The sequence below is a fragment of the Eschscholzia californica genome, unplaced genomic scaffold, assembly GCF_041429995.1.
Source record: "Eschscholzia californica isolate CP2 unplaced genomic scaffold, dmEscCali1.0.p SCAF_4, whole genome shotgun sequence".
In the NCBI taxonomy this organism is placed as follows: Eukaryota; Viridiplantae; Streptophyta; class Magnoliopsida; order Ranunculales; family Papaveraceae; genus Eschscholzia; species Eschscholzia californica.
Genome location: NW_028238461.1, coordinates 17,754,549 through 17,882,351, shown reverse-complemented (window position 1 = coordinate 17,882,351; position 127,803 = coordinate 17,754,549). Strand labels below are relative to the sequence as shown.

The 127,803-nt window shown below is 36.5% G+C and overlaps 8 protein-coding genes, 1 non-coding gene and 2 pseudogenes across 18 annotated transcripts; 8 read left to right on the top strand and 3 right to left on the bottom strand.

Moving 5' to 3' along the window:
• Nucleotides 1–15,007: 15,007 nt before the first annotated feature.
• LOC147543347 (uncharacterized) lies at nucleotides 15,008–16,577 on the top strand. The gene is made up of 2 exons (XM_086637034.1): nucleotides 15,008–15,384; nucleotides 15,477–16,577. Exons 1-2 carry the CDS (start codon nucleotides 15,210–15,212, stop codon nucleotides 16,436–16,438), a joined length of 1,137 nt encoding a protein of 378 aa, XP_086493160.1. The 5' UTR covers nucleotides 15,008–15,209; the 3' UTR covers nucleotides 16,439–16,577.
• A 57-nt stretch (nucleotides 16,578–16,634) lies between these two features.
• LOC147543346 (cytosolic sulfotransferase 12 pseudogene) lies at nucleotides 16,635–17,906 on the bottom strand (annotated as a pseudogene). The gene has a single exon (XR_015223858.1). The product of XR_015223858.1 is annotated as a cytosolic sulfotransferase 12 pseudogene (transcript).
• A 10,130-nt stretch (nucleotides 17,907–28,036) lies between these two features.
• On the top strand, nucleotides 28,037–30,801 carry LOC147543345 (phosphatidylinositol 4-kinase gamma 1 pseudogene; annotated as a pseudogene).
• A 10,730-nt stretch (nucleotides 30,802–41,531) lies between these two features.
• LOC147543344 (large ribosomal subunit protein eL8y-like) lies at nucleotides 41,532–44,448 on the top strand. The gene is made up of 7 exons (XM_086637179.1): nucleotides 41,532–41,697; nucleotides 42,061–42,108; nucleotides 42,700–42,901; nucleotides 43,026–43,195; nucleotides 43,600–43,728; nucleotides 43,823–43,915; nucleotides 44,008–44,448. Exons 1-7 carry the CDS (start codon nucleotides 41,695–41,697, stop codon nucleotides 44,137–44,139), a joined length of 777 nt encoding a protein of 258 aa, XP_086493305.1. The 5' UTR covers nucleotides 41,532–41,694; the 3' UTR covers nucleotides 44,140–44,448.
• Nucleotides 44,449–45,057: 609 nt separating this feature from the next.
• On the top strand, nucleotides 45,058–47,269 carry BASL (breaking of asymmetry in the stomatal lineage). Its single transcript, XM_086635420.1, has 5 exons — nucleotides 45,058–45,148; nucleotides 45,274–45,701; nucleotides 46,254–46,421; nucleotides 46,849–47,009; nucleotides 47,149–47,269. Exons 1-5 carry the CDS (start codon nucleotides 45,058–45,060, stop codon nucleotides 47,267–47,269), a joined length of 969 nt encoding a protein of 322 aa, XP_086491546.1.
• Nucleotides 47,270–53,741: 6,472 nt separating this feature from the next.
• Nucleotides 53,742–63,202, bottom strand: LOC147543342 (protein MICROTUBULE BINDING PROTEIN 2C-like). Its single transcript, XM_086637178.1, has 5 exons — nucleotides 62,734–63,202; nucleotides 62,532–62,615; nucleotides 54,926–55,279; nucleotides 54,468–54,683; nucleotides 53,742–54,135 (listed from the first exon to the last, which is right to left on the bottom strand). Exons 1-5 carry the CDS (start codon nucleotides 62,929–62,931, stop codon nucleotides 53,914–53,916), a joined length of 1,074 nt encoding a protein of 357 aa, XP_086493304.1. The 5' UTR covers nucleotides 62,932–63,202; the 3' UTR covers nucleotides 53,742–53,913.
• A 6,807-nt stretch (nucleotides 63,203–70,009) lies between these two features.
• On the top strand, nucleotides 70,010–74,511 carry LOC147543341 (uncharacterized). Of its 9 annotated transcripts, XM_086637171.1 has the most exons (6): nucleotides 70,010–70,447; nucleotides 71,130–71,185; nucleotides 71,363–71,396; nucleotides 72,353–73,310; nucleotides 73,509–73,924; nucleotides 74,099–74,511. In XM_086637171.1, exons 4-6 carry the CDS (start codon nucleotides 72,390–72,392, stop codon nucleotides 74,205–74,207), a joined length of 1,446 nt encoding a protein of 481 aa, XP_086493297.1. In that variant the 5' UTR covers nucleotides 70,010–70,447; nucleotides 71,130–71,185; nucleotides 71,363–71,396; nucleotides 72,353–72,389; the 3' UTR covers nucleotides 74,208–74,511. The 9 variants fall into 9 exon arrangements, with proteins under 9 accessions (XP_086493297.1, XP_086493295.1, XP_086493300.1 ...); XM_086637175.1 differs by having other exon boundaries at nucleotides 70,198–71,185; nucleotides 72,383–73,310; XM_086637177.1 differs by lacking the exon at nucleotides 71,130–71,185 and having other exon boundaries at nucleotides 70,203–70,447; nucleotides 72,383–73,310.
• A 2,423-nt stretch (nucleotides 74,512–76,934) lies between these two features.
• BIG (auxin transport protein (BIG)) lies at nucleotides 76,935–97,980 on the top strand. Its single transcript, XM_086637166.1, has 14 exons — nucleotides 76,935–77,416; nucleotides 77,527–77,633; nucleotides 78,611–78,776; nucleotides 78,874–84,953; nucleotides 85,300–85,917; nucleotides 86,003–86,183; nucleotides 87,217–87,454; nucleotides 87,536–92,062; nucleotides 92,487–92,709; nucleotides 92,947–93,351; nucleotides 93,906–94,049; nucleotides 94,685–95,710; nucleotides 96,337–96,837; nucleotides 96,971–97,980. The coding sequence occupies exons 1-14, from the start codon at nucleotides 77,176–77,178 to the stop codon at nucleotides 97,766–97,768; spliced, it is 15,255 nt and encodes a 5,084-aa protein (XP_086493292.1). The 5' UTR covers nucleotides 76,935–77,175; the 3' UTR covers nucleotides 97,769–97,980.
• Nucleotides 97,981–98,454: 474 nt separating this feature from the next.
• OBP4 (OBF binding protein 4) lies at nucleotides 98,455–99,910 on the bottom strand. The gene has a single exon (XM_086637167.1). It carries the CDS (start codon nucleotides 99,695–99,697, stop codon nucleotides 98,651–98,653), a length of 1,047 nt encoding a protein of 348 aa, XP_086493293.1. The 5' UTR covers nucleotides 99,698–99,910; the 3' UTR covers nucleotides 98,455–98,650.
• Nucleotides 99,911–117,365: 17,455 nt separating this feature from the next.
• Nucleotides 117,366–122,620, top strand: LOC147543338 (uncharacterized). The gene is made up of 7 exons (XM_086634316.1): nucleotides 117,366–117,414; nucleotides 118,811–119,400; nucleotides 120,341–120,441; nucleotides 120,888–120,985; nucleotides 121,446–121,645; nucleotides 121,971–122,011; nucleotides 122,141–122,620. The coding sequence occupies exons 2-7, from the start codon at nucleotides 118,989–118,991 to the stop codon at nucleotides 122,201–122,203; spliced, it is 915 nt and encodes a 304-aa protein (XP_086490442.1). The 5' UTR covers nucleotides 117,366–117,414; nucleotides 118,811–118,988; the 3' UTR covers nucleotides 122,204–122,620.
• Nucleotides 122,621–124,532: 1,912 nt separating this feature from the next.
• On the top strand, nucleotides 124,533–124,606 carry TRNAK-UUU (transfer RNA lysine (anticodon UUU)). The gene has a single exon. It is a non-coding gene; the product is annotated as a tRNA-Lys (tRNA).
• The last annotated feature ends 3,197 nt before the right edge of the window (nucleotides 124,607–127,803 follow it).

Below are 127,803 nucleotides of genomic sequence, written 5' to 3'. Positions count from 1 at the left end.
TTTAGGGTCGTTATAGGGGCCCGACATTCCATCTATTCTTACCTCCACTTTATTTATTATCTAAATTACATGGGATAAATCTTGATGAAAAATTACTTCCACCCAAACTCGATCTCAAAATCTCATGGGCTTAACAGGGAGTGCCCAACCACTGCACCAAAGGGTGGTGACCTTTTCAACATTAAAGAATCAAAACTTTGAAAGCCCATCTTTTGCAATGGGGCCATGCATTTTGGGTTCGAAAGAAAACCCAAAATGGACCTCAGGTCCAAATATAATAAAAAATAGACTACACGTCCAAAAACCTTAAATACCATTTGTTGTCGACCCAAAATGAGTTTTTATTCGTTTTAAAAATGCATCCCATTTCCACTCTCTAAAAAATCAACTATTTTTTGAGAATCAGATTAAAATATATGGAATGAAATTTTAGTTTCGTAGGAAATTTCGGTCGATCCAAAAGTTGAAACGTTTCGTGTAAATATTTAGGTCAGTGTGGAAGTTTTACAAAACTACAACAATGATAGATATGTTGGAATTTTATAGAGTTAATTCCTATTTGGCCCCCTACTTTGTAACCAGCTTCCTTTATGTCCCCCTATTTTCTGTAAATTCAAATATGACCCAATTTTTTGATGTAAATGTCCTAACTACCCTTCCTATAAATATTTTTTCAAAATAAAATAAAAAAGAAAACTTCAATTCCACCTCATTCCCTCTCCCCCACACATATCTCTCCACGTCACCTCTCTCTCTCTCCATCTCACCTCTCTCCCTCCAACTCACCTCTCACTCTCTCCAACTCACCTCTCTTCTCCGACGAAGGTCGCCGGCTGGAAAATTTTCCGGTCGGCGATCTTCGTCGGAGAAGAGACGTAAGTTGGAGAGAAAGAGAGAGATGACGTGGAGAGATATGTGTGGGGGAGAGGGAAATGAGGTGGAATTGAAGTTTTCTTTTTTATTTTGTTTTGAAACAATAAATATAGAGGCCAGTTAGGACATTTACTTCGAAAAAGGGGGTTATGTTTGAATTTACAGAAAATAGGGGCCATAAAAGAAGTTGGTCACAAAGTAGGGGGTCAAATAGAAATTAACTCAATTTTATACAATAATATATTTTACCCATCATGAAGCCTAAAGTGGCGGAAAAGAGAACATTCTTATTATTATTATAGTACAATAATTGATGTGAGGGGCAAAAATGACAAATATAATGGATTTGTAACAGAATCAGTTGGTTTGAGGGGTAAATTGCAATCACAAGGTAGTTTAGGGGGTAAATAAAAAATCTATAACATTAAAAAGACTTGAAGCTAAAATAACATAAAGGTAAGTTTTAAGGGCGTCCTCCATAAGTGTCAAAAACGTCTGCCTTGAGAGAGGCCTTTTACTCTTATGATGGGTGCCCTTAAAACTCCCCTAATAGACTAGGGTTTCTGAAGAAAGAAGTTTATTCTTCTTCTTCCTCTCGGTGTTGCCGCCTTCTCTCTTTAGCGTTTCGTCTCAAATCTTCTGAAACTAGCTGTAGTTTCATGGAGAAGATAAAAAACAATGAAATGGAAATGAAATCGAAAAGAAATCCACCAAAACATGGAGAAAAAAAGGATGAAAGTTTGTTTTCATGGTCAAATTTTGAATAGTTCGATCGAAACACTGCACGAATCTTCTGCAAGAGACTTTTCGTTTCCCTAATTTGAAAAACCATCATCTTTTGACGATTTCGACCGAAATATGTCGATTTTTCATTCCTTGACTAGAACACTTCAAAACTGAGTTTTCTCTCTAGTCATTTTCTAATCGACACCCAAAAATGAATTAGGCTAATGTTGAACAAGATACCACCGTGGTTGTTTGATGTTTTATTGTTTGATGTTTTAAACTATGTTTGTTAAAGCTTTATATCTAATTTGTAAATCTTCATATTAGGTGTCTCGGATAAAATGAAAATTATTACAACATTTTTTTCACGTTTTCTCTCTGTAGAAATTTTGTTTGTGCATTCTACCATTGTTTGGGCCAACGGTTTTGCTCTACTCGTATCCAAATTGTAAAATAAGTGTTATTTTAAAGCATTTTAGCATTTCCTTTGTAAAATAAGGGTGTGTTTGAAGCATTTTACCGTTTGTTTGGTAAATGTACGCGACACGTAGTACCTTATGCTCACTACATTTTATCATTTGTTGACTGCCTTTTTTTCTTCATTCACTCCATTTTACCATTTGCACAACAACTTACCGTTAGTTCAGTGCATTTTACAATTGTTGCATCAAAAAATTGAAAATGCACAACGTTGACCTTTGTATGTTCCTTCGTAGATCTTCCTTGTTTTTTGTGCATACTGAAAATTATCACCGTGGAATAGATCTCACCAAGCGAACCACGTAAATGTCTCGTGTTCTATGTTATTGTTTACTTCTATTATTAATTTTTTTAGTTTGCTTGTATTTCGTCGTAACATAAATTCCGCCAGGCTACCGGAGACAAGCTCATGGTTGAACTACAACCTGAACCATGCCTAGGTTGGGCAGGAACCAGTTGAATAGGAATAAGAAAAAGCTCAGTTGCATGCCTTATAGGTAAACAAAACCTAATTGGTTCATCCCTTCATCTTCTCCATCTCTGGTTCGTCACTTAATCCTCTTTATCCTCACTTTATTTACTTGGAAATTCTAATTTTTCTTGTTTCAACTACAAAATTGGAGAGATTCATATTGAGAAAGATAGAGAGAGACTAGAGTTAGGGAACTTAGTCAAAACTCCCTATAAATTTTTTGTTTTGGTGAAAAAAGATTACTCAAATTTTTTAGTCTTCAACTCTTGAGGTATTTTCTTAATTTGCAACAACTTTTCAAGAGGTTTGTAACAGATAGCGAGAGGTGTGGAAGAGGTTTGCAACAACTTGCAAAAGGTTTGCAACAACTAGCAAAATATATTCGGGTTTTAACTAAACAAAATACAAATAGTTGGGTTTTTAACCAAACAAAATACAAAATGTTAGTTATTTAACCAAACAAAATATAACTTCTCTTTGTAACTTAATAATATTTAAAATTATGCTCATCACATTTTTATGATGTATCAATGCTTTAACGACTAATGTAGATCGTAGTCGATTTATAAAAAAAAAAGACATTTAAAATTGGGTCTTCTGTCCAATTTCTTAGAGAGAAACGGAGAAAAAGAGATGAAGGGTGTTGGATTGGGCTAGGACAAATTGACACCATTGATCTTCTAGTGGAGAGACATACATATTAGCACTCAATCAAAGTTAATGTAATCGAAATATCTTTTAAGTATTGTTACGTGTTTGCGCGTGAAACTCACTTTTGTTGAGTGACCACATGTATTCTCTCTACTGGAGAAACTAGGATTCAAATCTTAACGTTATGAAAATAATTATATATATATTCTGCTCTAGCTATACCCAAAAGCGGTGAGCCAATACATAAACATTCCACATTTGAGGCAAAGGTGTTAACAGAAGCTATTGCATGAAGAAGATGCTAGGGTTTCGAACAGAAGAGAAGGAAAGTTTCGAACAGAAGAGAGGCTAGGGTTTCGCAAAGAGATAAATGAGTTAGGGTTTTCTAACTATCCATTTATATGTGGACCAGTCAATACATCTTGACTAATAGTCAAACCCTGGTCGTAGTCCTCTTGGTCAAGTCAGTTCATGTCTGAAGGCAGTCACAAGTCAGCAAGTCACATTTGTCTGAAAGCACTCACGAGTCAGCTGAAATAGAAAACAATAAGATTAGTTACTAAACTGTTTTAGTTTGTTAAAACTAAATCTGTTATTATAACTAATTCTGTTATAATAACAGATCTTCTCTTTCTCTTCTTCTTCTTCTTCATTACTAGTATAAATACAAGTTGTAATCAACAATTTAGAATTGATTGGAATAAAATAGGGTTGGAGAATTTCTTACATGGTATCAGCTTCCAGGCTAGATCTTCATCAAGTTTTCTTCCAAACTCAACAACAATCTCAACATTAAGATCAAACATCTCGCAAAATCAAACATTTCAAGTTAAAATTCGTTACTACAACACAAAAATCATCAAATTCTCAGTGATTATCACAGAAAACTTACTGTTTTTTTTCAGGCTTTTTCATGGCTTCCGCAACTCAAAGCAATCTTCCTCCAATTTCAGCAGTAACCAGCTTTATTACTGAAAAGTTGGATGATTCCACCTCAATTGAGAGTTATTCATGGAGTTGAACAGATAAATCCAGATTATCAGCAATGGAGGACAAAGGAAAGTTTTGTTAAGTCTTATCTCAAAAGTACACTATCAAAATCAATCTATTTTGACATTTATGGTCTTCAATCTGCTCAAGAGATATGGAATTACCTTGATCTCACCAACAATGAAGGTTTAGAATCAAGGAAAGATCAACTTAGAAGAAAACTTCAAAACATTAAAAAAGGTGATGCCTCTATAGCTGAATATCTTAGAGAAATCAAACTTATTTCTGATTCACTTTTATCTGTTCATGATAGAGTAACTGAGTCTGAGCTAGTTAGAATTGCTATCCATGGTCTATCTTCAGAATATGACCAATTTGTTATTGCCTTAAGGGCAAATAATGAATCTCTATCTTTAGCTCAACTTAAGTCAAGGCTTGGTCAGCATGAGCAATGGTTATCTACCAAAGATTCTGCTCATGAAGTTTATTATGTTAATAGATCAGGATATAAACAAGGGCAGGAATCAAAACCCTCTCCTACTTTCTATAGAAATCAAGCTATTACTAAGAAGGAAGGTACTGTTCTAAATACTTCAAATAATCAATATAGAAATCAAAAAGCAGAAGACTTTGATTTCTCTACAGTACCATGTGGGATCTGTAAAAGATGGGGTCATGCTGCTGGAGTTTGCTATTTTAGGTATAGGCAACATAAATCTCAAAATGGATATCATACTGAAGAAATTCAACAAATAACTCAAGATGCTGAAAATATACAACATGATTCTAAGTCCTATCCATATGAGGAAGAATCATTGCTAGAATGTAACAATGCAGCAGTTCAAAATCCTATTTTCAGTGATGAAGATGATGAGTTCCAAGAATGTCATACAGCTATAGTTTCTGATGAGAATGCAGATGAGTTTCATGATTGTGAAAATTTTGATATAGACATGGAAATATCTTCTGAAACATGCTATACAACTAGTAATTTGTCCAATACTACTGCTATCAAAGAACAGTCTTGGCTAGCTGACACAGGAGCTAGTAGTCATATGACTCATACTTCTGAAAATATATTATCTCCTCAACTTTATCAAGGAACTGAAGCAGTTATGGTAGGAAGTGGTAAATTCTTACCAATTGCAAGTATAGGTACATCAAAATTATCAACTTCTAATTGTGTTTTTGATCTCAATAAAGTTCTATGTGTACCTAATCTCAAAAGAAATCTATTATCCATCTCTAAATTCACTAAGGATAATTCTGTTTCAGTAGAGTTTATGCCTTGGGGATATAGTATTAAGGATATTTGGTCAAAGAAAATTCTAACTGAAGGGCCAGTTAAAAACAGTCTATATTCTATAGAGGTAAAACATAATATGATTCCACATAAATCAATAGAAGCACATATGACTCAAATTGCTACAACTTTTGATACCTGACATGCTAGATTAGGCCATTCTCATCATGGTATTGTGAAACAACTTCATAAGGAAAACAAAATTCAGCTATCTACAAATAGTGACAAGTCATTTTGTAACTCATGTGAACTAGGAAAGAGTAAATGTTTACCTTTTGACATATCTCATACCACCACTAATACACCTCTTCATTTAGTTCATTGTGATATATGAGGGCCTTCTCCTATTACTACTCCAAATGGTGCTAGATATTATATCTTATTCTTGGATGATTTCAGCAAGTATAGTTGGATTTATGCTATGAAGTTAAGATCTGACAGTATCAAGTGTTTTCAACACTTCAAATCCACAAATGAGAATCTACTCAAGGTAAAGATTGTTTATTTTCAATCTGATGGAGCCCCTGAATTACAGAAAGGGGATTTCAGATCTTTTTTAGACTCTAATGGTATTATCTTTAGGAGCTCCTGTCCATACACTCCCCAACAGAATGGGAAGGCAGAAAGAAAACATAGACACATAACAGAGTTAGGAAATACTCTGTCTTTTCATTGTTCTTTACCTAAATCCCTTTGGTTTGATGCATTCAACACTGCTGTCTACATCATAAACAGACTACCTACACCAACTCTTCAAGGTATGTCACCATTTGAAGTATTGTTTCATGTTGTTCCTGATTATTCCAACTTGAGAATCTTTGGGTGTGCTTTTTATCCTCATTTAGGTGAGCTTAGAAAAGATAAGCTCAGTCCTAAGAGTGTTAGATGTGTCTTTTTGGGGTATAGCAATGAGCACAAGGGTTATAAGTGCTTTGATCCTACCACCAAAAGATTATACATTTCTAGACATGTTACTTTTGATGAAGGTAGTTTTCCATACACCAACATCCATAAGAACAAGTCTAGTTGTGATCAGAGTTCAGAGCCTTTCATTTCATTACCTCTGCCCTCTCTTATCACTACTCAGTCCTTACAGCCTGAATTAGGTACATCTAGTCCTAGTACTAGCTCACCAGCTAATTCAAACTTAAGGGAGTTGTCTGCTTATGAGATAGGGACACCTAACAATACTGTTAGTACACCAGCTATCTCTCAAGTTCAACCACAAACTGAGCAAATAATAACTAGAGGTAGAAATGGTATTATCAAGCAAAAAAACCTACCCACTGACTTTGTGGCTCACTACTCATCATCTCACACCCTCAATGTAGCCTATCTTTCCATTCTAAAACTACCTACTGAACCAACTACATATAAAGAGGCAGCCAAACAGAAAGAATGGTGTGAGGCTATGCAGGAAGAATACTTGGCATTGCAGGAAAATAAAACTTGGTCATTAGTTCCCTATCAAAGTTCAATGAATGTATTAGGCTGCAAATGGGTATACAAGCTCAAACAGAAAAGTGATGGTACTATTGAAAGATATAAAGCAAGATTAGTTGTAAAAGGATTCCATCAACAAGAAGGTGTGGATTTCTCAGAGACTTTTAGTCATGTTGTCAAGGCTACTACTATAAGATTGATTCTCACATTGGCAGTAACAAAATCATGGCATATCAGACAGTTAGATGTGTCAAATGCATTCCTTCATGGAATTTTGGATGAGGCAGTGTTTATGGTTCAGCCTTCTGGTTTTGTACAACCAGATAAAGAATCTTATGTTTGTCACCTTCATAAAGCCTTATATGGACTTAAGCAGGCTCCTAGGGCATGGTTCAATAGATTTGCCACCTTTCTCTATCATTATGGCTTTCATAAGAGTAGAACAGACCATTCCATGTTCATACTTCATAAGGATTCAGAGATGCTAGTACTGTTATTGTATGTTGATGACATTATTCTCACAGGCAGCTCACTGCCTCTCATCAACAAGTTAATCAGTGATCTTAGTGGTTCATTCAAGATGAAGGACTTAGGACCTTTGGCTTATTTTTTGGGAATTGAGGTCACTCAAGGGTCTGCTAAACCAGGTATATTATTGACACAACAAAAATATACATTACAACTGCTCCAAAAGGCATTTTTACTAGATTCAAAACCATCTAAGCTACCTGTTTCTAGTGGTCAAAGACTCTCAATTTCAGATGGTGATGAGCTACCTAGTCCTACTGAGTATAGGAGCTTAGTTGGAGCTCTTCAGTACCTAACCTTAACAAGACCAGATATTTCATATGCAGTAAACTACACAGCTCAGTTTATGCATAAACCCACTTCCTCTCATCTGGTTCTAGTCAAAAAGATTTTGAGATACTTAAAAGGGTTTGTGGGATCTGGTATTCGATTATCTCCTGGTAATATTACTCAACTCACTGCTTACTCAGACTCAGACTGGGCTGGATGTCCAGACTCTCGGAAGTCTACAGGTGGGTTCTGTGTTTTTCTTGGTTCTAACCTAATATCATGGAGTTCTAAGAAACAAGCAACTGTTGCGAAATCATCTACAGAAGCAGAATATAAATCTCTATCTACCACAGCCACATAATTGGTTTGGATTTCATACCTGATGAATGAACTAAAGTGTTCATTACAAAAGCCTTTTCAGTTGTTCTGTGACAACATAAGTGCAAAATACCTCGCTTCGAATCCCATTTTCCATGCTCGCACCAAACATATTGAGGTTGACTTTCATTATGTTCAAGATCTAGTAGCTGATGGATCGGTTCAAGTTCTTCATGTTTCCACAAAAGATCAGCTTGCAGATATCTTTACAAAAGGGTTATCACTCGAAGTTTTTGCTCGACTACGAAGCAAACTCATGGATCATCTTTCATCTTCACCATAAGTTTGAGGGGGGCTGTTAACAGAAGCTATTGCATGAAGAAGATGCTAGGGTTTCGAACAGAAGAGAAGGAAAGTTTCGAACAGAAGAGAGGCTAGGGTTTCGCAAAGAGATAAATGAATTAGGGTTTTCTAACTATCCATTTATATGTGGACCAGTCAATACATCTTGACTAATAGTCAAACCCTGGTCGTAGTCCTCTTGGTCAAGTCAGTTCATGTCTGAAGGCAGTCACAAGTCAGCAAGTCACATTTGTCTGAAAGCACTCACGAGTCAGCTGAAATAGAAAACAATAAGATTAGTTACTAAACTGTTTTAGTTTGTTAAAACTAAATCTGTTATTATAACTAATTCTGTTTTAATAACAGATCTTCTCTTTCTCTTCTTCTTCTTCTTCATTACTAGTATAAATACAAGTTGTAATCAACAATTTAGAATTGATTGGAATAAAATAGGGTTGGAGAATTTCTTACAAAATGTCTTTGGTATCTTCTCTTTTACCTCACCGAAAGTCTCATTCTATCTCCATGTTTGATGTTTTAAATGTACTACCTTTTGGCAGCGCAAACCATCCGATTAGAAAAGTTTGTAAAGTTGCAAGCACCAACTTGCAAAGTTTGGTTGTCTAGAGTGCTTAAAGACCAACTACCCATAGTTAAAAAGGTGAATTCTAAGGCCCCACTTGTGCTACACTGGCACAAACATTTTTTCCTATCGTGTTCTTGTACCATTTACTAGTGTTCAGTAGAATGTCATTTCAATCTAGCTCATATGTACTTGAGGCTTTCATAGTAAACCTGTGACAGTATGGTTTATCATTAAATACAAACTCTAGCTAGATGTTGTCCTTTATACTCAACTTGCAATGTAAACATATCATTTTTTTTCCTACAATTGCAGCCCAACCCTTTTTCTACAACAAGCATTCCTCTCTATTATCTTAACAAAATAAATTTATTTTCACTTTTTTGTCGACGAATTTATACCAGTCAGACAGTAACAATGTTGGACTTAGTTTGATTATTGACACTCGCCCATATTGTAAAGGATTGGTGTTCGAATTAACAATGCTTGGTTGTGAATGAAAAAAATGAAAAGTAAAAGAAACTGTTCACGGATCAAGAAATGAAGGTATTAATGAATAAACTCATATCCTTCCAAAATCATATATTAGAATGCCATGTGATGTTGTTTCATCTACCACCCGTGAAGAGATGATACTCTCTTTCTATTAAAGAAAATAATAAAAGAACATCCACACAATTATATTGTCTTCATACTCTCTTACCTATCCGATTCACCCTTCTGTTTTTTGAGAAATACTAAATGGGCCCAAACTTAGTGCCGACTACAGGCTGAAAGGTGATGTGGCTGATCATAATTGGTCAGATCGTTTCTCTTTCCTGATGGCCTGACCAACTGGAGCCGTTTACATCACCGTTGGGCCCGTAGTTGGCCCCAAACTTCGTGTCGTTCAACATTTTGTTATGTTTTTTTGTCTTTAAACTCATGCACTGTAAACTAATATTACCACTCTTTCTCTCTTCCGGATAAGATTTTATTTCTTGGGATAAGAATTTGCATTTGATTTCGCACCATCAACATAAAATAATGGAAGTATAATTTAGGAACATCCAAACTTGAAATGTACATGAAAGTCAAACTAGACACACTATGCATGTAATATAATATTTCATATCATTGTGTCAAGGAAGAAAAATATGAGGTTGTGCAGAGAGATTGAAGATTTCCAATGACTCTACCACCTAACTCAATAATCCATATGGACAAACTACAAAATTTTAATCAACCTTTCTATTTCATATGTTCTTTTGCTATCTAAAGAGAAAATATACACGTTTACAAAAATGTAAAAATAATTATTACAACGTGAATAGTATGAATATGCACTTGCAAGCAGAATGCAAATACGATTCATGGACACCAATATCTTGGTTGAATGCCAAATGGAAATAACAACTCACCATACAAGGAGAACCCAATGACGCGTACAAGTATTGTTCTTTGCATATGTACTACGTGCTACCTATTTGAGGAAGTTTTTGGACACTTTGATTTTGTAATATATATCACTTCCCATTTATCATGAGTAGACTATTTTGGTTTCTCCCCTTATAATTCTTGCAAATAGGGCTAGAAGGCCGATCACATTTCCCATGTATATTCGAGGTGGTTTTAAAACACTTTTTTTTTGTTGAAATAGGTTTTGAAACACTTGCATTGAAGTCATGTGCGCTTCTTATTTTTGTGTCACATAAGCTACATAGAGTCTTCTAATGAAATGTTATCCTGTCAAATATTTACAAAATAATGGGCATTTCAGCACCATCACACTTTGTCTGGACATTCATATTTGTGAAGTAGTGAAGTGGTTTACTTTTGTGCAGTTCTTTCCTTATTCACCTAGGAGCCTAAGACCTGCTGGCCTCTAACACTATGATTGATGCAGAGAGATTTTCGAAAACATTTCACGAATCTTAGATATCTTTAAGTCTAGTTATATTAGTAGTATAATATATATGTTAGTAGAGTATTATTTTTAACAGTTTTATATTTTTAGAAAACTTTTTAAGTTTTAAATTATAGTATTTATTTATTTAGAAATTGTTTATTCTAGTTGGCCTTTGGTATAGGAAGAGCGATATCTGGTATAGGCAATGCGTCAGAAAGATCAATTTATGTATTTGATCTTCCTTTACCAAATTAGTTTATGGAGAGCGTTATAAGGATCATTCAATAAATAGTGCTAAAATATACTTGAATAAAAATGATCAATAGACCTATTCACTTGTAGTTTTGTCTCACGTAAACAACTCGACTATAATATCTATCACTACTATCAATATCACCATTAATATTAAAAAAAAACTTGCAAAATACATAAGTTTACTATCATTATCGTCTTAGTTATAAGCTTTTAATGATGCTTCAAGATCTCATGGACGAGGAACCACCATTAATGAAGAAGGAAGCAACCTACATCAAGAAAGAAAAGTTGTTTGACTTAAACGAAGACATCGACTTGAACTAAAACATCGATTTAAACGAGGGCATCGACTTAAACAAAAATATCGACTTAAACAAAGACACATATAATGAAGATAATATGTCTCAGGTAAAGAAAAAACATTTATTTGTCTTCCACTATGGTTGAGCGAACATTTTTAGACTTTTAGGTCGTTTCTGTTCCAGTAAAGGATTTTCGATTGCGTTGAGCAAAAAAAAGACAACAAATTTCGTCCAACTCGGCTGAAATTGGTCTATTTTTTCATTCGCTCTGGACGAAATTTATTTAACTTTTCAGTGGTTCTGGATGAAATTTTTTACTATTTTCATTCATGAATTTTTATTTATGCTAAGCGAAACTTCTTCAAAAAATACTGTAATCAGTGCTAAAACCCTAAAAATCGATGGAGACATCAAGCAATAATAAGAGGTATGAACCCTTCTATGGAGATGAGTGTTGTGTTAGTCATCTAGGATTTAGGATTTCCATCTCCATCTCTCTCTTTGATCGAACATCTCTATCTTTCTCTTTGATAGAACAACATCTCTATTTCTCTCTTTGATCGGACAACATCTCTATCTCTCTCTTTGATCGAACAACATCTCTATCTCTCTTTGATCGAACAACGTCTCTATTTTTCTCTTTGATCAAACATAATATTAGAGAGATAAGAGTTTCTCTCTCTTTGATCGAACAAAGTTTTTAGGGGTTTCTATCTCTTTGATCGGACAGAGTTTTAGGGGTTTCTTTCTCTTTGATCGACCAGAGTTTTAGTAGAAAGACCAACATTTAATTTTGAGGTATTTTAGAAAATAGTGTTTATCTCTCCGTATCCTAAAAACAATGATCTCCTTATCTAATGCACTGTCTTTACTAAACGTTGTTCTTCCTATACCAAAGACCTTCTAGTTTGATTAGGTTTTGAAAACTCTATTACTATATAAAGGAGATCACCTAGTAGTTTAATTAATCAAGTCTAATCACTAAAATTTAAGTATTTTTTTTACTCTTTGTAAGTTGTTGAGTTTCTAACCGCTTTAAGACTTTTATGAGTTTTCCGCTGCATGAATGATCCTTTAACTTGCAAAACCACAATTTTCAACAAAATAAAATAAATGGCAAAACCACAAGTTTGTGCAGAGAAGATAGACTGAAATATTCCAGGGCATAATACAAAAAAAGTTGGGTATCATTGGCCTGTAGAATTTATGGTAACAATAATGGGCAAACCCATGTGAAGACAAGGGCTGGATTTCTTTTACCTGTATTAAAACATATTATGTGACAATAACCACTAATAGACTGGATGCTGCTATGGGGATAGGTTTCATGTGAATAACCTGGGTTCAAATTCATTCTTCCTCCGTCTTTCTTTCTTTTTACCCAAAAACTTTCTATTTTTGAACATATAATTTCTTCCGCTTCAATTCCCTTTATTTTACCCATCTGTCTTCTATTATTGACCCGAGGGGGACATTGGTGGGGCATACAAATCCAGACATTTGAGAATCCTCAAATGTCTGAGGCATTCAAATTTAGACATTTAAAAGTTCCGAAATGTCTGAAGCATTCAAATCTAGACATTTACAAATCTCCGAATGTCTATGGGATTCAATTATGGACAAAATGTTCGCGAAATTTGGTAGACTTCATAATTTGATAGATTTTGTGAAGGATTTGGGACAAATTTGGAGGCCAAAATGTCTTTAAAAGAACAAGAGACATTTGAAGTCCATCATGTGATCAAACAACAATAATAATATTAAAATAATAAATGTCCATCAATGTCCACAAATATTTACAGATGTCTACGAAAGTCGAAAAATATATTTTTGAAATGTTAGTATAAATATATTATTTCATGTGATTAAACAATAATAATAATATTAAAATAATAAATGTCTACCAAATGTTCATTAATGTCCACAAATATTCACAGATGTCTATGAAAGTCGAAAAATATATTTTTGATTAGTAAAAATATAATATGCATTACACATTTTGTCAATGGACCCAAGATCTTGAAATGGCCTCAGGACATTTTGTCTATGGATCAAATGTCTATAAAGACATTTTGTCTACAAACTCAATGTGTTGAAAATGTCTATGAAGACATGTTGTCTATAATAAGTCATCTGAAATGTCTTGAAATGTCTACGGGACATTTTGTCTATGAAAGTCTGTGAAAGTCCCAATCCACCCCCCCCCCCCCCCCCCCCCCTAAATTTATTTGTTTTTACTAATATTTAATGCAGTTCACTTTTCTAAGTTATTATGAACGAATTCTTTTTTGAGGGTACTCCGGGGAAGAGATCCAGTGGAGACGGGATGGGACATGTAGCTCAGAGGATTAGAGCACATAGCTACGTACTAAGTATTTAAAGTAGCACTCCTTTTAAAAAATAATCATGAAAATTAAGAGTTTAAGTTGAGATGATCCAAATAATAGAACAAATGTATTTTTTTTTTTGAACTTAGAACAAATGTATTTGCACACAATAATTTACTCTACAATTATACGTTCTAGATCATCTGCTACAAATAATGTGTATGATCAGGGGCGGAACTAAGTGGAGACCAGGCTGGACAGTTACCCGACCTAATCTCCACATATATAAGCCAAGCTACCACTATCCATCATATTACTTCAACGCTAGTGGCGGAGTTAACAAAATAACATATGCGACATGTATGATAAAATATATATGTATATTATATCAACAAAAAAATGTATTGATCATGGTTTAAATACTACATAAGTTGGAACGATTTCTGTCTAATCTCTTCAGATTAGCCTTGTGAGAATAGAAAAAGAATAGAAATTCCTGCTCCCCCCTTACCAAAACATGTCTTGTGAACTACTAAGGAATTCTACTTGTCCTCTTGACACCAAGAAAAAAACATTTAATAACCTGTACAAACATGCAACCACAGTGGTAACCCTGTAAAAGATGACCATTTTTCTCCAAGAAAGAAATGAAACCCACTACATTTACTGTTTTCTGTTTACAGTTGATTTGTTTCTTCATGAACCACATAATGGGAACAAAAAAGACAAAATGCGTATAACCAACTCTTCAACTTTCTAGCTCTAAAATCAATTTACACTCTTCAACAAAAAAAAAATCAATTTACACTTTCACCATATTAAATAGCCACATGTGGACAAAAGAAAATCTTCATGACAAAGTAAAATATGGAAAGGGTGTCATCTCCACTCATTACTAATTCAATATATATAGATGGGAATATTCACAAACTTAATATGATAACAGACTGTTGAACCCTCCATATCATTGGACAGAAGAAATGTGATGGACGAAAAGAACAACCCTGATTGTACGCCCGACCACTACCCCGGCTGGGGTTTAGCTGGGAGAGTGGCCAGACATAAGGTCATTGTCCCTAAAGGAATGCAACACGTGCGAACAATCAAATATGCATAATTTAAGAGAAGTTGAGCGATGAAGTAACTGATATCTACGACGTCTCAACTCATTACCAATTAGTTTTAAGTTAGATGTTGGAAAACTTAATATGGTATTGAACTTGGGCCACACGTAATAAACCTAACAACCACACGCGGTTCCATGAAAAAGCAAAAAATATTTGGAATATCTTTTCTCATTGTTAATTGGTTTTGAGTTGCAGAAATACTCACCCAAACGGTACGGTTCTTCTAGTAAAAGATAAAGTTACTGAAAACAGAAACTTTATAAATAATACAACTAGAAACCCCAAATACTCATCAAGTGTTCTTTCTGTTAAAGAGAGAGAAATCGAAAGAATGGGTAGCTTCAAAATGTTCTTGTTTCTTGTTTTCATTCTGAATTTCATCATCAATGACATTTCAGAAGCTAAATCTAACAAGAATCTTCATCCTTCTGTCGTTGTTGTCGGAACGGTTTACTGTGATACATGTTTTCAACAAGATTTCTCAAGAAACAGTCACTTCATTTCAGGTGCATATTACTAACAAATTTTCAAAACCCTAGCTAAGTCTTCTTTCTTTTCTTATTTGATAGTACTAACAAGAATTGTTCTATATATGCAGGTGCTTCTGTTGCAGTAGAATGCAGAAATGTAAAGAGTTCTGAACACAGTTTTTACAAAGAAGTGAAGACTAATAAACATGGAAAGTTCAAAGTTCAATTACCTTTTGAAGTTAGCAAACATGTCAAAAGAATTAGACATTGTTCAGTGAAGTTAATTAGTAGTAGCGAACCGTTTTGTGATATCGCTTCTTCTGCTAGATCGTCTTCGCTTCATTTGAAATCAAGAAAGGAAGGAACTCATGTTTTTTCAGCTGGTTTTTTCACTTTCAAACCTTTAAAAGCACCAGAATTATGTAACCAAAAACCTAGTCTTTCAAACTCTAAAAGATTCAATTCTGTCAAGACTTTTTTCCCAACTCCTCAATTACCCTTATTTCCTCCTATAACTCAAAACCCATTACCAAATTTACCTCCTCTTTCACCATTTCCAAATTTACCTCCTCTTTCACCATTTCCAAATCTTCCTCCTTTTAACCCAACCTTGCCTCCTATACCAAATGTTCCATCTTTCCTTCCACCTATAGTACCACCACTTCCACCTTCACTTCCTCTTCCGCCGAATCATAAACTTACAACCTCGGAAACTAAATCAAATGAGGTAATAGAACACCCAGAATTCTTTTTCCCCACTCCACAAATTCCACCAATATTTTCACCACCACCTGTTTTGGGTATTCCAGTGCCTCCAAATCCATTACAACCACCACCACTTCTACCTAACCCATTGCAACCACCACCACCATCCATCGGTCTTCCTCCGGTCTTTCCAACACCATTTCTTCCTCCAATAGTACCCTTACCCTTGCTAACTCCACCGCCACCACCACCGTTTTTCCGTTTCCCTTTACCTCCATTTCCTTTCCCTGGCGTTCCACCTTTCCCTGGCGTTCCACCTTTCCCTGGCATTCCACCTTTCCCTGGCATTCCACCAGCTTCTGGTTCCAAGGAAACTTTTCCTTAATTGAACTTTAAATTATATTGTACTAAAAACAACTATAATCTACTTATGGTCTCTATGTTTCTCTTTGTTATCTTGTTTTATTAGCATTTATAGATGTAATTAATTCATTAAGTGAATAAAATGGAAATTTGATTGAGCATTGCTACTTTTTGTTAATATGTCAATGACACATTGATGCTACAAATATTCCAAAATATGGATTACAATTTACTAACTAATATATTGTTTCAAAAGGTAGGCCCTGTTTATAGTTCAACAAAAAGAAGAAGAGAAGGTGAGCGAAAGGGATTGTTGTAGGTTTCTTGTACTGTTTTAGGAGTGCCTATAGACAAAAAGTGTGGTGCATATAGAATTTTCCTCCTTAACATAGATATAAGACCTCTAAAGTTCTAAGCCAACACTTTGGAACTTTTCTTTTTTCATCCTGTCTAAGCATTCTATCATCTCTGGGGTTAAATAATTCACATAGTCTCCAACTTCGGCTCGTCGGAAAAATATAGTATTCCGTTCACCAGTTTTCCATTTTCCGGTCTTATTAACCTCTAAATTACTCATATTTTCGAAACTACACAACTTGATTATTTCATCTACTTCTCCTCCTGTTTCTGCAGCTTCTTCCATTGAGAATGGGTAACCCAAGAACTCAGCCAACTTTAGTAAATGAAGTTTGGGTTCTTTTTTCATTTCTTCATACTTTAGAAAACAAACCTTTTCTGGCCTCTCCAAATATACCTTCCAGTATTCCAAGACATGGTCCCAATAGGGTCCATAAATTGTAACACCCCTACAAAACCTGTCAAAATCATCTTCAAGTGAAACAGGTCCTATGCTTTCTGGTCTTATCATGTTTGTGAAATGCCAATATGAAGTGAAGGTGTCTTTTGGTTCCCTACAAAGATAAACTAGTTTGCATTTCATGTCCTTTATGGATTCGGGAAGTGCCGAATATGGCATATGTGTGGAGAGAAGCCTCATGGTACTTGAGCTTGACCAGTCTATTGGTTCGCCTGAAACATCATTGGTTATAACACCGTCAGGGCTGACCATCCGCTCCAAATACGGTATAAGTTTGTGCGAGTTATTTGTGACAAGAGGGTGTTCGGTATTATTTATATTCTTATTGTGCACCCGATTTACCACGGCGAAAGCCAATGCCTTCAACCAAGTTGTGCCTGCTTTAGGAGTTGTAGCAAGAACTATATCACTTTCCTTGGCTTTGAAGTGCCTTTGGCAATTTAGAACCCCTTGTATTTGTGAGGGTGGATACCAAAAATCTTTATATTGATAGATTTCATCCAATACCCAACCTTTTTCTTTTGGTAAGGTAGAAAAGAAGTCTTTGGGTGAGATGATTTCTTTTTCTTTATCTCCTATATGTTTAGGCTCTTCTTGAGAAACATGATCATGAGGTTTTGCCATTGCTAATTACTATGAAAGATGAGCAAGGTATTCTTCTTATAAGGATTTTTTTTTTGAGTCTGCTTATAAGGGATTAGTAGTGAGAATGTTCAGGGTCTGGAGAAAGTATAGAAATTAATGAGAATTATGAGGTCAACAGAAACCTAAAAACAAGGAGAGAGAGATAAGTGATTTTAGAATTAATGAAACCATAAAAGTCATTAATAGAAATTTGATAGTTAAAGACATCCACAGAAACTCTTTCTATATCAATGGTCTAAACTCTTGTAAGAGTATCTCCTCGGGAGCACTGAGAAAAAAACTCTAAAAAAATGTAGTTGTCGAGTTTCAATTGAGATTTTCTTCCCTAGGTGGAATTTTCCAGATCTCCAAGTATTTATGCCTTTAATGTAATTCCCCGAGATAATTTTAATGATATACATGTCACTCCTAAATTTAAAGTATCCTCTTATGATCTCGAAATAACTACCTCCACGTCTTCATTAAGTTCCAAATAGAGTGTTCCGTTAGATCTGGTTTTTTAATAAAAACTTTAAAACTCCTATGTTAGACTAGATTGAATCTTCTATTGGAAATGCTCCCAACCCTATCTATTTTTAGCGCAACTTGCTTCTTCAACAAAAAGTATATGGCTCGCAAAGAATCTGTTGTTCTCTGGTTATCAATCGAGAAGTCGATTTCTCTCTGTCTTGGCTTGATTTAGACAGAGTTTCCTTTCTCTAACTTATAGAGAGATAAACTAGTAAGGATTTAATGATTAATCAATATTCCTTCTTTCGGGCTAACCGAGATAGGTGTTTAATGTAGTCGAGGCAAGAATAAATTCTCTTTCCTTAAGACATTTTACACCCCCGTAACAGTACCAAACGTTAGGGTGAATGCCTTCGGGATACAACGACTAACCTTTCAGAATTTTAAGATGGTACTTCTTTATTCTGAAAGCGGACGAACCTTTGTCAGTATTATGAGCTCTTTGACTAATGCGGACGATCTTCTAGATGCTTCGGAATTTCAAATTTCACTCGAGACTTCTTTCTTCCTTTTCCAGATATTCTAGTCTAACCAGAACCTCTAGAAAATACTTCTTTAATTAGATATTCTAGGCTAACCAGAACCTCTAATTGTTAGAAGGGAAGAGAAGAAGAGAAGAGAATGAAATTGATTTCTAGACGACCTATGAAAAACTTCTTTCTTCCTTTTCTAGATATTCTAGTCTAACCAGAACTTCTAGAATTACTCCCTTAATTAGATATTCTAGGCAAACCAGAACTTCTAATTGTTAGGAGAGAAGAGAAGAAGAGAAGATAATGAATTGAATGAAAATGGAGTGGGTTTGGTTGGTTTATATAGGAGTTGAATGGATGCATAGTGTCTGTTGGGTTAAAAGACATATCTGTTCGGAATTAGGGACCAAACATGAAGTATAACTGATTGTTGAAGTCGGTTATAATCTGGGGCGTCAGATCTGGGTGAAAATCTCGGGTGGAACGCCCACCGTCAGATCAATACCGAAATGTGCCCACAGATTTGGATGCGCGTGGTATTCGCTCAAACGACCCCTGATCTAACTTGTCCCGTTTGACGTTTCAGACCCTGACTTAACCGTTTTTTCACCCAAACTTCAAACTCGAATTTCTCATTCATCCGGAATCGGATTCGAGTAATTCTTTGCTCTAAATTTAAGAGCTCGACGAGACGAACGCAATGGCGCGTTCGGTTTCTGAGTTTGACGAGTCGGGTCGAGCCAAAATTGGCTCTGATTCCAACAATCCCCCACATGAATGAAAATTCGAGGTTTACTATATACAAATATACTATACTGACCTACTGACACTAAAAGAGCTCATATGCGGAACTTCGCTGCATCGGAAGAAGGTAGTCTTTCGACTTTGAACCTTTCCTAGTGAATAACTACAAGGTCTACAAGGACGGCAGTGAACTTATCGTCTTGAACTGAGTCCTGGAAATTGTAAACCTGAATAGCTATCACACAGCTAATCCCTTACCGACTTAGGTTCTCGGTTGTGTTCATTTCGGCCCTGAACATTCCCGAATTCATGTGTGCTTTAGAGAAGTCGGCCTAGACGACCTTCCCACGGAACCGGCATCAATTCACACACATATAGGTTATCCGTAACAAGGTATCCTGCTATACCTCACGTTAGAATCAAGTTCTAAGTTTTCGGATTCATTAAAAGCTTAATGCTTAGCCTCTCAATGCAGGCAACACTGTTATCATCCTAGGAATGGGTAAGAGATAGAAATCTCTTACAGTGTTACTGTCGAGTCAGGATATAGCTTCAGTTGCCCTTTGAACCTAGATCGTGGGATCTCCAGTCATCTAGGTAGGGTTTCACCATGCCTTTACTCATTTACTTTAGGCGTTTTTTTCCACATTCCCCTTGATGATGCAATTTCAACTCTCTTGTTCACCCTTGTTCTTTACGGATCCGCCAGGTAACTTAGGATTGAGCATAATTTTAATTTATGTATTCCTTGAGAGCAATTGCTTTACGGTGCTAGTCTATTTATTTTGAATTCTCTAGACCTACCGTATTAGTGCCTACGCAACAATTACTTAGGTTTATTGCGTGCACTGGCTTCAATCACAAACAAATATCCTCCAGGAAGTTCACCTACTTCCTTTGCTTTCTCCAAAGCAATGTATCCATCAAGGCCTTTAGGATTACATTGTTGATCCAGCTATGCACGTCTGCCTTTGAGGATTTTGTGATATCGTAGCCCTTATTGGTTTGTCATACCCACTGTTTTGTATCTGAGATTCGAGTGTTGTCCACATATCTTCATTTTCTTTTATGATATGTACAACCAATTAATACGAGTCTGCTCAGATACCTAAGAACTATTTGTCACTCTGATAACTCTTTCTTGAAGTTGTTCAAATTCAAGTATTTATGCTTATCGTGGTTTTTGAGTGGTTATTCTACCATTCTCTGTCTAACCATGCACTTTAGATTATCAATCATGAGTAACGATTCAATCTGGAAAAGCATCGAATCATATCTTCTTAAACACTTTCTTATTCCTAGCTAGTATTTGTCTGTTCTTTTGAACAGATGATTCACGGTTGAATCTCGTTACTTAGTTTAGGATTAGGAAGAGAAGTTCTTTCCATTTGTGTTTTTCCAGATTTGTTGAGTGAATTTGGACATTCACGTCATCACTTATATTCACACACTTGATTTCCGACTCTTGTCACAACTTAGTGAATATAACTATAGTTCTTAACTCAATTAAACCTTATTGACCAACATTCTTATTGGTTAAATCTGGTTTCCGAGGTACTCTATAATTTCCCTCTTTTCACGTCTATATGACGTTGTATCTTAAGGAGAATATAGAGACTTTTATGCCATTTTATAATTGGCATTTTGGTTCCTTTTGGTTCCCCCCACATTTCAAGAGTATTTTCTCTTATTCGTCAATTTGGGTGGAATTTTATAGTATTCCATATAGGGTACTGTTCAGATATGTAACAATATCTGCCCCCACAGTTCTAGGGTAACCATTGGATTCTCCTCTTTAACAAAACTATTTTCGTACACAATTTCTTTAGTGTAGTGTCTTTAGTTTTGTTCTATAACATGATGATTTATGATCATTAAAACCTTGAGATATAATACAAGGCGAGTTTCTCGTTTAACTCTTTCTTAAGTTATATGTCTTAATCATATATACTCGTTTGATAAACTATGATCATCAAAGTTATCATTCATTATTTTGTCCTTTATCGTCTCTAGATTTCGTTCATACTCTTGAATTGAAAATCTTACCAAGACCCTTGAATTTACTATTCGAGTCACGTCTAGACCGAATGATGTAATATTCAACTTTACGTCTTATCAACCTTAATTCTCTTGTCTATCCAAGAAGATTAGGTTGCCATGAGGATTTATAAGGACTATTCTGTAATGATACAAAACTAGGGACCTCCTTACAAAGACTTTAAGGATTTATTTATAATAACTCCTGATCTTGAGATCTTTCAGCCAAGGTCCTTCTGTTTAACATATCTGAGGATTCTCTTGTAATTCTTAGACAGGTCTAAGGACTTTCTATAGAATTATACCGATTCACCGTCCGAATACGTTATGCGAAATAACTTACTTTCTTGAATTTTGCATTCTTCGTCAACTTTGTATTCGAGAATGTTTCACGGAATTTTCATTATCTCAGACCGATGATTTCTTTCGAACAGTTCATCGTCTTGTAACTATTTGTAATATTCTGTCGTTGACCTTGTCTTACCGTTTAGGTTTTGATATTTGTCTTGACATACTTCTCCGCTAACTTATGCGGTTGTCATCTTTGATTCGTCATCGAGTTGAACTTTTAGGATCATGTATTCATCATTGATCGTTCTCTGTATTCTCGATATACGGTTTCACACCCAGTATTTATGTCGATACTTGGTGGTCACGGTGTCGCTTAGTTTTCCGATGTCTCTGTTATCGAGAAGATATTTTAAGAGTCATCAACTAAGTCAACATTCATGGTCACCATGGGTTGAACCTTATTTCTGTTCTTGGCTAGTAGTAGAATTTTAGTGAAATACTTCACAAAATTCATCGAGATTAGATTGATCATCGATTTTTAATCTCCACTGATCGAGTTTTATCCCTTCTAATGTTCTGTGCTTCCATTATACCAAAAGAGTCGCCGTTTGATGAACTATGCCATTCTTGGCGTATATCTCGGCGAAGGGAGATTCATACTCTCCATCTCAGTCGTTTCTCAAAGCCTCAATCTTTTTACAAAGTTGAGTTTCTACTTTGATTTTATAAAGCTCGATCTTTTCGATTGCTTTTATCCTTACGTGTTAGTAAGTAACAGAACCAAGTGGAGTCATCGATAAAGGTAATGAATTGCCTTTTCCACCTTATGTTTGAACTGTTCTTAGGTTATAGGGTTCATTGTGAATTAAGTCTAAAGACTTTGAACAACGTTTTAGTCATTTTTGACTATACACATGTTTGACATGTACGTCTTGAGTAAATTTCGAGTTTCGGAATTTAACTCCAAGCTCATTAATGTCTTTAATGACTTATTATTCACATGTCCTAATCTTTCGTGACAAATATTGGAGGACTCAATAATATACGCATAATTATTAATTTTATTAATAATAGGTGCCTTCGGCATTACATGGGTAACATTTAATTGAAATAACCCCCCACATAAGTGGCCCTTTCCAATATACATCATTTTCTTAAATATGATAACGATATCTGACAGAAAGATTAGTCTGAACCCGTTCTCACTTAAAAGAGAACCAGAAATCAAGTTCTTTTGATTGTCTGGAGCATGGAGTACATCGGTCAAAGTCACCTCTATTTCGGAAGTGAATTTTAACACGATCTTTCCCCTTCCTTTGACTTGGGTGATCGAGCCGTTTTCCTTGAATAAGGTCTCTCCTTCGGCTACCTCTGTATAGGAAGAGAATAGACTTTTGTCACTACAAACGTGATGATTTGTCTTAGAATCAACCCACCATCTCTGGTTGTTAACCAGGTTATCTTCATGTGCCTCTGCACAGAGGTTCATTTTATGAAGTATATCAAACGCCTTTTCGAATTCAGTAATCATTAGACGGTGATTCCGATTTTCGGTGTCTTTTGCTAATGAAGCTTGGTTATCGGCTTTTTCCCCTTGACTGTCATATGTGGAGCGACAATCTTTGGCTAGGTGGCCTCGCTTTCTACATTTGTAGCATTCGACTGGCCTTTGCCTTTTCCTTGACTTGCCTCTGTTTTGAGATGGGCGCTTCTGCTTCAGAGCGAACTCACTTCCCTTGAACATCTCTTGGTTTTCCACGTATGTGGTGTTAGGCTGAAGAACCCGTAGGGTTGTTCTTGTTCTTGCCATTTTTTTTTTCTGAAACACACAGAAAATAATCCAGATCAAAATCTTATAACCAGAGAAATAATTGTTATATATAAAATGTCTTAAGATTGTTGTTCTCTGGTTATCAATCGAGAAGTCGATTTCTCTCTGTCTTGGCTTGATTTAGACAGAGTTTCCTTTCTCTAACTTATAGAGAGATAAACTAGTAAGGATTTAATGATTAATCAATATTCCTTCTTTCGGGCTAACCGAGATAGGTGTTTAATGTAGTCGAGGCAAGAATAAATTCTCTTTCCTTAAGACATTTTACACCCCCGTAACAGTACCAAACGTTAGGGTGAATGCCTTCGGGATACAACGACTAACCTTTCAGAATTTTAAGATGGTACTTCTTTATTCTGAAAGCGGACGAACCTTTGTCAGTATTATGAGCTCTTTGACTAATGCGGACGATCTTCTAGATGCTTCGGAATTTCAAATTTCACTCGAGACTTCTTTCTTCCTTTTCCAGATATTCTAGTCTAACCAGAACCTCTAGAAAATACTTCTTTAATTAGATATTTTAGGCTAACCAGAACCTCTAATTGTTAGAAGGGAAGAGAAGAAGAGAAGAGAATGAAATTGATTTCTAGACGACCTATGAAAAACTTCTTTCTTCCTTTTCTAGATATTCTAGTCTAACCAGAACTTCTAGAATTACTCCCTTAATTAGATATTCTAGGCAAACCAGAACTTCTAATTGTTAGGAGAGAAGAGAAGAAGAGAGGATAATGAATTGAATGAAAATGGAGTGGGTTTGGTTGGTTTATATAGGAGTTGAATGGATGCATAGTGTATGTTGGGTTAAAAGACATATCTGTTCGGAATTAGGGACCAAACATGAAGTATAACTGATTGTTGAAGTCGGTTATAATCTGGGGCGTCAGATCTGGGTAAAAATCTCGGGTGGAACGCCCACCGTCAGATCAATACCGAAATGTGCCCACAGATTTGGATGCGCGTGGTATTCGCTCAAACGACCCCTGATCTAACTTGTCCCGTTTGACGTTTCAGACCCTGACTTAACCGTTTTTTCACCCAAACTTCAAACTCGAATTTCTCATTCATCCGGAATCGGATTCGAGTAATTCTTTGCTCTAAATTTAAGAGCTCGACGAGACGAACGCAATGGCGCGTTCGGTTTCTGAGTTTGACGAGTCGGGTCGAGCCAAAATTGGCTCTGATTCCAACAGAATCCGATGGAGAACTCCAAATCACAAGGGAGGGTTAGTTTAGTTAACCTTTGTGAAGATAATAGCCTTTGTGTATAGCCGCTTTATTGTCACAGAATACCGGAAATGGTTCTGGAATAGAAATGCGAAGACTGTGAAATATGTATTTCAACCATTGGAGCTCCGCAATAAGAGAAACAAAAGTTTGGTATTTAACCTAAGCAGAAGACCGGGAAATGGTAAGATATTTTTTTAGAACGACATGCTAGGACAACGGATTATTACCAAGCATGGCGAAAAAACCAGTTGTAGAACGACGGCTAATAGGACAACTTGCCCAATCAGAGTCAGTAAAACCTGAAAGAGTTAGAGTGTTAGCTGAAGAAAGGAGAATTCCCTAATCAAAAGTACCTGCAAGATACCGTAGAACTCGAGTACCAGCATTCATATGAACAAAGCGGGGATGTTGCATGAACTGACTTATCTAGTTCACTGAGAAAACAATGTCCGGTCAAGTGACATAAACATAAAGAAGGCGCATTATGAGACGACGAAAAGAAGTTGGATCGTTCAAAGGAGGGTCGTCATTAAGTAGGAGTTTTAAGCGTTGTTCCATAAGAAAGGAACTAGGTTTGTCACCAAGGAGACCCGATTCACGTAGAATATCGATTCACTTCCGTTTACTTCCGTTGAAGTAAGGAAACACCCTTGGGAGACGGGAAATCTCAATCCCAAAGAAATGTTGAATGCACCCTAGATTTTTAAGAGAAAAACGTTTCTCGAGACGGAGCCGAAGTAATGAATTTCCTGAGGGTCATTGTCGGTTATGATGATATCATGAATATAGACAAGAATATAAATAGAAGTCAAACCACGAAAATAACTAAAAAGAGAAAGGTATTTGTTGGAGCGGCAAACATGATTATCACCGCTTTTACTGAAGTCGAACGGGATGATCATATAAACCTCCTCGTCCAAGTCACCCTGAAGGAAAGCATTATTGACATCTAACTAAATTATGGGTCATCCCTTAGTGGAAGCAAAGGATCATAAGACACATACTGTGACCAGTTTGGCTATAGGGGCAAAAGTGTCCTGGTAGTCTACACCCTCTATTTAGGTAAAGCGTTTGACAATGTGTCACGTTTTATGACATTTGATAGAACCGTTAGAACGATATTTGATCTTGTAAACCCATTTACAACCAGTGGGTCGTTTACCATGAAGCAACTGAGTCAGATTCCAAGTACTGTTGGCCTTAAGTGCACAAATTTCTTTAGACATGGCGTCACGCCAAATAGGAAAAACATAAGCAATTTTGTAAGACTAGGTTTATCCTTCGTGATTATCGCTTAGGTTATCTAACTACTCAGAATAGGTAGGAGAATCTACTGAAACAGGCGCAGGGGAAGAGGGTAACTATATGGTGCTTCAATGCTGGAAAGGGAAGTGTCATGGCCGCCGTAGGAGAATGCATTTAAAGCACGACTTGGTGAGGTGAAGTGGAAGTTGGAGGGGGATACTCAATATGGTCATCCACAATATATAGCGTAACGTCCCAAGTTTTGAGTTAAATATAAGACTGAATAAGGTTTGATGAAGGACTATTTGACAACTTGTTCAGGTTTAAACATGACTATACGTGCAATCAGATCAAAATCAGGGGTATTATGGAATCAAGTCCAATTCCGACACTAAAAGGAAATTTCGAATGTTAAGGGGAGAAATCAGAACTGAGTTTTAGTCTCTCTCTTATTTGATGGTTTACTAGGGTTAGGAATTTGAGACAATGAAAACTCGATTAAGGCGAGAATTTCAAATGAAATTTAGAAGGGGAAATTTTACTTTTGTTCAAATTAAGTTGTTCTTGAATTCTAGGGTTTATGTGTCTGAAATTTGGAAACTCTTTTTTAGTTCATGTTATTTTTTTCAGTTCCCAAGTGGAAAGTAAGAATGATGAAAATTGCAAAGATAAGTTCTAGTGAACAAAAACACCAGCCTGCGCAATATAATCTGTTGTTGAGAATTTATATGTCAGTTGAATATCCGGATGAAGTTATATAAAAGAAATAAGTTTTAGATCAGGATGTAAGCTTTCCGGAATGATATAGTTGAAGTAATTTGGAGTTCGAACGAGGAAATTATGAGTCGTAGATCGTGCAACGTGCAGTCAGGAAAACTGATGATGTGCTGCGAACAAATTGTCATTTCCGAAAAAGTTGTACTTGAAATTAGGTGAAGCCACTTCATGATAAAACGTTAGGAATTGAATTATCTTTTCAACAATGTATGGTGTGCATGAAACAGATCAGAGGTGTGATGTGAATGAACCAAAGATAAGTGATAGTCACTCGGTCTTTCCAACTTTAAATACGAGTTAAATTCTTTTTATTGTTTCTTATGTCCTTCGTTGTTTTACTACTATTTATTTTATTGCAAAGTTTTGTACTTGTCTAGGTTGTCAGAAGGAAAAGATGAAACGAGTAGGGGGTGAAATGCTCGAAGCAAAGTGGCGGAAATTGCGTCCTAAATCGCTCGATAGGGGAGATCTCTTGTGTTTCTTTTATATTATCGTATAAAACTATGCTAGGAGTACGAGATTGCATGCATCACTATATGTAGATTAATAGATAATTTTCTTTCTTGCGCTCCCTTCGTGTATCCCTGAATGCCTCGCCCGTGTTCATGCAATTCTTGATTTTGGAGGGGAGGTGTGAGGGCTATATGATTTTCTCATGCAGGATCTGCTAGGTGTAATAAGCCATAAAATATTACTAACCGATTTTGTAAAGTAGAAACTGCAGGAAAAAAAATCATGAAACGAGATGCCTCAAAGGATGGTAATGGATTACATCAGGATCGAAAGATATGGGTTACATCGTTAATGTGCTAATTTTGTAGAAAAAAGTTTCAGAATGGGCTACGATAAATATCTATGAACACTTTGATTTTCCGCTTACTAAGACAATAAGACCTATACCGTTCATATTATAAATATTACAAGAGACAAATCTAGAAGAATATACCAGGAGTTCTTGTGGGCATGAGTAAGAAGTAATTGTAACATTGGGAAGGAGACACTTGCATGAAATTCAAACCTCTGATGGCCGTAGTAGTTGATCACCGTAATGGATTCAAACCTCCCTTTGTTGCCAGAAAACCACAACATTATCGATGCAAACAACATCGATCCTGCACACAGATTGATTCTTCTTTCTTCTTCGATGTGTTCGATACGTCAGTCCTCGAACAATCCTTAAAACAAACAGTTGTGGTTGTCACTAACATGCATTGTAGTTTCTCTACTTCTTGTTTGTCAAATTCTCGAAGAGTGAAAGAAGTTATGTAGATTGTTGTGGAAGCGTTAAAGTAATGGAATCCACCATTAAAACAATGATAAAATAACTAAATAAATTGGTAAAATAACGATAAAAATAATAAACTTGACTAATAATAAATTCGGTTAATAATATTCTCAAATCTAAATATCAAAGACAGACTGAACTCCCTTTTACAAAGGTTTAGACAATTCTAGATAAACATATACTAGGAAGGAAATAATTACTAAACTCTAGTTTCCTTGATTCCTATTAATCCTAATCTTGGAAACTCCTAAACAAATAAAATACCTAAACATGAAAATACCTAATCCCTAAACAATTAAAATATTGAGTTCCTAAATTTAGGTGACTTGGTCGTCAGGCCCGTATCCGGCTAATGATCTCCATCAAGAAACAATTGTTAATTTTTCAAACCTGCTGTTGTTCTCAATACCACTGAGTAAACTAGTTATCACATCTCAAACCGATCAGATAGAATATGGCTGTTTTTTTGTCAATATATTCCGAACGAGATCATTAGGAGTAAGATTGAATGAATTTCACAACTTTGGTTTATCTTCGGGTTCTCAAACATATGAAGCTAGCAAATACTTTTGTTGATGTTGAAGTTTTGAATGCTCCCAATCAAAATCAAAGTCATTGACATTTGTATTATGGACTAACTCAAAAAAATAATCTGTTGCAACCTTAGTGGAGATATCTTGTGGCGAGACCAATTAGGCCAGCAGTTTGGCCTTCATTACGAGGGGTTGAAACCCTTGTTAGGGCAGCCGAATCAGTTGAAGTAGAAACATGTGCAATCGGCTTAAGGGTTGGATCGAGGAAGGGCGAATTGTTTCTTTCTTCCTCCGTCTGAAAGAACCCATTTATCTTATTGTCGTAAACTTCTCCTTCGACAATGGTGGTCGAGAAAATATGTGATGATTATCTTCTGGCATCAATTTGTGATTCGACATAAGACAAATACTCATCAAAAGGAAGAAAAGTATACAAAAAAAATACTTTTCACTTGATTCTAATCATCTATGAATGATTTTCCTTGATCAATAAGTTTTCATATGTTTAATCCAAAAATTCATATGATATTAACCATCAAATAGAGGAATTTTGGAAACGTTATTAATTTTTTTCTTGATCTTTTCGAACAACATAAAGTTGTTGTGAATCTCGAAAGGGATCCCAACCTAGGCGTGGAAAAATTCTCCAACACTCAAGATGAGATGTATCCGTAAATAAAATTTCACCTGTTCCTAGATTCTCCAAGCTTTGAATACCAGCTGATGTAGATTGTTGCGGAAACGTTAAAGTAATAGAATCGACCATTAAAACAATGATAAAATAACTAAATAAACTGATACAATAACAATAAGAATCATAAACTTGACTAACAAGAAACTCGACTGATAATATACTCAGATCTAAATAACAAACACAGACTGGACTCCCTTTTATAGGGGTTTAGACACTTCTAGATAGACATAAACTAAGAAGGAAATAATTACTAAACTCCAGTTTCCTTGTTTGCTATTAATCCTAATCTTGAAAACACGTAAACAAATAAAATACCTAAACATGGAAATACTTAATTCCTAAACAATTAAAATACTGAGTTCCTAAACCTAGGTGACTTAGTCGTGACGCTCGTATCCTGCTAATGATCTCCATCAAGAAGACATAAACAACAATAGTAATTCAAATTTGGGTCCTAGAGTTGAGCTTGTTGCGGGTCGTGGAGCCTTGGGTACACGTGCTTTTGTTGTTAAAACTGTCATAGCAATGGCCTCCGGTGTTGACCCGGTTCCTATTTCAAGTGGACTTGGTGGTGCTTACTATTTGTGTAGTCGAAATGGGAATAAAATTGTAGTGGCTAAACCTATAAACCAAAAGTTCTTTTGGAACGGGTCATTGCTCAAACCGGTTCAAGAGTTCAATTCGAGACGGTGAAATCGGGGTTCATGAAATAGCCTCATACTTACTTGATCATAACGAATTTGCCGGAGTGCATCGTACTGCACTTGTACAAATAACACATGTCGCATTTCATACCGATGACTCTGCCATAACAGAAATGTCAAAAACCGCATCATTACAACAATTTGTAGATCATAACTTTGATGCAGGTGATTTAGGACCGTCTGGGTATTCGGTTTCTTTTGTTTATCATATCGGAATTCTAGAAGTGAGGCTTCTAAACCTTGATAAGCATGCAGGAAATATCTTAGTCAAGAAAAATATGCATGAAAACGACGGTCATTATGTTAGCGAAAGTAGTTATGCGGTTGGATCGACGGCCATAGTCTCAATAGATCATGGGCTTTGCTTACCTGAACTACTTGATGACTCGTTTTTCGAATGGTTACCTTGGCCTCATGTATCACTGTCGTTTTCGGAATCAGAAGCTGAGTATATAAGTCAGCTTGACCCGTTTAAAGATGCGGATCTTCTAAGATCTAAATTGCCTTCACTGGGAGAATCTTCAATCCGGGTTCTTATTTTACAACCTTTTTTAAATTTGATGTCTTTGTAGTCGAAATTCGCCTCACAAATATTGTCCATATGATGAAACGAGAATTTATCGGTATCGGACAGGAATCTAGTGTATTAGAAACCTTATGTACCAAAGCCAAGGCTAGTATGAAAAAAACATTTAAAATTAATCCAAGCCAATGAGAAGAAGAAATAAATTTTAATTTGCTTTAGAGCGTGAAGATAGCTATAAAGATAATGAGGTTTTAGATCTTCCTCGCCTCCTTCAAAGGTACCCCGAGATAAAAATAACGACAATGGGTAAGCCTCCCTAAATTCTTCAAATTAAGCTTCCGCCTACACGTTAAATGAGTGGGTTTCCTCACTCGGTTTTGTCCCTATTACACGAAGAAACAATAAATACGAAGACCAAGAAGAAGGTGAAGAAGAAGAAACACAACAAGGTAATGAAGATCATGAAGGCGGTGTGGGAGTAGGAGGATGGGGATTAATGAAGAGTGTGAGTTTATCAATATCAAATTAATAGTGTGAAAGTGAGGGAATTTCATTCAAGGGGACGAGTGAAGAGGATTTTTTGTTATTTTCGGATAATTTTGAGAAGCTATTGCTAAAGGCTTTTGAGGAAAGGTTGGGAACTTCATGTGAATTTTAAAGATTCTACCAACATATTGTAAAGAAAAATTGAAAGTGAGATAATCGATTGAAGGGATATAATGCATTTTTATATCTATTATATTAAAACAGCTCAGTAAGTTATACAGGAGATAAGTCTGACCATCCATCCTATTTTAGAGATTTGGTTGGGAACACATCCGACGGATGATATAAAATCTTTTTATGTAAATAGACTTTAAAAAAAAGGGTATCTATGTAAATCAACCAAAATTGGTTATTATAACTACTACCCACATATTTCTCTCCCTATTTTTTTGTAAGGATTTAAACCCTTATACTAGTGTTTATAGCGGAAATAAGACATCTAATGTCTACACTAGTATCCCCAGGATCACATGCAAAACTAGTAATTAAACTAATGGAGATAGTAGATTACCTTAATCGCTTTTCCCTCGAACTAGTTGAATTGATTGAAGAAGACCAAGAGCTTCAAGTGTAGCTCCTCTACTTGGGACACGAGCAATCAATTTGATCTCCCACCTTGTTGTATAGCTAGCACACCAATGGTGGTTGGAAAGAAGAACACCTTCTTCTTTGACTAGATAGATAGTTAATGGGAATTAGCTCACTTTCTCCTCTCTACTTGATGTGGTAGAGTAAGAAAGCTTAGAGAGAAATTCCACACCTTATTCTCTGTCCTAAGAGTGTTTATATATAACCCTAATAAGAATCAACCTCCTTTTAGGTTTCCTAAAACACCCTTTAGAATAAGATTTAGGGAAATAGTCGAAAATAGCAACTATTGGTATTTTCTCAATTCCCTAAGGAGATGACATCCAAACCCAGCCAAAATTGGCAGATTTAATGTTCATAACATAAGGAAACGTCCCTCCAAAAATCAGCCCAATCCGAGCCCTATAAGTACCCGAACCGGTCTAGGCCCAAAAACACTATTTTTGGCCTTTTCGTACTATCTTTGCCTAATTCCTTTTTAGGCCTATGAGATATGTTTATGGGACACTCCCATGATTATATCTCACTCCCACTAGTCATATCCTAGATCAATTTGTCACTCTTATGTGTAACCCGTTGTAGGATCCGATCGAAGTTAGCCGCGAATTACTTCGTAATTCGACGATCGTAGTTGGTCTCTAGCTACAACTCTACGATCCCTAAATCAATCGGACTTGATGATCTTCCACATCAATTATCCTATCCGAAAAATTGTTCGCATTGTCACCTTGGTCGAAGGACATCTCCTTCAACTCCTTCATTTTTTTCTCCAACGGATTACATATTAAAAACTACCAATTTTCTCCACTTTACAGTAGAAAATCGTGGGAGAGATCTCAATAACTAACCCACTCTCCCATGTCTTCCTAATTTCTCTCTCAATCGCCAAAATATTTGACTTAAAATTAAAATTCTTTCATTTCCTCTAAATTTTATTTTAAAAAAACAACAAAAGAAATATCCCTAAACAAATCAATCTCCCAGTTTTTTATCAAAATCTTTCCTTTTAGTGATTTTTTATATGTTCTTCCTTCACATAGAATTTGATTTACCAGCGAAGCCAAAAGAGATATGTAGCGTCCGTAGGACGCGGCGGAAACCAAGTTTCGAGTATAATATAGAAGATTATTAAGCTTGTTGAAATGTTTGAGTAAGCAAGCATTAGACGAGAGAGAGAGAGTAAGGTCGAGGAACCTCCTACTTTTAAAAATGAATTGAAAATTTTATAGATTTAGCCGGATAGGAACCACCCTTTATGAAGATTAACAACTCATTTCCTTCCTCTAAAAAAAATGAAGTTTATAATGTTAATTATGCCTATTTCGGTAATGGTTTTACAATGAAGTTTATATCGTTCATTCTGATTATAGATGGGTTGTTTTGATGAGTGTTACTTGTAAACTGATAGTTTTGAAATGGTTCGTGATAATCAATGTTTGGAAAAAAAACCTTGAAGATTTTGTATGTTGTATGTGATTGGTGAAGTGACTTGACACGAGTCATGAGGGTCTTGGCAGTTTCAGTGCTCCACTCTCTAGTCAAAATTTTTGTTTAGGTTGGACAATCAGGGCTCAGAAATTTGCTACCCCTGACCGCTCGATTAACCTGTAAGCCTGTTTTGTTCTTACCATCAAGGCTCAGAGGTTTTACAGTTCGGGACCGCCCAACTGGTTTCGAAAGTGATTAAGATCCCTCTCCATGATACAACTCTTTGTTGTTCCACTTATGTGTTTGATAGGATTAGTAATGTATTAAAACGCCAGATCTCAGTCGACGGCGAACGGGCAAATTTCGAATCGTCTGAGATTGTTGGTGAAGGATGTTTTCTTACTTCCGCAAACCATACAAAGTAGTTGCATGATGGGGTACCGATGAGAATAAGCATTTCATCTGAACATGAATACTGTAGGGATACCCTAACTATTTGAACTCGATAACTTTAAAACGTATCTAGCTAAGTTAGGTATATACTTATCACGAGGTTAGCTTGTCAATGACTGTCGAGTTGCCTAGTGGGAGAGTGACTTACCTGCCTAGGGGTAAGACACTTACTCGATAAACTTCTAGTACCTTGGTTAGTGCTGGTATGCAACGGTATTAGCCAAAGTACTACAGATTCTCAGGGTAACTCTTCGTTGATTGAGAGCATACCATGGGTGGGCAGTTAAGTTTGTGTTTGTACCCTACAGTAGGTTTGACATATATATATATATATATATATATATATATATATATATATATATATATATGCATAGCTTACTTGCGAAAAAGTTGTCATCGTAGTTTTATTTTGGGACTCCTCTACTAGTTAAACTCGTGTCGGTGAGTTACTGATCCCCTACCAATTCTTAATATGCAGGTTTCTAGTTAGAATCATCTGCAATGGCATGTTTAGCAGATGCATTACAGAGGTTGTGGAGCGATGTCACTTTAGGGTGTTCTTTCTTTCATTCTCTTTGACTTTTCTTTAGCTTCAAAGTTATACTTTTACACACTGAGAACCAAATAGTGTATACATGTACTATATAGGTTGTATAAGGTTGTATAAATTTGTGCAGGATGAATTAACCGAGTTCTGATGGTTCGGCTTGAAATCAGAGTTTGTTAGAGTATTTGTGTTTTTTTAGCTTCGGTTGTGTTTGTGTATGCGAATGTATGATTTGCATGACATGTTTTTCAAGTACGATCAGTCCGATTAACAGAGAAAACTCCACTAGATTTTACTCTCGTCTATAACTTGTCGGGTGTGCTCGTGCTATTTACGGGGCCCAGGGTGTTGATGATACAAAAGATATCAATTTTCTACTTCGGCTAAAGTTCTTCTCACATTAGGTCTGCCTAACCGTCTCTCGAAGTTGTTCACACTTGAGAAACTATTACTACGTTCACATCATCTCCTCTTTCACTAGTCTCTTCTTCGTCATCAATAGGGCTTTCATACTGACATAAGTCACTAGGATCACCATCTTGTAAAAAATTATGAAGAGTACAACATGCAATGACTATTTCCATTTGGGTTATAATATCATGGAAGGGAGCATTTATAAGATACGTAAATATTTTCTTCAAAACTCTAATAGACATTTCAATCACATTTTGTGGGAAAGAGTGTCGAAAATTGAACATCTCTTGAAGAGTTTCAGCACGACAACCAATATGATCTCAAAGATGATATCTGGTGTTGCATCTGCGAGGTAGTATTTATTCCAAATAATGTTAATAATCACTTTTAAGACCACTATTGAGATATATAGCAATTACCTTATTGACATACATACATACAGATACAGCTAGCTTACGACCTTCACGGCTTAAAGCAATCCTTAGTATACGACCATCACAGGGGCGGACCCACGTTGGGACCCGTGGGGTCACGTGCCCCCACGGGTCTAAAAGTTTTTTTTATGAAAAGGGTCTAAAATAGTTAAAATGAACCCCCAAGAGCTTGACGTTAAAGAGAAGTTGGTGTGGTGGTATGACATGAAGTCCTCCACTCAAGAGGTTCGGAGTTCGAATCCAGCAGTCTTTTCTTTTTAGTTGTTTTATGGGTAAATTGGTATATAGCCCCTAGTTTCTACTAGTTATCCTATTAGCCCTATATTACTTTGTTTTGAACCCTTCTTTACAAATCTTTTAGCCTTTTTTTTATTGTTGACTCCTTATACATTGTTAGAACTATTTTTCTTCATGGATCCTTATGCCTCATTTTTATTTCATTTTCTTTTATGTGTGTGTGTGGTGTTGTTTTCTGGTTATTTTTCTAAAATGAGTTTGTCCCCTCTATTACCTTAACTTCTCTATACAATTCGAATCTGTATACTTATTTATATTGGTTACAATCAACATGTACAACTTGTAAATCAATACTCAATAGTTTTTGAGTCGGCTTAGAATGTAACAGTAATGTATAGAAATCGCTCGTTCGGACGTCAAACCAAGATTTTTAGAAGATTTACGACTTACTACAACTAAAAGTGCCCCCACAAAGCAATTTTTCTAGGTCCGCCACTGGACCATCATGCACTGGCCTTCCCAACCAGCTAAAACATAGGTAAATTTCTTATAAAATGTGCATGTCAAGAACACATTTTGAGTAATTGTTTCTCTCTCTATCTAAAGATTTTAAAAATTCTTTTTCCTTTTATCTGTACAAAATTCTAATCCATATAAACACACATACCCACACATTGCTAGATAGATTAAGTAAAGATGCTACACCCCTGCTAGTACTTACTTTTGCTTTGCATGGGATGGAGGACGAATCAACAAAGAGTTCATCCATTAAATGAACAACCTCATTCAACAAGAACCTATTTTTCTTTGTCAACGTTAGTACTTACTTTTGCTTTGTACGGGATGGTTTATGCTTCTTTTTTAATATTTCCAAGTATCTTAAACTATGTACTTGGTACTTTTTAGAGAGAGAGTAAGAAATCATTGTAATGTGTGTATTAAATCTAAGCTTTCTTTTGTGATCACTAAATACACAGTATATGGTGTAGAATGTGCAAAGAAAAGAGAAAAGATAACTTACTTGTTTTAGAGAAAGAGATTTTCTTTTATCTTCTAGACTTCTTTAGGGCAGACAATGGCTAGAAGATGGAGGAGAACTTGAAATGTTTGTTTATATAGGTATAAAAAGTGACGAAAATATGAGAGTATATTTAGGGTTTTCCTTTTCGACGACAAATATATAAGTTAGAAAATTCCAGGAGCGGCCCAAACCCAAAATATGAGAGTATATATATATATATATATATATATATATATATATATATATATATAACATGAGTTGAATTGTAGCTCAATTGTTTAAGAGTTTAGGTTATGTGCAAAAAGTCAAGGATTCAAATCCCTTCATAAGCAAATTAAGAATTTATTTGGTAACATGTGTTATGTAGGGCAATATTTAATTCCGCTTGGGGTCTTCCTTTTGTCATTAAGGGTTCGTTTGTTACGTGGGAAACTTGGCTGAGAAAGTCGTTTTCGCAAGAAATTCGATTTTCTAATGTTTGGTAGGACATAAATAGTGTGAAAACCACTTTCTCGTGGGAAAAAAGTTTGAAATTTTTTCCCACCCTCCACATTCTAAAAGCGTTTTCGCACGTTCTATCTCAAATAAACGCGCTCTCTCTCTCTCTCTCTCTCTCTCTACTACCGTATCTCTCTTCCTCGTTCAGTTTCAGATGTTCCTCTCTCTCTCTAAACTTCGTCTCCATCCCAATGTTTGCAGACTAATGACTACGATATCTGCAAGTTAATGACTCTCTGAACCCCTCTCTGAACTCTCTCTCAAACAAATCGAACTCCCTTTCTCAACTCTCTCTCAAACAAATCGAACTCCCTCTCTCAACTGTTGTTTTGATCGGCTCTCCCGACCATCACCATCGCCAATCAAAGAAGATGACAATTGAACTCCCTCTCTGAACTATCTCTCAAACTTCTCTTAATCGGAGACTCATATGTCAGAAAATCACGTCCTTCTTAGGTTCACTGTAAGCCTGTCTTTTTAGTTGTTGGGGAAGTTCGAATTCCAAATTTGAAATTGGTAATCTGTGAAAATATGGATCTTCTTCGTTTATAGAATGATTCGTTCGCACAAACTATGTCACTAAGAAGATAGAAGACGAAGATGGTGAACATTGTATTGATGAAATCCCTTTCGCGATGATTTTTGTAAATAAGAAAGAAGACGAAAATGGTGAAGATTCATGACAGCTAACTATTTCTATATTTACTTCAATGATCCATGTAAATATGATATTTGGAAGTGCTAAAAGGTTTTGCTTCAATGATCTCGTTAAGAGGATTAGGAATTGGGGGATTCTTTTAGGGCTTTCTTTCTCTATCCATCGAGTGGAGCTATGGAGGAGGATGTTTAATTTTAGAAGTGCTAAAGGCACAGTTTGTATTAACTCTCGGCGCCTCTTTTACATGCAAAATAAACGTGCCAACAATAATAATAACGGGTGCTTTAAGAATTTACACTCACATTTTCTAATGCCACACCAAACACTAGAAACATGAATTTTTTTGGTTATTTCTCAAATGGCCCCCTAGTTTATGACCAGCTTCCCGAGTAGCCCCCTAGTTTATCGAAAATACCCAGATGCCTCCCTTTGAGCGTTACCGTCCATTTGACTGTTAACCTCTTTTTGGGTTTCCCATAAATACCCTCATTTTAATTGCTTCACATCAATCAAATTGTTTTTCTTTGTTCTTCATCTTCCCCAAATTGTTTCTCTCTCTTCTTCATCTTCCCCAAATTATTTATCTCTCTTCATCTTCCCCCAACATCAAATTAACATAAAAATTCCAACCACCGAAAAAACAATCCTTCTTCTTATTCTCTTTTTTACGGCGTCGAAAAAAAGATTTTATTACTTTCAACTCCTGATTTGTTCTTCATTCAACATCTAAATCAAATCTTTCTCTCTCTAGGTTTCTATTTCAAGATAAGATCAAGAAGATAATTGTTAGAAATTATTCTCGTTGAAAAAGTTGTTTAACCTAGAGTTACTCAGATTTCTTAATGAACAGAGTTGAAATCGACCATGGCGTCTGCGATTCAGCAACTCTAGTCAAGTTAAGCTACTCTAAAAGTTCATGTTTATTAAACCCTATTAATCGTTCTAATATGAACAGTAATCTACCGAAAAACTCAGAAATCCTTTCTACTTTGTCTTCAGTTTCAGATTGAGAGTGCGAGAAAACATGAAATTCATTTAGAAGCAATTCAAGTTCTAACAGTGAATCTTTCTACTAAGAAATCTTATATCTCTTCTGATGCTAGATGGTTCATGGACGGTAAACCTCTTTCTCTCTCTCTCTTCATCTTCATCTTCTTTATCTTTCTCCGTCTTCATCTTCATCTTTCTCTCTCTCTCTCTCTCTCTCTGCATCTTCATCTTTTTTTCTCTCTCTTCTGATCTTATTCTCTTTGATTTGCTGTATTTCACGTTACGAATCAAAACGGAAAGAAACTCACAAATGACAACGTTCTTAGTTACATTGATCTTGTTGATTTTTGTTAAAATCAATTTGTGTTCAAACGAAGAATTCCTTGGACTTTGGATTACAATTTTGGTTCAAATTCGTCTCAAAATTTTTTATCTTTTCTTCCACCAAGAGTTCCTTTGATTGATTCATCGTAACAGGAAAACAGAAACTTTCAAAAGTCTAAGCAATCGAAGAAAAACCCTACTGTATTAGTTTTACTTGATGAAATTGGTACTGATTTAGGAAGACTGATTGATAGATCTAGTTTATTAAGGTCAAGATTAAGATCGAGTGATTTTTTATGATCATCATTCTTTTGTTCTTGTGGTTGTTGATGACGACTACGATAATGATGATGATGATTTTCTTCCTCGACTATTATACCAGGTTTGTTACTATTGGTGATTTCTTCTTTGGATTGGATAGTTAGATGATGGGTTTGACATAAAATGGTTGATGACGATCTCACTAAAAATTATCTCTCCCTCATCATGTCTCTCCCTCTCTAAATACTTACAGATTCCAATTGACACAATTTGAAGCATTCTCGAATACATTCAGCTTGTCCGAATTTTTCTTTTTTTTTTATCCAAAGATCAGATGTTCTCATGATCTAAAAACTGATAATCAGATGGAGTTACAACTTTCAGAAATAGAACAAAAAAGCCAACAAAAGTAAAACCATTAAAAAAGAAGCTCTTTTTCAATGGATGTTGGAGACAAAAAAATCTAGGGAAGAACAAAGAGAAAGAGATTATGAGAGAGGGTTTTAGAGAGAGAGAGAGTTTTTAGAGAGAGAGAGATAAAGTTTTTAGCGAGAGAGACAGTTTTTAGAGATACAGAAAAAATATGTGATTTGGAAGGATTAAAGGAAGGGCAAATTTGGAAGAAGAAATATGACTTTCACGAAGATTTGATGTTAACGGCAAAAGGGGGCCATCTGGGTATTTTCGATAAACTAGGGGGCTGCGAGGGAAACTGGTCATAAACTAGGGGCCTTTTGAGAAATAACCCATTTTCTTTTAAAACAAGTGGTAATCGTTGTATTATTTATGAAACATGAAACGTTACAAACTGAAAGGAGGGATACAGACATGAAGAAACAAATATAACATTCATAGTTTACCCGGTTATCTCCATTCTGTGTCTTCGACCCCTGACATTCTTCTCCGCAATAGTAGTGGAAAAGAGAGCTACTCCAAAGACGATCATAAAGAACCATGACCAACGACCCTCAACCATCTTCCAACAAAAAGGCCAGATTGAAATCACCTCGAACAAAGCTACGAAAGACATAAATCTTGCAAGCTGAAAACCCATCCAACAAAGAAGACAAAAGACAACATATTACCCAACTCATGATTATATTGATAGAAACAGATATCCAAATTTACAACTGAGATCGAGAGAGTCGACAAGGAAGAACCACAAAGGTTCAAAGTTGCCCACCAGAAATCTCTTCTGAAAAGAGATATCATGTATCCCAAAGACTTATAAATAAGACTAAGATGAGACACCTGGTAGTTTAGGCCGCTAGCTACAACTACGTACAAGTACTGATTGAACCTAACAAAATAACGCAAAAGAAATACATACAAATGGGGAAGTGAAAGTGAGTCGGAGTTGAGATAAGTATCTGGAAGTCTTGATAAGTAGATGTTTTTAAAGCCATCATTGTAAAATAAACAACTCAAGGAGCAAATGTAGATGCCCACCAAACCAATAATATTGAAATGACTCAAGTTGAAGGATGATGATGAGGGTATCAGAATTGTATGGCTTAGAGTCCATATTTTGAAGTGCCCAGGGGGGACCGCCTGGACAAAAGGCATAATGAGACTGAAAATGGACTAGGCCTGGTGGGCTTCAGACTGATGTGGGCTTTGACTAGGAGGAAAGCCCGCGAAAAAGAGATCATGGGGTTCAACAGTATAGCCTTGGAAAGTGGGATATCCTTAAACAAGCACGTTGTCACTAGCTCATTTATGGAGGCTAATGACAAAACACGTGTTTGAACGAACAAACAAAAGCAACGGCTGAATTGTTTGTCTGGCAACCCAAAACTCGTCGGAGAAGAGATAGGGATGCAAACATTAAGATGCATAACACAGAAATAGTTCAGATATAAAGAAACCAGTCAATTTGAAGTGAGATAGATCTTGACAGAAGGAGATTTGGACCAAACAAAATATAAAGACAAAACAAAGGATCTCAGAGACAACATCGGTCATTTAAAAAACTGCAAACATCTTATTCGTTCCTGTCCGCTTTACCTCTTTCGATTGTGATCTTTATCTGGTTTTACACAAGGCTAGATCGTTATTCCCTACAGATTGGGTTCAGTGAACCCTTATCTCCGACTGTTTCAATCCAATATCTTAAGTGCTTGTTGATTCTTTTGAAGATTTACTAGACGCTGATTTTCGTCGATTTCTAGAGAACGAAAGTACATGTATTTTTTTATAAGAAGAGCTATGTTTTCTTTTCCATCAGAAAAAAGGTTTTCCCAACTCTCTCTTCTCACTTAACAAACGGACACTAAACTCTTGACGGGAGGTGCTCATTTTGGCGAGGGGTGCTTTTAATAATATTTGGAATATCCGTGGGTGTTAATAACCAGGGAGAGTGTTTTGAGGCGCCTTCAAACTTCCCGGGGCGAAATTATTAATAACCGAAGTGCCCAACTGGCATGCTACGCAAAACCCTAAATAGGGTTCTCCAAGAAGCTCATATAAGTACTCAACATCAAATTCTTCCCTCCCCTCTTTTACCAAACTGATTAGGGTTTCATCTTCAACTAAAAAAAATGGTATGTTAATCTCATAATTTCTTCCAGTTTTTAGTTCATCAGATCTGAATCTAAATTATTATTCCCAAAGTATGAGTTTGGAACTTTAGATGCAAACCCTAATAATTGTTGTTAAAGTTTCTTCATTGTTTATATCGAATTTCTTTGGGATAGAAAGAAAATGGGGACTTTGATATGTTCGTTTTGAAAAAAAATTGTGTTTTGAGGTTTAGTCCTAGTTACTTTTATTGTTTCATTTCTCAGAGATCATCTTTGTTTGAAAAAATTAGGGTTGTTATTGGTGAACTATAATTGTAGACACAATCATAGACACAATGAGTTTGAGTTCCATGACATTCTGTTCTAAATTTTTCTTTCTGGCAGGCTCCCAAAAGAGGTGTAAAGGCCCCAGTAGCAGCTAAAAAGAAGACGGTAAGTTGTATTTTTATGTGTAGTTGTTAGAAAATACCTACAGATAGCATTTGTCTATAGTTACAATTAACTAGATTCAGTGGTTTCAAATACGTTTTTCGCCTTAAGGCAGTTTGCGCTCACAAGACGAGGTGGCACCTTGAGGCGTACGTCTCGGACGCGTAAAAGGCGTAAATATTTGAAGGAAACTTACATCAAATTATGTAAAATATATCCTAGTGTGTGTGTGTGTGTGTGTGGGTGGGTGGGTGGATGTTTGCGCCCGCGTGGGTGTTTGCGGCCGTGTTGGTGTGTGCGCCCGCGTGGGTGTGTCTGTGTTTATGTATCATTCTGTACTGAATATACTGAAAATCCGACATCTACTTCATTGGATCAAATGATCTTTTCATGTTGTTGAAGTCAAATCTGTAATAAGCTTTTGAAAATGGAATTACTTACGTAAATTCTACATGTATTAGGATTCGAAGTTGTAGATTGACCAGTTGATTTGAGAAAAACAACGATATGAATTTTATATTTTGAAAATGTTCACAACTTCAAGCACTTCATTTTTTATTTTTTGTTCTCAGTTGGAACTTGTTCTTGTTACAGGATAAGGTTGTGAATCCTCTATTTGAGAAGCGCCCAAAGCAATTTGGCATTGGTGGTGCATTACCTCCAAAAAAGGACCTGCATAGGTTTGTGAAATGGCCCAAGGTTGTCCGCATTCAGAGGCAGAGAAGGATCTTGAAGCAAAGATTGAAGGTTCCACCAGCTTTGAACCAATTCACCAAGACATTGGACAAGAACCTTGGTAGGGCTCTTACTTATGGTTATACTTTCTGTTCGCTTTACAATAATTCTGTCTCTTTTGTCATTCAATCATTTTCAGTTGACATAATTGTAGAATTTATTAATTCTTTGTCATTTACTTGCAGCAACAAACCTTTTCAAGATGTTGCTCAAATACCGACCTGAGGACAAGGCTGCAAAGAAGGAAAGGCTTTTGAAAAGAGCACAAGCTGAATCAGAGGGCAAAACAGTGGAGTCAAAGAAGCCTATTGTTGTTAAATATGGTCTTAACCACATCACCTATCTCATTGAACAGGTATGGGTATCTCTTCTGATAACTCTGGGGGTTCAATTTTCAACTTTTGTTTTCTCTTTTGATAGTTTAAGATTCTAGACGTCTTGTTAATCTTGTTGGGGAGATGTTACATGGGTAAAAGACCAAAGATTCAATTGCACGTCACACATATGACTCTTTGAACATCTTTACTTTTTTGATGTTAGACGGCTAGTTCAATTTTGTTTCATGGATGTGCTTGGTCAAATTATGGTTGAGAGTGAGACTTGAGAGTCCATTTGATTGTCTGTCTGATCTCTCTTTGGCACTGATCTATTTGGCAGTTTTAGAACAATGATGTGGATAAATAGCACAAGCACTTTATTGATGGGCATGCTATCCGACCAATAAATTCTAGCTAATGCGTTTTGTTTCTATCTTTGTAGAATAAGGCTCAATTGGTGGTTATCGCACATGATGTTGATCCTATCGAACTTGTTGTCTGGCTTCCTGCTCTTTGCCGAAAAATGGAGATCCCATATGCTATTGTGAAGGGCAAAGCTCGTCTTGGAGCGGTTAGTATATTTTCATTCTTAAAGTTAAAGAAGATAGTACGTCGACGAACTACTTAATTTAACAATTGAATTGGTTCTTGTCACCTCAATATAGATTGTCCACAAGAAAACAGCAAGTGCATTGTGCTTAACATCAGTTAAGAACGAAGACAAAATGGATTTCAGCAAGATTGTTGAAGCAATCAAGGTGATTCTATTAGCTTTAACTTAAGTTGTGAACTAACTCGTGATTATCAGGTCTAGACTCGTTCTTATTTTTTTAAATCGTTATTTTATCAGGCGAACTTCAACGACAAATTTGACGAGCACAGGAAAAAGTGGGGAGGTGGGATTATGGGATCTAAATCTCAGGCCAAGACCAAAGCCAAGGACAGGGTTCTAGCAAAGGAACAAGCACAAAGGATGAGTTAAGATTGTCCATTTTAGGAGGTGTGGGTGAGCAAGGAGGGATCGAGGAAGCTATTTAGTAGAGGCAGGAAACTTTGTATCGTTTCTTGTACAAACAATCTTTATTTCATATATTTAGTAATTGGTTGTCAACCTCCACAGTTTTAGAGGTTACTCTTATGTCACTGATTTGAGGTTTTTTTTTTTTTTTTTTATCTTATCGACCATTTATGTACAAGTCATCTTATTTTAGAATTCTTAGATGGTTGAATTTTTGGATATGGCATTACTAGTCTCTATTTTACTCTCAAGGTATGGGGAGTATTGGTTTAAGCTTTTCTACTAGTTTTCGGTTCCCCGGACACTCTCATCATATATTGTGATCAACTGTTCGTCAAAAATTCCAATGATTTGATATAAAATGTACAAATTGTTCCATATAAGATTCATTGAGAATTCAAGATCACCTATCGTTTTCCTTAATATTGGTACGAGGGCTACAATAGCTTAGAGTTCGACTTAGATTCTTACTAAATACATCGATAATACAAATATAGACAAATGTGGAGTAGAAAAACTTTGCCTCCAAAATTACCTCCTGAATTTCTAATTCATCATGACGTTATTGTTCAACTTCATTTCTGTATATACAAATCTTTCCATTCTTTTCCACCAATTGAGAAACCTTAATTAATACATAATTTTTATTACCATTTCAAGGAACAAAAACTGACCTTTGGGAATCATAACCGTTTTAATGACTCCCCCCCTCTCTCTCTCTCCCTTAATTTCAAATTTTAAAATCAAACCCAATTCTTTAATCTCTCCCTACCTATTCCCATATTCTCCTCTGTTTCATTCCTCTGTTTAATCTCTCCCCTTCTCTCTCTCTCTCTCTCTTGTTTCTCTCTCTACTTTCTCTCTCTCTCTAAAGTTGAAGATATGTGTACTCCATGGACAACATCAAGATTAATCAGATGGAGAAGAAAAGAATGGTCTTCAAGTGTCTTCTGTTGCAGAAATCATCTTTCAGGTAAATTAACATAACCCAGATAATTAAAATCATTAAAAAAACATAACCCATTAATTAATCCAATTTAAATTCTGATTTAGATTGAAACTTAATAACAGATCATTTCTGGGTTCCTACATTCACAGATATCGAACCAGACACATTACAGAATCCATCAATTTCTCATCATTTATTTTCTCAACCCATGATTTATAAAGAAGAAGAGATAAGTACAAGTAGCAGCCATGATGAATCTTCTCCTGCTGAAAAAAGTATAATTAGTAGTAGTAGTTGTAGTCATAGTAGTAGTGGTAGAATTAGTAGTCATGTTGAAACTAATCCGAAATTGTCGACGACAAGTGATTTATCAATGAAACGTTCATCAGCTGTGGGTAGTGAAACAGAGACATCAGAATTTGGGAATGATCCAAATTGTCCAAATTTTAGAGATGGTGATTATATTGTCTTTTGTTTTAAAGAAGGAGGTGCATTTGATATTGTTAAAGATGAAACTTCACATGAAATTGACTCTGTTGATGGTACCATTGTTCGATTAAGGCCTATTAATCGTAAGGTTAGTTCATGGATTTTTTTTTTTTCATTTTTTCCCCCCAATTTTACATTATTTAAAAAAAAAATTGTGAATATGAAGTGGAATGTGATTTGAGGTTAGCTCAATCTAGGTCGAATTTCGGATTGTTCATGTCAATGTTTAAGATCGACGGTTATTTTCATTATGTGACATTGGTTTTTTAGTTTTAACTAGTTTTTAATTGTTAAGAGAATGTAGTATTTTTCAAATAATAACATAAAAAGAGAAATTATTATGACGAAAATATTTACTTTTTTCGTTTGTTAATTTAAAAGATATTCTCCAACATTCTTTTTCATTTCAATAAAAAGTACATTCTCCTCTTTCTTTTCTCTATGTCAAATATGAAATCTGACTCGAGATTTAAAATTAACTTTTGAGTCAGATTTCAGAATGTTTGTTTTGTCTGACTCTGTTACGCATTATTGGATTCATATGAAGATGCGGACGAGTCAGACGATTAATATTATTATCGTTAGTATTATTTTTTGTACTTAGAAAACTTTTATGTGTTTGTTTGGTATAAAGAAACAGCTTATTTATGGGGAGGAAGAAGGCAAGATAGTTGACAAAAAGAGCTTGGATCACACGTTGTTATTGAAGGAAGAAGAAGAAGAAGTTGGGTCTGACTCAACTAATGAGAAACCCATTGGCTCATTTGACCCCACTAATGAGTGGGAGTCCAATATCTCTGATGAGAAGGTTGGTACATAAACTATAAGTCTATATCTATTCCCTCTTTCTCTCTCTCTAAAACCATTAGTTTATGTGATCGTGCTTATGACTTCATTACCTATAATTTGGTTGATTAGTATATCTAATAAGTTGGATGGTAATAGTTTTAGACTTCTACTTTCTTAATCCTATATTTTATTCTACTAATTCAACTTATAGTTTTTAGATTTTTTTTTTAAAACTCTTAATTGTTTGCATGTATTATTTACATTTTAGTCCATAATGTCCGCAATAACAATATTTTTAACAATAATAATTTAACTAACACGAACTTTCGTGCAAGAAAATAATTTTATACTCCAATTCCTTAGTTGGTACTTCTTCGAAATAGGTAATCATTTTTATTCAATTTGAAAATACTTTAATATTTAACTTATTATATTACTTTGTTTAGGGCGATGATGTTGAAAGCGTCTATTTCGATCCAGAGTCTCCCGTGAGAATAATCAAAGTAGTTGATGAACGTAAAGTTAAAGGACACGATCTAATGGTTTCTACTGATTCTAGCCCTTCGTTGCAATCAGAGAGCAGCGGTGGCTCCTTTGCTTTCCCTATGTAAGTTCGAAAACATTTTTAAATTCTTTTTCTAACAAACTTTTTCTTTTTTGACAATGGTAATGTTTAAGATGATATTACCAATCCATTGCCAGAAGTAGGCTCCGGCTGAATAGAATTTTTGTACTTTCAAATGCAGATTGAGCAGGGAATGGACGGGTAGCCCCATAAAAATGCCGAATTTAGATACTTTACCTAAATTAGAAGCTATGAATTTAAGAAAACACCGACGATTGGGCCTTCATTGCTGTAAATTTTGAAATCGAAGACATAAAGAGAGAAGAATACATTTTATGATTTTGCATCGAAAGAATAATTCTTCGTAAAGAACTAGCTATCAACAAAAAGGAAAAAAGTGAATGCAAACAACAAGATTCGCCAATAATGTTTTATTTCCATAAAGAATAGATCGATGATGATTCAATTAGTAGATTTGAGAGAAAGATTTTTGGATTTGTTTATTTTGTAATTATGCAAAGAGAAATAGTTGATTGTGGCCAATATGCATTGAAAGAGAGAAGTTAAGTGTTCCCCTTAATGCATTCAAATGCTTGTAATCTTTGAGTTCATAATTTATTCATTATGGGTTTTCCATGAACACTTCAAGCTTCATCTAAGTGAAAATGTATGGGTCAAGATACCCTAAACAGGGCAAAACGATTCCATTAAATAGAGAGGAATACACAAGAGTGAAAGGACCAAAATACCCTTATACACTAATATCCCCCCTCAAGCTGAACGCCGGTGACCAAGAGAAAGCTTGTGCTTGAGCATCAAAAATCTGGTTGTAGAGAGTCCCTTTGTTAATATATCAGCCATATTGTCTTCACCATTAATGTAATTAACCTTTAACTTCCCATTAAGCACTTGCTCTCGCACAAAATGAAAATCAATTGCTGCGTGTTTTGTGCGAGAGTGAAGAACAGGGTTAACAGCAATGTAGGTCGCACTCACATTATCACAGAAGATGACCGGAGGTGCCTTCATAGGAATACCAAGTTCAATGAAAAGATTCTTGATCCATGTAACCTCAGCAGATGTATGGGCCACGGCCCTAAACTCAGCCTCTGTGGACGACCTAGAGACAGTTGTCTGAGTTTTAGATGTCCAGCTAAGCATATTGGGACCCAGCATTACACATAGACCTGAGGTGGATCTCCTGTCATCAGGAGACCCAGCCCAGTCAGCATCGGAGTAAGCCGTCAAACAGAGTGAAGAAGAACGACGAAGCGTAAGACCATCGGAGATCGTACCTTTCAAATATCGAAGAATTCTCTTCGCCGCCGTTAGATGAGTGGATGTCGGAGCTTTCATGAACTTAGACACCTGATTGACAGCGTAGGTAATATCTGGTCGAGTTAGATTCAAATATTGTAATGATCCCACTAAACTCCGATATGATTGAGGATCTGAAAGTGGCTTCCCATCAGTGGAAGATAACTTTGCCCCTGATAGAGCTGGTGTTGGCGTTGGTTTCGAATCAAGAAGACCATAACGTCGAAGAAGATCATGTATATACTTTTGCTGAGTAATGATCATCGAATCAGATGATCGGTGAACCTCCATCCCCAAAAAGTAAGTGAGAAGACCCAAGTCAGTAATTTTGAACTGTTGATGAAGATGATAGATGAGAGTGTTTACATTTGAATTAGAAAACCCTGTAACTAAAATATCGTCAACATATAACAGTAGAACTATAAACGAATTTGAATTTCGTCGAAAATACATTGAGGGATCAGATATGAACTGTCGAAACCCCTGTTTCATCAAAAAGGAAGTAAACTTATGATGCCAAGCTCGTGGAGCCTGTTTCAGACCATAGATTGCTTTCTTCAATCGACATACATGAGAAGGATACTCTGGATTACGAAATCCTTGTGGTTGAGTCATGAACACTTCTTCCTTCAAATCTCCATTAAGAAACGCGTTCTTGACATCCAGTTGTCTCACTGGCCAGTTATTAGTCATAGCAAGAGAGAGAACACTACGAATGGTGGCCGGTTTAACCACAGGACTAAACGTTTCACTATAATCAATTCCCTGTTGTTGATGAAACCCTCGAGCCACCAATCTTGCTTTAAATCGTTCAATTTGTCCATCCGAACGCTGCTTCACTTTATAGATCCATTTATTATCAATAATGTTCATGGATGGATGAGGAGCAACCAAATCCCAAGTGTTGTTATCATGTAAAGCAGAGATTTCTTCTTGCATAGCTTGATTCCAATGAGGATGTTTAGAGGCTTCTCGATAATTAGAAGGTTCAGTAAACTTAGGGTTTTCGAAGGAAGAAAGAAGAGATGAAGGTAAAGTGTGAGAGGAGGTGAATAATACTCTTGGCTTACGTGTCCCGTCACGACTCCTAGTAACCATTGGATGCCGTGACTGTACCGTTACCTCAGTAGAGGGAACAGTAGACGTGGGTACGGAAGGGACAGAAAAAGTGGGTAAAACAGACCCAGACGGAGGAACTACGGTGGGATTAACTGTTGTAACAGCGTCAACAACGCGTTGAGAAGTGGCAGGTGAGTGGACAGTTGTTGTTGGAGAGGTAGGATGAGGGACAGCTGGAGATTGAGGGACCACAGATGTATTTGAATTTCGAAGGAGATGGCCAGGTGGAGAGCGATTACCAAAAGAGGGAGAGACAGGCGGAACAAAAGGACGTCGTCTCTCTGTTGAAGAGAGAGAAGGACAAACAGTCCAGGAGAGAGAAACAGGAGTGTTCGTTAATGGTGATTCAGTGGAGAGTGAGAGACGATTTTGAAAGGGGAAATCATTCTCATCAAAAATAACATTACGAGATATATAGACTCGAGAAGAAGCTTCATCAAGGCATCGGTATCCTTTATGATCCGAGCTATAACCGATAAAGATGCAGGGTTTAGTTTTGGATTGAAGTTTAGAGGTATTATAAGGGACCAAAAGTGGGTAGCATCTGCAGCCAAAAGTTCGTAAATCAGAGTAATTAGGGCTTTTTAAAAATAATTTTTGAAAGGGGGAAGAACCTTGAAGAATAGTAGTCGGTAATCGATTTAGAGTAAAGACAGCTATGCTAAAGGCTTCTGGCCACAGATTAGTGGGAGCAGAAGACTGTGAAAGAAGAGTCAGAGAGGTTTCGACAAGGTGTCGTATTTTCCGTTCAGCTACACCGTTCTGCTGTGGTGTATGAGGACAGGAACGGCGGTGAACTATGCCAGAATCAATAAAAAATTGGGAAAGTTGATTGTTAACGAATTCGCCTTCTCCATCTGATTGGAAAATTTTTATTTTGTTTTGAAATTGATTTTCAACTAAAGTTTTGAATTGTTTTATGATGTTTGTAACTTCAGATTTTTGATGTAGGAAACGAATCCAAGTGTATCGGGTATAATCATCAACCAACAAAAGGACATATCTGAAACCAGATGAGGAAAGAACAGGGGCCGGACCCCATAAATTTGCATGAATCATATGCAAAGAAGTAGTAGAATGATGAGTAACAGAAGAAAAGGGGAGAGAATGGTGCTTAGCCGAGACACAATTTCCACATAAGTTGTCTTTGATTACAGAGGTAGTTATTGGTAAATTAAACTTAGACATAATAAACTTAAAATTTCGAAAATGTGGGTGAGCAAGTCTCTTGTGCCAGATTGCAGGACTGGTACGAGATCCTTTGGACGCCACTTTGGAGAAGAAAGCTGAAGAAGTTGCAGAAGCAGAGACATCAGAGACACGGAAAAGACCATCAGAGATCGTTCCTGCGAGCAGGGTCTTCCCTATGGGAAGTTCCTTTACAAAGAAACCAGAACGATGGAAAAGAATGAAGCAATCAATATCACGAAGGAGTTGAGATATTGAGATAAGATTTTTCTTAAAATCAGGAACATGAAGAACTTTTGTAAGAAGAAAATTGTGAAAAGGAAGATGAACATTACCTGTGCCTGCAACAGTAGAAGTCTGACCATTTCCTACCATAACATGATCAGGAACAACAGATTCAGATCGAGAAATAACAGAGGCAGAATCAGAAGCAATATGATTGCTAGCCCCTGAATCCATATACCAATGAGGGTCATGAGTGATGTTATCAAGACCAAGTGCAGCAAAGCTTTGAGCCATTTCAGAAGCACGAGTGATTTGGAAACATTGACGAGCTATGTGACCAGGTCGACCACAGTATTGACAGATAACTGGTTGTCTTTCTGGAGGAGGACCAAGAACAGAGGAAAAATTGCGAGAAGAAGAAGAAGATCCTCTGCCTCCATTTCGGTAAGAACCTCTTCCTCCACCTCTATTGTAAGAACGACCTCTGTTGGGTCGATATTGAGAGAAGGAAGACCTGGGAAGAGGAGGAGGAGGAGGAGGAGGAGGAGGAGGAGATTGAGTGATTAGAGCAGTAGGAGTAGGAGTTTGAGTGTGAAGCAACTCAATGCGAAATTCCTGTGTGAGAAGCAGAGAGTAAAGCTCATCATAAGTAGGAGGAGTTAATCGAGTTGTAATCGAAGTTACAAAAGACTCAAACTCAGACCCTAGACCAGATAGAACAATAAGAACAAGTTCTTGGTCTGAAACAGAGTGACCAACAGAAGCAAGAGAGTCAGACAAGTTTTTGATGCGAAGGAGATAATCAGAAATGCTTTGTGAACCCTTTTTGCAGGTTTGTAGCTGAAGTTTAAGATTCATTAATCTTGCTGAGTTGACAGAGGAGAAATTTCTTTCAAGAGCCTCCCAAACAGATTGAGAGGTTGTTAAACCAAGAACTTGAGATAATACTGGCTCAGTGAGGGTAGCATTGATCCAAGAAAGTAGCATTTGATCAATGCGATACCAGAAGTAGAAATCTGGATTGGGAATAGGAGCAGAGGAAGAAGAATTTGGGAGAAACTCAAGAGGAGCTGAGCAAGAACCATTAACATATTTGTATAAATCTTGATTGTGTAAGATAGGTAGCATTTGACTACGCCAAAGAAGGTAGTTTGTTCGATCAAGTTTGATGGAAATGAGATTGGAAATGTTAGTGAGGGAGGGAAAAGAGAAGGAGGAGGGTGGGTTCTCAGTTGAAAGAACAGTAGGAGAAGGAGTGTGCTGAGTGGAATCAGCCATTGAAGAAGGAAAAGGAAGAAGATGAAGCACTGAAAACTAGGAGAAGATATTCTCTTTAGGCGGCTCTGATACCATGAAAATGTATGGGTCAAGATACCCTAAACAGGGCAAAACGATTCCATTAAATAGAGAGGAATACACAAGAGTGAAAGGGCCAAAATACCCTTAGTACAAACATTAATTACATAGACTTGTGACAAACATAATTATACACTAATACTAAGGTCTAGAATTGCTTTCCACATCCCACCAGTATGAAGGAGGAGCAACTGTAAGAATGAACCAGAAAAATGTACTATGTTTTAGTAATGGTAGTGTTGTTTTGGTTATGGCAATGTTGTTGTGACAGAAGCGTTGCTGTCATGGTGGTGGTAATGGTAGTTTGGTTGTGATGTTATGATGCAGTCGTGTTGTGGTTTAAGAGAACGGAAGCAAATGTCAGTGAAGTGAAATAACATAAATCCTACTCCAGTCAATTCAATTTGATCGAAGCACTCTGTAGGCGACCTTCCCTCGAAATGGTCCAGCCCGAGAGTGCTACAGGCAATTCAATTTGAGCGAAATACCCTGCAGGTACTCTTCCCTCGAACTGTCCAGAGAGAGAAAGCATACTCTCGGACTGGTTTTTGTCTAAGGCCTGGCTTAGGCTCTTGGACTCGTACGAGTCCGAGTCTGTCAGAAGTTTTCAGATCTCATAAACTCTATTATTACTTATAGATCACTTTAAGACCACTCAAAATCAACACAAAATCGATGATGAACACGTTTCAAGGATTTACCAACATCAAAATCGATAATGAACACTGGACTAAAAGATAAAAACATCAAAAGAGTTGGGGTTTCAAGAACTGGTTTTTAATAAAAATAAAGACCTTTTGAAGTACTTCTTTATTCTCTTTCTTTAATGAACTAAATAAAGATGATATCCTTAAAAAACACAAAGAAATCTAAACGGTTTGATGAAGATTTTGGAAGAGAACCCGAAATGAAAATGGAGGAAGAAGAATAAGAAGTTAACGAGTAAGCGGGACACCTATAGGCTACATATAAAATGGCGAAAAAGGCGAGGCGTACTGAATGGCGGGCCTATAGCAAAAAAAGACGGGCGCGGCCGCGCAATAGAGGAATCCTTCAACCGGGGTAGTTGTCCATTTGTGACTACACTGATATTCAACTCATTTTTCTAAGGAGCAGAATGACTAAAACAACAAATAACTAAGGTGTTAATGGAATTGGGTTTCTCGAATTGCCTAGAGGGACTTTAGTCTCACACCTTGAAAATCATCTCTTTACTATCACCATATGTTGTCTAGTTGTCTAGGTACCAACAAATAAATTTTACCAAAGTATTACGAAATAGACCTAACACGATTCCTGATTAGTTAAAATTCAATCATTTGATGATGTTTGGAAGGGGAAGAGGAAAAGAAAGAGGTCGGCGAAACGACCATGACTCTCAATGAAAATTCGAAAAGAACTCTCTGAGGGTCAATTGGGCACAAGCTAAGGTGAGTCTCAATTTGGGTGTTACATTATCAGATAAGCTGTTTTATCAAGCTTTTCGAGCTTGACCGTCTACATCACGGGTTGAGCTCTTTGTTGTTGTGCCTTCAAATGTTTCATATGTGACATGATATACCCAAGAGCAAACCAAGTTCCATGTTATTCGTGAATTCAAGAAAATACTTAAATGAGTCAACAACAACATTATTTTTCCAAGTTTGATACAGTTCGCCTTTGCAAGAAAATAAATGACAAGACATAGTTATACATCAATGTCTAATAAGATAAACACGTCTTCGTAATGTTGGGTCACAATCTATGATACCATATCCAGAGCGAGAAAGGGTAAGCCGTGAAGTGTAGTATCACCTGAACATGTCTTTTTCGGTCCAAAAACAAAAGATTGAAGATGTAATCTTACCTTTGCAGCAAGGATGAATGATTCCTCATCTTCGTTTTCTTTTGCGGCAGTAACAGCAACAATATAGGCCTTTCTTGCCTCTTCCATTTGTTGCATATCGATCTCGTCAGTGTCGTCCTGTTCATACCACAAAAGTTTTCAATCAGATGTAAGGCATCTTGCAGATTAATCTGAACAGCGACTACCACATTGATGAAATATATTGCCAAACTCTAAATTTATGAGACTCGTCGATCCAACTAAACAGTTCGAATTCAAAAGGAGATCCAACTTCAGAAGCAAAACTTGTAAATGTAATTGAGATTTCAAATATTTAGATGGATTGACATTTCACACTGAGACGGAACAAATGTTTTCGAAGAATGAGGATGATACTGTTATATGAGATACACTTCAGGACATTTGACACAAGCAACTGTGGAAGTCAAGAAGTACGGGAATGAACTTACTATGTGTGGTAGATCCAAGTCATTAGGAGTCGTATCGAAAAGGAAAACATCTGAAGTAGATTTACTTTCTTCTAATATTTCTAGCATCTGCATAAATGTCGATAGTTCTCCTTGAGTGGAGTCTAGATTTTTCTGTAGTGTCTCAATTGTTCGATTTGATTTCGTTGCTTCCAACTGTAATCTTTCCAGGGTTACTTGCTTCTCTTCTAGTTTAACCTGTGGAGCAGAAGTTCTTATTTCCGAAAGCGGGTTTTCACCACAAACAAGGAATCTCGGTGACCCATTTTAGCTATTGAGATATATAAAACACAATTACTAGCAATATGTTTGCCAATAACAAGTGTCATACACTAGAAGAATGTCCTTCCTTGACACCCTTGGCGCTAAAACAGTAACCTAGAGGTGTCTTTTTTAATAGGCTTGGCACATTGGGAGTGATAAAATTGATAAAAACGTACCTTTGCATCATAATGTTTCATGTTAGTGGATTCAATCAACGATTCTTTCTCTTTGATCTGATCTTTTATTCCTTCAAAATGTGCTTGTGTTCCAGCCATATGGTTCATTTCAATCTCGGCCAATTTCAGAAGTTCATCTTTCTCTAGTAGTTCTTTTTGGAGATTCTTCACTTGTTCTTGCAAAATAATCAACTCTTCTCTATCCTTCGCTATAGCCAATGCTCTTGTTTTGGATATTGGAAGCTCATCTTTTCTAACATTTTTAATTTTCTTTCTATCTTCACATAGACAATCCCTATGTTTTTTAGGTGGAAGAGGCTGTGTTTCATTTTTCTTGCCTTTTGGGACGGCAACCTGCACCAAGTTAACCAATACACAACATCAAGATCTATTTCATAAGTCTACGATTTTTGTATCAAATGTTTATGTTGGGGTCCCTCCTTATAATTAAAGGACTCCTAGTTGGAATAGGATTTCCCTTATTCCTTGTTTGGGAAAAAATAGAAACTTCTATTTTTTCAAGCCTAAAAAGGAATTCCTATTTCTATTGGTAAACCTCCTTATTTATTATTATAAATAGGGAATGAAAGGGAAGAGATTATACACAACAACTTCCAGAACAAGAGAAGTCAGAGAAAGAGAGATTTCTGAAGTAGTTCTTTCAAGAGATTGAAAGAGCAGAATATTGGTTTGAAGAAAAGAAGATTATTAATCTTGTGAAGCAATTTAGTTTGTGGTTATCTTCTTCAACCTTTAGGAATCTAGGATTTGTTCAAATCCTAAGGAGTAAGAGATTTGATTTCTTTGTTTCTTTGTTCAGTTTATCCACCATAGGTTTGGTGAAGAGTTGTGTAACCCATTATTTAATTATAGTGGAAGATTTCTGGACTAGGTCCCGTGGTTTTTTACCTTCTAGTTTGGAGGGGTTTTTTGCCACGTTAAATAATCTTGGTGTCTCTACTTTTACTTTCACATCGTTTATCTTCATATTCCTGAACAAGTTAATTAGGGTATTTTTCCTAACAAGTGGTACCAGAGCTAAGGTTGGATTTATTGTTCAGAAATATGGAAGTGAATACTAATCGAATGATTAGTTTAGATGGAGAAAACTACTTGATGTGGAAAGCAAAAATGGAAGATTTGTTATACTGCAAAGACCTAGCTGCACCCATTGAAAATCACGGTACAAAACCGATGAAGATAGATGAAGAAGACTGGAAGGTATTAGATCGTAAGGTTGTTGGATTTATTCGACAATGGGTAGAACCCAGTGTTTTTCATCATGTATCGACGGAGACTTCCGCTTATAGTCTATGGAGGAAATTAGAAGAATTGTATGATCAGAAGACAGCTGCCAAAAAGGCTTACTTGTTCAGAAAGCTAGGAAAATTACAATATAAAGAAGGAACCTCAATTGCTCAACACTTGAATGAGATGAAAAGTCTAGTAAACCAGCTTTCTGCAATGAAGTTAGTTTTGGATGATGAGTTGCAGGCCTTACTTCTTCTAAATTCTTTACCAGATAGTTGGGAGACATTGGTGGTGTCTCTTAGCAATTCTGCTCCTGATGGCATAATGCGTATGAATCACGTAACAGGTAGTTTGTTGAATGAAGAAACAAGAAGGAAATCATCGTCAGACGAGTCTCATTCAGAGGCACTTGTTACAGAAAGACGGGGGAGAGGTAAAAGTAGAAAACCTCATAACCGTGATAAGTCAAGGGGGAGATCAAAACCAAAGAAAGAAGTTAGATGTTTTGGTTGTGGAAAAATGGGTCATTACAAGAGTGATTGCAGGAAACCAAAGAAGGAAAATAAAAAGGATGATGAAAAACAAGATAATGTTGCGGCAGTTGCCTCAGGTGATGACATTATCTTACTCTCAGGTTGTGGAGACACTTGCTTAAGTATGACTGAGTCAGAACCAGAAACAACATGGTTGGTTGACTCAGGTGCTTCGTATCATGCTATTCCATGTAAGGATTTCTTTAACTCTTACAGAACTGGTGACCTTGGCAAAGTCAGGATGGGAAACTTAGGTTTCTCAAAAATCGTAGGAATTGGAGAAGTGAAAATTGAGACGAGCACAGGGAGTACATTGATTCTTAAGAATGTGAGGCATATACCAGATCTTCGATATAACCTAATCTCTACCGGAGTATTAGATGATGAAGGGTACCACAGTCACTTTGGTGATGGAAAGTGGAAGCTCACAAAAGGGTCAATGGTGATAGCAAGAGGGAAGAAGTGTTGTACTTTATACAGGACTCAAGTAAAACTGTGTAAAGGAGAATTGAATGCAGTTGAAAAAGATTCTTCCACTGATCTTTGGCATAGAAGACTCGGGCACATGAGCGAGAAAGGACTTCAAATCCTTGCTAAACGACAAGACTTACCGAACGTAAAAGGTATAAATTTAAACACTTGCTCTCATTGTTTAGTAGGAAAGCAACACAGAGTTTCTTTTCAAAGGAATGCATCTGAAAGAAAATCCAGTGTTTTAGAGCTTGTTTATTCTGACGTTTGTGGACCTTTAAAGGTCAAAACACTTGGTGGTGCTTTGTATTTTGTTACTTTTATAGATGATGCTTCCAGAAAAGTTTGGGCATATGCCATAAAGACCAAAGATCAGGTACTTGCAGTTTTCAAGAATTTCCACAACATGGTAGAACGGGAGACAGGAAAATCATTGAAGTGCATTCGCACTGACAATGGAGGAGAATACATCGGGTCGTTTGAAGAGTATTGCAAAACCCATGGTATTCGACATGAACAGACAGTTCCCAAAACTCCACAACAGAATGGTGTAGCAGAACGCATGAACCGCACTATTGTGGAGAGGATCAGATGTATGCTCTCAGAAGCAAAGCTGCCAAAAAGCTTCTGGGGTGAAGCAATGCGTACTGCATGTTATCTGATTAATTTATCACCTTCAGCACCATTAGATGGAGATGTAGCTGAGAGAGTGTGGGCTGGGAAAGAAGTCAGTTATGAACACTTAAGGGTGTTTGGTTGCAGGGCTTTTGTGCATATACCTAAAGATCAAAGAGCAAAGCTTGATGATAAAGCCAAGCAATGCATCTTTTTAGGGTATGCAGATGAGAAGTTCGGATACAGGTTATGGGATCCAGTCGATAAGAAGATTATTAGAAGTAGAGATGTGGTCTTTCTTGAAAATCAAACTATTGAGGACTTTGGGAAAGTTGAGAAGCATGAGAATCATAGTAATGATCTCATTGATCTAGATCCACATATCTCTTCTAAGGTTATGCATGATAATGCAGGTGAAGAACAAAATCATGAAGATGAAGCTCATGAAGATGTTCCTATGGGTGATGATGTTGAGCAGGAAATGGAAGTTCAACATGAACCACCAGCTGAATTGAGAAGATCGACTAGAGATAGAGCACCATCTACCAAGTATCCTCCACACGAGTATGTGATGGTTACAGATAGTGGAGAACCACAGTGTTATGAAGAAGCCATAGATGATGAACACAAGAAGGAGTGGTTGAAAGCTATGCAAGATGAGATTGAATCATTGCATAAGAACAACACTTTTAAGTTGGTTGAAAAACCTAAGAATAAGAAAATTCTTAAAAATAAGTGGGTTTTCAAAATCAAAACCGAAGAAAGAAATTCACAACCACGGTATAAGGCACGCCTAGTGGTGAAAGGATTTGGGCAGAAAAAGGGTATTGATTTTGATGAGATTTTCTCTCCGGTGGTGAAGATGTCCTCTATACGGTTAGTATTGGGATTGGCTGCAAGTATGAACCTAGAAATTGAACAACTAGATGTCAAGACCGCTTTCCTTCATGGTGACTTGGAGGAAGATGTGTATATGGAACAACCAACAGGGTTTGAAGTTAAAGGTAAGGAACACTTGGTTTGTAAGTTAGAGAAGAGTTTATATGGGCTGAAACAAGCACCAAGACAGTGGTACAAAAAGTTTGAATCATTCATGAAGGATCAAGGGTATCACAGGACGGCTTCAGATCATTGTGTTTTCGTTCATAAATTTCCTGATGGAGATTTGATTATACTTCTACTTTATGTTGATGATATGTTGATTGTTGGTCAGGATGCTAATAAAATTAGCAGGTTAAAGAAGGAACTAAACAAGTATTTCGATATGAAAGACTTGGGTCCAGCAAAACAAATTCTTGGCATGCATATCTCTCGTGATAGGAAAGCTGGAAAACTTTGGCTATCACAAGAAAGATACATTGAGAAGGTTCTAGAAAGGTTCAATATGGACAAGACAAAACCAGTGAGTTGTCCATTAGCCAGTCACTTCAAGTTGACTCGTGATCAGTGTCCATCAACTAGAAGTGAGAAAGAAGAAATGGAGAAAATTCCTTATGCTTCAGCTGTAGGAAGTTTGATGTATGCAATGGTGTGTACAAGACCGGACATTGCATTTGCAGTTGGAGTAGTAAGCAGATTTCTTGCTAATCCAGGCAAAGAGCATTGGTTAGCAGTGAAGTGGATTCTGAAGTATCTTAGAGGTACGTCTAAAGCTCGTATATGTTTTGGTAATGATAAGCCAGTATTAGTCGGTTACACAGATGCAGACATGGCAGGAGATGTAGACTCTAAAAGGTCCACATCAGGCTACTTATTTACATTTTCAGGGGGAGCAGTGTCATGGCAATCTAAATTACAAAAGTGTGTAGCTTTATCTACTACAGAGGCAGAATATATTGCCATTACAGAATGTTGCAAGGAGATGTTATGGATGAAGAGGCTGTTAGAAGAACTTGGTATGAAACAGAATAATTATGTTATTCATTGCGACAGTCAAAGTGCCATCCACCTCAGTAAGAATTCTAGTTTCCATTCCAAGTCCAAGCATATAAATGTGAGATACCAGTGGATCCAAGATGTTCTTGAAGAAAAGGTGTTGAAGATCGAGAAAATCCATACTGAAGACAATGGTTCAGATATGATGACAAAACCATTACCCAAAGGCAAACATGAGCTATGTAGCAGTGTTGCAGGTTTGGGGATGGTAGGTCCCTCTTCATAAGTCGGGAGGGGGAGTTTGTTGGGGTCCCTCCTTATAATTAAAGGACTCCTAGTTGGAATAGGATTTCCCTTATTCCTTGTTTGGGAAAAAATAGAAACTTCTATTTTTTCAAGCCTAAAAAGGAATTCCTATTTCTATTGGTAAACCTCCTTATTTATTATTATAAATAGGGAATGAAAGGGAAGAGATTATACACAACAACTTCCAGAACAAAGAGAAGTCAGAGAAAGAGAGATTTCTGAAGTAGTTCTTTCAAGAGATTGAAAGAGCAGAATATTGGTTTGAAGAAAAGAAGATTATTAATCTTGTGAAGCAATTTAGTTTGTGGTTATCTTCTTCAACCTTTAGGAATCTAGGATTTGTTCAAATCCTAAGGAGTAAGAGATTTGATTTCTTTGTTTCTTTGTTCAGTTTATCCACCATAGGTTTGGTGAAGAGTTGTGTAACCCATTATTTAATTATAGTGGAAGATTTCTGGACTAGGTCCCGTGGTTTTTTACCTTCTAGTTTGGAGGGGTTTTTTGCCACGTTAAATAATCTTGGTGTCTCTACTTTTACTTTCACATCGTTTATCTTCATATTCCTGAACAAGTTAATTAGGGTATTTTTCCTAACAGTTTACACATAAACTCGACCAATAAAAGTGCATGCTTATTATGCAAATAACTTGTCCGAAACTGGATTGAGAGGATATGTTTGTTTAACTATACAACTGTTCCATTATAGTGTGGGATCATACCTTTTGTTGATAAACAGAACAATATCAGGATTTTCGACAAAAACTTGAAAAGTTATTGGTGGGGTATTCTTTATCTTTAATAATGGCATGCTTCTATTTGCTCTTTTGTGAGTTTTGATGATTTCTCATATATGGCTTCTTGATTAAAAAGCACAATCATGATTGGCCATTCTTCATGAGACAAAATAAATGTATTGCACTAAACTGCTAATCAAGTCACTAGTTCATCGTAAAATTAATCAGCTAAAGCGGTGTTTGTGATTTCTTTCTGAATCTGACTCATTTTTGTTTTGAATCTGACTCTTCTGACTCTGGTCAAAGTACAATAGTCAGTTTCAGGATATTTTAGATAAAGGACGGTTAACTTAATTCAAGGTAACCAATACGTGGACAACCAAAATTTATAAGCGGACAAAACAATTGGGTGTGAATAAAATTAATATGTAGTAAGGAAATGGAAGGATCTAAAATTAATTCTCTTTTTCTTTTTATTCATTTTCTTCACCATCTTCAATGACGACAATCCATTGTTACCGACCACCTATTCTCGGGAATCACCATTTTTTCCGACAACAACCACTATATTTATATTCTTCGATCATCATCATCCCTCTTTGTCTTCTTCGCCACCAACACATCATCTTTCATTCTCTCCCTTTCATTTTCCTTCAAATTACTATAAGAGGATAAAGAATCGAGTAAAGTGATTATCTCTCTTTGTTGTTAACATATGCACCTTTCTCCTTAAGTTACAGCAATCATTCAATTATATATAATTGTAATCTACTACAAACTATATGAATCATAAGTTCATAACCTACTGTGAATTAGTTTCCAAGAATTTAGGCCATTTCTCCCTCTCTCTCTCTCTCTAAAAATCTTAATTACAGTGGTGTTCTCTGCTCGGTTAGGCTTTCTCATTTCTCGTTATCATGCATTACTCTCGTTGATTTGCCGTCACAGGCAAAGGGAAAGAACCCTTCTACCGGCTGGCGGCTGCCCCAACAGGAAGAGTGAAAACCCTAATTTCTTTTGAGAAAACAAATGAAAATAAAATGAGAGGAGATGGTGTGTTGGTGGTGATGAAGATGAGAGGGGGATGATGAAGATTAAAAACATGGTAGTTGTAGGAGAAAATGGTGTTCGCCAAACTAGGTATTTGCCGGTGAAAATGGGTGGTCGCCGGTTAAGATGCCGATGAAGATGCAAAAGAAAGAGAATAAGTATTTAGTTTTGTATCCTTTCAGCTGGTTGTTTGGAAATAAATTTACTTACACCCATTTAATTTTTGTCCATATAAGGAATTTGGTTGTCCATGGTAACCTAATTCAAACTCGTATGTGATTCAAATATTTTCCAAATAAGTCTGAATGGGTCCTTTCAACAACAAAAAAAAAAAAAAAAGTCTGAATGGGTCATCTAGAGAGAAATCAGCCAAACATTATGATATCAACCCAAGTCAGACTATTTAAACGAGTCAGATCTGAATTGAAAAAAAAAAAACTATCTAACAACCCATTATTTCCACCCCAAAATCAAAGCAAAAAATTTGACAAAAAAAAAAAGGAATGAGGCAGTGAGCAAAAGGAATTATCAACTATTGTTCATGAAGGAATGCTACGGAACAAGAAAAACCAAGCAGATTCTGGCCAGAAATCTTATGTGGGGGTTGTTGTGATTCGTGCTACCGATGATTCTGATTCACTAAACTGCGAATCATGGAAAGCCACAAGCCAGATAGGATTTCTGATGCAGAGTCTGGCTAGTTTTTCTTGTTCTCTAGCATGACTCTTGTTTAGAATATGATATATATAGAGAGAGAGAAGATTATCTCACCTTCTTGGTCTCGGATACTCTAGATGGAGCTTTGGTGTAGATCAAAGAGGATCGACGCGTGAAAGAACTTTTCTCTTTTTGATCCTAATAATCATTACAAAACAGAAAAGAAAATAATCAAAAAACTGAAACCTACTAAACAAAATCTTCAAAACCCTAAATTCAATCAAGTGAAACAGAGTGAGAGAGAGAATGAGATGACCATTAAAGACTCAACAAGAGGAACAATCTCAACAAGATTCTTCAGTAGTAAATGATCAACATTACTGTTGGTTTGGCTGTCACTAGTGAGAGATGGTGATGGCTTATCTTCTTCATTGTTGCATTCATTCAATGATTTTGAATCCCCATAACTTCCATTATCATGTATATCATTCAAATGTGATTGCTTCTTAGACATTTCTCTCGATTCAGTAAATGTTGAAAAAATCTATAAGATGGGAGCAAAACCCAAACGAGAAATCAGGATCAAAATTGAAAGAAATTAGGGGAGAGCTAGTAAGTTGGTTTTAATTTTTCAACCTTGCTTGATCATTACTAATTTCATAACCCTTTGATTTGAAATAAACTAGTAGTAGTAGTAAAGTATGTATCAGTTGGACATTTTCAATGAGCGATGTGCACCCCAGTCTTTCACTCGATCCGTTATTTACCCCCATAATAACCCATTCACATGTATCACTTTTTTGGGCGCCCTAAATGGTGACAGTTGATGTCAATTTTGGTTGATTTGTTGGTAGCTTTTTTAGCTTGACGTAGTCTACCACCCTTTTTTTTAGTGCAGTGGTCGGACATTCTGTCATTTTTTTTTTCTTCTTCCACCCACAACTTTTATCTTTTTCATCATCCTCTCTTCATTTTCATTGCCACCAGCATATCACCCCTTCTCTTTGTGCATTTTTTCTTTAGGTGACACTTCTGCCTACGGGTTACCTTAGAAAAAAAGGGAGAGGGTGAAGATGAAGAATGTATGTGCTTAAAGGAGAAAAAATTATTGGCCGGTGGTGAGGGAAAAGATAAAGATAGTAGAGGTTAGTGCCCAGAGGTGGTGGTACAATATTTGTGTCATTGTGTGTCCCTCAATTAGGTTGTCTTATCTATTATATTAAAACAGCTCAGTCGGTTATCCAGGGGATAAGTCTGACCGTTCATTTTCTCTACGAGATTTACCTTTGATGATCGAACGACTGTTATAAAATCCTTTTTAGTGTAATTTGACTTAAAAAATAAGGGTATTAGTGTAAACAATTAATTATTTTGAATATTCGGTTACAATCTCCCTAAAATAACTATATATCAGGCATCTTCTCACTCACGATGGCACATCCACTCACTACTCTTCAAACACATGGTTATCACTCTCCCTTGTAATTTTATCTGATTTATGTTAAATTTATTTTCTTCTCCTCGAAGGCGTTAGCCAAGAGGGATCTTCTCCGTCCGTAGGACGGGGAGGGAACCTAGTACTAACTAAATTGTTATCGCCCATGTCAATTCTTATGTACATGAGGGGACGTAATTTTCAACTACGATGTTTTCTTCATTTACATCGAACTTATGTTTACACTTCATTTACATCACGATGTAGTGGTTCGTGTTGTGTCATATCGTAATTCTAACTCTTGAGGAAATATTTTTTTTGCACAGGCGTACCAGGCAACCTCATTGAAGGAGAAGATGAAGGTGTTGGCAAGTGGTCGAAGAGGGTGGATGGATATTTGTTTGAAGTCCCTTAATTAAGTTGCCCCATATTACTAAATTACCATTCACGTAAAAATCTCCCCTCGAGGCAGGGGCGGCCATTATTTTTACTCCTAATGTTTTCTTGATTTACATTTAATTTCTTCTTACTTTTTATTTAGTTAAATAGTGATTTTGTGTTGGACATTATCGTATCAGTTTGAAGTAGATTTTCTTTTCTTGATTAGCCTAAGCACATAGATTATAAATGGTAAAGAAACGAATGGCAAAGTATAAATAATTCAGTTTGATGTATTCCCGTTTTATAGAAACTACTTCAACTAAAAATATTTAATCAAAAGAAAACAACCAAATTCCGATGTGAATATATAACTATGGATTTTTCTCTCAACTAAGGCAAAAGGGTAATTTTATAAAGAATTTCAAATTAGAAATCCTCAAATAAAGTTATTGCCAGAAATTATGCCCATTTAAATATTTGGTTGTGTCAATCTCAACCTTAAATTTCCACCATTAGAATTACCTATATGCTTTTTGAGCAGGCTAATTGCTAGGGTTGTATAGTGGTTCATGACCATTGTGATTGGCCCAGAGACTATATTATTCAACCAACTTACGAGAACACTATATCGATGTAAAACTAGGTGGTAACACCTTCTAGGGTTGGTCACACTAGACCACCTGCACACGACTAGTTAGGGATCATGAACTATCACGATATGTGGCCCCTACAAGATTAACATCGGTCGGTGATGTTATCGAAATTGCTCGTATTAGGAAGCACGACTGAACCAGTATCGCAACAACACCAAACACACTTTCACCAGGGATTAACAACTAAAATGTACTAATATCATTTCCTAGTTATTTTAATGTCTGGTTGGGAGAGTTAACCAAAATACTCCCTTTTAGCATTTTAATGGATACTGGGGGGGGGGAAGATCGAACATTTCAAAGAAAACCAATGTTTGGATCTATATAACTGTTTGGATCTATATAACTGTTTGGAGACGTTATATAGCTGTTTTAAATTTTTTTTATTTTCTTTTTAAATTTTTTTGGATCTATATAATTTTTTTATTTTCTTTTTAAATTTTTGCAAAGAAATTTATTTTCTTTTTAAATTTTTCAAAGAAAACCAACTATAATTTTTTTATTTTCTTTTTAAATTTTTGGATCTATATAACTGTTTGGAGACGTTAGATTCCTATAAAATTTATATATTTAGAAAGGATTTTTCACATCTTTCCAATACGATCCACTTTCAATACTTTTTCTTCAAAAGAAAATTTCAAAGAAAACCAACGTTTTTAGCATTTTTTTCGCAAACTTAGTTTGAATTTACGTTTTGCAAAGTGAGTTTCCATAAATTTATAGTTGTAAATAGGGTGTGCAAACTCGTTTTGCATTTAGAAATTGGGTTTCCGAACTCCAACATACTCATTTTGCACCTGTAACATGAGTTTGCAAACTCAGGTTACAAATCTCGCAATATTAGTTTGCAAATTTGTAACAGAAATACAACATAGAGAGAAGAAGAAAACTGACTTGTAGTTCTGCAATGTCTAGAGAGTAGATCCACTTATTAGAGAAAGAAAAACTCAAATACATCTAGAATTTTGAATAGATCTATAAACTCGTATAAATATATAAACTCGAATGATCTACAAATTCGATCTCAATGTAACTCTTTCACACTTTCACTCTAGTGAACCTAAATAATAAGCATATAATATTTATATTATGATGGCAACGCCGTTACAAGAGTGATGATGCTTCGCCAATCCTCTATAAACTCGATTAGCAAACATCATTAATAAATCTCGCAAGTTCGTTTTCGGATTTAGGTTTCAATGGAAGATGGAGGTAGAGAAATGGAGAAAGAAGGATAAAGGAGAAGAACCGAACTGCCGAAAAGGTCGAGAGAGAATGTGAGTTTTAATGTGTTAAAGAACCAAAAAAAATAGAAAATAATCTAATTGTTTTTTTTTTAATATTGACTACAATGGTCATTACAAAGGCATTGATACATCGATACGATGTGATAAGCACGATAACTGTCGAATTACACTATTGGCCTAAAGCCCAACGAATTAAATGGTCTAAAGTCCACATAAACTACTTTATTTATACCCAAGTTCAACATTCTTGGATTTGCACTTTCATGGCATCGAACCTGGGACCTCCGCATTGCGAAGTAGATGCACTGACCAACTGGGCTACCAGTTGTTGGCAAAAATGACCTAGTTACCCATATTATTTTAAACCTTATGTATCATTACATATAATATTTTGACAACTTCTAGTTAATAGATAAAGACACACGACTATTTAGTTATTACGTATAATTTTTTTTTACAAAACCAATTTTTTTTATTTTTATTTATTTGTTGAAAATAGAGTAAAAGTGCGATTACAAAGAAATAAGTTTTGGAATATATTTTCAGGATCTATTGCTTTGAGTTTTACTAGCCCATTTCGTTAGCTTATCAGCATGGGAAATTGTGATTTCTGGCGATGTAGTGAACTAAATGTTGTTAAACTTGGGATGAGAGCTTTGACTTGTTGAATCTGAGTTGTTGAATGCTAGTGTATCGTTTTTTAGTGCAGATGTTGGATTAGATTTTGGTTGTCGCTTTCAATGATGATATGCTTGTAGTTATGAGTAACCGCCCATCAGACTCCGGATAAAATGGATTTGACTTCACTTTCCTTGCTTGAACGAGCTCAGAGAGTTCCCACTTTTGCTTCAATGTATTTAGCTTGGGAATCATGGACAATAAAGTTAATTCCAATACAATTGTTAATGTCTGTAAACGAGGCATCTGTACTAATTTTAGTGTATGGGTAAACTGGCGGTGTCCAACATTGAGAACGTAATTGATGAGACATGGAAATGTCCCATCTGAGTCTCTTAATTTAGACAAGATAGTCTCTCTAGAGCAGTTACTCTCACGAATTACTCTCTTTTATGTTCAGGTACCTTTTTACAGAGTTACGCGTGCAAAACGGATAAAGTCGGAAAGAATACAGACTAGGGGCATTTTGGTCATTTGTTGATTCTGTTTTCTTGGTCAACATTAGTGTTCGGATGGAAAGTAGAGTCCAAGGCGAGCCCGTAGGCGAAAACGGAAGTCAAATCGGAGTCCGGATCAATGAAATATTCAAGGTCAAAGATTGGGGTCAAAATCATTTGACCAAGGGTCAAGAGGGACACGTGGCGCGCATCCAGGAAGTCATCGGAGGGACCAAAGAAGTCGCGGGCTACATTCTGTCACGGTCAGAAGTACACCCAGCTATTAGAAAAACACGGGATTATTTAACGGACCCGATTTAGCTGAGATACGTGGCAACATCAGGGAGCTGAGGCCGTACCATTTCCGTCCAGCCGCGAAGCACCGAATCCTATACAGATTTCCAGCAACAGAACACCGAGATTTTCTCTTCTCCGGCGACGAAGTTCGTTCGGATTTCCGTTTGAAATCTGGGGATAACGAAGAATCTATGGGCCGGGTCTATAAAGGAGAGAGGAGTTCGGCTGAGAGAAGGAGGTTTTTTTTTATCATCGGTTTTAGAACAGAACGGTAGAGAGAGAGAAGTTGAAGCTCGGCTGGGAGCAGGGCTCCTCTCAAGCTCAACTAGAAACAGAAATCAGAGAGAGAGTGAGAAGGAACGATAGATAGAACAGAACAGAAAAGGAGATAGAGAGAGAAACCGAGAGCTGAATCTCGGTTTTAATAGAGAAATAGAACAGTAGAGAGAGAGAGAGAGTTTTTGAGTATTTCTGCTTTTTCTTTTCTTTCTGATTGTACTCTTTATTCGTGAGAGATAGAGAGAGAGACAGAGAGATTGAGAAGAGAGTTTTGTAGAGAGAGAGAGAGAAAAACAGAAACTCGGTTTTTAAAGAAATAGTTTGATTTGTTTTTTTGATTCTTTGATTTCTCTTGTTATTTACTGTTTCTAGTGAGAAAGAAAGAGATAATATAGAGAGAGAGATTAGATTAAGAAAAAAAGAGAGAAAACAGGAAGTTTAGAGAGAGAAAACAGAGTTGAAGAAGGTGAGAAAATTATTTTCCCAGAAGGAAAATATTTCCGGGAAGACGAGAAAATCGTTTTCCCAGAGGGTGCGTTTGGCAGATTTCCGGGAAAAACAGAAGGAAATCAACTCCTTAAGGGTCTGTTTGGTGGGAAAATCGCAGAAAAGTAAGTTTCTTTCATCTTTTTCTTCTATTACTTCGAATATTTATCGTTTCTAGCATGAGTAGCTAAGTCTTTTATATCTAGGGTTTAGATGAAGTTTAAATAACTATTCTAATAATAAATTTATTACAGTTTTTATTGTTTTAACGATAATATCTTCCGGGTTTTTAGACCGTTCATGGACTGAAAACCTGAGTTATACAAAGAACTATCAAATTAGACCAAAATTAATTTGTCCTTAGAATTGTTAGGAGAACGGATTCGAAAACCCTAGGTTCCCTTTTTCTGAATATCGAAATATTTATTTATTTTTCTTGAGTTTTATATTTTAATTCTATTTTATCACCATCAAAACCAATTTTAAATCTCAATAGTTTTAAGGTTAGAATTAATTTAACTTAGTCTCTGAGGAACGAACCGGTCTTACCAGAACTATTACTTGACGCCCGTATACTTGCGGGTGGAAACCTATTTAGGTAACTTTTTAGGCCCATCAGTAATCGTTTAGTGGTTTTAACTACACGAGGAGTGCGGGGAAATGATAAAATTTGATTAATAACTTGAGTAGGTCTACAAATGATATCCTCAAAATATTGATCACATCGTGCTTTCCAAATGTACCATAAGATAGTAGAGAAATGGATGTCGTTCGAGGTACATGAGGTATTGTCTAAATCCTGCCAATATAAAATCCAATCAGAAACCGACTTAATGTTAGTTGATATAATGTTGAAATAAAACCAAATATTTTTAGTAAATTAACAGTGAAGAAGAGCATGTTCAGGAGTTTCGATCAAAATACAATTTGGGCAGTCGAAACGATTGCCTATGTATTTTCCAATTCTTTGACGAACTGGGAGCGCTCTCGAGCAACATATCCAAAGAAGGATAGAAATACGTGGGATAGTTTTAATCGTCTATATAAAAAGCTAATTAATATTAGTTTGAGGTTGAGAATGGTGAGTCGAGGTTAAATGATGATACATAGATCCTACAGTGAATTTTCCGGATTGAGTGAGGTTCCACTGAATTTTGTCTTGCACGTCTTCTTTCATATTCATGAATCTGATTAGGTGACAAGTGTGTTTGTCAAAAGTATTTTTCAAGATCTGATCATTCCATTGATTTTTATGAATAAGTTGAGAAACTTTGGTGAAAGTAGAATTATTAGGATTCGATAGTGGAGGGGGGAGTTCGGAATCCGATAGTCATTCCAAATGTTAATTTGAGAACCATTTTGCACTTCTCAAATAGCAAGAGTGTTTGTAACATCATAGTCCTTAAGTATGACTTTCTAGATCCAAGAATTCCCTTACTTAGCTAAATCCGGGTTAGGAGTGCGGTTATAATATTAAGTTAAACCCAAATTGCATTAGTTTTAGTTTTAAGGCGCCATGCTAGCTTGCTGAAGAAAGGTTCGTTATCTAAGTGAAGGTTGTGTATACTAAGGTCACCATGCTTTGATGCGTATACCTTTAATTTTTTCTCACCAGAAATATTTCTACGAAGTCGCTACGCGATATCTTTGGGAGTGACAAAACACTGCATCTGGTATCAAGGTCAGGAAGTCAAAATGTACCGTGGACATATGTTCACTGGTGTTATTTGGGAACGAATTTGGCCTGTTGAAGTAGGTGGATCCCATCATCCCACTAAAGGTAGAGAGAGATGTAGGGCCAGAAATAGTCCCACAAGCATAAATCTGAACTGTCGTTTGGTTCTTCCAACCCTTCTTTCGTTATGATGAACTTTTTTGAGTTTATTAGGAGTGAAAGTATCTTGTTCTTTTCTCCTTTCTACAGTTTCTAGGGATTTTGTCGTCACACTTCCGGCGAAGTAACCAGATTCCGGCATAAAATTACGTAATAATTTATGGCCTTTGACTTTACCTTGATGTAAAGAATCAGACCTCAACTCCAATTTTCAGACCTACGAGAATAACCAAGTTTATCGTATTTCCGTCCAAGCTCCTAATTCCTGGCTGTTAATTCTCTATCAGAATTGATGATGTTCAGGTATATAATATACATGAAACCCTAGAAAGCTAGAACAGAATACTCTCTCTCTCTCTCTCTAGCTCTAGGAAGAAGAAGCTTCGAATAGTTTTTTATAATCTGAAAACAACAAAAATATAATAAATAAAGAAAGTTTAGAGATCCGATGCTCATTCTCTCTCTAAAGACAAACCCTCTTTCTCTTTCTCTCTCTAAAATTAGGCTCAAATGAAATCAAATATCAAAACACAAGAGATTTTAGAAAGGGAAATTGCCCTAAAATAAGGTTTTCGATTGTATCAGTCTAGGGAAGAGAAAGAAACTAGAGAAAGAAACTAGAGAGAGAAACTAGAGAGAGAGAGAGAGAGTGTATATACAGGTAAGTATTGGTGGGGTGAAGTAAATGCAATAGTACAGGTTAGCTAAAAACAGAGTAGTAAGATTTGTCTGTGTTCTTATTTAATTCAATTTTATTTTATTTTTTTGATATTTAATACTAGTGGAAAAGATTGCCGTTTAATTAGGAAACCTTTCTGGAGTATAGCCGTTTCTCAAATATTATAAAAATCTCAAAACCTATTTGACTTCAATTGTTTTCTCTTTTAGGGCTCCTACTTGATTAATGCACCTCTAATACTTATAATCTTCTCTCTCTCTCTCTCTTTCTCTCTCTAAGGGATTAATACTTTTCTTCTATTGCTAGTTGAGATAGATATTTGAGATTTTCTCTGTCAAACAACAGCTCAGAAACTCCATCTGGTACACTTACTTATTTTTGACTTAATTGTTTTGTGCATCTAATAATTTTGTGTTTTTGATTTTTAGTATTGACTTCATGTTACATGATTTGGGAAGATGGGTCATCATCTTTTCATTTTTTTTTTTTAAGTTTTTCATTTCTTGTTCTTGCTCTTCTCTTTCACTCCCTTTTTGCAGGTAAATGATTTGTTCTTCTAGACTGACTAATAGGGTAATTTCTTTTGTTTCTTGATCCATTTTTAGTTATTTTAGTTTGGGTTGTTGTTGAATTTGTTGGGTTGGACTTAGATCCATTAAACTCAGCCAGATTAGAATTTTTAGTGAACTATTTTATGAGTTTTGGGTAGGATAATTTTGGGTGTTTCTCTTCAAAATATTGATTGTGTTCTTTGATCTAGCCACCAGTTAATCTTCACAATTTGAATCAAACACTTAGATTCAATATATCACTTAATTTTTGGTTGCTTTCTTTAGGATCTTCTGGGTTGTCATTGAGTTATTTAAATAACCATACAAATATAGTTTATAATATTTATATTCATGGATTCTTAGTCTCTTACTAGGCTACTCTTGAAGGGGTTAGCTAGGGTTACTGTTCTCTGAACTTCTTATTGACTTAGCCATTGCCACCCATTTTAAGATTCTTTTACATATTTGGAGTTTAGTATGGTATCTTATTTGTCTGTTTCTTATTGTTCTCTTAGTTGTATTTGAGTGTTCTTTACTTGTTCTCATTTGACTTTTATTTATCTTAGCAAGTTAGTAAGCATCTTGATTATTTAGTTTTTAATTCTTTGATCAATAAGATGGAGTCTTCAAGCCATATAATATAGAATTAACCTTAGCTTATGTAGTAAAAAGAATCGAGAAAAGGGGGAGATCTAGACCTCCCTCCTGTCTTGGAATTAAGCCCGTGTAGTTCGAAAATTGGTTTGGTATACGGATTGTAGTTCTTCATTTGATCAATGGGTTTATTAAAGACATCTTAGATCTAGTTCGCTATCTTAACATTTATCTCCGGGTCCTCCTGTGTCTTCATCGTTTTTATAATCGTGGTAGTTCGATTTAGTGTTATTTCTCAAATCCCTATCTTGATCATCTAAGTTTTGTTACTTGATATTTTTTTTCTCTTACATGATTCTGATCCTTTATATGTTCCATTTTCAGTCACTGAGATTTTAATCGTCCTGCATACAGTCGAACCATGTATGACCACTCAGTTTTGGCCCATGAACCGGATTCAGATTTTCTGGAAATTAGAAAACTAAAGCTAGATAATGGGGTTCTGATGGGAGGAAAGAATGATATCATGTATGATCCGATAAATGAACTTGAGGATAGAGATGAAGATCTGTTACATACTGAGAACCAAACAGGAGATGAATTCAGAAAGCTACCAGATTTGAGTGATTTAATAGATGATGAGGGTAATTTGAATGGTAGAAATAACGAAACTGGAGATTATAGAAACCCGTTTATCGATTCTCTGTACGACGATAAATTATCTCAGGAAGGGTCAGAATTATACAATGATTTCTCAGATTATGAAGATGTGGGAAATGGTTTAATAAACAAAGCTGGAGATTATACTAATCCATTTACTGACCCTAACTATGATGGTAAGTTTTCTGAGAGAGAAGTTCATATTTATACTGATAAGAGTGTGATGGAGTGTGAAATGCCTGAGCTGATTGTTTGTTTCAAAGAAGGGAACTGTAATGGCATTAAGGATATCGGCATTGACGAGGGACGTCGTTCTGATAACAAGGTTTTGATAGAAAATCTGACAGAAGATGCTAACAAACTCGAGTCTGAAAATGGAGACAGAATTTTCACTTCGAGAGATGACAAACTGATTTTTTCCGACGAGGTTAAAATTGAGAAGATAACTCTGATTCAAGAGTGTCATAAACCCATACAGGAAACGTGCGTTATTGGTAGAGACGAACTTCAAGAGAAAACTGATCAGCTACCTCACTTAGATGAAAAAGATGAAAATCTATATACAGGGTCTGACGACAAGGTCAAGCCCGATAGCGAAGTTGTGGCCGAAAACTGCAACAGTAACTCCTCTCAAGAACCATTCAATATTGATAGTGATGAAAGTCAATGTCAATTAGATCAGGTACCTTTATGCTGACATTGTGGCTTATAAGTTATAACCCCCTGTACTCTTTCTTGTTGGTCAAAGTGTTCATCTTATTTTCCCTAGAAGTTGGTCATTTTTGTTTTAAATTATGTGAATATGATTTTTCTGTTGTCATGAATGGGATAATCTCTAGCTATTATCTTAGAATATGATTTTATTTGAAAAAAATTGCAGGTTATGCTTGAAACAGGACAACATACAAGTTCTTCGACTCCTGTAGCTGAAGAAGAATCAAACAACTGCAACCAAGCTAGTGAGATTCCCTCACAAAGTGAGACGGCAAACGAGACCGTCACCTCAGATGTCGACACATTACCTAGCGGACTTGAAGACGAAAATACACATGAGAAATGTGTTCAAAAACCTCTAGAAGATCTAATGAGATTCGGTTTTGAAGAAGAATTAAAAGACAGTAAAATAGTTTCAAATCGAAGCATTCTTACTCAACAAGGGTATGGAGAGTCAAGTTTCTCTTCGGTCGGGCCGATATCTGGTCCACTTTCTTACTCGGGGGCAGTACCGTGTTCCGGAAGCATCTCTTATCGTTCAGATAGCAGCACGACTAGTGCACGTTCATTTGCTTTTCCTGTGTAAGTACTATGATTACCTCCTGCTTATATTTATTGTTCAAGTTTTCCTAACCAATATGAATTGTGACCCTAACTATCAGTATGAAACAATTCTCATAGAATTGTCAATCAAATAACTTATAACCGTTGAAATTGATAGTTTGGACCTTAATACTCTTTTTTGGGATTTTCCAGGTTAAATACAGAGTGGAATAGCAGCCCCGTGAAAATGATGAAAGCCGATAAAAGACATTATCGAAAACACCGTGGTTGGAGGTTATGGTTTTTTTGTTGTAGATTCTAAAAATTTCTTACTTGCTCCAATTTATTAGCTTAGTTCAGACATTATATATACACCACCAAAATATTGTTTTTGGTTCTGATATATTTTTTTTAGTACATCTCAATGTCCTTCCCTTGGTAGCTTGTATTATGAAGTAGCTACCAATTATCTTGCTCTGGTTTATCATTTGAATCATGAAATTGAGGCTAGTTGGTAATTTTTTGTTATCATTTGTAATACAATTTTAGAACCCTAGATATGGTTTCAAGCATGTTTAGTACTGACTTGTTGGAATTATAACAAACTGAGAGATTGTTATGTGCCACCTCGATTGTCATAGTTTTTTCTTTAGATGTTTTCAGTCACAATTTGAGATGTTCGTTTTTTGGAAAGTTTTACGGGCAATGTCTGTTCTTGTTAAAGGCAATGTGTTTTTCACCTAAGACTTAGTCGTCAAGTATGGTTAGAGGTCATGCCCATCTTCTTTCTTCTCTGACAAAAAGTCGGTGGTCGACAACCTCCGGTCGTCAGCCTTTCTCTATCTATACTATTGCTGGGAAGAAGGAAGAAGAAGACAGAGAAAAAGAAGAAGATGAAATTAAAAAGAAAAATTGTGGGTCAAAAGTTGCCGGGCGGCAACCATTTGGCGGAGAAAAAGGAAGATGGGCATTGCCTTCTATATACCACATTGCTTCTATAAATTTTGGGTTTTTAGTCCAAAAATCTACCCCTAAACACACATTTAGTCCACCCTAATATTAATATAGGATTTTAAGCCAAAATAATAATTATAATAGATATTTAGTCCAACTTAGTTAAAGTATGTTTATATGTCAATGTTATAGTGTTTTTCTGTCTATCGATTCTTGTTTTGTTTCATAAATTACCTGTTATTTATTGTTAAAGTTTCATACTTTATTTCATTTTTTCATACTTTATTTCATTTTTCTTTATATGTGTCATACATAACACATTATGTATCAACAATGTTACTTCAAAACGGAAAAGGACTAAAAACCAATTTTCTGAGAAAATTGGACCTTAAACCCTTTTTGAACTTTATTTTGGACTTAAAACTCACGGACCCTTGCTTCTAACCATATGTGGAATCTCCCTTGTTATTTTAGTTAACAAAATGTGAAATCTTGTCTGATTTGGTTACATGTCTGAATGGGTCGAATTAAGGCCCATTTCTTTCAGAATTTAAAACAAGTCTAAATGAAAGCCCATGTATAAAACTATGCAAAAGATGAATATACCCCCATACCGTCGAAATATATACTCTTTTACTTCATCTTCATCTTTCTTACTTCATCCCCACCACCATTAACGACAACACCGCCACCACCACCATTACCGACAACACCACCTTCTCGTTCTTTTTCTTTTTCTCTCTTTTACTCTCTCCGTCTCTCCAAAGTTTCAAAAGAAGAAATACAGAGAGACTTCACTAAAGATTCCTCAAACCCTGTAGGCTTCTCTGCCTCATCTTCCATTCGCCATGGCTTGAAGAAATAATGGAAATCGCGGTTTTGAAACCCTAAATGAGTTTTAGTGGAGGCAATGTTTGTGGCTAAACTTCTCTTAGAGCATCTCCAAAGGTTAGCACCAAAAAAATCACAAAAGAGGAGTCTTTATCAAAATTTTTGGTGTTTTCATATTTTTGATTCCAAAGAGAAAACTAAAAAAAAAACTCACCAAATTAGATTTCATCACACCGGATTTCATTTATAACTCTCGTTTGTTAAATAGAATACGCTTGACAATCAACCAAAAGTCCAATTCTTAAACTCATATCACTGAATATTCTGTATTTTAACTGTATGGATAATCTGACTGTCTCGAGAGTCAGAGAGGTTTCCAAGTTCCTTGCGGTTTTCACACCCAATTCGTGAGGAGCAGTTCGAGATTCACATAAGCACTCTCACATCTTGAATAATAGCAGAAAAAAAAAAATTTAAATCATCAAGGGTCGTCGAAAAGGTTGGCGGCAAAGTAGGGGGCAATTTGGGTATCTTCTCGTTGTAACTATTTGGGTATACTTGATTACCCTAATTTTAGATCTGTTTAGAGAGAGAGGAGAGAAGAAATAAATCTTTTTTTTTTAGAGAGAGGAAAAAAAAGTATTATTATTATTATTATTATTATTTTTTATGTTTGAAGGTTGCTGGCCGAAAAATTAGCCGGTCGGCGACCTTCGCCGGTGAAGACGATGAGGTGGCGAGAAGATGAGGTGGCAGAGAGAGGCGATGACATGGAAGAGAGAGAGGAGATGACTAGTTAACGGAGTTATAACGGTAACTAAAAAAGGGGGTTAACTGGGTATTTTTGATGGCGTGTGGCTTCATGAAGTAATAAGATTGACATTAAAGAACCAAAAGTGAAGCGAACACTGATATTATCAAGAAATCGGTCGGTTATCTTGGAGATTTCAGTATGATTTCATATTTTAGGATCTTTATTTATGATCTTCATGATTTTTCATTTTGTGACCTTTAGGGTCGTTTCATTTTATTATTGTAATGTTGTTCTCCTTTCGACTTCATGTTGTAATTTACTTTTGTAAGTCTAAGGTTGTAATTTACTTTTGTAAGTCTTGTGTTGTACTCAAAGGAGCCAAAAGACTCAAAACCATGTTTACACGTATTGGATTGAACTCCTATGCATTAATGAAAATCCTGGTTTAACTCCAAAAAAAAAAAAAAAAAAAAATAGTATTGACGAAATACAGGGGTCAAATTTCAACTTGGTTGTAAATTGGGATTAACTCAAAATAAAACTTGCGTGCTAGGGAAGCAAGGATTAAAGTTCTTGTAAAGGGTGGAATTATTTTCCCTTTTCACCGCCTTTCTCTCTCTCTCTAAAATTCTTCTCTCTCGAAGTGCCTTCTCTAAATGACCACTCTCACCTAAACTCTCTCATCTTTAAATTTTGAAGGAGATAAACCCTCTCCACTTCTGCTGCTTGATTCCTTCCGTATAAAAAGTTCATGGCTGAAATCATCGAACTCATCGACCTTCTTCACGAACAAAAAGATAATAAAGATCTATATCAGAGACTTCGTAATGATTCGATCAAAGTAGGATTAGATAAGTTTTACTTAATCCTTCAAGAAGGTGTTCACCGGATCGAAGATGGAAAATTAGGGCTTCAATGTTGGAATGAGCTTCAGATTCATGCCGTTCTATCGGTTGCCAAGTCAATTGTTACTGCCACTCGATCTCTTTCACGTACTGAGCTTTTTCGTTTTTAATTTGAACTCTTTCTTGATTGATCAGTTTATATGAAAATTGAAGTGATTCATTTTCTTTGAAAAAAAATTTGTGTTCATTTCAAACAGTTGAGCGATTGGAATCTATACTTGTGGCGATTGTTGAACTGTCTTTGGAGTTTTCTACATGTTTTCTGGAGAAAACGAAGTTTGATGGTGAAGATTTCAGTCTCCAGGTCTGTGATTTAGGTTTTAATTGGATCTAGAATGATCTATATTCGTTAATTTGAAAATGCTATATCATTGATACATGTTTAGCTAATAATATAGCTTATAATGTACCTTTTAAGTATAGGCGACTTCTCATTTTTGTTAGGATGGCACTATTCTAACTCAGATTTAGGGTAGACAAGCCTTACTGATGTAAAGTGGTATGTCCTTATAATGGCAGTTGCTTGTTTTCTAGCAAGTGTAATCCACAATTTCAGTTCACATGGATCAGATTAATACGCCTGTAAAAGTAAAGTACCTGAGTCTGATATCATTGGGTGCTTGAAAGTGACAATATTGAATATAAAATAACACAGAATAAAGTAAAAGATGGTAGGTATGGAAGAGAGTTCAGGGATAGTCCCTTGGGGTAAGATTGGCTAGCCTAAAGTGAGCTTTGGTAGGATTGTTCTACCAGAGAGTACCGATTGAACTAATTGTGCTCTTATACTAGGTTACCAAAGACCAGCCGGGGTATATTGAGTCGAATGTTGCCAGACGGAAAACTATTATGATGGCAATATGGCACGAACATTAGATGTTGGGATGGATGGAAAGTGAGCCACAGGGTAAACATCAGAAACGATGGTGGATCTTGATCTTTGATATGGGCCGTCATTGAGTAAAGAATAACAACTCAGTAGGTGCCATTTTCATTGCGACTTATATCAATTGTAATATCCCACGATAGTGGTAATGGAGTAAAGGCTGTAAAATGACAGATGACTTACAGTGACGTGGATATGATATAAGATAGAGTTGATATTGAAGTAGAACAACTTCTGGATGGATTGTACACGATAAGGATTACTGAACTTGAAGTATAGTAATTATGTTCACTTTTCTTGTTATATTTTGCACTTGTCAACCGTCTCTCTCTCCCTCTCTCTATTGACTATGCACCCATTTGCTCTTTCATGCTAATTTTGTATCTCCATTGCAGAATAATGCGCTACATTTGCTGGAAATAGCGTTAGATAGTAGCATGGATAAAGAATCTGAAAGAACACGACCTTTCAATGTAAATAATATTGTAGAGTTGTTGCCTGTTGTTCCAGTAAAGTCTGCTGGTGTGGAATTAGATAAGCACATTAGATGCAGTATCCGAGGTGACCATACAGAATCATGGACAAACTTTAAATGTACTAACTTGCAAGTTTTATTCTTTAAGTTTTTCTGACTTGTGGTCTTAATGCATATTGGTAGAAAGGATAAGCTACTCAAGAGAAAGGCCAGCGGACTGGGGTTTCGTGTCTCTAGCTTCTGAATGCCTGCCACCTGATAGTTCTGCAACGTCTTCTACGGAATTTGGTGTCGTCCAGGATTTGGATAATATGATTTCCTTGTCTCAGCATAAGGCTGTTTTTCATGTGAGGTGTATGCATCGCCTTGTTATGCAGTTCAAAGAACTCTTTGAGCCCCCAGAGTCAATTGATGCTCAATTGGATGGTCTAAATTTTAATGCCAAATTATCATTTAGTTCCCGGGCTCTAAAGTTACTTGGGAATCTTAAGAGGACTGTGCCATGCGTTCCGTACGACTCTGACTTACTACAGGCGGTTGCTTGCTGTGCTGATGCGTTGCCCAGCTTATTCCGTCTGAAATGCGAGTTTGTAAACTGCAACCCATTTGTTGTTGTAAATGAGTATGAAAACCTCGTTCTGTTGGTGCTAGATGAGTTTCTTCAGTTTGTTGAACTCCTTTTCCAGGACGGAAACATCTTGCTAAATATCAAGGCGTGTATCGCTGCTTCTATGTTGGGTGTTTTGGATGCTGATGTATGGAGGTACGAATCCACTGCAGACATAAAACCCCCCCTTGCTTACTCCCCTCGTAGTGTTGTCCATCTCTTGAAGCTTATCGGGGATGTTAAAAAATGTGGTTCTCAGTCTCTTAATTGGCTGGAGAAATTTGACACCGACCTTTTTGATCGTGGTTCTGGTCATGAAGTTGATACTCCTTCATGTCATGTTAACTCAGAGAAGATCTCTTTGCTTAAGAGATACACATGTGACGAGTTGTTAAAGATAATATTTTCTTCATCAAATCAGTGGGTGGATAATCTAATGCACCTTGGATTTTTCCTTCATTTGGAAGAAGTGAAGTTAAAGCCTAAAATTGAAAGATCGTATTCCAGTTGTACAAAAGCTAGTGGATTGTCCGATCTGGAAAGTACTGTTGGCCACGAAGATGAAGCTCTGTTTGGGAACCTTTTCTCTGAAGCTGCTCGTACAGTTGGATCTACAGATGGTATTGAACTTCCTGCCTCAGCAACTTTAGTCACAAGCAGCTGCTGTATGCCAATTCAAGCAGCAACTGAATTATTAAGCTTTCTAAGACTATGTATCTTTTCCCCGGCGTGGAATTCTTCTCTCTATGATGAGGCATGCCAAAAGCTTCGTGAGAATCATATCAATTTCCTGCTTTCCATACTTCACTGTGAGGCCTGCTTTCATGAAGAAAAGGGTTCTGAAACTGGTGCGGCTTTGCCCTCCAAAAGAAAGACCGGACATATTAATGAGGTTTGTTTTGAGTTGCTTCGTAGCCTTCTCATCCAGCATGCTTTTTCTGATTCACTTGAAGAATTTCTTGTTGACCAAATACTTAAAGTGGAAGATGGTGCATTTGTCTACAATGATCACACTCTTAGCTTGGTTTCTCAGGCTCTTATTTGCAGGACGGGGTTGTCTCGTAACCAATTGAGAACAAAGATTTATGAGGGGTATGTGAACTTCATCACTGACAAGACTAAGATTGTTCGCTTGAAATGCCCTGGCTTGAAGGAAATTATGGGGATTCTTCCTTCTACTTTTCACACAGAAATTCTTTTTATGGCATTCCATTTATGTCCAGATACTGAAAAGGCATCTCTTGCTAACCTTATTTTTGCTTCCATTAAATCAACAGAGGCTCCTACAGCTGATTTTAGCGCTGCACAACTGTCATGTTGGGCTTTACTGCTTTCAAGGCTTATTCTAATAATGCGCTACATGATATTGTACCCGTCAACTTGTCCTTCTTGGTTGCTCCAGGATATAAGATCGAAGTTGAGTGAAGCCCCGGCTACTGAATCGTTTCTTCCTCGTTATGTAAATAATAATCTGATATCGTGGCAGTCGGTATCAATACGGAACATGATGGGGGATTTGGTTAAAGATGAGCCTACTATTGGAAGCTTAATTTCTCTACTAATTGATGTTGTTAAAGCTCCTGTTTCTGTCTGCAGAGATGATCAGGCTTTGCATAGTTTGTGTTTGACTTGGGATGAGATATCCTCCTCCTTTTCATGGATTCTGGAATTTTGGAAAGGGAAAAATGCTGAGGCAATCGAAGACCTTATGCTAGAAAGGTATATCTTTGTACTTTGTTGGGATATTCCAACGGCGACCTCTACATCTATGCATCTGCTCCCTTTGGAGAGGAACCTTCAGAGCTTTGATACATTAAGTGTGGAGTATTTCTTCCGGTTTAGTCATCTACTACTGAGCAACTCTTCTCTTGTTGTTAAGGATGTTAACTTTCCAGAAGTCATAGTTAGTATGCTTCAGCAGTTGGAGAAGTTGCTTGTACTAGACAACAACGACGAACTAGGTTGGGATTTCTTGAGGAACGGAGCGTGGTTATCATTACTGCTTTCTTTACTACACGTTGGCATCTTTCAGTATTCTGTAAAGAATGCAGTCCCTGGAGTGGATCCTCTCTGGAGTAAAGGCACATTGGGAGAGAATGACTTTTTGGATCTTGCTGAAGGCATGGTAGCTGGTGGTCATGGTCCTTTGGTTTTCAATGTACTGTCTTCCTTAATAAAGAGATGTTTGGAGTCTTATCATGAAGCTTTTGTTCGTACTTTCGATCATAGCAGATCTAGCACAGATAAATTTTCACCTCTGCTACTTTGCAAGCATACAGAATTCTATAAATATAACCAGGATGGCCTTCTAGAGAAAATTGGATCCAGTGAACGTCAGCTAGACTCTGTTTTTGGCCTCTTGCCAAGGTTAGATGGAATTATTACTAGAGGAGGAACTGGAGGCCTGGTTCATATTTTCCTAAGTTGTTTGCTACATGGTTTCCCGTCGCATCCGAGAAGTTCCAGTGGAGTTCTTCTTTCTTGCATTCTCACCATCAAAGGGATTGTGTGCACTTTAGATGGCTTGATCAAGATAGGAGCTGCTGGAAGGAACATTTTCGCAGACACTGGGATAGTGCACTCGCTCCTTGATACAGTGATGACTATTAAATCTGACAGGACTTTTGAATGCATTCATGGAAAATGTGAATCTATCTATCACAGCTTGAATAGTTTCATTAGTGGCCCAGACTACAGTTATCTCTTCGTATTGAAGCATATGGAAGGCTTCATAAAAGATATCAATTCTAGTGGAGCAATCAACAGCCCTACTCGTGAACAGTTAATTACTAGAACCATCGATTTTGTGGAGGGTGTCATGAAAGACCCATTGAAAGCTGGTGTATTTAACTTTTATTTGGGAACTGAAGAAGGTATATCTGAAGAAGTCAAGAAGCTTTATGCAGGGCAACGTGGAGACCTGTTGGTTTTTATTGATGCACTGGATGGATGTGATTCTGAATCAGTAAATGTGAAGGCTCTCAACTTCTATGTTGATCTTTTCTCTGGAGAATTTTCTCCTTCTCTAAAAGTGGAGGTTCAAAAGAAGTTCCTTGGATTAGATTTGGTTAGCCTATCAAAGTGGTTGGAAAAGAGGCTTTTGGGCTGCACATCTGAGATTGTAGATGAAATCAAAGTGAGCTCCAATTCACTGAGAGAATCAACTATGAATTTTATATTACAGGTCGTTTCCCAGCCTTCTGAACTTCAACTGAGAGAATTACATGGTCACTTTGTCGAAGCCCTGCTCATGTCACTTGATAATGCGTTTATGTTGTTTGACATTCAGACAGCAAAAGCCTATTTCCATTTTGTAGGCCAACTTTCAAATGATGAATCTTCAATGAAGCATCTTTTGAGTAGTACCGTGATGCTAATGGAGAAACTGGCTGGAAATGAGCATATGCTTCAAGGACTTGCATTTCTTTTGGGCTTTGTCGGCTCTGTGTTAAGTGATTGTGGGGCATATAAGCATAATCTGGACAAAGTCTCGGGAAGGGATTTATCTAGCAATCTTGGTGCGGGTTCTGTATTCTCTAGATCAGTGAGCTCAAGAAAAGAATCTGAGTCATTGATTCTTTCTGCAAATCAAGAAAGGGGTTCTGCTCCAATGGATTGTGATGCAACTTCCATAGATGAAGATGAGGATGACGGTACCTCTGATGGAGAGTTGGCTAGTATAGACAAGGATGAAGAAGATGATAGTAACAGTGAAAGGGTGCTTGCTTCTAAAGTTTGTACGTTTACGTCGAGCGGTAGCAATTTCATGGAGCAACATTGGTACTTCTGTTATACATGTGAATTAGTTGTTTCTAAAGGCTGTTGTTCTGTATGTGCGAAGGTTTGTCATCGTGGTCATCGAGTTGTATATTCTCGGTTAAGTCGCTTTTTTTGTGACTGTGGAGCTGGGGGTGTCAGAGGAATCAGTTGTCAATGCTTGAAGCCTCGCAAATTCAGTGGAAGCAATAGGGCACCAATCCGATCTTCTGGTGCATTTCAGCCTTTTCTACCCTTTTCAGAGGATGGAGATCTGTTACCTGATAGTGATACAGATCTAGATGACGATGGTTATGTTGGTGTAGACAGTTCCTTTAAGTTACCTATACCAAGGGAGGTGCAAGACAAAATCCCATTTCTTCTTGAACATCTTGATGTGGAGAGTCGGATACTTGAGCTTTGTAGTAAACTATTGCCCTCGGTAATTAGTAGAAGAGATTGTAACCTTTCTAAAGATAAAAAGGTAATACTGGGTGAAGATAAGGTGCTCTCCTACAGTGCGGATCTTCTGCAGCTGAAGAAGGCTTACAAAAGTGGGTCACTAGATCTGAAGGTAAAGGCAGATTACTCGAATGCACGGGAGCTCAAGTCACATTTATCTAGTGGTTCACTCATTAAATCTTTGTTGAGTGTGAGTACTCGAGGAAGACTTGCAGCTGGAGAGGGTGAAAAAGTTTCTATATTTGATGTTAGCCAGCTTATTGGACAGACCACAGCTGTACCTCTGACAGCGGATAAGACTAATGTTAAACCCCTTTCTAAGAATGTTGTACGCTTTGAAATTGTGCATCTTGTGTTCAATCCAACGGTAGAGAATTATCTTGCTGTAGCAGGTTATGAGGAATGCCAGGTCCTCACGGTGAATCCGCGTGGTGAAGTGACTGATCGTCTTGCCATTGAACTTGCGTTGCAAGGTGCTTATATTCGACATGTAGATTGGGTTCCGGGCTCACAAGTCCAACTATTGGTAGTGACAAACATGTTTGTGAAGATATTTGATCTATCCCAAGATAACATCAGCCCTGTTCACTACTTCACGCTGCCTGAAGATTCAATTATGGATGCAACACTAGTTGTGGCTCCTCAAGGTAAGATTTTTCTTCTTGTTCTGTCAGAACGTGGATGTTTGTTCAGGCTTGAATTGTCCCTGGCGGGTGATGTTGGGGCAAAACCATTGAAGGAAATCATTAGGGTTCAAGATAAAGATATGTGGTCAAAAGGTTTATCCTTGTATTATTCATCAACCTATAAATTGCTTTTCTTATCGTATCAAGATGGGAGTACCTTGATCGGACGATTAGATGCCAATGCAACATCTCTAAGTGAGGTGTCTGCTGTGTATGAGGATGAGCAAGACCGTAAGCTAAGACCAGCTGGATTACATCACTGGAAAGAATTGCTGGTTGGTACAGGCTTATTTGTTTGTTTCTCAAATATCAAATCAAATGCTGTACTTACCATCTCAATGGGCCCTCATGAGTTACTTGCACAGAATATGCGGCATACTGTAGGATCGAACTTGCCTATTGTTGGAATAACCTCTTACAAGCCTTTATCTAAAGATAAGTCCCACTACCTTGTTTTGCATGAAGATGGTAGCCTTCAGATATATTCACATGTTCCTATGGGAGTCGATTCTGGGGTTAGTTTGACTGCAGAACAATCAAAGAAATTGGGATCTGGTATTCTTAATCTTAACAATAAAACATTCGCAAGTTTAAATCCAGAGTTTCCACTTGATTTTTTTGAAAAAACAGTTTGCATCACTTCAGATGTGAAATTCAGTAGTGATGCTATCAGAAACAATGATTCTGAAGTAACGAAACGCTTGGCATCTGATGATGAGTTCCTAGAAAGCCCTAGCCCTGCAGGATTTAAGGTATGCTTTGGACATGGACATTTCTTGGTACAACATATATTTATGCTCATATGTTATTTGTTGATTTTTTAAATAACAGAAATCCTTCTAAGGTAATGGTTACTCTAGGTAGTTAACTTGTAATGTTAATTCACTACTGTGACACGAGTCGTCTACTGGGGACAATTACATGGCCTGACTAATAATTGAGAACCATATATATATACATACATATGTGTTGTATGTGTGTGTGTTTATTTGTACAGGGAGCTGCTACTTCAGGTGATACATGATATTGAAGTTAAACGTAATCTTTTGTGACATGATATTCAATGAATTTAATAGTTTCTCATTTTGTTTTTAACAGATAACTGTTTCCAATTCAAATCCTGATATGGTCATGGTTGGTTTCCGATTACAAGTGGGTAATACATCATCAAACCACATTCCATCTGAAATAACAATCTTTCAGAGAGTAATCAAACTTGATGAAGGCATCCGTTCTTGGTATGATATTCCATTGATGGTTACCGAGTCACTCCTTGCTGATGAAGAATTTATTATATCTATTGGCCCGACATTTAATGGCTCAGCAGTGCCTAGAATCGATTCTTTGGAAGTATATGGTCGACCAAAGGATGAATTTGGTTGGAAGGAGAAAATGGAAGCAGTGCTAGACATGGAAACTCATGTACTTGGTTCTAACTCGGGGACTACTGGAGTTGGGAAAAGGCGCCGCTCCATGCAGTCCGCTTCAATTCAGGAGCAGGTTGTAGCAGATGGGCTTAGACTCCTATCTAGACTCTATTCGCTGTGCAGGTCACATGGCTGCTCAGAATTTGAGGAAGTCAAGCCGGAGCTAAAGAAACTAAAATGCAAGCAGCTATTGGAAATATTATTTGAGAGTGACAGAGAACCGTTATTGCAATCTTCTGCCTGCCATGTTCTTCAAAGTGTTTTCTCCAAAAGAGAAATATACTATCATGTATTAACTTTCTACCACATTCAACGTGAATGTTCTCGCCCAACTCTTTTATCTGTTACCTCATTTAGTTGTTATTTTTGCTCAGGTAAAGGATACGATGCGCCTTTTGGGGATTGTAAAATCGTCACCTATGCTTGCTTCGAGGTTGGGAGTGGGTGGTGCAACAGCAGGTTGGGTAATTGAAGAGTTCACGGCTCAGATGCGTGCCGTGTCAAAGATTGCATTGCATCGCAGGGCGAACTTGGCACATTTCCTGGAAACAAATGGTATTTACCCATACCCTGATTTATCATAATACTGTGCGAGGTACTAATATCGAGTTATCGACTATTGTTTGCCAAAACAGTCAATATATTTCGGTTCCGAAACCGACTAGAGAAACTACTAATGATTTCTCTTGGCGTAATAGGGCTGAAATTGTAGGGGTTATGGTTGACCGAAGTTATAGAGAACAACATAAAATGAAAATCAGTAGAGAGAATCTGGATTAAAAGAGAAACTGTTTCTAAAAGGCAAAAAACAAATAGAGGGAGAGGAAGCGAACAAACCTACATTTTTCTCTATTTCCAATGTTTAATTTGGGTGAGAGATCGAGTATTTGAAATGTTGTTCGTCAAATATTCTGAGTTTTGGAAGTGAAAAGAGAGAGGAAAAGAGATGAACCAGAAGAGGGAGAAAGAAGAGAAAAAAGGGAAGGAGGGGACTGGGTATGCATATGCTGTTACTAGCCCTAATAACTATCTAAATAATTGTTTCCTAATTAAAGCTACATATGGCATTATAGGAAATTTTCTTGTTTAGATTTTGTAGAAAGCATTTATGCCCCTACAATTTCTTTTTAAGGCATGTGATGCTTCCACTGCTTTGGGGTTTACGTTTTTATGTGCTATTTCACATTGCTACCCATTCCGTCAGAGCACTAAGCAATATGATTTGAATTAGTTGATAACCATTTTCATTTACATGGTATTCTGAAAATTTCTATGTTAAATGCAGATCTGACCCGGCTAGTCACATTAAAAAGGAAAATGTGTGAAATTGATGAGTGAAGTAGTCAAACAAAATTATGCATTCAAATGAAAGATAGAGAATAGTATAACAATAAGCAGAACTAGGGTGTGAGATCCTATTTAATTTGTAATACAATATTGCTTCGGGACCTTTTTGTAGAATCTGATGCCAGTAACTTTTTGTAGAATCTGATGCCAGTATGTACTGTACATTCGGTTTGTAAAATGTAAAATTCTTTTAAATATTTAGTATGTCCTGTGTATTAATTAAGGATTTGATTCGGTTTAGGTTCTGCAGTAGTTGATGGGCTGATGCAAGTTCTCTGGGGAATTTTGGATATCGAGCAACCAGACACACAGACTATAAATAACATTGTCATACCTTCTGTGGAACTCATTTATAGTTATGCAGAATGTCTGGCTTTACATGGAAATGATGCAACAGGTGGCCACTCCGTCGCACCTGCTGTCTCATTACTGAAGAGACTACTATTTGCTCCATATGAGGCTGTCCAGACTTCCAGCAGGTCCTTATGAGAGCGATATCCTTACTATGTCATAGCTTATTTATTTATCATTTGACTAGTACTAACTTCGTTACCTTTCAGCTTGGCTATTTCGTCAAGATTGCTCCAGGTACCATTTCCAAAGCAGACTATGCTAGCTACAGATGATTTGGCGGAGAATGCAGCACCTGCACCAGTCCCTTCTGATATAGTCAATGGCACTGGAGGAAATACCCAAGTCACGATTGAAGAAGATTCAATTACATCATCAGTCCAGTACTGCTGTGATGGTTGTTCCACTGTTCCCATCCTTCGACGTCGATGGCATTGTACAGTTTGCCCAGATTTTGATTTGTGTGAGGCATGCTATGAAGTGCTTGATGCAGATCGCCTTCCACCTCCACATTCAAGAGATCATCCTATGTCAGCAATCACAATTGAAATGGAACCATTAGGTGGAGATAATAACGAAATACATTTCTCGATTAATGATTTAAGTGATGCTAGCTTGTTACCTGCTGTTTCCGATATTGGCCCGCACAGTTCATCTCCATCAATCCATATGTTGGGACCTAATGAAGCTGGAGATTTCCCAGATTCTGTAATTGATCAAAGAATAGTCTCTATATCTGCTTCAAAACGGGCTGTTAACTCTCTGCTTCTCCGTGAACTAGTTGAACAGCTGAAAGGCTGGATGGGCACGACTTCCGGTGTTCGGGCTATTCCTGTAATGCAACTATTCTATAGATTATCATCCGCAGTAGGTGGGCCGTTTATGGATAACTCGAAGCCTGAAAATTTGGATTTGGAGAAATTTGTTAAATGGTTTTTGGATGAGATCAATCTGAACAAATATCTCATTGCAAAAGCGCGTTCTTCTTTTGGGGAAGTTGTAATCCTTGTCTTCATGTTTTTTACTCTGATGCTTCGAAACTGGCATCAGCCTGGCAGTGACAGTTCTGTATTAAAATCAAATGTTATTACAGAGTCGCAAGAGAAACCTGTTCCCCAAGTTCCGTCCTCTACAGCTTCAATAGACGATCAAGAGAAAAATGAGTTTGCTTCTCAGCTGCTTCGAGCTTGTTGCTCTCTTAGACAACAAGCTTTTGTGAACTACCTTATGGATATCTTGCAGCAGTTGGTTAATGTGTTCAAGTCTTCCAGTGGAAATTCTGAAGTTGGAAGCCCTGGTTCTGGATGTGGCTCTCTTTTAACAGTTCGGAGAGAGTTACCTGCTGGAAATTACTCTCCTTTCTTTTCAGATTCATATGCCAAAGCTCACCGTACAGATATTTTCATGGATTACCACAGGTTGCTATTGGAGAACACTTTCCGACTGGTTTATAGCTTAGTTCGGCCTGAAAAGCAAGAGAAGTCAGGTGAAAAAGATAAGGTTCCGAAAAGTTCTTCCAGCAAGGATTTGAAGTTAGACGGGTATCAGGATGTTCTTTGCAGCTATATCAGCAACCCACATACAACTTTTGTCCGGCGCTATGCAAGAAGGCTATTCCTGCATTTATGTGGGAGCAAAACTCATTATTACAATGTCAGAGACTCTTGGCAGATATCGAATGAAGTTAAAAAGCTTTACAAACTCAAAAACAAATCTGACGGTTTCCGGAATCCTGTCCCATACGAACGAAGTGTTAAACTTGTGAAGTGCTTGTCTGTTGTGTCAGAAGTAGCAGCTGCCAGGCCTCGAAATTGGCAAAAGTACTGTTCAAGACATGGAGAGGTTCTGTCCTTTTTGATGAATGGGATATTCCATTTTGGTGAAGAATCTGTCATTCAGACGCTTAAACTTCTAAATTTGGCATTTTACACTGGTAAGGACATGGGTCATTCCATACAGAAACCCGAAGCAGGAGACGCAGGAACAAGTTCTGTGAAATCAGTTTCCCAATCAGCAGACTCAAAGAAGAAGAAGAAAAATGAGGATGGACACGATGAGAAGTCTTACCTAGATATGGAACAGGCTGTAGATATTTTCAGTGAGAGAGATGGACTGATTTTGAGGCAATTCATTGATTGCTTTCTACTTGAGTGGAACTCAACTTCTGTTCGTGTTGAAGCCAAGTGTGTTTTATATGGAATTTGGCATCACGGAAAACAGCCATTCAGGGAGACTATGTTAATTGCTCTCTTAGAAAAAGTTAAATGCTTACCCATGTACGGTCAGAACATTATTGAATACACAGAGCTAGTTACCTGGATACTTGGGAAAATTCCTGACAGTAGTTCAAAGCAACATGATGCAGAACTTGTCAGCCGATGCTTGACATCTGATGTGATAAGGTGCATCTTTGAGACTCTTCACTCACAGAATGAGCTTCTAGCCAACCATCCAAATTCACGCATATATAATACCTTAAGTAGTCTAGTGGAATTTGATGGATATTTTCTAGAAAGTGAGCCTTGTGTAGCCTGCAGCTGTCCAGAGGTGCCGTACAGCAGGATGAAGCTAGAAAGTTTGAAATCTGAAACAAAGTTCACCGATAACCGTATAATTGTGAAATGCACTGGAAGTTATACCATCCAGACTGTCACAATGAATGTTCATGATGCTCGCAAGTCGAAGTCTGTAAAAGTGTTGAACCTGTATTACAACAATAGGCCAGTGGCTGATTTGTCAGAGTTGAAGAATAACTGGTCCTTATGGAAGCGTGCAAAGAGTTGTCATCTTGCTTTCAACCAAACGGAACTAAAAGTAGAATTTCCTATTCCAATCACGGCTTGTAATTTCATGATTGAGCTTGATTCTTTCTATGAAAATCTCCAGGCTTCCTCCCTTGAGTCACTGCAGTGCCCTCGCTGCAGCAGGTCTGTTACTGATAAACATGGGATTTGTGGCAATTGCCATGAAAATGCATATCAATGCAGACAATGCCGGAACATAAATTACGAGAATCTTGATTCTTTCCTTTGCAACGAGTGTGGATATAGCAAATATGGCCGCTTTGAATTTAATTTCATGGCAAAACCAAGTTTCTCGTTTGATAACATGGAGAATGACGAAGATATGAAAAAAGGACTGGCTGCTATTGAATCTGAGTCGGAAAATGCTCATAGGAGATATCAGCAACTTTTGGGTTTCAAAAAGCCTTTACTTAAACTTGTATCAAGCATTGGCGAAAACGAAATAGACTCGCAACAGAAGGACTCTGTCCAGCAAATGATGGTCTCTTTGTCTGGACCGTCTTGCAAGATAAATCGCAAAATTACTCTTCTTGGTGTACTATATGGCGAAAAGTGCAAAGCAGCATTTGATTCTGTCAGTAAAAGTATCCAAACTCTTCAAGGGCTACGCCGTGTTTTAATGAACTATCTGCATCTGAAGCATTCTAATAGTGCAATGGATTCGGCAAGATTTGCAGTTCCGAGGTCACCAAATAATTGCTATGGTTGTGCTACTACATTTGTTACCCAGTGCCTAGAGCTACTGCATGTGTTATCAAAGCACCCAACCTGTAAAAAACAGCTTGTTGCAGCTGGAATCTTATCTGAATTGTTTGAAAATAATATTCACCAGGGTCCAAAAGCAGCTTGCGTGCAGGCCAGAGCAGTTCTTTGTGCATTTTCTGAGGGTGATCAAAATGCGGTGTCTGAGATGAATAGTTTAATACAGAAAAAAGTCATGTATTGTCTAGAACATCATCGCTCCATGGACATTGCACTGGCCACACGTGAGGAGCTACTGTTGCTTTCTGAGACGTGTTCTGTTGCAGATGAGTTTTGGGAGTCAAGGTTACGTGTTGCTTTCCAACTATTATTTTCTTCAATCAAGCTGGGTGCTAAGCATCCTGCCATATCTGAACACATAATTCTTCCATGTCTGAGGATTATATCTCAAGCATGTACTCCTCCAAAACCTGACGTGGAGAAGGACCAAACAACAGGAAAGGCTGCTCCCACTTCTTCGTTGAAAGACGATTCTAGCGTGAACTTTTCTGGCCTCGTTACTCCGGGTAAGACTGCATTGGATTTGTCAGAAAAACAATGGGATACGCCTCAGAAAACTCAAGATATCCAACTGCTTAGCTATAATGAATGGGAGAAGGGGGCTTCATATCTTGATTTTGTCAGGAGACGTTATAAAGTATCTCAAGCAGTCAAAGTTTCTGGCCAGAGGTCTCGACCTCAAAGGTCCGATTTCCTAGCTCTGAAGTATGCTCTTAGGTGGAGACGGCGTGCTTGTAAAAAAGCAGCTAAGAGTGATTTATCAGCATTTGAGCTGGGATCATGGGTCTCAGAATTAGCACTGAGTGCTTGTTCCCAATCTATAAGGTCGGAGATGTGCACTCTTATTAGCTTACTCTGTGCACAGAGTCAGTCACGTCGCTACCGGCTTTTAAACTTGCTCATGGCATTACTACCTGCAACTTTATCTGCTGGCGAAAGTGCAGCAGAATACTTCGAATTGCTCTTCAAGATGATTGACTCGGAGGATGCTCGACTATTTCTGACTGCCAAAGGATGCTTAAAAACGATATGCAGGTTAATAACCGAAGAGGTGGGTAATGTGGAATCTCAGGAGAGAAGCCTCCACATTGATATCTCACAGGGATTTATCCTTCATAAGCTTATAGAGCTCCTCAGCAAATTCCTCGAGGTCTCTAATATCCGCAGCAGGTATGCACTTCCTACACTTCCTCTTTTTTGCGTTGTTGTTGCTGTATTCCAAATGGTAAAAGGAATTAGATCTAGTCCTGCATGCTGTAATGTAAATATTCAGGACTAGGCATGGTTTGGATCCCAGTTTCACCCGGGGCTGAAACTGAATGAATCATTTGGGTCTTTATCTTTCTCATTTTTATACAAAATAAAAGAAGTCGGGTACTTGGCTCAAAGTTTCCTGGTTCAGTTTTGATTGTGCCTGTCACTGGGTGCAGCCAATGCATGGTTGTTTCATTAACACGTCACGACCTTGGTGGACTGAAGTTCTGTACTGGTCATTTCTAGCTTGTTTGATTTATTGTAGACTACTTCGCTGTTCCACTCCTATACCACTATATGTAAGTTTTTTTCTGAGCTGGCCTGTTCGATGTTATGATAGGTTCATGAGAAACGACCTTTTGTCTGATATACTGGAGGGTCTTCTCGTTATTCGGGGCCTGATAGTGCAAAAGACGAAGCTGATTAGTGATTGCAACCGTCTTCTAAAAGATCTTCTGGACAGTTTGCTTCTTGAGAGTAGTGAAAACAAACGTCAATTCATACGCGCCTGCATATCTGGGTTGCAGAATCATGGGAAGGAGAGGAAAGGACGAACATCTCTGGTAAGGGAGTAGCCTTCTGATGACTATATCTTTTTGGGAGTGGAAACAAATTCTTCTTCATTGTATACAACTTTTTTCAAATGCTGAAGTATTTTGTACGGAACGGCTGCAGAAGTTTTTGCACTAATTCGTAACTTTTTGTGAATATGCTTGATATCATACTATGACAGTGAGAAGTGGGTGACGTATTGTTTATCTATACTTTTGGTTGACTAAGTTTTAACCTTTTAAATGCAGTTTATTTTGGAGCAGCTCTGCAATATGATCTGTCCGTCAAAGCCGGAGCCTGTTTATCTTTTGGTTCTAAACAAAGCACACACCCAAGAAGAGTTTATTAGGGGATCAATGACCAAAAATCCATACTCAAGCACTGAAATTGGTCCTTTGATGCGGGACGTTAAGAACAAGATCTGCCACCAACTAGATTTATTAGGTCTTGTTGAGGATGACTATGGCATGGAGTTGCTAGTTGCTGGAAGTATAATCTCTCTTGATTTGAGCATCTCTCAAGTTTATGAGCAGGTGTGGAAAAAGTCACATAATCTGTCTCCAAATACAATAGCCAATTCAGCTTTTGCGTCTCCCAACACATTAACAGCTGCTAAAGAATGCCCACCTATGACAGTTACCTACAGACTGCAGGTACGTTTCACCGCTCAAAGTATATACTTGATATTCATATTTCTGGATCTTGTAGTTATGTATTTGCTACATGCTGCGAACTTCACCTTTTTTCCATTTAAACGAGCTGTCTCAGTGAGCAGATGTGGAACAAAGAAGGGTTAAGTGTTGACCAATCTGCCCGCTTGTCTGGAATCTTATATATTCCAGAAAGAAGACTTCATTTTCTCAACTTGAAAAACTTATTTGCGGGTACACTTATATATTAGGTCATTGTAGAGGCAGGTTAACTGGATCTCTCCTACTTATTAGTATGAAAATAACTCAAAAAAGAAGTAAACAAGATGAAGCTGCAAATGAAACAGAATTACAAGTATCTCAAATAATTGAGATTCCTCTGTGCTATGTATTGTGACTAGTGCCCTGTTTCTCTTCCTAAAAAGTTCATTGCCACTCATTTGGTAGAGGCTAGAGAATTCAGCACAGTTTGGCTAATATTTCATTGCTAAAGCTCGTCCAAGAATGCTTATCCATTCCATTCTCATTTCTATCCTTTTTTTTTTCTGTATTTTTAGGGATTAGATGGTGAAGCTACGGAGCCCATGATTAAAGAACTAGAAGACGAGAGGGAGGAATCACAGGATCCTGAAGTCGAATTCGCAATTGCAGGTGCTGTTAGGGAATATGGTGGTCTGGAAATTATTTTGAGCATGATCCAGGTTAGTGGATATCTCACAATAATCACTATACTTCTATTATTAGTCTCCAGATGTTTTGTCTTGGGCGATTAGCCATGCAGTCTCAGGAGGGGTAGTTATACTTCGTGTCACTGTATTGTGCATCTGATGTGAACACTTTTTTTAGGTGCCTTATTCATTGTTTGTCTTGGGCGATTAGCCATGCAGTCTCAGGAGGGGTAGTTATACTTTGTGTCACTGTATTGTGCATCTGATGTGAACATTTTTTTTAGGTACCTTATTCATTTATGTGTTGTCTACTAATCTTTAGAGTTGTTATCCAGCATATATTTTTGTAGTCCTAATAGAAAACTTTCACATTGTTTGTCATCTATCATCCTCTGTTTCTCTGTGCTGTCGGTAATGGTTGAGGAATAATTTCACTGCCAAACTACATAGTGTTTAAGGCTCCGATTGGTATTCCACTGTTCGGTAATTTTTTTATGAATGTTCCGAGTCTAGTTTATGCTTTAGTGTCCTTTATAACTTAGACTCTTCTATTTATTTCCTTTCTTGGTACCATTTTATGCTAGGTTATTATTGTCTGCGACATAAAATTTTGATTAATCTATATTGTTAATAGTAATACATCTAATCTTAAAAATCTGAAATTACAGAATCTACGGGACGATGAGTTGAAATCTAACCAAGAGGAGTTGGTATCTGTGCTCAATCTGCTTATGCACTGTTGTAAAATAAAAGAGAACAGAAGGGCCTTGTTACGGCTTGGAGCTCTAGGTTTACTTCTTGAAACTGCAAGGCGTGCTTTCTCTGTAGACGCAATGGAACCAGCAGAAGGCATTCTTTTAATTGTAGAGAGTTTGACAATGGAGGCAAATGAGAGTGATATTAGTATCACCCAGAGTGCCCTCACAGTTACTAATGAGGAAACTGGTGCAGGTGAACAAGCAAAAAAGATGGTGCTTATGTTTTTGGACAGATTATGTCATCCTTCGAGCCTCAAAAAGTCCCACAAACAGCAGAGAAACACTGAGATGGTGGCGAGGATCTTACCTTATTTAACTTACGGAGAGCCTGCTGCAATGGAGGCACTCATCCAGCATTTCAACCCTTATCTCCAAGAGTGGGTTGAATTTGATCGGCTTCAGAGACAACACGAGGATAACCCTAAAGATGAAAGTTTAGCTCAACAAGCGGCTAAGCAGAGGTTTGCTTTGGAGAACTTTGTTAGAGTGTCTGAGTCATTAAAAACAAGTTCCTGTGGAGAGAGATTAAAGGACATCATTATAGAGAAGGGGATTACTAGTGTTGCAGTTAGTCACTTGAGTCAAAGCTTTCCATTAGCTGGTCAGGCTGGCTTTAGATCAAGTGCCGAATGGTCACTTGGTCTGAGGCTGCCATCTGTACCATTGATCTTGTCTATGTTGCGGGGCCTGTCAAAAGGACATTTGGCTACTCAAAAGTGTATTGATGAAGGAGGGATCTTACCACTGCTTCACGCTTTGGAGGGTGTATCTGGAGAAAATGAAATAGGTGCAAGGGCTGAGAATTTGTTAGACACACTTTCTGATAAAGAGAAGCAAGGCGATGGGTTCTTAGAGGAGAAGGTTCGCCAGTTGCGCCATGCTACCCGGGACGAGATGCGACGTCGTGCTCTGAGGAGGAGAGAACAGTTGCTCCAGGTAATTTTTCGTTTTCTATTTTTGCCCCATATAGTTTAGAATTTATTGGGAAATCATTTAGAAGAACAATCATGATAGTTAGCAATAGAGATGACGTTCGCCAAAGATGTCTCTAGTTTGGTGGGTTAAGCGAAGTGGACTTCTATAATGGAGAAGGCTCATTGAGTAGAACATTGTTTGTGCTATTTCCCATAGGGATAATGAACCTTCTCATGATTAAGAGGAGAGTTCCTGCACCAATTCAACCCAAAGGATAAGATGAAATCCATTAATCTATTGCGTTATTTTAGAGTGAAAAACACAGGGAAACTAAATAACTTAATGGGGTGTCTGTTCTCCCCTTGCTGGTCTATGTTTTCAGTAGTGGATGTTTTAATGATCTGAAGTTCAGATTAACCACGCTACTGTAGTAGGAAGATAATTCGATAATTCTCATGACGAATGCAAAGACTTCCACCTGCACTCCATTGCATGTGAATTATATGCTTTTATTTCTTGATCTTGTAACTAGTTTGTTTGAAAGTTTCTTCCAAGAAGTGTTGAAGTAATCATGAAAATTATGTTTCATTTTGGAATTTTGGCTTACTGAATAACTGATACTTGTATATATTTGCAAATGGAAACAGGGTCTTGGAATGCGGCAGGAGCTGGCTTCAGATGGTGGTGAACGCATTGTAGTTTCACGCCCGATCATTGAAGGCTTGGAAGATGTGGAAGAGGAGAATGGGCTGGCATGTATGGTGTGCCGAGAGGGCTATACTTTAAGGCCCAATGATATGTTGGGCATTTACTCGTACAGCAAACGCGTGAACCTTGGCATAGGAATTTCAGGGAGTTCTCGCAGTGATTGTGTTTACACAACAGTTAGTCATTTTAACATCATCCATTACCAATGTCATCAGGAAGCCAAACGAGCAGATGCTGCTCTTAGGACTCCAAAGAAAGAATGGGAGGGAGCTACACTCAGAAACAACGAGACCCTTTGCAATTGCCTGTTCCCACTGAGAGGCCCATCTGTTCCCGTGTCTCAGTATGTACGATATGTTGATCAGTACTGGGACAACCTCAATTCTCTCGGACGTGCAGATGGAAGCCGTCTCAGGTTGTTGACCTACGACATTGTTCTGGTACGGAAAGTTTTTTCCTACTTAACTGTTCACTTCTTTCATTATCTTACATGCAAATTTGCATACTATATACATGTTTCGGTTCTTTGGAATGGTAAACTTAATAATCATATTATATGCTTCAATCATACAGATGCTCGCCCGGTTTGCTACAGGTGCTTCATTCAGCACAGACAGCAAAGGTGGTGGTAAAGAGAGCAATTCTCGTTTCCTCCCTTTCATGATTCAAATGGCTTACTACCTTCTCGATCAAGGAAGTTCTTCAACTCAGCGTCGACTTACTGCCAAAACAGTCTCAGCCTACTTATCAGATTCCAAGACTCCAATTCAATCTGGGATCCGAACTCAATCTGGAACTGAAGAGACAGTTCAATTCATGATGGTTAACTCACTCCTGTCCGAATCTTATGCACTCTGGTTAAACCACCGTCGTGCTTTCTTACAGCGAGGAATTTACCATGCATATATGCAAAACACACATGGTCGATCCATGCTTCGTATTTCCTCAGACCCAACAACTCCATCAAAACCAGAAGCAGGAACAACCTCCAGAGATACCGATTCAAGCAACCTATTTTCTGTAGTTTTGCCAATGCTTACTTACGCTGGTTTAATTGAGCAGTTGCAACGTTTCTTCAAGGTAAGCAAATCAGGAACTGAAACAGTTGTAGAGAGAGAAGGATCGTCTTCGTCGAAGGAAACAGAATCAGAACTGGAACCTTGGGAGAAGTTGATGAAAGAAAAACTGTTGAATGTTGGAGAGTTATTAAGCTTTTCAAAAGAAATGCTTTCCTGGCTCGACGAAATGAATTCTGCATCAGATTTCCAAGAAGCTTTCGATATAATGGGAGTTCTGCCTGATGTACTTTCTGGTGGGTTTTCAAAGTGTGAGGAGTTTGTTCAGGCAGCGTTGCATGACGGCAAAAGCTAAAAGAATAAGTACTTAAAACTGTGAAATGATTCTGGTGTATACATTCTTTGTTCTTAAAGTGCATGTTTGATTGTGATTTATGAGTCATGGAAGTTCCAATATTATACAAACATCTCTCTAAACTTGCACTCTTTACTTCTACCGAATCATTTCCTTGTATCCGAAGTTCTTCGAAATTAATAATAAGAAAGCTCCAACAGACTTAAACTGAATAAGCTTCAGCTCCCTATGTAATGCGAAGACAAACCAATGTTTGCCCCTATTATGTCGGAGAGAAATGTTACAAGTCGAAGTCTACTCTGGACCTAAATAAAATCAACCATCTTTATTTTCAGGTCAATTCTTTCTATTTCGAAGATTTTTCTCCACTTTCTTGGACGGTTGATTCCTAGGCAGCTCTTGAGGGTCTACTTTTGTAGCCTATTTCTTTCATTTTTTCTATGTAAAAGTGGCATATTCTTCGTATGTGTTTGAACAACCACAACACGGTTCGTTCAGATTGTTGTTCTAATGAGTGTCCTAAATGCACATTTTCTTAAACTAGTTCAACCACAAGAAATGAGTAATCAAACCATAAGTCTTATAATTTTAGAAGAGTTCAATGAAGTATAATGAGTATGGAATTTTTTCAAACAGATATCAATGATTAACCTCAACAACTTAAAATAAAACACAAAAAAAAAAAAAAAAATAATATAATATTACAATTAACAAGTCAGAAGAACAAACACTAGTAAATTCAAGCAAAACAATCACAAAAAAAAAAAAGGAAGAAAAATTTACAGACTAGACAACCATTCTAGGGTTTTTTTTTTTTCTGTTTTTGTGAAGTTCCCTAATACAGTATATATATATATTTGCAGTAGAATTAATGATATATAATTATGGAAGATAAAGTGGGTGGTCATTATCAGTCCATTGATTACTTTGACTCCAATAAGATTGATCAACAACTGTACCTGGTAAATCAAATAATCCTAATGAATTATTGTTATTAGTATTATTATTACTTTGTTGCCAATCTAACGCCGTTAACTCTCCGTTACCTGTAATTCTGTTTGTTAATCCATTTTGATCATAAAACCCTTTCAATTCATCAACTAAACTCATAGTCGACGACGTTGTCATCTTCAGTTCTTCCGACGGTCGGATAACTTCATCTTCCTGCTGCTGCTTCTGATGACTCTGACTCTGATATTCTTGATGATGGTGATGTAATCTGAACGGTGATATATCGGAAAGATTAAACCCAAAATACCCTTGGTTTGATGAGTCATTCATCAAATTAGTAAAACTTCCAGATTCTGCGAAAATCCCATTATTACCAGTTAAATTCTGATCAAGATTATGATTTAACTGCATAATTGAATTCTGGGTAGTATTCTGAGATATAACAAGACCAGATGAACTAGACCCAAAATTGAAAATCCCAGCACAACCAGAAGAACCACCACCACCGGCGCCGGCAGTGGCGGCGGCGGAAGTGGTGGAAGAAGAAGCAGCAGCATCAGTTGTAGTGGTGGCGGTGAGACTAGAACTATCACTACTAGAACGAGAAGTAGTAGTTGTTAATTTAGTAGTAGTAGTAGTAGTAGTATTATCTTTATCACCACCATTAATAGAATTTGTTGATGATTTGGGTTTTGATCTTTTAGTTTTCCGGCAACCACCACCGACGGGAACATTACGAAGAACACCACCTTTAGTCCAATAACGTCTGCAATTTTTACAGAAATGTCTAGGTTGAGAGAGATTATAATTATTGTAGTAACAGAATTTAGTATTGAGTGAATCACAACGAGGGCATTTCATTGCTTGATTTGGAAATGGCCTTAATCTTCTCTCACTACCAAATATTCTTCCTCCTCCACCTCCAAATCCTCCTCCACCTCCACCACCACCAATAGAGATTGATCTTAGATCTTGCATTCTTCTTCAAATTTATTAGTAGTAGTAGTAGTAGTAGTAGTAGTAGTAGTAGTAGTAGTAGTAGTAGTTGTAGACTTGTAGTAGTAAAAAACTAGCACAAAAACTTTGAGGGAAAAGAGTTGATGAATTAAGAAGATTTCATATCTAACTTTCTCTCTCTGCAAATTTGATATCTAACTTTCTCTCTCTCTCTAAAAAATCAGTTGGAATATTAAGTTCACCATGTAGTCTTCTTCTCTCATTAAAAATATCTTATTTGGTGAGAGAATGATTTTTTGTGTTAATTTTTAAATGACCAAAGTAGCCCTAGAATGTTCATGAGGCTTACGTTTTTAGTGATTATGAAAGAAAACTTCTACCTAAAAATCCAAACAACATCAAATCACATTATTTTGTTAAGTGAGGTTGTTATAGTTTCATCCCTTCACTTAGGTCTTTTGGTAGAGTAGTGCATCTACTACCAAATTTTAGAGGTTATAGATTGGATGTTAAGAGGGGGTGAAATTTTATGGTTTATTGATTCTTTATTTATAAGGATATAAATTATGTCTTCATTTGCTTGTATAAACATGTGGTTTTAATTTGGAATACTCCACCATTTTTTTTCTTGGATTGATTTCTATTGGGTGGGATACCTTGTTACGAGTAACTCACATTTTTGCGTTTAGTACCCTAAAAACTTCAAATTTTGTTTTCTAATTATTTATTACAATAATCTCAAATTTTTTGCGTCCAATCTTTCTTATAGTTATTTACTTTGTTCAGAACTTCAGATACAGAAGACAAAGAGGGAGAGGTGCTTATAACATGTGTGAATACATTGATAAGCTATCATCTCCCCTCTCTTCTTGCAACTAGTTAAAGGGCTAAACTTACAGTTGATCAAACTTTGGAGTTACAAATGTGAATAAGTAACATTTTAGTTTTTGGGGGCATTATAACATGTGAATACGTCCATAGGCATATTGGAGGTTTAAATACACAAACTGTAGATACACATGATAGTACCACACTATCCATAGTAATGAGCACAATGTGATCACAAAATCTGCGGAATAAATGATATGATTTTCCTATGGCATTTCATAATATCGTAATGCATACCCTATCTTAAAACTATACTATTATAAGACTTAATGCATTAAATTCTAAGATTTTAAACTATTTCCATGACGGATTAAACTTGTATAAAGTTTGTTTAGTGTAATTACAAATTCATTATAAAGATTGAACAAACACAAACAACAATGAAATTTATATGCAAACTATGAAAACTGGGTTGCTAACCCTTGAAACTAAGTAGTTGTTTTAAATATACTCATATTTGTTCGCGTGCATGTAATAAAAGCACAAGATTAACCACTTCTTGCATTCCAAGTAAATTACTACTTATGTGACCATAAGAACATGTTCAGACATACTCTACACATACATCCTATGTTGCTTGTCGTAATTCGTTGTCTAGTGAACTAGAATCATCAAAAACACGAATCACAACAAGTCACATAGAACGTATGTCTAGAATATGTCTGGATTTTCTTGTTGGCTATCGTTTTTCAGAATTAAAATAAAATTCTAAAAATAGGCTAGAAATCTGATGAAATTGGGTTAGATGATTGTTTGGACTGTTTTTCATTGACAAAAACCAATTGAGACTTTGAAACTGAAAACCTAATAATTAGGAGATAAAAGGGACTTGTAGGTTAAATTTTGTTAACAGTGATGGTCACATTAATTAAGGGGCACTTTGGTATTTTTAACAAATAGTTTTCGTAGTTCAACCGTACGTCAATGATGATATCTGGTCCGTCCATTAATAACAGATGGAGGGTTAAGAAGTGAATAAGAATGAGATCCACATATTGTATTGTCGGCCACCTGATTGGTTTTAAGTGATTTAGGATGAGCCACGTATTAGGTTATGATATGACCTGTTATCGCCAATCATTGTGGTCTGGAATTGTAAGAAAGGGGTATGGTACGACCTACTTACTCTTGGAATTGCTTTAGTGAGTGACAGACACTACCACTTCTTCTCCCAAGGACTTCATGTACTTCTTAGAATTTTGTACATACATGGAGTATATGCTTATGATATGACCTTTTTTTTTCACTCAACAAATCTAATAAACTATACTCATATTTATTTTAGTTTTAACATTAATCTAATATAATAGTTCATTATATTTTTTTCAACACTCATGACAAAGTAGTTGAGGAAAGGGAAAATGAAGAAGTTAGGTGATCATGGTTGAGTAGCAACAATAAAGGATAGTACCGGTCGTGATAACGCTACGAGTATCATTGATTCTATCGTTGGTTATGGGAGACGTTGATTATAAAGATGACACTAGTACTATCCAAGTGCCACTTCACAAAACTGAACAAATTAAATATCTTGAAATACTTATGCGACATTTTATATATGAAATAAATCGACATATATGTCTTAAAATATTTACATGACATTTTATGTATAAATATACACTAATATATCTATCACTACCCCCAAAGGAACCCACAATGGGATATCTCTTCTTTAATTAGTTAGGCCAGCGTTTTGGGGAAAGCTAAATAGTTTCTGGGCTGTGAAGACTTAGTCAAAAATTGGTCAATTTTGTTTGACAATTTTATTTAGGGGGAAAGCAAAATAGCTTCTCCACCTCAGCTCTCTCTCTCTCTCCACCTCACCTCACCTTCCTCCAACGCATCTTCTCTCTCCACCTCATCTTCTCTCTCTCTTCTCCGATTAGGTCGTCGGTCGGAAAATTCACTCTCTCTCTAGAAACTCCGGCGAAGGGAAACCCCTTCGCCGGAGTTCCGGTCTGTTGAAGAACAGACCGGTCTGGTCTGGTCTGTTATTCAACAGACCGGAACTCCGGCGAAGAGAAACCCCTTCGCCGGAGTTTCTAGAGAGAGAGAGAGTGAGTGAAATTTTATTTTTTTATTTTTTTTCATGGTCGCCGGCAGGAAAATTTTCCGGCCGGCGACCTAATCGGAGAAGAGAGAGAAAAGATGAGGTAGAGAGAGAAGATGAGGTGGAGGGAGGTGAGGTGAGGTGGAGGGAGGTGAGGGGGAGAGTTTTTTTATTTTGAATCATATTCCCAATAAAATATGTTTTCCCAGAAACTTTTCAAAATTTTGTATATTCCTTTTAAAACTTCACACCCCGGAAACTATTTAGCTTTCCCGAAAGCGCTGGCCATTAGTTACTATCTACTTGTCCTGGCCAGACAGTAGTACTGGTCAGATTTTATTTATTAATTACAAAAATTAATAGCAACAACAATTCTTTTTTATATATTAATTAAAAAAATTAATGGCAACAACAATTCTTTTTCATCACTTCATACATTACAAATCCAATTGAATAATTCTTTTTCATAAAAAAAATTGAATAATTCTTCCACAAAAAAGAAAAATCCAATTGAATAAGAGTGATAAAACCAGCCAGTGACACTGGTAGAATACTATATGATTTGACATGGTAATGGCTGAAGCTACTGACACTGGGTTGTCAGTTCCTCTGATCATCTTATTCCACCTAGGACCCACTCTATTTTGGATAAGTTATTATTTATACAACGTCAGCCGTTCATTTACTAAGACCAACAACAATGTAAGCCGGCTACCTGTTTTGGGAGGTTTCTGAATTTTTTAATTTCAACAAAAAAAAAAACAGAGCAAGGACTCCCAATCTAGTTTTCAATTCCAAAGTATTGGTCAAAATGTTTAGAATATATATTTTTTTATTAAACTATAATTCCATTCCTTCGTAACAAGGATATCAATCCAGGACATTATATGGTGGAGAGGTTAACACCTCTCTTCAAACAACATAAGAGTAAAAACTTCTAAATATAAAGTACCTTTTTTTTTTATGAAGAATATAAAGTACTTTACGAAGAGAAAAAAGTTGCAAGACATAAACTAAAAGAAAAGACCCTAAATGTATAAAATAAGAAGATCCTCAAGATCACGAATGAAAAGATCCTATAAATCACAAAATATAATCGAACTATAAGAAGAAATTATAAATTTATCTTCTTGAGCGAATATAAATCCGTCTTTCTTTTCTTTTCATCTTCATTTAAAAGTCAAATCGATCTTGTTATATGATTCCCCTATTTCTTCGTTTCTGTAAGACAACTTCGATTTAATGGAATTGAAGAAGAAGCCCATGAAGAACGAAGAACCATCATCACCAAAACTGCTCTTTTTCCCTTCTCCTAAAAGATGAAAAGGATGAAGAAAAAACAAAAGAAAACCTATATTAATACTAAAATAGGGAACTCTCCTTCAATTGTGAAGGAGATTCCGGCCCTTCTGCCAGAAAACGATAATTCCGTGTGAAACTCTCTGTGAATACAATTTAGATGGAGAGAGAAAACGGTTTTAGATGGAGAGAGAAAATGTGATTCTTGTTTCAATTCATTATATTACTACCTAGAACTTACAAACATATATTAAACAATACAATAGTTACTGTTTATTTATTGCTGAATTTGTGCGTAAATACTCTTGCACCAAGTGTCGAAATCGGAATCGATTTTGACTCGACCCGACTCGTCAAATTCAGAAACGAAGTGCACCATTGTGTTCGTCTTGTTGTGCTCTTCAATTTAGAGATAAGAATCACTCGAATCCGATTCCAGATGAATGAAAAATTCAAGACTAAAAGTTGTACGAATATCGGTTAAGTTAGGACTAAAATATCAAAACGGACAAAGTTAGATTGGGGGCCATCTGGGCGAAGTGAGCATGTCCAAATTTGGACGACTCGGGTTTTACCCGAGCGAATCCAACGGACGCGTGCTTATCCCTTCGGGGTCGCGTTGGGACGCAAATGTGTTGGATCCGCGAGATCCAACGACGGGTCACCTCCGCATCGGCCTAACAGCGGGATTCTATCAAATTTCTATCTAACGGCTATCTCACTCAATCGTGCGGTAGATTCTGGGACATCTCGATCTCCACTTAACGGTTAACGTTTGCTCCGCGAATTGAAGCCAGATCTAACGATCAGGAATCTCGAAAGTCTCATTTATATTACCAACTCATTCCGAGAGTTGTGTCCCAAAAAACTAAGGGATATGTCCCAAAAATCAAGAGTTGTGTCCTTAATGAAGCGCATATACGATTCAATATAAACAATCCAAACTCACCAAAATTCATCAAGGTCGTTCTTTTTTCCTCTTCTCTTCTAAAATGAGTATTCTGGTGTGTCTGGAATATAATTCTGATTTCAGAAATATTCAAGTATATCTAGAATTCTAAAGAATGAAGTCTTCAAATGAATTTCATCTATTCTCTTCTCGTCTCTTCTAAAATTAGTATTCTGGTGTGCTTAGAATATAATTCTGGTTTCATCTATTATTTACGAAGGTTTGTCCGCTTTCAGAATATATACCATCTTAAATTCTAAAATGATAGTCGTTGTTGTAGGGATTTAAACCCTTATACTAGTGTTTATAGCGGAAATAAGACATCTAATGTCTACACTAGTATCCCCAGGATCACATGCAAAACTAGTAATTAATCTAATGGAGATAGTAGATTACCTTAATCGCTTTTCCCTCGAACTAGTTGAATTGATTGAAGAAGACCAAGAGCTTCAAGTGTAGCTCCTCTACTTGGGACACGAGCGATCAATTTGATCTCCCACCTTGTTGTATAGCTAGCACACCAATGGTGGTTGGAAAAGAAGAACACCTTCTTCCTTGACTAGATTGATAGTAATGGGAATTAGCTCACTTTCTCCTCTCTACTTGATGTGGTAGAGTAAGAAAGCTTAGAGAGAAATTCCACACCTTATTCTCTGCCCTAAGAGTGTTTATATAGAACCCTAATAAGAATCCACCTCCTTTTAGGTTTCCTAAAACACCCTTTAGAATAAGATTTAGGGAAATAGTCGAAAATAGCAACTATTGATATTTTCTCAATTCCCTAAGGAGATGACGTCCAAACCCAGCCAAAATTGGCAGATTTAATGTTCATAACATAAGGAAACGTCCCTCCAAAAATCAGCCCAATCCGAGCCCTAAAAGTGCCCGAATCGGCTAAGGCCCAAACACCTTGTTTTTGGCCTTTTTGTACTATCTTTGCCTAATTCCTTTTTAGGCCTATGAGATATGTTTATGGGACACTCCCATGATTATATCTCACTCCCACTAGTCATATCCTAGATCAATTTGTCACTCTTATGTGTAACCCGTTGTAGGATCCGATCGAAGTTAGCCGCGAATTACCTCGTAATTCGACGATCGTAGTTGGTCTCTAGCTACAACTCTACGATCCCTAAATCAATCGGACTTGATGATCTTCCACATCAATTATCCTATCCGACAAATTGTTCGCATTGTCGCCTTGGTCGAAGGACATCTCCTTCAACTCCTTCAGTTGTATCCCGAAGGCATACACTCTAACTGTTGGTACTGTTATGAGGGTGTAAAATGTCTTAAGGGAAGAGAAATTATTCTCGCCTCGCCTCTATAAATTTTCCTTCTTAACCTCTACTAATTTTGTCTATCTAGATTAATCTGAAAGAAGGATTACTGATAAGTCAGAATCTGCTTATTGTCTATCTCTCTATAACTTAGAGAAAGGAAGTTCCCTACTTCAACCCAGACTCTGTCTTAATCAATAAAAGACATAGATAAAGTGAACTCAACTAATAACCAGAGGAACAACACAAAGTTCTCATGAAGAACAAGTTGCATGGGAGACAGGTTCTCTGTGTCTTTGTTCATCAACTTTATCCCTTATATCACCCGCTTATATCCTAGACTTTCTTGTCGAACGATATCGATTCTTGAAGATGTTTCTTTATAGCGTCCTTCAACTCTTCTTTCTTATCCAAAACTCAGATGTCATAGCGGATGAAGATGAATGATGTGTCCTTCGACCAAATTGGCAATGCAGACAATTTGTCGGATAGGAAAATTCATAAAGAAGATCATCAAGTCCAGACGATTTAGGGATCGTAATGTTTAGCTAGAACCCAACTACAATCGTCGAATCACGGGGTGATTCGTAGCTAAGTTCATCTGGATTCTATATCGGGTTACACCAAAGAGTCTCAATTAGATCGCAATATATGACTAGAGGGACGAGACATAAGTATGGGTTAGACCCCATAAATATGTCCAAAAAGAGGAAGGCAAATATAATATAAAGACCCGACCAAAAGGAGTTTTAGGCTGGGGGCTTAAAAGTCCATAAGTGTGCCGGCCAGACCTAGCCCATTAAGATATAGGGTGGCCGACCAGTAGAAAAGAAACAAGGAGTTTCTATATTCATAAAATCCTAATTCTGATTCCATGTTGGCTTTTAAGAATCCTAATTAGGGTTGGACTCTGACTTTCGGGATTCTATATAAGGGTCTTTAGAACAGAATTAGATGTGGAGAATTCTCAAGGAGATTCCTACCTTTACTACATTAAGTAAAGAGAGAGAAATAGAATAATTCCCAACTATCTATCTACTCTAAAGATTAAGGCATTCTTCGTCTAACTACCATAAAGTTCTAGCTAAGTTGAAGGTGCGAGATCAAGTTGATTACTCGGGTGTCTCAAGTAGAGGAGCCACAGTTGAAGCTCTTGGTCTTCTTATAATCAACCGTATTAGTCCGTGAGATTTAGCGATTAAGGTAATGTCTAAACTTCTTAGTTTCGTCTTTAGCTTATTCATGAGATCTTGGGGACACCGTAACTCATCAGAAGAACCTTTCCCACTTTTGCCTTTTATTTTTTTTTTTTGCGTGTTCTTCTCTCAAATGACCTTTATTTGGTCGTTAAGGACCCCGGCTAGGATGCCCAACTATTGGGGTTGGACTCCCAACATTTGAATTTTGAGAGACGAGCCCCAACCTAGGGTTTGCTCTAAGGAAAGTGGTTGAAGCAAAAATTAACTGTCCATTATATGTGTAGAAATATTACAAGTAATAAGTGAAAGACAAGTGTTTTAGAAAAAACGATAAAAAATTTTGGGATACAAATTTTGACTGAAATTATTTTATCTGTTTTTTTTGTTTCCTCTAACTAGTACCATTATTCTTTCTTCACTCCGGTAAATGACCATTACCCTCAACGTTTAATTTATTTTTCTTTCTTTCACTGAGAAGAATACTGAGTTGCTCTATTGCATGACATGTTTGAGTCCATCTAGAGGTTTTGCCATTTTCGACAAAAGTAAATTGATGGGTCTTGCTGAATTTTATCCATCACATTTTAGTAGTTTTGACACTATGCTACTTAGTTCTCATATTCATAATTACATTTATGATATGAGGCATAATGATGATTTCTCAAATTTAGATGAGATTGGAGTTGCTGCAAGAACATTGAGGGAAACTAAGAGAGTTAAAGCATATCATTTAGTTTATTTGCTTATCACTTTAGCACTAACTTTGTTGGTTGGAACAACCTCTGTTGAAAAAGTTTGTTAGCAATAAAGCTAGTCAAGACACGCTTAAGAAATAAGATGAGTGATCCGTGGTTGAATGATAGTTTAGTAGTCTTTATTGAAAAAGAAGCTTTTAGTGGAATTGACAATGAGTCGATTATGCGAACATTTCAAAACATGAACTCTCGTAGAGGTCAATTGCGTTTGTAATCTTTGATGTATCAATATAAATAATGAATATAAGTATTTTGTTAATTACTGTGTTCGCAAAAACAATAAAAATATTTGGGCGTATAAATCTGCACCCTCTCAGTGAAAATCCTGGATTTGTCTCTGATCCTATCTATCTTTGAAGAAAATATAATAATAAGGTGCCACATGGAACATAATTTTCTCTGTTGAGCTAAAAAAGAACAAACTTCGTATCATTGAGATCATTTGAGAAAGAACCAGACTAGAAGATTAAGGATAAAAAATATATTTAGCTATGGAACAAAGACGTAGAAATTAAGCAAGAAAAACAACAAAACGAAGAAGAGCTAGGCCTTTAGATCGCCTCGCTCTGATACCATAACAAGTTTAGAGAGAGAAAGAAACAAACTTGTAAAAATGTAATCGTCGTACTCATTCAACATGACTTGAATATTATAGTAACCTAGCTTAACTACTTATAGACTTGATGCTAGCTGATTAGTAGCGTTTAACTATCATATACCAAACTTTCAAATCATAACATAATTAAGTAAAGATTCAATTTTGGCTGGTCGCAACTGAAGTTTGTACGAAATTGTTGTGCATGAAGAATTATCTTAAAGAAATCGATTTCAAGCAAGATAATTGTGCTACTTTGTGATAATCAAAGTGCAATTCATCTCAGGAAGCAGAATTCCACGTTTCATTCACGATTGAAACACAGTGATGTGAGATATCATTGGACACGTGATGTAGTTGCTTCCAAGGAAGTGGAACTCGTTAAAGTCCATACAGATGATAACAGATCTGATATGATGACAAAACCTTGTCGAAGGGTAAGTTGGAGGTCTATCGTGGGATTGTCGGGCTTGTTGGGTTTTCCTCCTAATAGAAAAACCTACATAGGTTTGATTTAGTAGACCAAATTCTGGTTGAAGTTTGTTTCTATGAGTTAGTGGAGTTGGTTAAGGGGGAGTATATATTACTCTTAATCTAATTTAGAATTAGAGAACACAGTTAGAAACACACAGGAGAAACATACATAGGTTTGATTTAGTAAACCAAATTCTGGCCGAAGTTGATTTTCTATGAGTTAGTGGAGTTAGGGTCAAGGGGAGTATATATTACCCTTAATCTAATTTAGAGTATAAAGCACTGTTACAAACACACAAGAGAAGAGAGGAGAGAGAAAGAGGTGTGCTGAGAGGAAGTCTGCAGCATGGCTGAAGTTTTTCAGCACGTACAGTCTCCGGTGTTCGGGAAATCCGGCGATGAGTTCTTCTTCGATTGAGTTGAAATTTTGCAGAGGTATTTTTGATTTTTTTATCTAGTGTTTGGACGGCGGGATTGGTATTTGGTGAGCGAAATCCTAGTGAACTTAGGGTCGTTTGAGACTGCATATTTCTGTGTTGTTTTACTCTTTCTTATGATGTTTTCTTTGTGTTTGAAATTGATTCTTTGGAATCTGAGTTTCGAGAGTTGTTCTATAGGAACATGGAGGACGTAGTTTGTAACTCATTCATTTATATAGTGGATTTCGAGTGGACTACGGTCTCGTATTTTTACTTCTCATATTGAGGAGGTTTTTCACGTTAAATTCGTTATCTTATTTACTTTCCTTGTTCTTCATTCTTGCTGTATATTTTTCTCATAAACTATTATAAGTGTGGGAAAACTTTCATTCTGTTGCATCGTCGGGTCATGTTTTCCCAACAACGTCATATTAGAATGAAGAATAAATAAAAGGAGAAAAGAAATTTACTTTACTTCAACATAAAATAGATAGGTTAAAGCCCTAGATATTCCTAGAGGTTGTGATCATATTAACATGAAAAATGGACAAAAATCGAAAAATACGGAGGAGGCTTAGAAACAAAATAGAAAACAAAATAAGAATGGGGTCAAAGAGAGAGTTTTAATAGAAGAGCTACACGAGAGATGACGTTTCAGTAAATCAGATTTTGATGGGACAGGTATAGTAAGAAGGTACATAAGAATACGCTTTGTTAGCATGAAAGGCATATGCACATGGGACGGTGTGGTATGGAATAGAATAGAGAGAGAAAGTGATGCGAGAGAGAAAGAGGGCTCCATCCTCTTATTGGGGTTTCTTGGATGGTTGTCTTCTTCTATCATCCTTGTATTTGTGTTGTTTGGAGTATTAGTAATAGTGTGGTAGTGATGATATTTGGAATGGGTTTAGGGTCAGACATCAAATGGGAAAGGAGGAAGAGTGAGACCCTTAAACCAACCCATCTTTCTCAATCACTTGAGATTTAGGAAAATATATTGTGGGTGTTTGGGTCTACTTTGTCTCTATTTTGGAAGGACATCACTCTTCTAAGGCCATCAATTTATAATACCGCAAGCAATAGATAGTCCGAAAATGGGACGAAATTCAGAAATGGAAGGTGGACATGACAATCAAGAGAGGGAAACATAGAGAACAAAATGTAGCATTCAATCTCAGAGTTTTAGCTGTACTTCAACCCACATTTCCGGACAAACCATCATTTCGGTCAAACCATTAGCGTAGAAAGAACAATTAGAGAGGGAAATAACGGTTTAGTGGGGGCGTTTAGTAGCGGAAGACTAGAAGTAAGAGCTCCAATGCAAAACCAAAAAATATCTCTACTAGTCATGTGTGTTAATTTTCAATTGAACTTACTCTGAGAGTGTTTTCAATGCAATATTTCATCTCAGATACTTAGAGTGCCGCATATGATTTCTATCTTCAATAGTAGACTCGATTTGGAACTCGGTGATGACGTGGACCGGAGGTAGTCAAGACTAAATGAATAAAATAAGATCTCTATTTTGTCACATAAAAATGAAAATCTCGATTGAGGTTCGACTCACAAGACTGATGGAGTTCTTTTTTCTTTAAGTTTCACATTATATGCTCTTAGGTGGTAGAACAGAAGATCCTCTAGTAATAATGTATCTTAAATACAATCTCTAAAGTTCTTTTGTTCATATATGAAATAATTATTTTTGTTAAGAAATAATTAGTTATCGTCTTATTCCAAATACTAATGACTAGGCCAATTAGAAGTATCTTAAGACTAGAAATATAGTGTTCTTCCACAGATATTTCTATTTAATTACTTCACATCATGTTAGAAATCTAAATTTAGTATTGAATTTGAAATTTTCTTTTTCTTTAAATTATAGAGACATTTCACTTCTAGAATAACTATCGTCACTTCATGTTAGAGATTCAAATCTAATTTCTTTTTTCCTTCGAGAGAATTTTTCTGAAAAAATCTATTAATATTTTACGTGACACTCAGAATTTTTGCGATTGAGTACTGCATATGAGATTCTATCCCTTTTCGACGCCTGAGCAGGCTGAGAAGAGGAAGCCTGACACAGTGACACCCCATATTTGAGAAATTTTATATGCACATGATAATTTTGTTGCAGGCACACACAACTCCATTAATTTGGACAAAAAAGAAACCCTTAAGGCCTTAATGTATGTCCACATAACAAAAATGATGTACATACAAGATTTCCCCTCATGTGTTTAGTTGGGGTAGGTGGGTGGGTCCAATATCAATCCCACCTATATTAAACTAACCATGTGCAATGACTCATAGAGGGCCAACCAAGGGTCATTTCAGTTATGATAACTCATGGCCTCATGGGTTTATTTAAGGGGTATAAATGTTAAGTACTCGAATCAATAATAATAATTGTAATTAATAATTAATAATAATAATAACATATCAAGCACCATTTTTTATTCACGAGGAGGTGAAGTTGGAAAGTGTCTAAAGGAAGTCCAGAAAGTTGAACATGCACACAAAGGTTAACACAAGGCCATCTAAATTCCTTCAAATATCTCTTCGGCAATAATGGCAGGTGCTTTTAGAACTCCCTAAAAGGTTAACATAAGGCCCAGTCCAACTTTTGGTCTTAGCGTTATGGGCCTCTACTAATAGGCCTAGAAAGTTTATTAAGGGCTTGATTCAACATCTTATGATGGTAAGTGTTAGGGGCACAATGGGTCTTATGATTCACACACACCACCCCTTTCTTTAATTTGGTCAGAGGACTTGGGACCAAGTTTTAGTTAAGCCCACACATCAAAGGGATGTTTAGCCTCTTATAATGAGAAGCGTTAGGGGCACAATGGGCCTTACCATTGGTACACACCACCTCATCTTTGACTTAGTTCATAGACTTAGACCGAGTTTTAGTTAAACCCGCACAACAAATGGATGTTTAGTCATCGGAAAAAGAAAAAAAAACAAAAAAGAATTTCAAGACGGCAGGATGGAAACAAAATGTTGTTTGCCCCGAAATTTGGCATGAATCATAGGCTGAAAGCTGATGTGGCCGGCTCCCACTGGTCTGGCCATGTAGAAAGAGAAATACCATGATCAGTGGGACTGTAGGAGTCAACCACATCAGCATTACACATATGGTCGGCCTCGAATTTCAGACGAAATAGCATTTCTCTCTGCTTGCAGAAGTTAATGTATTGTGTGTTAAACGATAATCAAATAAAACCTGCAATCTACATAAGATCTGATTTTGTTGCCAAAGTTGGATGAAAAATATGGTAGATCTATCTCTACTTCAGTTCATTCAACAAAAAAAAAAATCTCTACTTCAGTTATTGTTAGTTTTTGATGCTTTAAGTTAGGTTGTGTTTGTTTTTCTGTGAACATCTGAATCTGAATTAGCTGAATCTGAAATGGCTGAATTTGAAATGGCTGAATCTGAAAAATCTGAATTAATTTAAAAGTACCATGTTTGTTTTTAACATCTGAACCATTAAGTCTGAATTACTATTTGACTATAATACCCCTCGTTCATATATTTTGCCAAACAGACCCCTAACTAACCTTGTTTAAAATAAAGTGCTAGAAACCCTAATCTTTACAACTTTCTCCTCTAAAAAAGTCCACATAGCCTCCTTCTGCCTCTATCGATGCAACTCTCTCGCTGGAAATGTCTTTCAAACTCTCCCTAAAAACCCTTCCCACAACACTCATGAAGGATGGAAGATTGATTATCAACTAGGTTTCAAAACATTAATTAAAAGGAAAAGATGAATGCCAAGCAAGCTGACCAGAGATGAAAGCTTTGGATGGTTTAATGGCTTCCTCAAGGTCGATGATAAATTAGTAACTCTTGTTCTCTACTCATAGTTATGTTTATGTAAGTGATTTTTTCCAAGAATCGAAAGATAAGTTGGGCAAGATTTTAGGGTTTCTGGAATTTGGGGGAATGGTTTATGTGGAGTTTTCTTGCATGTATTATAATGGAGATTAGAAAACAGAACGCCAACTCCGGTGAGGTTTCGACGTGGTGGACGGTGCGGTAAGTGGTGGCGGTAAGTGGTGGTGGTAAGTGGTGGTGGAACTGGTCGGTGCGGTCAGTGGTGGTGGCGGCCATGAAAAGTGAAAACGATGGAGAAGGAGAAAGAGAGGAATTCTCAGTTTTGCCAGGGGTATATTCGACATTTATCATATTTCAGACACTGAGCTCCCTTTTCAGACTTATTTCAAAGTCTGAAATGAGTGGGCTCTCTTTCAGCTCATTCAGACAAATATCAATTTCAGCAAAATATTCAGATTTTTGTAAATCTAAAAAACAAACATCTGAAATCTGAATTGGATCCAATTCAGATTTCAGATTTGAAAAAAATAAAAAACAAACAGCACCTTACTTTGAGTAACTTTATCTCAAATACCCATAATACTTTCTTTCTTTCTCGCTATGTTTAATGCAAAAAATAATCAATTTTATTTTGTTGTAATATCCCTTTGGAAGGCATACTTAATTTGCTATATGAATCTTTTTTGGAATTAATACGATCCAATATTAAACTAAATAGTACATTTTATTCATTTTATCAGAATATAAAATTTCAAAAAGTTTAATATAAATTACAGATAATGCATACATACGTACCTAAATAATACTTTTCTTTAGGGAATTTAGCACTATCCTCTTTTCACTAATGTTCAATTAAGGGACCCCCATATTTTAACGGATTTTTGAGTCAACAGTCCAAAATCTGGGGGGTAAACCCAAAAAAAATCCACTCTTGCCCAAAAATTAGTTGCAGGTCCAAATGTCAGTTTTTTTTTTATTCCCCTCTTGCCCTTGGACGGGACATGCTGACGTTTTCCTGAAAAAAAAATGTGGTAAATAAAATAATTTACCAGTACACGAAAAATTCAAAGTTTCAAAATTTTTTGAAAATTTGAAATTTTCAAACGAAATTTCAAATTCCCGCCCAGCAAACCATCTCTTCCCGGTAAATAAAATAATTTCCCGTACACAAAAAATTTCAATTTTCAAATTATTTTGAAATTTTCAGACGAAATATTTTTTTCGAAATTTTGAAATTTTTGAAATTTTTTTGAAATTTTCAAACGAAATTTCAAATTCCCGGCCAAATTTTCAAATTTTTTTGAAAATTTTAAATTCCCGCCCAGCAAAAGTGTTTAGTACAGAAAAAAATTTGAAGTAAATAAAATAATTTCCTGGTCACAAAATCTTTTTTTCGAAGTTTTGATCAAATTCCCGCCCAAATTTTCAAATTTTTTACGAAATTTCAAATTCCCGCAATAAAAATGTCTAGTACAGAAATTTTTTTTCAGTAAATAAAATAATTTCCCGAAAAAAATTTCGTTTCCCGGGAATTTTTCGGTGGCAGTTCCGTAAATTTCTGAACAGTACACATTCTGATGGACGGGTTGTCAGATTATTTTTCAGAAAAAAAATCGTTTCCCGAGAAATTTCGATGGCAATTTTGTAATTTTCAATGGCAATTTTGTAATTTTCAATGACAATTTTGTAATTTTCGATGGCATGAACGGTAAATACTTTATTTTCTAAGGGCTCTTTACGTAATTTTGACCCCCAAACTGACACATTGGACCTCCCTTTCATTTTTAGGCAACATTGGGTGGGATTTTCATTTTGGTCCCCTTTTTGGACCAATGGCCCAATCCCTCATATTTTAATTGAGATTAAGAATACCTCTTTTTTGCACTTGAAAAATACGAAAATAACTGTATCTTTATTATTTTTGTATTTTTTTATTCGATTTCTCATATCCCTTCCTTGTTATGCTACCATTGCCGATGTTCTACCGAAAAATCTTCATTTCTCATATCTATCTTTATGTTTTTTCACACCCATTTTTTTCTACTTCACAAAATAATTTATCTAACATTTAAAATCAATAAACCACAACCATGTGACAATCGTTTTTTGAGGTGTAGGTTATAACCGATATTTTCCAACATAATCAGTCTCGAAGAAGACATATTCGTCTTTGTTATTTTTTCTATGAATTATAACACATGTACATTCAAAGAATTCAAATAAAAATTCAAAAGATTAACTGAACAATTGCATGATTTTTGTTTTTCTATAAGTTCTAAATGCTACAAAAATGGATAATTATCTATTTTGACATTACTTCTAGTATTTAGATGTTTATAGTAAGGGCGAGTCCAATGTAGGCGCCCAGGCTCCCAATTTTGAGATCCCCTGAACTTTTTCAATTCTAATGTCCGGCTCCCAATTCAAATAATGTACGTGTGTAGGATTTTGATTTCCATTTTCAACTATAAATTATTGATTTCAAATATAATATTTAAATTTGATATTATCCTAGTGAGAAAGAATTTTATAATGACAAACAGAAAAAAGAAAAACAAAAATTAGAGAGAAGTATTTGGCCTTGTTAATCAATAAAATTCTATTGAAAAAATTGCATTTTAAAAATAATTATGTTTTACAAAAGGATTCATGATTTAATTTTTTTTAAATAAAAAACAAAAAAAAAATGAATTAAATGGAGTGGGAGTTCCCAACGGTTATAAATGGGACTCCCAGCCCATGCTCTTGGGTTGGAGCCAGTGGGGTGGGGTGGGGGGGGGGGGGGGGGGGTCCCAAATTAAGCTCATGAATTTAGTTTGAAAAACCAAGATCCTTTTCATCTCCTCTCCTCCACGAATCACAGAACCGCCCAAACTTCATGATGCAATGTGATATTTTTCTTCCCCACGATTCTCATTAATTTATGCTTTCAACAAAGTAATCATAACTATTAGTTCTTTTCAATTAAAATTTGGTCCTAAGTTAGTATGAAATGTTAAGTTTGCTAACCTTTTAAATATTTTAAGATAAAACTAAATCACTACTCATTTTTATAACACTCAAAAGTTGAGAAAAAAACAAAAAATCACACGCGTAGAAGTGTTGTGAAAACAAACGACATACTATTTGCAATTGATATCTCATAGTAAGTGGTAGCAGTTATAAGTGTTGGAAAATCGAACACCCTCTAAGCTTTCACCCCAGATGCTTTCATGCCTAATACAATTTGAGAGGTTTTATAGGCGCTTTCCATAACTGCTAAAGGCGCCCAACTCCTTCCCAAGCTTTAGGGGTGAGCAAAAACCTACCAATCAACTGAACCAAATCAAGTCGAATTAGACCGCTCGTTTTTTGGGCCGAAACGATCACTTTTCGACTCGGTTTCGTCCACTAAATCGATCAACCCAAATCGATTTGATCTGGCTTGGGTTTCTAAAAATCGTCCAAGCCGAACCGACTGAATCCTAAGAATTTTTCATAATAAAATCTCATATATAAGGGTAAGCGAGTAAGAAACACTAAACTTTAGTACTAAGTCTCGAATTATTCTTGTTATCTTAAGTTAATAATAAGTTCCTTCATAAAAAAAAAAAAAGTTAATAATAAGTTAAAAAGTGTTAAACTAAAACAGGAAAAATTTGAAAAGCACTAATCAAGAATAAGGAGTTTAATCTTTATCCAATGAAATGAATAATGATTGCTTTAACATTTTCTCTAAATTGTGTTAGGCTAAACCGATCAACCGAACTCAATCGAGTCGAACCAAACCGGACCGAATCATGTCGGTCAACCGAATGATCGGTTCGGCTTCGGCCAATGATTTGTCCAAATCGTCACTTACCGGTTCGAGACTTCACCTCGAGCCATAACCGAAAAAAACCGACTGTTTCTCACCTCTACCAAGCTTACTCTTAAATTTGCCTCAAGGGAGGCGCCATTAACACATAACAGGGGGCGTTTTTTAACGGATATTGGACCCCTTTAAGGGGGTAGTGGAGCGGGACTTTCACAGACTTTCATAGACAAAATGTCCCGTAGACATTTCAAGACATTTCGGATGAGTTATTATAGACAACATGTGTTCATAGACATTTTCAAGACATTGAGAGTTTGTAGACAAAATGTCTTTATAGACATTTCAAGACATTTGATCCATAGACAAAATGTCCTGGGGACATTTTAAGATCTTGAGTCCATTGACAAAATGTGTAATGCATATTATATTTGTGCTAATCAAAAATATATTTTTCGACTTTTGTAGACATCTGTGAATATTTGTGGACATTGATGGACATTTGGTAGACATTTATTATTTTAATATTATTATTATTATTTAATCACATGAAATAATATATTAATACTAACATTTCAAAAATATATTTTTCGACTTTCGTAAACATCTGTGAATATTTGTGGACATTGATGGACATTTGGTAGACATTTATTATTTTAATATTATTATTATTTTTTAATTACATGAAATAATATATTTATACTAACATTTCAAAAATATATTTTTCGACTTTTGTAGACATCTGTGAATATTTGTGGACATTGATGGACATTTGGTAGACATTTATTATTTTAATATTATTATTATTATTTAATCACATGAAATAATATATTAATACTAACATTTCAAAAATATATTTTTCGACTTTCGTAAACATCTGTGAATATTTGTGGACATTGATGGACATTTGGTAGATATTTATTATTTTAATATTATTATTATTTTTTAATTACATGAAATAATATATTTATACTAACATTTCAAAAATATATTTTTCGACTTTTGTAGACATCTGTGAATATTTGTGGACATTGATGGACATTTGGTAGACATTTACTATTTTAATATTATTATTGTTGTTTAATCATATGAAATAATATGTTTATACTAACATTTCAAAAATATATTTTTCGACTTTCGTAGACATCTGTGAATATTTGTGGACATTGATGGACATTTGGTAGACATTTATTATTTTAATATTATTATTATTGTTTAATCACATGAAATAATATATTTATACTAACATTTCAAAAATATATTTTTCGACTTTCGTAAACATCTGTGAATATTTGTGGACATTGATGGACATTTGGTAGACATTTATTATTTTAATATTATTATTGTTGTTTTATCACATGATGGACTTCAAATGTCTCTTGTTTTTTGAAAGACATTTTGGCTTCCAAATTTGTCCCAAATCCTTCACAAATTCATCAAACTATGAAGTCCACCAAAGTCTGGGACATATTTTGTCTACAATCGAATGCCTCGGACTTTCATAGACTCTCAAATGTCTGGATTTGAATGCCTCAGACTTTCGCGGACTCTCAAGAGTCCGCGAAAGTCTTGCTCCACTACCCCCCCTAAAGCTTCCCATACGATTTTATGGGGTTTAGTGTACACCAAATCATCGATTGGTACATTTGCCAACGTGACTTGTTTAACTTGGATCTTTGATACCATCGTCGTCCCCAATCTCATAATCCCCTTTCAATTTTCTTCGCATTTAAGATCAGAGACACACAGAATAGAGAGAGAAACTAAGAGATGGATTTTTGGCAGAGAGCGAAAACCTTTGCAGAAGAAACAGCAAAGAGATCACAAGAATTAACAAAAGAAGCAGCAAGAAGATCTCAAGAAATCACAATTGGATCATCTAAACTTTCTGATATTGTCTCTGAAACAGCAAAGAAATCCATTGAAATCGCTGCTGAAGCTACAAAAAAAGCTGATCAGATCAAGATCGAAGCATTCAAACGAGCCGATCAGATTAAATCCACTCTTTCTGAAGGGATCTCACCTCAAATTCCAACCGTTTCAATCTCCTCTCTCGTCGATTCTTCTAGTAACAACACTACTCCTTCACCTGCAGATCTTGAGAAATTTGGTATTACTGACGAACTTAGAGAGTTCGTTAAGGGAATTACGATCAACACTTTTAAGGATTTTCCAATGGAAGGTACTTTTCTTTAGTTTACTTGACATTTTCATGATGTAGTAATCATATTATACTTTTTAGGGTTTCATAGAGTTCGAGATCCTTTTGATTTTGTTCTAAATGCAATTGCAATTAAGAATGGATAATTTTGAGAGAATCATGAAGAAACTGAAAAATCTAGTAATTTAGTTCCGAATAGTGAACAGATTTTCGATTTGAATAGTGAAGTTAATGCTGTATAAATCATAAGAAACTATCTTTTGGTCGTTCAATTAGGCGTGGACTTCCATGTTTTGTGGTTTAGTGCTAGAACATGAGAATGCTCTTATTGGAGTGAATGATTATCAGTTGAAACAATCAATATGATTTTAAATCAAGGAATGAAGTTTGGGTTTCGGTGGAAATTTCGGACGGCTTGGAAATGTAAATATTTCTGTCATTTCAACCGAAATATTTCGAAATTTAATTCCTTGACTTAAATACGTACTTGTGCTTTATATTAGAAATTCGTAGTAGAAATCTTCTGATTCTGATGAAAAAAGAAACGGAATCCACTACTTTTAGAAATGGCGACAATAGTAATGTTTGCTTGTTTACCAATATAAACGATTTTGTTTATGATTAATGACGGAGTCACGGAGATATAGCTTTTTGAGATACTGTTGAAACCAACATTATGAAATCGAAACCGTATTGTGAATCTTTGGTGTACTCTATTTTGTTCATTGAACGCCTTTACCAGTTTGTGTTGCTCTGATATCTCCAATTAAATATGTTGGTTGTGGCCTTAATTTGCTTCGGTACTATGTTATGAGATTAGCCATTTTCTATTTCATCTTTAAAGTTCGTTACTAGGATTTATTTACTTATCTTAGTTTGGAAATGACTTTTCTCATAGTAGTTTGTGAAATGATGGTTTGGACTTCGGAGAGATTTAATTGAGTTACTTTGATATATGTAGATGAACCACAAATATCTGATGTTCCTACTGTATCAAATGTACGACAAGATCTTACAGAGTGGCAAGAGAAACACGCTAATCTAGTTCTCTCAACAGTCAAGGTATTTCTTTTCTTGTTAAGTTGTTGTGGTTGCACAAAACGAACCTATGACTTAAACATACTTGAACCAAAACAAAAAAAAAGAAAAGAAATCATTTAGCATAAGAATTTTTTGTCTAATTCTTTCTTAGAAAGATGAATGATCCATATTCAATCTTTTGCCGTTAAGTTTGCCTGGTTTTGCTATTCTTGAGCTTTTCTAAGTAAATATCGAATGTGGTCTCATTGGACCATTCATTTCATTTTCCATGTGACGGTGTGAGTACACCAAATAGAAACGGGAACAGATGTTGGAACATTCGGAGCTTCTTTCGCATTTACTTTGCACCCATAATTCCTGTGGATAATCTGTCACTAACCAATTGAACATTTATCTTTTAATTCTATCTTAAAGAGTGTTAATGTGTTTTTAGTTGCCTCAATTCTCTAATGACCTTGCTGCTGTAGGAAATTTCGAGCTTAAGATATCAGTTATGCCCACGTTTTATGAAAGAACGGAAGTTCTGGAGGATATATTTCGTACTTGTGAATAGTCACGTGACTCCGTAAGTAAATACTCTTTTTGGTGAAAATTTATGAAGTCGATTTGTTGTTTACTATCTTGTGCTTGACAGCTTTCTTGATCTAGCAACTGTTGTTTGCTACAAGGTTTTAATGTTTTATTAAATATGCTAAGAGATGTTAGTGAACTAAATAGCGACTACTTGTGAATATATATCTATTCTAAGTTTCTTACAAAATTCGTTGTAAATGTATGTCTTATGCCCCATTATTTTACATATGAGTACTTTATTAGTCTCTATGTGGTGCTGTTACTTTACTTGAAATATCTAGGTCACACCTTGTAAAAGAACTTGTGCAACTCATACTTTTTTCTAACTGTTATCTTACTTCATAAGTAGTATACAGAAACTCGGTGACATTTTCAGTTCGAGTTGTCTGATTGCTCTACTTTATCAAGTTAGCAGCTACTTATTCATCTTCTTGTTTTCTTGTTCCAATTAGGTATGAAAAGCGATATGTAGAGGATGTTAAGCTGAAGTCAGTAGCAAAAGATGATTATGTGAAGAGCAGCGACCCGTCTGGAGACGCCTCTAAACTGGAACTCACAGAACCAAATCGACAGAGCAAGACTTCTTTGTCATCTGAACAAGACTTGGATGTATTCTTATTGGGAGATATTGGAAGCAGTGATGAAGGTCCAGGTATATCATTTCCTCTATGCTTATCACTTGGTCATGAAACAACAAATATATACATCTCCACTAGCCATTAATAGACCACGACATCTGTATGTTCTTGATTAAAAACTCAACTACGTATTATTTTTTATAATGATCTCTGGGAGTAAGTCTATTGATCGTTACTCCAATCTTTCCATCGTGTAAAATGCGTCAAATGGTTCTTTCTCTTATTTCTATTTGCGACTAATCATCTATTCCTGTCATTCAAATATCTGGTTATAAATGTCTGTTGATTTGTCTACGAACCTCCGAATTCCTTTGTATTAACATTACGCTTATGTATCAGATGATGACGATGGTGGATTTGATGATGATTTAGACAAGTCGGTAAGCTTGGATACTTACAACTCTTGCTTGAAAAGTGCTGTATTTGTTGCCCAGAATGATTTTTTACTATACTCAGCAGCATGTTGATATTGTGAACTAAACTATATTTTCTTTACAATTTTTTTTCAGGATGATGAAGGTGAAAAACAGAAACAGAAAAATACGAGTAAAGATGATGATGATCTTATATGAAATGCAGAAGTGTTTCTTTTCCTTCTTATTAGGTTTTCATGTAAAGCACCAGCTGGCGTTGGATTTCACTTTTTCGGATAACGTGAGTCCAAACAAAGGTATCTTATAATCTTCTGTGCTGAATTAGGTTGTCCTACCCTGTTGAGTTCTTATCATTTCTATGTCTTCTGTTGTTGTTCTGATGAAAGATGTGTAGTTTGACTCATTTCCATGTAAACCCTTTTGAATTCTATTTCAAGTTTTTTTTTTGATAGCGAAACAGGGATTCTATTTCTTACTTCTGTTCAGGAAAGTAACATGGATATGAAAGGATTGAAGATAGGGAGTATAATTCCTTTAATTTTGTATGTTTTCAGCTTATTAGTTGTCATTGACTTCCTTGGATTTGGACTATAAATGAATGTTTCATCTTTTCCTTGTTGGTAATGTTTATACACCATGTTTGATATGTATAGTTTATTAGTGTTTCTAAAGCGTGTTTTTGTCCATAAAAACGAATTGATCCAAGTGATGCACATAGTCGCCTGATCTATGCAGCTGCGACAAGCTAGCGTAAGTCTAGCCCGACTTGGTTAGCCACATGAGACCACCCTTTGGGAGCGTCCTGACTGGTGTGGCCTAGTCCAGTTACACCTCTAGTTGCAAATGGTTCACATTTCACGACCGAAGGAAGCTCGGACCGGCTACCTAGACCAGGCCATCCTTTGGGCTATTTCACAACCTAAGGAAGCTCGGGCCGGTTACCTAGCCCAGGCCACCATTTTGGCAAGTCAAGACTGGTGTGGCACCGCTTGGTTGGCACCTCTAGTTACATATCTCAAGTCATATGCCGGCTACGGTCTGACGCTAGCTAGGCCATACCACCCTATGGGGAGTCCAGGTTGTAGCAGCCCTGCCCGATTAGCACCTCTAGTTACGGAAAATCCAATGTATGGGGGCCGGGGGCTCCCAACCCCGAATGTTACCGTTGGGGTGTTCCCAACTGTCACATTTGGAGTGGATCCCCTAGAGAGGGAATCCACCCCACTTTATTTAATTTTTAATTTTTTAATTTTTTTTAAACTGATTTTTTAAAATCTTTTTATTAGCTTAAATGCTTCTTTTTAAAATATTTTTCTCTATTTTTTTTTTTGTTTTTTTTTGGGGTTTATCTTTTTGAGATTATCTCTCTCGAATAATATCACATTTTAATTCATAGTCGAAATCTAATAATTTATATTTTATAGTCGAAATTTAAAATCAAAATTTCGCACACGTACTTCATGCACGTACATTAATTTGATTTGGGAGTCCGAGTTGGGTGCCCGACGTTGGAATTGAGAGAATCCGGGGCTCCCCAATTTAGGGTCTCCCAAAATTGGGAGTCTGATCCCCACATTGGTTTTGCCCTTAGTGACGACACATGAGAGACAAAGAAGTACAGTGGATGAATTTAGCCAGGATTATCTTGATAAGTAAGATGTTAAGACAGCATCCAAGTTCGAGATTAGATTCAAAAAAGTATCAGGAGATCCTAATTCTATATATTGGTAAGCCGAGATGTGTTTATAGAGAAATGAAACAGAGAAAAGACTGGGAAGAAAAATGTCAGTTTAAGTCGGGAAACAATGTCGAGACTTGTGAGGGAAAATCTGAGGCAGCAGATCAAGCATTTCTATTATAATTGGTAGTCAATTGGGAGAGATTAGTGATTAAGGGAAAAGTAAGACCGGTTAAACCGGAAGTAAACTGATATCCAAAGATCATCTTAGGTATTAATAGATGAACTTAACCATACTGCCGGAATTGTAAGAAGTTTAACCACTTTAACGCTTCATATAAATTCCGTTGCATGTCCATGATGGTTGAGATTGTCTGGTTTGATGTGTAGAAATCGAAGTGAAGTGCTTCTCCAGCCATTAGTTTTCCCTTGATGGGAGCCAATGTCATAGTGCCATATTGTTTGGGGAACGTCCATAAGCTGAACTATTTGTGTGAGCTCAAACTTAGTTTATATGTTTAGACCTATTTGTCAAACTGGAAGAACCTTTATCACAAACACAACTTTACACCATCGACGTATTGATCTTGCTGACAAAAGGAGAGATTAATATGGGTAACTACTACAATCTGAGTCGCAAGAAGACTATCAAAATCGAAAACGGTTCGTTAAGTGTGTGGGTATGTGATAACCCATAATCTTTGCCCGCTCCGAAGCATGGGATGTATCATATATGTATCACATGGGTCAATTTGGCAAAATTGAAGACTTAAGTGCGAATAATGTTGAATCACGATGTTAAATCATGGGTTAATAACAAAATGGTTAATCACTGCAATTTATTCCATAGCCGTCTTAGCTCAGTTGGTAGAGCGCACGGCTTTTAACCGTGTGGTCGTGGGGTTCGATTCCCACAGACGGCGTTTTTGTTTTTGTCATCAGCTTGATGTTAGAGAGATTACTTATCTCATCAGCTTGTCCTTGTTTAGCTTTTAATCTGAACCCAAACACAATTTCACTTTCTTCTTATTCTTCTATTCAAATCCTACCTGTTTCTTCTCTACTCACTGCAAAATTTCACTCTTTTCAACCCAAGATTAGAAATTTTAGGTTGAAACTTTTAGCAGCTTAAGAAGTTGGTGGGGGATTTCGTGAGGAAGACTTTGGAGTAAAAACTAAAGAGAGGAGAAGTTGAAAGGTAGGTCATTTACTCATTTATGTTGTGTAAGTTGGAGTTTGTGACAATCACATGTGTACGTCGCAGTCTAGTCAGCATGTAAGAGTAATGATTCCGATCTAGTCAACAGGAGCCTAGCAATACTTTGATGAATCACCATAATAAAAAAAGGCCGCGGCTTTGAGAATAAAAAAAAATCTCCGGGGAATAAAGACTTATTCAAACCAGATTGACTTATGGGGCATACTTCTTTTTAGTCCAAAAATTTAGTAGATTGACTTTTGCTCCCTAATCATCATCATCATCTTTCATTCACCTCCACCACCACTACATTGCCATTCCGGATCACCACAATCAAACCACCATTTCATTTCTTTTTTCTCTTTATTTTCTTATTCTTCACTCTTTCTATTCCTACCATATCTTCCTCTCTCCCTCTAAAAATGAACATAGTGAAGAAGATAAGGGAAAGGACTTCTTCCTGTCCTATCTTGCTCTAAACATCAACACATCGAAGAATCGAAAGGGAAAGGGCTTCTTCTTCGTTCTTTAGGGAATATTAGGATTAGCAAAACAATCATCTTCTCTTATTGATGTTGTAGGAAATCGTATGGAATTCAGATGGTCCTCCTTAAGTCAAACACTTGCCAGTTACCAAGAGATTTTTCTAGGTTTCACATAAACTTTCTGGTTTGAGTAATTATCAGAGAGAAGAAGAAGCAGTAATGTTGGTTAAAAAGCAGAGAAAAACTATGCTCTATTAGATGATGATGATGATGACCACCACCACTAATCAAATGATTGTTCTAGGGTTTCACATAAACTTTCTAGGGTTTTGTTGTAATCTATCATCAGATTCCTTCTTCACCTAGTTCCAAAGCGACTTCCTGCAAAAAAAACGTTTTAGAAAGAAGATTGGAATCAAGAAGACGATGATGAAGAGAGATTTGTTGAACCAGAAAAGGGAAAACTAGTTCGCCAACATACTTCGACCCCAAGAGAAGTTTTTAGGCAACAGTATTTATAGAAAAGGGAGAAGAAGAATTAGAGGAAATCAAGGATGATATATACTAATCTGGTTGTTTATGTAGTACTCAATTTGAATTTGAATTGCCAATCTGTTTGATCCTCTGGAGAGAGAAACAACAGGAGATAGGAGATGAAGGATACGGGGTAAAAATCAATAGATTTAATTTTTGGACTCAAAATAAAATTGTTCTCTAGGTCATATCGAATTGACTGAAGTCTTTATTCCCCGGAGATTTTTCTTTATTCCCCAAAGCCACAGCCTAAAAAAAAAGTTGGGACTTGGCATTGTGGGTCATATGTATTCTACTGGAGAGAGAGAGAGAGAATGAATATCTGGGATGAAGTAGTAGTTTTAGGAAAATATGTGCACATGGACATCCAGACTTAGTTGCAAAGAGAGAAAGTGAGAAAGAAAGTAGTCAAATACAATAAGTGAAAGAGAGAAAGTCCCGTAACCAACACGAGAGATTAATCTTTAACAAAAAAAAAAAACACGAGAGATTAATGAATTCAATAAGGAATTCAAAAGTTTCTCAAAAAAAAAATAACTTTGAATTGAAGAAGGCATTCAAAAGATCAATAATGCTATTGCAGATTTAATAGGTGAAGATGAAAGATAGGTCATTTACGTTTATAAGTTAGAGTTTGTGCCAATCATACGTCTATGCAGTCTAGTCTAATTAGCATGTAGGATTATTGATTGTGTTCCTGCCAAATTGATATATTTTGTATAATAGATAATATGTATACATTTTATTTCAAAGGAATGAGAGTCCTTATATCTTTAAAAATGATCACTACATTGTACGTTCTTCAACAAGTCAAGAAAAAGTGTTGAGTTTAGAAAAATGAGTCACAAGTATATAAAGACATAATAATATGGAGAAAATAGCTCTAACAAAATTAACGGGGTCAACATCAAATTAACAACGAAAAAAAGACTTAAAAAACACCTTAAAACATACGGTCCGAACGATAACTAATTACTAAAGAAAGAGGCTCAAACAAGTTTATCATAAAACATATTAACATGGAGCTAGAAAAATGGTTCTAACAAAATTAACGAGAGTCAACATCGAATTTACAACGAAAAAAGACTCAGATAACACCTTAATTGAAAATCGCGAGTCAAAGAAAAAAATATAGGGTCCTAACGATAATTAATTACAAAAGAAAGAGGCTCAAACGAGTTCACCCAAAAGATACAGGTGGAGCGAGTTGAAAGACCTATGTAGTAGACGACTCCTTTTCACACTACCCCACCATACCTTGTTCCTTCATAGTAAGAGCATCTCCAATGGGACACTCAATCTCTAACACTTAGAGTGCCACATATGACTTTTTGGAGTTTTTGTTAAAAAATCATCTCCAATGGAACACTTTGTTACACACTCTATTATGAGTTGGACACATTTATTATAGAGTGTCTAGAGAGAGAATCTCTAAAATGAGAGTGTCTACTTGAGACTCTCTAAGTGTTACTTTATTATTTCAACCAATAGAAAACTTTGCTTTTCAACTACTTTTTATCTATTGAATTGAAGAGGGACATGTGTATTAAGTAAGAGATTTTAGAGATCTCCATTGGAGACCAAACAAATGTAGAGTGTCTCTATATTGACACTAGGAAAGAGAATCTTTATTTGACACTTGACAACTAGATTTTTAGAGTGTTTATTAGAGTGTCCCATTGGAGATGCTCTAAGTGTTATTTTGGGTTTGAGGGGACACGTGGTCCCACAGACTATGAAATATACTGCGAAACTAAAATCTCACCACTTATTTAGTGCTGGTAAATTACATGAGATTGTCTCGAATTTATTTTTAAAACATTTTTTTACATATTGATACATTCGTAAGGGTGCGCACCATCGAGTTATCAAGATATCAATGATTACAAAATCTCTCCAGAGA

What these genes read in the sequence shown, in the direction of transcription:
- LOC147543341 (XM_086637171.1), top strand. Translation starts at nt 72,390, where the DNA reads ATGTATGACCACTCAGTTTTGGCCCATGAACCGGATTCAGATTTTCTG. An exon ending in GTCAATGTCAATTAGATCAG is followed by an intron (nt 73,311 to 73,508) that starts GTACCTTTATGC and finishes AAAAAATTGCAG; the next exon opens with GTTATGCTTGAAACAGGACA. An exon ending in CGTTCATTTGCTTTTCCTGT is followed by an intron (nt 73,925 to 74,098) that starts GTAAGTACTATG and finishes GGGATTTTCCAG; the next exon opens with GTTAAATACAGAGTGGAATA.
- LOC147543344 (XM_086637179.1), top strand. An exon ending in TCACCTATCTCATTGAACAG is followed by an intron (nt 43,196 to 43,599) that starts GTATGGGTATCT and finishes CTATCTTTGTAG; the next exon opens with AATAAGGCTCAATTGGTGGT. An exon ending in GCAAAGCTCGTCTTGGAGCG is followed by an intron (nt 43,729 to 43,822) that starts GTTAGTATATTT and finishes ACCTCAATATAG; the next exon opens with ATTGTCCACAAGAAAACAGC.
- LOC147543338 (XM_086634316.1), top strand. Translation starts at nt 118,989, where the DNA reads ATGGATTTTTGGCAGAGAGCGAAAACCTTTGCAGAAGAAACAGCAAAG. An exon ending in AAGCAGTGATGAAGGTCCAG is followed by an intron (nt 121,646 to 121,970) that starts GTATATCATTTC and finishes CTTATGTATCAG; the next exon opens with ATGATGACGATGGTGGATTT. An exon ending in ATGATGATTTAGACAAGTCG is followed by an intron (nt 122,012 to 122,140) that starts GTAAGCTTGGAT and finishes ATTTTTTTTCAG; the next exon opens with GATGATGAAGGTGAAAAACA.
- LOC147543342 (XM_086637178.1), bottom strand. Translation starts at nt 62,931, where the DNA reads ATGTCTAAGAAGCAATCACATTTGAATGATATACATGATAATGGAAGT. An exon ending in CTCTTGTTGAGTCTTTAATG is followed by an intron (nt 62,616 to 62,733) that starts GTCATCTCATTC and finishes AATGATTATTAG; the next exon opens with GATCAAAAAGAGAAAAGTTC. An exon ending in GAGTATCCGAGACCAAGAAG is followed by an intron (nt 55,280 to 62,531) that starts GTGAGATAATCT and finishes AACTTGGTGCAG; the next exon opens with GTTGCCGTCCCAAAAGGCAA.
- LOC147543347 (XM_086637034.1), top strand. Translation starts at nt 15,210, where the DNA reads ATGGGTAGCTTCAAAATGTTCTTGTTTCTTGTTTTCATTCTGAATTTC. An exon ending in AAACAGTCACTTCATTTCAG is followed by an intron (nt 15,385 to 15,476) that starts GTGCATATTACT and finishes CTATATATGCAG; the next exon opens with GTGCTTCTGTTGCAGTAGAA.
- OBP4 (XM_086637167.1), bottom strand. Translation starts at nt 99,697, where the DNA reads ATGCAAGATCTAAGATCAATCTCTATTGGTGGTGGTGGAGGTGGAGGA.
- BASL (XM_086635420.1), top strand. Translation starts at nt 45,058, where the DNA reads ATGTGTACTCCATGGACAACATCAAGATTAATCAGATGGAGAAGAAAA. An exon ending in TAAGGCCTATTAATCGTAAG is followed by an intron (nt 45,702 to 46,253) that starts GTTAGTTCATGG and finishes ATAAAGAAACAG; the next exon opens with CTTATTTATGGGGAGGAAGA. An exon ending in CCAATATCTCTGATGAGAAG is followed by an intron (nt 46,422 to 46,848) that starts GTTGGTACATAA and finishes TACTTTGTTTAG; the next exon opens with GGCGATGATGTTGAAAGCGT.
- BIG (XM_086637166.1), top strand. Translation starts at nt 77,176, where the DNA reads ATGGCTGAAATCATCGAACTCATCGACCTTCTTCACGAACAAAAAGAT. An exon ending in TGCCACTCGATCTCTTTCAC is followed by an intron (nt 77,417 to 77,526) that starts GTACTGAGCTTT and finishes CATTTCAAACAG; the next exon opens with TTGAGCGATTGGAATCTATA. An exon ending in CATTAGATGCAGTATCCGAG is followed by an intron (nt 78,777 to 78,873) that starts GTGACCATACAG and finishes GCATATTGGTAG; the next exon opens with AAAGGATAAGCTACTCAAGA.